Source organism: Hippopotamus amphibius, chromosome 2 (genome assembly GCF_030028045.1).
Source record: "Hippopotamus amphibius kiboko isolate mHipAmp2 chromosome 2, mHipAmp2.hap2, whole genome shotgun sequence".
NCBI classification, from domain to species: domain Eukaryota; kingdom Metazoa; phylum Chordata; class Mammalia; order Artiodactyla; family Hippopotamidae; genus Hippopotamus; species Hippopotamus amphibius.
The window spans coordinates 15,504,802-15,648,980 of NC_080187.1; positions in this window are offsets into that span (position 1 = coordinate 15,504,802).

A 144,179-nucleotide genomic window follows, 5' to 3' on the forward strand; every position below is an offset into this window, starting at 1 on the left:
GTGGTTTTGCCTCCTGCCTCTGCCTTAGCACCTGATCCCTTTGAAAGAGGGCAGTGACCACATCTTGGTTTTTATATTCTCTTCCCCAAAGATCTAGCTCCATAGTTGGCTCACAGCAGGTGCTCAATCAGTATTTGTTGAATTATTAAATAAAAACTGGAGAAGTTGGAAATGAGAGACGGCTGTCTTATGATCTATGAGGCATAAAGGGATCTGCTATTGTTATTGTCCTTGGTTTGGTTGCTGTTATTTCTCAGCCATTGAGTAACATATAGGCTTGTTCCTCTGTCCCAGACTCTCAGGCAAGTTTTTATTTTAAATATTCCATAGTTTATTAAAAAACTTAAAGTAGAACTACCATATGACCCAGCAATTCTAAATATTCAACAAAATCTAAAAATACTAATTCAAAAAGATACATGCACTCCAATGTTCACAGCAGCATTATTTACACTTGCCAAGGTACGGAAGCAACCTAAGTGTCCATCAACAGCTGAATGGATCAAGAAGATGTGGCATATATATACAATGGAATATCACTCAGCCGTAAAAAGAATGAGATTTTGCCATTTGCTGCCACATGGATGGACCTGGAGGGCATTATGCTAAGTGAAATAAGTCAGACAAAGACAAATACTGTACAATATCACTTACATGTAGACTCTAAAAAGGCAACAAACTAGTGAATATAACAAAAAAGAAGCAGATTCACAGACATAGAGAACGAACTAGAGGCTACCAGTAACGGGGAGAGGCAATACGGGGGTGGAGAATGGGAGATACAAGCTATTGAGTATAAGCTATGTTACAAGGATGTGCAGTACAACAAGAGGAACACAGCCGATATTTTGTAATAACTGTAAATGGAGTGTAACCTTTAAAAATTGTATAAAAAATAAAATAAGTGCAAAGAAGATCCCGCAAGTGGCAGCAAAGATCCAGCGTGCTACAACTAAGACCCAGTGCAGTCATAGACAAAAAAAGTATTCCATCTCATTGTTCCCCAGAGAACATTCAGATCAGACATCCCAATATTTTGTTTTGAAATAAAATCCCTTCAAAAATATATTAAATGCTATATTCTTGGCCCTGTGTTAGACACTGGGAGAGGTACCCAAAACAACATGGTCGCTGCACGGGGAGAAGGTCGCCATCTGCTTTTGGGACAAGGCACACACAGACTAGAGCATGTCTGTTAATGATACTTCTTTTTTTTTTTTTTAATTTATTATTTTTTTAGGGGTACACCAAGTTCAATCATCTGGTTTTTTTTTTGTTTGTTTTTTGTTTTTTTTTCAATTTTTTTTTTTAGTATTTTTTTGGGGGTACACCAAGTTCAATCATCTGTTTTTATACACATATCCCCGTATTCCCTCCCTTCCTTGACTTCCCCCGCCTTGAGTCCCCCCCACCCTCTCCGCCCAAGTCCTCTAAGGCATCTTCCATCCTCGAGTTGGAGATGATACTTCTGATCATGAAGTCAGTCACCAAAAGGCAGCCTCCGTGGAAATAGAGCTGTAACCGTACTCTCGCTTTTATCAGTCAGCAGTAGCAAGGAGCCTTTCAAATGGAGAGTGAAATCACCGCGTTTCGAAAGGCATCTTGGAGGTGTAGTTTGTTGAACAAGATGGATCGAAAGTGTCTCTATTTTCTTTGCCGTTTGGCCAGCACACCTCCCACAACCATTTTCTTTTTTTCCCCTTCCACTCCTCATTCAATCCCAACTACCTTCTCTTTTCTTTCCAATAAATCTCCCTTTATTTCTCTTGAAACTCTCCTGCCAGCCTGTCAAGAACTCTGCACAAAATAGTGTATTTCTGTCAAGAGTTCCACGTGAAGCGTTAACTGTCTTTTGAACACTGGTGGCAGCCTAGGCAGTGTGCGGGGACAGCCTTGTCCTGATGCCTGTTGACTTCCTTTCTGGCCAGCTCTGAGCCAACTCAAGCCTCCTGATTCCTCTGAGACAGAGAGATGGATGGGGTCCACAGTCCTGCTCAGCTTCCAGATGCTCTTGCAGAGAGAGCCGTAGAGAGGAGAGGATGCCTGAGGTCCTCCCCTTTTGTGACGCCCTGAGAAATATCCCCACTTCAAGACTGGACAGCACCACACAAACAGGTCAAGATGAAGGGCTTCAGCTAACCTGTTTTGTGTCCCTGGACTAGGTCCCGCTCCTGTCTTTAGTTTCCCCACCTGCATGACAGTGGGAGTAGATAATCCCTAGGGTGCCTTCCTGGTCTGTCATTCCATCATTTCATAAAGCTACAGCAGCTACAACTTGTTGAAAATGTGATTCTCTCTTGGGGATCCAAAGTCAATAGAAAAAGAAATGGTCTAAGTAATTCAAAGACCCAGGAGGGACATTCTTTTAGGGAAGTAAGATAACAATAATAAAATCTAAGATTGCAGTGCTTTTCCATCTCTGATCTGATTCTCCCAACAGTCCTGTGGGAAGAAAGCCAGCTACACAGGACTTTCCCCGGGACCATCAGAGCCACTGTGGACAGATTTTCAGGTAGTGCACTGCACAAGGGCAGCACACCTGAGGAAATACCATTCGTATTAGAAATACAGACTAACTTCTCTGGAAGGGTGTGCTTGGTCATGAAGCACCCAGGCCTCCCAGCTGGCACGCAGGATGGTACACACTCCTGGGGAGCCCCCCACAACACATGCACTGGTGAGTACACACGTGCACAGTTGCTCCTGTCCCGACCACACTTTGGATGGCTCCTGAGAGCACCTAACCAGTCTCTTGGTGGGAAGGGGTTGGGGTCTCAGAAAGTGTGTTCTGCAAAGACACATGTGCCTATGCCAGGCGGGGCGGGAGTGAGTGGGTGAGGTGTCAGTGTATTTGTTCACTGATCTCTGATCTCTGAAACCTCCCCTGGGGCAGAGCCAGGCCAAGCCCAGGGAACACACCCACACAGCTGCCAAGGCACCTGATTCATAATGGGACATACACACTCTGGCATCCATTTGAAAAGAAGCTGGAGATACAGAGTGTCTGTGCTGGTGAATTTTAGCTGATGGGGCAGGTTAAAGTCAGGTCGAGAACTTTCCCCACCCTGGCCTTGTCCCCTCGCTTCCCTTCCTCACCCGCCCCTTCGTGTGAGGGCCATGTCAGGGTCCCCTAACATAGCTGGAGGGGCCATCTGCTCCCATTCCTGCTGTGCCAAAGCCAGACTGCTTATGGTTGCTTGCGTTAACATGCTGACTCCACAAAATGTTGCTGAAGGTAGGATGTCTTTTTCTAATTTGCACAGGGGCACTGTTTGGCTCCCAGTGGGCAGGCAGGCTACAGTATGTGCACGGGGATTCCTCAGTCCACGCTTTGTTGCAGATACCAAAGGTGCCTTCCCAAGATACAGGTTGGATCATGCCTCCCTCAAACACCTTCTATGGCTCCCCATTGCTTGTGAGAGGGCTTTGCAAGGGTGGAGGGAAAAAGGCATATTCCAAAATTGCATGGCTCACATTATGGAAATACACATTTCCAGGTTCCCCTCGCCCAGATGTAAAATGTTGGAAATGGTGAGGACTGTGGAGAGAGGTGGAGAGGGAAGGTATGTGTATTACAAAAATGTTTGACACACCACCCTGACCAAGAAACACCTCCTTCAGGATACAATTTTGACCTTGCCATGGCATTCAAGGCTTTCTAAGACTAGTCCTCGCCTAATTACCCAGTGCCTTCTCCTGCCACTCTCCTTCACACAACACACACTCCAGACCACTCAGGCTTTCCCCCACTATCTAGACACCACAGTCTAGATACCACCTCCTCTGTGAAGCCCTCCTTGATTCACCAGTGCAAATGGCTCCCTTCTTCCTTTATGCCTCCACATCCCGACCAGGCAAGAGTTGAGACGTGGGTACATCTGGGGTATAAATAATACTATTATTCCACCGGATATCTTTATGGTTTCAGCTTTTCAGAGGAAGGAAGAGGAAAGAGATTTGCGTGTGTGTGTCTGTTTGTGTGTGTGTGTGTGTGGGTGGGTGGGTGTGTGTGAGAGGATGTAGGTGTCTGAGTGGGAGGAAAGAGGGAGAGTAGAATGGCATGATTCGTGGCCTGGGTCCCCTGCTGTCTGCACAGGGCACTGGTTTTGAGTGTTGATGGAGGGATGACTGGTTCTGAGTGTTGATGGAGGGATGACTGGTTCTGAGTGTTGATGGAGGGATGACTGGTTCTGAGTGTTGATGGAGGGATGACTGGTTCTGAGTGTTGATGGAGGGATGACTGGTTCTGAGTGTTGATGGAGGGATGACTGGTTCTGAGTGTTGATGGAGGGATGACTGGTTCTGAGTGTTGATGGAGGGATGACTGGTTCTGAGTGTTGATGGAGGGATGACTGGTTTTGAGTGTTGATGGAGGGATGACTGGTTCTGAGTGTTGATGGAGGGATGACAGCCAGAGCTGCGGGGTCCAGGGCACAGCATCATCTTGAGGTGGATAAAGGATTTCTCCTGGCCCTGCCCACAGCCCCAGACCCCTGGTCCACCTCGGCCCCCTAAGGAGACTTGGGCCCCGCCAGCCACTTCTGTGGGTGGGTAAGCCGGTGATCTTCTGGTGCGAAGGTGGAGAACGGAGCAGAGATGGTCTGTAAACCGGTGTCTGGACCTCAAGTGTGCTCTGTGATGGGTGTTTTCCTGCCACATATGTCACACTGCCGTGGCGAGTGGGAAGGATGTTGAGAGGTGGCCCTTGGTTTCACGGACAGCTTGAGATACTTCTTGCTTCATTTATTTATTTTTTTCCTTTGCCCATGCCCCGCCGCTTGAGAGATCTTAGTTCTCCGACCAGGGGTCGAACCTGGCAGTGAAAGAGCTGAGTCCTAACCACTGGGATGCCAGGGAATTCCCTTGAGATGCTTCTTAATGTTGAAAATCTGGTTGTGATCAGTCTATTCAGACATTATTCATTCCGTACATGCTTTGTTTACTCTGCTCGTAAACATGATAACAAACGCTAACATTTTTTAAACACCTACTGTGTACCCATCCTTTATGTAGATCATCTTATTTAAGGCTCATGGTAATCCCGAAATATGGTTATTATTCAGCCCATCTTACCCAGGAAAAAAATAAGGATCAGAAACTCAGTATCTCCTGTATGGAGATCAAACAGAAAGTGGCGGGAATGACATGGAAATCCAAGTCTGTTGGACTCCAAGGTCTGTAATGTTTCTTCCATGCTGAATAGGAGCTGATCTCTTCTGCCTACATAGTCATGTAGTTCTTACCCTGTACCTACTTGACTCAAGGCAGAGTTCAGATCCAGCCCGGATTTATTAGGGTCTATGCACTTGTACCATGGCGGTTAAGAACTCAGTCCCTGCAGCCACATACACTTGAGATGCATCGCATATTAGCTGAGTGAACTTGGACAAGTAGCTCAACTTTTCTGAGCCTATTTCTTCATAGAGTTGTGAAGGGGATTAAGTAGGAAGATATAATTAAGAATTTAGCAGAGTGTCTGGCATATGTAGCAAGTTTTTAATCAGCGATGGCTGTTAAAGTTATTAATTATCTATTGAATAAGCATTAATGGAGGACAGACTGTGTGAGGTATGCTATCCATTCCTTGGATGGACACTGCACTGTTGCATGTATCCCAGTGAATTAAACTCTGCCCTTCCTTCCTTCCTTCCCTCCTTCCTTCCTTCCCTCCTTCCTTCCTTCCTTCCTTCCTTCCTTCCTTCCTTCCTTCCTTCCTTCTTTCCTTCCTTCCTTCCTTCCTTCCTTCCTTCCTTCCTTCCCAGTCTTTGCCAGAGCCTGGGTTGCATACAGAGTGGAGAACGTCCCTCCCCCGAGGCCTGCAGGGTGCTGGCGCTCTTATTTATCATTTAGGAAGCATCTGCTCTTTGGTGAAATATCACCCTCGTGAACACACACAGTGCGGGCGTTTGACCTTTCTCCACGAGCGCTGGCTTCTTTGCTCACTGCCAAGAAGGAAGCAGTTTCGAGCGGGAGGCATGTGTCAAAGGACCTTTCAAAGGGGCCGCCAGATGGGTGCGTGGGTGATGACCCTGGGGCTGGGAGCAGCAGACGAGGTGGATTGGAGGCTGCAAATGAATAAACCCGATCCTGTTATTCCGCTGGGCCAAGACATCTCCCCAAACATCTGCAGGCGACGTCAGCCTGGCAGATGCCAAGAACACAAGGCGGGTCTGGCTGCCGTGACCCTTGCCACCATACATTGGTCTCCCTCTGGTGTCCTGGGCGGCAGCAGTTGGCACCTGTCAGGCATGACCAGAAGGTGCAGCTGGCCAGGCCCTCTCAGGTGAGTCTGCAGGTGGCATCGCTGAGCCTGCTGGGGTTTGCAGTGACATCTCTGAGAAGCCTCCGGATCCTCCCAGGGTCTGCAAACAGGAGTTGTCTGGGATGGAGGCTGGAATCACCAGAAGGGACAAAGGGGACTCTGCACAATGAAACCTTCCAGACGGCGCACTTGGACAAGAGAGCGAAGTTGTAGTTCTAACACCACTGCTCTAGGGTCATCTCTCCTCCTGGGGTCTTTAGAGGGCTCTGCGGAGGAATGGCTCATCTGTGCAAACTGCTGTTCCGATGCAAGGGGCTATTACTATTAATAGGCTTCCTTTGTTCACAAGCATTTACTGAGATCTACTGCGTTCCAGGTTCTTTGCTAGGGACAGAGGGTCACAGAAATGAACTAATCAAAGTCATTGCCTTTGCAGAGCTCGAAGTCTTTTGTGGGATCAGGGGCACAGGTGGAGAGAGGAGGGATGCGGAGTAGGTGAGACAAGTTTCAAGTTACCGGCACAAAAGAAAAGACTCAAGAATCTCAACGCTGTTCCTGAGAGATGATGCTTTCGCAGGCTTAAGACCAGCAGGATAGGCTGGTCTGAGACTTTGAAGAAGGAGCATGAAACAGGCGTGGCGTAGGAAAGCACAGCACATTTACAGTAGACGGAATCAGCCCGTATTCCTGGGTAGCAGGGTCAATGAGGCAGTGGGGTCTGAGAGTTGAAATGCAGCTTGTGGCTGAAGCGCGGACCCACTGGAGAATTCCTTCTGAAAGCAGGAAGGGGCCACTGAAAATGTTCAGGTTGTGTTTGAGGGCATTCATAGTGCAGCATTTTATAGGCTGTGCTGGGGGTGCGGGGTGCGGGGACGCGCTAGACTAGAGGCAGGGACATTAGTGAAGCGGCTATAGCCTTCGAGCAGGAGGGCTGGAAATTAATATCTCAGAATCTACCAATTTCTGCCGTCACCTTCCTGACCCAACCCCAACCAGGGTCTGAACATGGATGAGCTGGAGATGTGGCTGGAACATTACCGAGGAGGAAGTAAAGAGGCAATGCCTGGGGGAGTGGAGGTGGCAGGAAATATTTTCAATAAGAGGAGCTGCTGAAAGGAGCCTGCCTTCCCTTTCCTCTGACCCCTCTTTTCATCTGCCTTATTTGCAGCTGGGATCTCGGATTCTGCAAATGCATTAAGAACAAACAAACACAGGAAAATCAATGCAAACTAGACAGGAGAGCTTTCTAGGCTGGCGCGTGGAGATGGCAGGCAGTCTTCATTAATTCTCCTTTCCCATAGGGTGGATGGGGCTGGGCAGAAGGAAGGGAATAGGCAGCCGTGATGGAGACCGCTCAGGTCTCTGCCATTTGGTCATCGGGTAACCTTGACCAAGTCCCTTAACACCTCTGAGCCTTAGTTTCCTTCTCTGAAAATAGGGTGATTGCATCTTATAATGTTGTGAGGGTTATGATGTCCTGAGGACATAAATTGCCTAATCAATGGTAGCTTCTTTTCCCTGTCACTTAAAGGAGCCTGGTGATCAGCGCTTGTTGTAGCTAAAATACTTCATGGGAGTATCCTTTCTCTAGTTCAGCTTTAACTCAAGATGTGGGTCTTTGTTAGGTTATAGTTCTCATGACATAAGTTGAGTGTTTCAACTGTTAGCAGTCATTTACACCTTAGTATGAATCAATCCATTTATAAGATATTCCAGCTGAAGGGGTCTTTACAGATGATGCAGGACAACCCACTTGTTTTCGTACTGGGGTTCTTGTAGTCTAGGGAAGTGAGAGAAAAAAGGTTCTCAAGGTTTTAGAGGGAGATGGAGAAAGAATCAGGATCAGAACTCAGGTCTCCTGTGGCTTAACTGCTCCTCTTTCCACTATTCATGATGAAAATTTATTTATTTATTATTCTGACAGCAGGCAGATACTGGAACCTGAGACAGAAACAAGGAGATGGCTGAGAAGAGAAAGATTTAACTCCTCAAAGAGGTGAAGTGTGCTGCCACAGGTTTTGAAGGTTTGGGGAACCCTGAAAATGGGCCTGTGCCGTGTGACTGCAGGACTTCAGCCCATGCTTCTCACCAGAAGAGGAAATGAGATCATCTTGAGTCCTTCAGATGGCCAGCTGAGATGTGGAAGGTGGCAGGTGTATGATCCTGGGTGAATTGCTTTGTCACTTGGAGCCTCAGTGTCTTCATCTGTACAATGGGAACATTCTTGCAACCCACCTATCCAGTTCTCATCAAGCTGTGGGTTCACATGTTGCCACACTGAGTCTAAAAGCCAGATCTTGATAGCACCGAGACTTCAGGCACCAGGGCCTCAGCCTCCTTCCCCCCTACCCCACCAGGCTCTTCCCCAGTTTGCAGGAGTCCTCAGATCAGGCGTGTCCCCTACATCCTCATGATGAAACTTGTGTGTGAGTTTTGTCCTTATTTCTGGTTCTCACCACTGTTCTTTCAGTGAAAACTCAGGCTTTTTACCAAGGAAGCTGCTTCCCAGCCTCCCAGGGCCACCTTCCCCATCTGTGGGGCAAGTGTGTCCTCTTCCCACCTCATCACCCTCTTCCCACTTCACCCCATCTTGTCACCTGACACCCCAAACAATGCTCCTGTGCCCACAATTCATCCAGTTCCTCACAAGAGCAGCTCCTGAAGTGGCTGGGTCTGCCTCCCCTACCCTGTCCCCATCCATCTAAGGGTGCAATGGGGGCTGGATCCCAGGCCATTCCTCCGCTGTCCTTCTCTCCCTTGGGTTGTGTTCTTGCTGAACTCTCCCTCCCTCCTTTGTCATTTTCTAAATGACAAAGTCTCTAGAAGCAGGGTAGTGCTTCAGAGGGTGGGCTGTGGAGGGCACTGCTTGTGTTCAGTCCCAGTTCCACCATCACTAGCTCTGTGATCTCGAGCAGGCTGTGTAAACTCTCTGTGCCTCAATTTCCTCATCTATAAAAGGAGAGAGTGGTAGTACCTACCCTAGGGTTGCATTTCAGTTTGAATGAGTAGAGTGTAATTAACATATGTATCAACTCATACAAAAAGATACATTCTGGAAAGAAGCAGGAGAGTTTCCCTCCACTCACCATGAGCCCCCAGAATCAGCTATGATCATTTGTTCAATAATGTGTCCTACTCTCTAGAGATCTCTGGACAACATCACCATTCTCTCATCAGCAGTGCACAGCTAGCAGGCTGCAGGATTCTTCTTGGGACTGGGCTAGGAGGAGAAAAGTACAAGGACCACATCACAGGTTTTATTTCCTGGGGAGCAGATTCTGGGACAGAGATTAGCAAGCAGCATGTTGATGAGGGACCACTCTCGGGAAGGAAGCAGGGATGGGCAGAGGGGGAAGCTGAGCCATGCTGCAGTCCTGAGGACAGCCAAGCCACAGAGCACTCCGGATCCGGTGGGTTCTTTAGACTTGTCCTGAGCGAGGGCCGTGGGCTTCCTTCCCCAGCATTGAACAGTCACCGGGTGCAGAGTGCCCCAGGAAGGGGGAATGACCAAAGGCAAGGCCGGCCCTCTTCAGCAGAGAGCAATTTCTAGAAAGAACTGTGAGCTGAATGCCGTCTTCCACCAACACATTCAGTGGCCCAGGGAAAAAAGTCATTCATTCTTTTTTTTTTTAAAAAAATTTTGTATTGGAGTATAGTGGATTTACAATGTTGTGTTAATTTCAGGTGTACAGCAAACTGATTCAGTTTTATATATATATGTATATATATGTGTGTCTCTCTCTCTATGACATATATATATATATTGCTGTTTCAGATTATTTTCCATTAAAGGTTATTACAAGACATTGAATACACTTCCTTTTGCTATACAGTAGGTCCTTGTTTGTCTATCTTATGTACAGTAGTGTGTATCTGTTAATAACAAAATCTTAATTTATCCCTCTGCCACGTCCCCTTTGGTAACCATGAGTTTATTTTCTATGTCTGTGGGTCTGTTTCTGTTTTGTAAATAAGGCCTTCGTTGTTGAAGGGGGCCTGCGTGTTTCAGCCTTGCCTCCACGACAAACCGGGACGGGGTGGTTACAGGGGCTCATACTTGGCGGCTGTCACTAACCATCTTTGCAGGCACGTGAGCAGACTGGAGCCAAATTCCCCAGCAGGGCAATGCTTATCTCTATCAATACCGCTTCAGCTTTTCCATATTCTGCCGTATCTTCCTCCTTCCCCACACCTGCCTCTTTATCCACAAAGAGCCCTCCGCGCATCCTACCACATCCTTCCCTACCTCTGTGCTACTGCACATGCTGTTCCCTCTTCCTGCATTTCCCTTCCACCCCTTCTCCTCATTGCTAGGGAAACGTACCCTCATTCTTCCAGACACAGCTCCAATATCACCTCTTCTCGTGTTCCATCACACTCTGTGCATACAGTGAACATTCATTCATTCTGTCATTCAGCAGAGATTGGTCCCATATCGAGACTGTGCCGGGCTCTGAGCTACCACTCCCCAAACCATCTGCTCTTGTATTAGCCTCCCCTGCTAGTAAGGTGAGGACTGCGCTTGATTTGTCTGTATGTTCTGAGCATCTTGTCTGATGCCTGGCAGGTACTCGTTACGGCTTGCCTCATAAATGAATGGGATGCAGTGAATTGGGAGTCAGGACTGGTGAACTCCCAGTCTCCTTCCTGACTCACGTGTGGATTTGCAATTCTCAGTCTGATGGGAGACACGGGATTATGCTGCCTTTAGCCGATATCATCGAGAGCACCTACTAGGTTCCAGACACCGTGGGAAGCCCCAGAGTGGCAACGTCCCTGCTCTCAGAGGGTTTATTTCTGATGGGACATAAACACATTTATTCCCAGAGTACCACCTGAACACGAGAAGGGGCGTGCTCAGTACCTAGAGAGTGCGGCAGAGACAATGCCTGTGGTTTGGGGGAAGGATGAGTGATCTTGGGGAGGACTCCATGGATGAGGGGCGGTAAGCTGGGAATTGAAAAAGGGGCGGGAGAAGGAGGCAGGAAGTCCCAGGATCAGTTGTGGGAAAATTAAGTTTTCTACTTTGGAATGTATTTATAACAATTAGATATATTTTTTTCCCTCCACATAAAACTGAATTTTGTTTTTAGTATCATCTGGCAACATTACCTAAATATGTTTCCATGGAATATGTGTTTGGGGAAGTGTTAATAGATGATTTTAAAGAATAAAATATTCCCAGGGCAAATAGAAACAAAGTTGAACAAGGCTCTCCACTGCAGGCCTTATCAGAGCCTCTAATGTGTTGATGGGGAGACAGCAAGGAACATTCCTCAGGCTTATGGGACCTCAGAATCATTTGTTTTGAGCCCAGCATTTCTGCAAACATATTCTGGGGAGCCACCTGGCCTCCATCTCTCTCCCTGTCAGTCAGGCATGTGCTCGGGGCAGGAGAAAAGTCATGAAGGTCATTTTCTGGGGACAAAGGAGCCAGCTAATACTATCAGGAGAGGGAATGGACCCAGCACTGATTGAGCTCCTACTTTGTGCCTGACGCTGCATCTCTGGTTGATGGTGTGGCAATTTTCTCTCCATCACTCCAGCAGTCAGGTATTCTTTGTTTTTTTAAGCTCTTTATTGGAATATAATTGCTTTACACTCTTGTACCAGTTTTTGAGGTGCACCAAAGTGAATCAGCTGTATTTATTCATATATCCCTATATCCCCTCCCTCCTGTGACTCTCTCACACCCTCCCTGACCTGGCCCTCTAAGGCATCACCCATCAACGAGTTGATCTCCCTTTGTTATACAGCAACTTCCCACTTAGCTATCTATTTTACAGTTGGTAGTGTATATATGTCTATGCTACTCTCTCACTTCGTCCCAGCTTCCCCTTCACCCCCCACCCCCCCCCAACCCCGTGTCCTCCAGTCCATTCTCTGCATCTGCGTCCTTATTCTTGCCCTGTCACTGGGCTCAGCAGTACCATTTTTTTTAGATTCTGTATATGTGAGTTAGCATACGGTATTTGTTTTTCTCTTTCCAGTCAGGTATTCTTCTCTCTGCCCACAGAAGAATGAGACTCAGAGAGGCCAGAGGACTTGCCCAAAGTCACACAGGAAGGAAGCCGAAGGGTTGGGGCTTGGGCCTAGGCCCGTCTGATTCCAGTATCCACGCTTCCCCTGGAGTCTGCTCCCACACTGTAACTCAAGATTTCTTCTGATGAAAGCTCCCCAAATCTAAGAATCAACCCCCCACTGAGCTCTCTGTGTGGCCCCAGACTCCCCATGTCTTCCTTTCTCCACAGCTGGTATAACTGAAAGTGGGGTCTGGCTACTCACTGCTTAAAAGCCAATAAAGAGGCAAGGTTGGTGGAAAGGAAAGTTTCCTTTATTTTGAATGCCAGCTACCAGGGGAGGGGGGAGGGCGGATGCCTGTCCAAAGGCAGACTCCCCACCCCCACAACAAGCAGGTGGCAAGAGCTTTATAGACAGAGGAGGGGGCCACGTGGAGAAAACAGTCGGCTCTGACAGTCATCTTGAAATTGGTCCTGCGGTGCTCTGACCAGCACCATCTTGACTAAGTACCGTTAGTCTTCAGTTCCAGGCTTGGTTTGTTCCCATTTCTTTGAGGCCAGTTCTCAGAGTTGTGGCAGCTTATGTCACGGCTACAGTCTGGTCATGATGTAGTTAACGTCTTCCACCTGGTAGGAGTTTCAGTATCTGTAAGACAGCTCACAGGACGTGGCTCAGAATATTATCTGTAGCCCTTGAGGAGGAACTAAAGGTCCTTGACTTTGCTTAATGACTAAACTGTTATTATTTGGTCTCCTTTGACTGTATTCCTTTCTTTCTGCATTTTCTCACTTCTCTGATTAAACGGATTCTTTGGCTAAAGTTTTTCCACAGACAAAAGGCAGGCTGAGGACATGGGGGGCAAGGACCTGCTCTGTTTCAGTGGGATCCCAGCTTCTAAGGGTCTCCTTTACTTTAGCCTTTAGAGAAAGATCCCCCTCCCCCGTGGGCTAAGAGTGACTCTGCAGGACAAAGGGCTTTGCACCCAGACACCCCTCATACTGCCCTTGACTTCCTTCTGTCCCTCCTGACCCTTCACCCCACGCTCCAGGGAGGAGACCTGCTTCCATAATGGAGGGCTTGTTCCAGCCTCGCCGTATTACACGCCCAGGATGGAGGGGTCCTATTTCAGGGGAAGGAGAGCAGACACACCAAATTACCAGGTGGATTAAAGCTCTGTTTGGCTGGAAAGGGAGTTGTTTTTGCAAAAGTCCTTCCTTGATTTCTGCACTGTCAGAGGCTGTTTTTAAATTTTATGTTTTCCGGTCTTTTAGCATTCTGCCTGGTTTGCTCTCACACTTTACTGGGCAATTTTCGAACATTACACCTCAGTCCTGCCAGACTTTGGAGGTGGGGGAGGTCAAACCTTCCAGGCTCTGACGGATGTGGAGTTGAGGGATGGGGCTGGTGCTTAGCGGGTCTCAGGAGCTGCACACCGCATCCCCGTGAGAAGCCTGACCGCCCCACACAGGGGGAATTCGGCCGTCCCTGTCCTGCCCTCCATCTCCATGGCAGGCTCTAGGAGAGGCTGTCTTGCTCAGCAGTGAGGGCCATGGCTCTGCGTCACAGGGGGGACCACTCACTTGAGCCCTGATCAGGGTACATGTCACCTCTCTGTAACTTCTAATGAGGGAAGCAAGTATACTTGCTTCATAGGATGACTGTGAGACCTGAGGTAGTCCATGCAAAGCACCTGGAACAGACCTGGCACAAAGTAAGCCTTCAGCCAATGTCAGCTGACACAACCCTAAGTGCTTTCATTTACTGAGCCCTTGCTGTGTAGTTTATGCATATACACTTGTTTCATTCCTGTAAATAATGCTGTTTGACGTTGACCCCATTTGATAGATGCAGAAAGTGTGCCTCAGAGGGGTCAAGTAACTTCCCCCACATCACACAGCTGGTCAGAGGGGACCAAGATTTGAACCCAGGTCTGTTGGATTCCAGTATCCAAGCACCTTGCACTTCCTACCTGGTGTGAAAATATCTGAGTAAATACTTTCTGCTCCCTCTGAGAAGTGAGGTTTCTAGAGGGCAGAATCCTCTTCCAGCTCATCTTTTTAACCCTAAGGCACCTCGCATGGGCCATTGCTCTGTAGGTATTTTGTGGAATAAGTGAATGCTCCCAGGGAGGAGGGAAGCTCACATCCCTGAGTCCCTACTGTGTGCAGATACTTCATCAGACATCTCTTTAAAGTCTCACGGGGCAGGTGTTATCTTTGTTTTTCAGCCAAGAAAGCACCAGAGGACTCTCTTAGCTCCAAAGTTAAGAAAGGAGATTAGATGCTCGATGACCTTTTAATGGCCTTTGCAAAGATACACTTAGAAGGGAATGGAATTTTAATACGAAAGGCAGAAAGACAAAGATAGTTCACTTGGCCACCACTCTCTAGTAGAAGGCTGTGCCGTGGTCAGAATAGAGACTTGAGAAGCAAACAAAACTTTCCCTAACCTTGGCTCTATCACTTTTTAGTTGGGTAACATTGAACTAACTCTTTGACATCCCTGAGCCTCACTTTTCTATAAATTGGAGACAGTCAGCCTACAAATATTTACTGAATGTCCTCCATGTGCCAACCCCTGTCTAGGCACTGCAGGTCATGCAGTGAACCAGCAGGCAGAGTCCTACTGTCAACAGGGCTGACAGTATTGTAGAAGAGGGAAATCAAACAGCACAACTGATCCTCACTTTTGTAGTTTCAAGTATTCATTCGTGCTTTAGACCAGTCAGTTAGAGTCAAAATGCCTGGGGTGGACAGGGTGGTCCCCTTTTCAGAAATGATGCTTGATCCCTGGAAGATGAGAAGAAGCCAGCCATGCAAAGTGCTGGGATGGAAGAGCCCAGTGTTGGAAGGACAGGCAGGTTGGGGCGGCAGCAATGGGATGAACAAGGGAGGAGTGGAGAGGGTGAGGTTACAGAGGACGTGCCGCCAGGTGGCCTAACACCTAGTAGACCTCAACGGGGCACATGGTAGACCTCAACGGGGCATGTGGATTTCATTTGGGATACTATGGGAAGGCTGTTCAAGAGTTTCAAGGCAAATCAGGAGGCTGTGGTAATTTTCCAGGGAAGGGCTGGTTGTGGTTTGGAAACGAGTTAGAAATGATGACAAGTTTTGGATTCACACTCTATCATAATGGCTGGGGGAGAGGCCAAGAGCATTCACCATTGGATTGGACGTAGAGTATGAGAAAGAGAGAGCAATTTAAGATGACTCCTACGACTTGGGCAGGGCAGTTGTGGGGGAGACGGCTGCTCTTTGTGAAGATGGGGGAGACTTGGAGTGAAGGGAGGGAGTAGGAATCAATGGTTCTGACTTGAGGATGTTAAATTTTAGATGCTTATTAGATATTCGAAGGGCAGAAGATTGGGAAAGACCAGGGATATGTATACAGATGGCGGTTTAATCCATGAGGGCAGCTGAGAGTGAGATAGAGGAGAGGGCTTGGCAGGAGTTCTGGGAGAGTAGAGGAGCAGCAAAGGAGACTGCGCAGGTGAGCAGGTATAGTCAGGGAGCTGAGAGGAAAACAAGAGAGTAAGGTGTGTGGATACCTGGAGGAGAAATGATCCCAAGCCAGGGAGTTAACCATGGAAAGGCTGGTGGAAGATCAAGTAAGAGGGGGACAGGGCCCTTGCTGTTGGTTTGGCAGAGGTAAGCCACCGATGACTCTGAAAAAAGTCTTAAGGGGTTGGTGAGATGTACGTCTGATTGGAGTGGGATGAAATTAAGGTGGGAGGTGAGAAAGTGGGCATAGCATGTACGGGAAGATCTTGCAGGTAGTTATGCTGGGAAATATGGTAATAGCTGGAAGGGGCTCTGAAGTCAGCAGGGTTTATAACACTAGGTGACATTATGACCCACGCATGCCATTGTGGGGAAGAAATGGATTTGTATTTCAGTAAAACAATTAATACACAGTGCTTCAGACACAGAGCTTGATAATAGGGGCTATTATTATTATCATTTAACACATATTGAGTGACCACCTTTAGTGCTCCAGGGGCTATTTTTTTAAGCAGATATATTTATTAAAAATAATGCTAACATAGTCCTGGGGCACACTGATTGCAACAGGGTGTTTGCAGCAGAATTCATTATAATTATGTAACAGCTAAATAATAAAGTTTTGTTTCTTAAACTTACAGAATCACTAAATAATAGAGGGGAAGGAAAGAGTAGTGCTGATTCCATAGAGACTGATGCTGGTATCAGTCTTCTCTAAGCATTTGTTTGGTTCCCAGCCTTGGGCAAAACTTGTATCTAAAGGCTTGTTCAGGGCCTAAAGTGTTCGTCCCCAACTGTCTGCCTCCAGAAAACTGATGGAGGGGTAGCATTTGGAAACATAAAGAGAATGAGCAAGTTTACCCCTAAAATACTGATGCACTGAGCTGGTCCAGCTGCCCAGCTCTTGGCTGGGGCAGTAACCCAGCCAGACTGCCACATGGAAGGAAAGGCCACAATACAGAGATGATTGGGGGTTGAGTGCCTTCTTGAACCTTGGCACTCTCATTATTCCATGAAGCAGGCAGTAAGATGAAATGGGAAATAGACCTGTATGTGAATATATGTGAAATATTGGACAAGAGGGCAAGTCTTTAACATGCTGGGACCCACCCTACCCATTAGTGAAACATGGCTTAGGATTTTAGATTCCTCATGCCAATCACACGAACAATTCCTCCTCCTGTGGGTGGAGCTAGCAGAGGGTGGCTAGAGCCCATACATGCTTCTTCAGTACTGTCCCTGCAAGCCTAGGCTGATGTCCTGAACTCACATAATTGCCCTGAAGGCCACACAGAGGGTGTGACATTCCCCTTGCTGAGCTGGCACAGACACACTCAAGACCCTGCCCTCTCTCTTCTCCTGACCCCCCTTTTGCCTCTCTCCTTATTGTCATTCACTTTCAGGCCCAAGTTCAAAGAGACGGTGGGAAGCTGGGCCCTGGGTTGGGAGGGCTGGTTAAATAACTGCTCCACTTACATGTTTTGTTTCCACCTCAAGGCCTGGATGAGAGAGCTGTGAAACAGAGCAGTGCATTTCAAGCCCACATGATCCTAAATGTGTTTCTTATTTTTAAATTGGGCTTATTTATATATGCAACAGTTACTTTTTATAAGTGCAAATGGAATAGCAATGAAAATCCTCCTCTCTTTTTGTATCCCACATGAACTCCTCAAAGTTTCGTACACCCCGGGGTTCTCCCAACCCGATTGCATCACTCGGACTGAATTGGTCCAGTGTCTGTAGAAGGGGCACTGGGCCTGTCTTTACATGGGCTGAGGGCATGGTCACCTGTGACATTTTCAGGACTTGGAGACCGTGATGACTCTGAAAACTTTCTTCTGTGAAATATCTGACCAAGTTTATACTCTTGGAACTTGAGAAGGTGAGGAATGTGACTTGGATCCAATCCACATTCTACTCACCCAAGGTTAATGCATTGTCCTACTCAATGTCAACTGCAGGTTCATTGTCAGGGTCTCTCAGGGCACTTCACGTACTCAGCACTGTTAGGTGGCCCTCAGGTGTTAGGGGTCTAATGTTACCCGAGGCAGACTGAATTCTGGACTCTATGGGTCTTACATTCTAGTGTATCATGGACCCAGCCAGTAATGCAGACTCAGCCACTCCATGTCATTAAAATCAAAGTCATTCTACCTTGATGCTATGGAAGGTACTTGGCGAAACACAAAAGGAGCGTAATTATTATTATTCCATGGGTCTGAACTCTGTACCGGAAGTGGAATACCAAGAAGAAGTTGAGGCTTTGGAATGAGTCAGACCTGAGTTTGAATGTTGGACTCATCACAAATGAGCTGGGTGAACATTGACAGCTGTTTCACCTCCTTGAACTCTAGTTTTCCTCTCTAAAGGGGTATATGAAATACTAGTTCTGTAAGGTTATCATTAAGATGAAATAAGAGAGTGTAAGTATAGTGGCTTGAATTCAATAAACATTAGTTTCATTTGTCTTCCCCTGCTTCCCGCAGCAGTGTGCTGGGAAATGCTTAAAAACAATTACATTCAAGGAGCTCCCAGTCTGGACTGTAAGCTTTAGAAGAACAGGTACGAGGTCTCTTCAGTTCTTTGTTGTGTCCTCAGTGCTCAGCCCCATACCTGGCCCACAGTCCACACTCAATACATATTTTTTACTTACTGACTCAATGAATGTGGGTTTAAAGAACATCAGGCCAAGGTAGAAAATGATCAATCTTTTGGGAGAGGTGATCAAGGCAGCAAGTGGCAGAGACTGCATTAGTGCTGTAATTTCCATGGTGATCAGGATGTAACAAGAGGGAAGAGCATTACAGGGAGCAGCATCTTGAGTGATATTGAGGGAGCATCAAGTGCAAGATGGCAGAAGTGGACTGTGCAATATGAGCCTGGAGCAGTAGGCAGTGGCTGGGACATGGAGGACGTTAAACTTGACTCTTTGGGAACCATTTAAAGACTTTATTCAGGACTGTGACACTGTCAGACTTGCATTGTGGAAAGATCACTTGGGATGGAAGGGAGGGGTGCAAATGTAGAAGCAAGGGGTCCAGTTAAGAAACTGTTGCAATGGGCTGGGGAGGAGTTGGCCATGACTTCAGGTGATGGCAGTGGGAATGGTGAGGAGAGGAAGGTCCAGGAGAAGTGGAGGCTGCACAGCGGCCGTGCGGTGTCCAGTGCAAGTCCTTGGGGATGAAGGGTAAAGACTTTTGGTCTGTGTCCCCACCAAGTATGAAGAGGGGGCAGGGGTCTCTTGTATTTCTCACTGAGGGCTGGGCCACTGTCTTGGTGGAAGGTCCTTCTCAGAGCTCCCTGTTAAGGGGAAAGGAATCGCTCTGCCCCATCTTTACTCTCCAAGGCTGTCAATCTGGTAAACAAAGGTGTTGCCAAACTGCCTTATTGAGAAGTAGTTTAAATTAACCTTGACAGTGGATTAATAAATAATAAGGCCTGAATGGCTTATAAAGAAATCAATTACACTATAAATTTTAAAGCAGCACGTGCTCAGCTCCAACCTAGCGGAGCCGAGACATTCTTGAACCATTACAAATGTGCCCAAACTCAATTCCAGGCAATCCTGTCACTCGGGGGATTAGACAGGATGCATTCAGTGCTGCAGATTGCTGTGCCTTCTGGAATGGCTAATGAACATTCAGTGGGTGAGGACGATTTGTGGAAAATAAGATAATTTACCCTCATTCTCTACCTGGAATGTATAGCACGTGATCCGGGCACGCTTCCTCTTGGCATGATACCCAGACTTCGTAGGGGCTGGGAGGGATGCAGGGTCATGTGACCCAGTAGTTCTCAACCCTTCCAGACTAATATTTTGTGATGTGTCCTTTATTATCCTGAAATGGAATTCATAAGTTAGATAACCCACCTAGACATCTCATTTTAAAAATCTATATAATGCCCATGCGGCAAAGTAAATGAAAAACAAAAGCAAAGCAATTTATAATAAAATAATATGTATGTTGCTATGTGAATGAGAGGTGATGACTAGACAGGGAGACATAATAGGCATCAGATGATGGAAAGTGATGGAAACGAATGAAGGTGTGGAACTGGCCACTCAAATACAGGAACAGCTTGGCCTTCAGAGCTGTGATTTTCTAAAACTGTGGAGATCAGAACAAAGCAAGGTACAGTCCCTCCTTCATTTGCCTGGTAGTTGCATTCCTGGAAAATTCAGTGTATAGTAAAATCATGCAAAAATTCTTTGTGTCTGTATGTGGAATGGAACTAGCATCTGGGCCCAGATAATGATAGCATGGATTTTGCACTTATATGTCAGGTGGGCATCCCAAAATCGAGTCAACAGTGGTCCAGTTTATTGGGCAGGGCCTTCCCATGTGCTGTGGGTTGCTTAGCATCCAAATGCCAGCAGTGCCCCGTCCAACTTCCATGACAACCAAAAATACCTCTGGAAATGTCCAAACTTCTCCTATTGAGACCCCCAGTTCTTATCCAACCTCTTCATGGTTTGGATGGAGATACAGAAGGCTGGAGGAGGGCAGGGACTTGCATAGGCTCACACAGAGTGTTCCTGGTGGAGGGAGGCTGGAACCTGGCCCCCCTGTCTGCCAGGCCAGGGCCTTCCCATCAGCCTGACTTGACTGCAAAGTGGGGTGTAGGGTGGGTCCTCCTTCAGTGCCTATGCAACCCGGCCTGTGGAGAGATCCTTTTGTTTAGTGGATGTTTATCCCTTAACCTGTCTGGTATGAATTCCAAGCTTCTGTACTGTGTGCCTACTCTTAAAGTGAGATTCATCTTCATTTTAACATATTACTATATTTTTTTCTTCTTTTTTCTCTGTTATTTTAAGCAAAGGTGGGTAAAGAACTATATATAACAACGTGCACTTTATGATTTAAGGAACACTTAAAGCACTCTTTCTGCATCAAAATTTCTTCCCACCAGCTGCCAAGGATGTCTAAAATCCCCCCATTCCTTTGAGTAATGGCATTTAAAATTCTTTAAAATGCGAACATTTCTTATTTGCTCATGTGCATTCTTCAGTAACTTCTCAGGTCCTCGGTTCCTTTATTTTTACAATAGAGATAGTCCTATCTATTTCTTAAGGTAGTTATGAGGATAAAACATGATTAATGCATACAATTAAAACCGTTGTCATGTAGAAGGTGGTAAAACCTTGTTTGTCTTCCCACTTCTTCTGGTAGGTACAAGGCACACAAACTGCTACCCTCTCACGTTAATCTCAGGGCAGTCATCACTAATTTATCTCAGCACTCCTATGCATGGATGCCAATGTGGTTTCAGATCCCTTCTTGAATCAGAACTCCAAGACTAATCTAAGTCAGCACAGAAATGTTTATTTTTGCCTTAGCTAATTGCTGGACATTAACTCCTTTCTCGTAGATGAGAGATGAGAGAGTTCCTCCACTATCAGAGCCTGGAAGGATGGAGAAAGATCTATGGAGAGGCAAAAGATGGCAGGGGAAGGAAAAAGAGGAAGTGCTTGGGCATGCCCACTGGAGGAGGGCACCAAGCACTTGGCAGAGAGCTGGGAGGTACACTGCCTGGACCTTGCCTTCAGAAGTTAGCTACATGCATGACACCTAGGATGTGCTGTCACACCTGGGTGCTCAGGAAACATTGTTCTCTTTCTTGCTTTCCCACTTCCTTCACAGTTTCCTTGGGCCTCTTTGTCCTAAGGCTCTTTGCTGCCATGTTGCCTACCTGGTTCAACAAGATTTAATGCAATGATCATGAATAATAATCACTAATATTTATCAAGTGCTTAACATGTACTGGAAATTCTTCTAAGTGCTTTCTGTGGATTATGTCATTTTGTTCTCACAATAGTCTTGTGAGACAGGTGCTATCACTGTCCCTCATGTTATAGATCAGGGATGTAAGGCCCAGGGAAGTTAAATTACTCCTCAGGGACACAGCCCATGGTGGAGCTAGGATTCAAATCCAGGCTTCTGCTATTGACATGCAGTAGTGACATGCAGCCTTCCAGCCCTACCCTGAGTCTGGCTTTATGCTGGAATATGGGATGAAGGGTACAGTGCTGACTTCCAGAGGCTCTCAGTCTGGGATCAAAGGCTCATGAGCCAGCTTTAGGGCCTTCCAGGGTTGACTGGTCAGAAGAGGAGGAATTGTAGTCCTATGGTCGAGCAGGTGGGGTGTTGGAGAGATGGAGATCCAGGTGCTGATACTACTGTGGCTGAATTTACACTCTGATGAGGCCAGGAGCAATCCAGTGATGTAAGAGTTAAAGGCACTCAGAATACCCAGTTCTAAGGTTTAAAAGTCAAAGATTGTGTGCCCTTCGATCCCAAGGTCAATAAAAGAAACTCTAGCCATCATATCAATGTTTGTTGCAGAAAGATGGTGGAATGCAAGGAAAGAACAGCTATATTCTTTTCAACAGCTGCACCTTCAGAGAGGTTCCTAGAAGTTTCCACTCAACACCTGTGCTTATATCCATTAACTAGAATTAAGTTGGAAGGCCACTCCTGGCTGCAAGGGAAGCTGGGGAACGTAGACCACATTCTGGGCAGTTAAATTCTGTTTTTATGAAAGGAGGGGAACACAGATATTAGGGGGTCTCTAGTAGCCTCTGCCATAAGCTCTAATTTCCCTTTACACTCTGTAGACGACAAAGAAGATCAGGATGGGCAGGCTGGCATCTGTTGTGATATATTATGATACATCATATATAAGTCTTGTATTCACATGGAATCACAGTGAATCTGGAGGAAGGCAGAAGGCTTTCATCTTAAGTTTGGATGACTTTGGTTCATCACTATTTACATAATGACCTTCCATTGTTCTTCTCCATCCTAGCTAATCGATCTGGAATATTTGTATTAAATAACTGAGCTTACTGACCTTGGAACCAGTTTCAGCCCCCTATAAATAGGGTGACCACACACCATGGCTTGCCTGGGACAGCCCTGGTTTGTGCCTGTGGTCCTGGTGTAATTATCAAGAATGCCCCCTCCTTCCTTCAAAAGTGATCCAGTTTGGATGATGAGTTATATAGTCACCCTATCTCTAAACAGTGTCACATATAGGTAAGGAAGGGGAATAGTGGCTAATATTTGAACCTCAGGAACACCAAACCTAGAATTCGGATTTTTTAAGAGTTTGATGTCACTGGGGAGGTGTGGGGCATGGAGCCAGGATAAAAGCTATTTGGAATATTAGTCTTCTTGAGATAAAGAAGTTCATGAGTGGTAACATCCATTTGTTTTTTTCTCTTCCTTCCTTCCTTCCTTCCTTCCTTCCTTCCTTCCTTCCTTCCTTGCTTCCTTCCTTTTTCTTCCTTTCTTCCTTCCTTTTTCTTCCTTTCTTCTTTCTCTCTCTCTTCTTTCTTACTCCCTCCCTTTCTCTCTTTCTCTCCCACCCTCCCTCCATTCTCTCTCTCTCTCTGTCTCTCTCTCTCTCTTTCTTTCAAGGTTCTATCCACTAACCTCAAAGATTATTCCTCAGTGTGGTGTTCCATGACTACCTCATCTAAAGTCACCTCCCCTACGTCCATTCTTTCTGGTCCTCTTAACTGACTTGTTTTCTTCATAGTGCTTTTCAATATTTGAAATTATCTTTTGTACTCATTAGCTTGCGTGTTTATTTTATGTTTCTCCCCACACCTTCTGCTGCTATGAATCTAAGTGTCATATGATCACAAGACTTGTTGTCTTGTTCACTTTTGTATCCCAAGTGTTTAGAACAAATTATCTATTATTAATGGATGGGTGGATGGGTGGATGAATATAGGTAGTTGAGATAGCTTGGTGGAAGATGGAGGAATTGGTAGAGACCTAGAAGCAACAGAAATTAAAAATTTATAAAATGTGGGGGTGTGGCCAAGATGGCAGAGTAGGAACTCACCTCCTCACATGGACACACAAAAATGACAACTATTTACAGAGCAACTGTAGGTGAGAATGGCCTGAAGGTCAGCAGGAAAGATTTTCTGCAACTAAAGACATAAAGAAGGAACCACAATGAGGTGGGTCAGGGGTGGGGTGGAGACCCACACCCCCAGGTGGATGACCCACAAAGAGGAAGATAATTACAATTGTAGATGTTCTCCCCCAAAAGTGAAGAGTCTGGGCTCCTCATCACACTCCCCAGTCTGAGGGTTCTGCACCAGTAAGATGAGACCACAGAACACCTGGCTTTGAGGGCCAGAGGGCTTGCATATGGGAGAGCCATAGGGTTGTAGAAAACAGAGACTCTGCTCTTAGAGGGTGCACATAAAACCTCACACACTCTGAGACCCAGCACAGAGACAGTAACTTGAAAGGAGGCTAGGTCATATCTACTTACCGATTTGGAGAGCCTTTCAGAGAGGCAGGAGACAATTGGGACTCCCCCTGGGGACAAAGATGCTGGCGGCAGCCATTTCAGGGAGCTGGTTCTGTCACAAGGACACTGGTGCTGGCAGGTCCACCCTCTAGTTTATCAGCACTTGGGGCTTTCCTGCCCATCAGCAGGCCAACACCAACCTCAGGGCCCCCCAGGCTGTATAGTCAGCCACCCTAGGACATAGCCCCACCAATCAGCAGGCCAGCACCAGCCTTGGCCCCTACCAACCCTGCAGCCAACTGTGCCAAGGACATGGCTCCACCCACTAGAGGGCCAATAGCCACCATACAAGGCAAGGTCTGGCAGCCAATATAGTGGGGTCCAGTCTAACAGTGCACCCACAGTAGTCAGCCCTGCTACAACAGAAGGATACACACAGCCCACATAGGGGGCACTCCTAGAACATACAGTTCTAGTAATTAGCAGGGAGTGTGCTGCTGGGCCCTATAGGATGTCTCCCACATAAGGCCCCTTCTCCAAAATCAGGGAATGTAACTGACCTACCAAATACATAGAAATAAACAGAAGGAATTAGACAAAATGAGGAGACAGAGGAATATGTTCCAAATGAAGGAACAAGACAAAATCTTTTAAAAAGAACTAAACAAAGTATAGACAAGCAATCTACCTGATAAAAAGTTCAAGGTAATAATCAAAGAGATGCTCAATGAACTCAGGAGAAGGAAGAATGGACACAGTGAGAATTTTAACAGAGTTAGAAAATGAAGAGGAGCTAGACAGAGCTGAAGAATATAATAATTGAAATAAAAACATACTAGAAGGAATCAACAGTAGATTAGATGACTCAGAGGAATGGATCAGTGAACTAGAAGAGAGAGTGGTGGAAATCACTGAAATTGAACAGAAAAAAGAATAAAGGATTAAAAAAAAATGAAAACAGTTTAAGAGACCTCTAGGACAACATCAAGGTTACTGACATTTGCATTATAGGGGTTCCAGAAGGAGACGAGGGAGAGAAAGGGCAGAGAACTTTTTTGAAGAAGTAATAGCTGAAAACTTCCCTAATTTGGGAAAGGAAACAGACATCCAGATCCAGAAAGCAGAGTCCCAAATAAGATGAACACAAAGAAGTCTGCATCAAGACACATTATAATTAAAATGCAAAATTCCAAGACCTGATGGCTTCACAGGGGGATTCAAAAACATTTAAAGAAGAGTTAATGACTATCCTTCTCAAACTATTCCAAAAAATTGAAGAAGAGGGAACTCTTCCAAACTCATTTTACGAGGCCAGCATGCTCTGATACCAAAACCTGGCGGACACTACAACAATAGATAATTACAGGTCAATATCCCTGATAAACATAGATGCAAATATCCTCAACAAAATATTAGCAAACCAAATTCAACAATACATTAAAAGGATCATTCACCATGATAAAGTGGGATTTATTCCAGGGATACAAGGATGGTTCAATATCTGCAAATCAATCAATGTGATACACCACATTAACAAGTTGAAGAATAATCATCAAATAATCATCTCAATAGACACAGAAAAAGCTTTTGACTAAATTCAACATCCATTTATGATAAAAACTCTCAACACAGTGGGTATAACAGGGACATACCTCAACATAATAAAGGCCATATATGACAAACCTACTAGCCAACATCCTCCTCAACAGTGAAAAGATGACAGCATTTTCTCTATGACCAGGAACAAGACAAAGATGCTCACTCTTTCTGCTTTTATTTGAAATGATGTTGGAAGTTCTATCTGCAGCAATCAGTCAAAAATAAATAAATGGAATCCAAACTGTAAGGAAGAAGTAAAACAGTCACCATTTGCGATGACAAGATACTATATATAGAAAACCCAAAGACTCCACCAAAAAAAAATTATTAGAACTAGTAAGTACATTCAGCAAAGTTGAATGTTAATATACACAAATATGTTGCATTTCTATACATTATGCTCATAAATTGGAAGAATCAAGATTGTTAAAATGACCATATACTCAAGGCAATCCACAGATTCAATGCAATCCCTATCAAAATACCAATGGCACTTTTCACAGAACTGGAACAAATAATTTAAAAATTTGTATGGAAACACAAATGGCCCTGAATATCCAAAACAATCTTGGGAAAGAAGAACAAAGTTGGAGGTATAATGCTCCCTGATTTCAAACGATACCACAAATCTACAGTAAACAAAACAGTATGGTGCTGGCACAGAAACAGACATATAGATCAATGGAACAGAACAGAGATCAGAAATAAATCTTCACTTGCATGGTCAATTAATCTACCACAAGGGCTGCAAGAATATACAATGGGGAAAGACAGCCTCTTTAATAAATGGTGCTGGGAAAACTGGGCAGCTACATGCAAAAGAATCAAACTGGACTATTTTCTCACACCATAAACAAAAATAAACACAAGCTGGATTAAAGACAAATGTAAGATCTGAAATCATAGAACTTCTAGAAGAAAACATAGGCAGTCTGCTCTTTGACATTGGTCTCAGCAATATTATTTTAGCTATGTCTCCTCAGGCAAGGGAAACAAAAGCAAAAAAACCAAATTGGACCACATCAAACTAAAAAGCTTTTGCATAGTGAAGGAAACGGTCAAAAAGATATATCTGATAAAATGATATATCTGATTAACCCTATCTGATAAAGGGTTAATATCCAAAATATACAAAGACCTCATGCAAGTCAACACTGAAAAAACAAATAACCCAATTTAAAAATGAGCAGAGGACCTGAATAGACATTTTTCCAAAGAAGACATACAGATGGCCAACAGACACATGAATAAATGCTCAATATCACTAATCATCAGAGAAATGCAAATCAAAAGTACACTGACATACCACCTCACTCCTATTAGAATGGTTATCATCAAAAAGACAAAAAATAACAAGTGTCAGTGAGGATGTGGAGAAAAGGGAACCCTTGTGCATCATTGGTGGTATTGGAAATTGGTGCAGCCACTGTGGAAAACAGTATGAAGATTATACAAAAAATTGAAAATAGGACTGTCGTATGATCCAGCACTTTTACTTCTGGATATTTACCCAAAGAAAACAAAAACACTAATTTGAAAAGATATATTCACTCCAATGTTCACTGCAGCACTATTTACAATAGCCAAGACATGGAAGCAACCTGTGTCCATCAATAGACAAATGAATAAATAAGATGTGAGATAATGTATATATTTATGGAATATTACTCAGCCATAAAAAGTGAAATTTTGCTATTTGCAACAATATGGATGTATCTAGAGGGTATTAAGCTAAATGAAATAAGTCAGACAGAGAAAGACACTTACCTTATGGTGTCATTTACATGTGGAATCTAAAAAACAAAACAAACAAACAAGACAAAAAAAAGACTCAGATAAAGAGAATAAATGTGTGATTACCAGATGGGAGGAGGGGTGGGTGGTGGGTGAAATAGGTGAAGGGATAAGAGGTACAGACCTCCAGTTATATAATAAGTAAGTCATGGGGTTGTGACATACAGTATAAGGAATATGGTCAATAATATTGTAATAACTTTGTATGGGGACAGATGGTTGCTAGACTTACAGTGGTGATCACTTCATAATGTATGCAAATACCAAGTCATTATGTAGTACACCTGAAACTCACATAATATTGTGGTCAACTATATTTCAGTTTACACATTTAAAAAAAATAAACAAAAATTTAAAATTCGAAGTAAAAAAGAAAAGTGTACAATGTTTCTGAAAATCTTCTCTGTAATGGGTGAGATGGAGCTTTGCCTGCTCTCCACGGCATGGGAGGGTTCACTTGGACAATAAAATCCACAAAGACATTATCAGTCGGAAGGGGCCAGAGCTTCAGGGGAAGATGAATACTGGTGGATGGAACATCTGCCACTCATTTTCTGTTCTGCCAATGCTGTTGTATTAGTTTCCTAAGGCTGCTATAACAAAGTACCATAAACTGGGTGGCTCAAAACAATAGTAATTTATTCTCTTACAGTTCCGGAGACTAGAAGTCCAAAATCAGTGTATCAGCAGGGCCATGTTCCAACTGAAGTCTCTGGGGGGAATTTTTCTGTGCCTTTTTCTAGCTTCTGGTGCTCACTGGCAATCCTTGGTGTTCCTTGGCTTGGAGACACTTCACTTCAATCTCTGCCTCTCTCATCCCACGATGTTCTTCCTGGGCATGTCTCTGTGTCCAAGTTTTCCTTATTTTATATGAATACAAGAAGTCATTGGATTAGACTTTTCCCAAGTCCATGATAACCTCATCTTAAGCTTGGGTTTTCTAAACTCTAAGGTGGGAAAATAAACTTCTATCATTTTCCTTCTGAGTTTGCGGTGAGAATTGATTACAATAATAGGTATAGATGTGCTTTTTAAACTCCAAATCTCCTGCATATATGAGTTGTGAATATTAAGACAGGAGAAAGAAGGACCAGTGGTTTTTAATTTAAAAGAAAAGGAGTACATACAGAGCAATTTGGCTTGTAAGATCTGAGACTCAGAGAGGGTAAGCTGCTATGTTGAGAGCAGCAGAATTCTTAGTTGCACGAGAGAATCACCCTGCTGCCTCCTATTTCTTCTTCTCGAATTTTTGGCCTTAGCTGTTTGTCCTCTTGAAGTGAGACAACTGAGCCCTCTGTCTCCCCTACCTGTTACCTTCCCTCTTCCTTGGGGTAGCACTGAGGATGAGGAGGAAGCTCTGCCTTCCTGGCAGCGAGGCTGCCATGAGTTCACAGGAAATCTGTTTGTGGTTTATCACAGAGTGATGGGAGAGCTGGCCTGTCTGGAATGTGAAGGAACCCGAGGCTGAGAACAGGGACCTGAATCCTGCCCAGCTCAGCGGAAGGCAGCCAGGGCCAGGGACAGTGAGGGCTCTCTGGGTCACACACCCCAAGATGAAAGAAGATTTTGAGTCACTGATGTGTGTGTGTGTGTGTGTGTGTGTGCCCACTGTTTTGTCTGGTTTCTCCCTGATGCCTGGGATGTTTCTCCACCTGCCAAAGGTTTTAGTTTTCAAAGCATTTTTGCAAGCTACATTCTTTGTGATCCTCAAAATTAACCCACAAGGAGGCTGGTTTTATTCTCTCCACTTTGCAGGTGGTGAAACTGAGGCCCAGCATGGGAAAGGACTTGGTCAAGGTCACATAGCAAAGCAGGGAGAGTCCAGGCTTTCTTCACATGGCAGCTCATGCTACAGTCCCTGTGGCTTTTCTGGGGGTGCCCTGCAAACCATTCAAGAAGATGCTTCCCTGCTCCATCCCTGTCTCCCAACCTTGGTACCCAGTAGCCTCCTCTCTGGTTGGCTGCTTTAAATTCCAGATCAGTCTCCTGAGTTCCACAGGCTGCTCTAGCCTCCTCCTTTTCTGAACTAGGTACTACACAATCTTCATTAGATACAGAATTATTCTCAACTTGTGTTATTCCTGTTTTTAAACTTAGAGCTTAAAGTGCTTGAGAATAGATACTGACTCATGGGATGATGTATTTTCCCAAAGCACCTAGTACAGGGCTAAGAACATGTAGATGCTAAGTAAAGGTATGGGGGTGGGTAATAATAGTAATAAAATGGCCTTTTATTGAATGCTTACGAGAGCAGGGGAGGAGATGTTAAGAGCAAGAATCCTAAGGATGGGTGATAGTTGACGGAGAGCAAAGAAAGGTCTATCACGTGTAAATAGCTTTTCAAGATCTGGGGACTAGCATTCCGGAGTAGCTACACACATCACCCAGGTTATCGTATTAAAGCCTTAGACTTGTAGATGTTGTGATTCCCACTTTCGAGGGAAAGAAACGGAGTTTCAGAAAGGCTGAGGAACTTGCCCAAGACCCATGGTCTGAGCAGGGCAGAGCCAAGATTTAAACTCAATCCTGTTGGATTTCAAAGCATTTTCCAGGCGGTTTTCAAAGGTATCAGCTTAAGAACATCATCTTGCATGTAGTGGGTACTTAATCAATGCTTATTAAGTGACATTAAATCTCACAACAGTTCTTAGAACGAAAGGGCAGCTGGTGGGAGCATGTTTACTTGCATTTGTCCTGGAGCCTCTGACACCTACTGAGCTCTGCTCGAGCCCACGTTATAGCAGAGGAAGCCCAGACACTGGAGGGGCTGTAGAGAGTGTAGCGGTGGCTTGGACCCAACGCCCATCCTCTGTGCCTGCACTGTGCTGCTGGAGGTTCACAGACAGAGATAGGGCTGAGAGGACGGTGCCTGGGGAAGCGAGGGGGTGGGGAGGGAGGACTGCATTTCATCTCAGCATTTCTATTTCCCCAAAGTGGGTCCCACTGCGTTTCAGGACCAGCATAAAGCACTTAATTGAAATCCGTAATTTCAGCTCTCATTAATAACCGATCTCGGGAAGCGGCGAGCTTCCCATTACTGACGAGCGTGATGCGGTCGCAAGTCTTTGGAGGGGTCCAGCAAGTCCCCGGTTCATTTTACAGTTGATTAGAGTGAGTTAAACTTTGCCCTGCTTGTACGTTGTATATTTAGTATGAGAAGTTGGCAATATGTGAAGTTATCAAAATACCACAGGTGCGTTGGCAGGCCTCCAGCCGGCATCGCTCATTCTAAACAGCGTGGTGACCCCGCAGAAATGGGTCTGGGACGCCATCACACAAGATGGATAATTCGATTGAACCTAATCAGTCCCAGGGAAACAAGAAACCTTCATCAACTGACTGCAGAGTCTCAAGGATCCTATAGGGTCGGTGAACCGGCCGCAGCGCCCCCTGCTGGCAGAATCTATGGTGATCCAAGGGTGTGAAAGGATTTGGGATCCTGGCTTCTCTGTTACTGATGTGCAGTGTGGCCTTCGGCAAAGGTATCCTCGCTTTGGGGGCCTCAGTTTTGCCATCTGTAAAATGGGGTAACTGGGTGTGACGGGGTCTGACTTGCTATGATTGTGCATATTGCTTCTGGAATCCTCTTTAGCGGGAGTGCTATTCCTCAGACCTTACGGGAGGTGATTTACAATAAGTGGATAGTTCTTTGCTTTTCCTCAATCATTGCCCACCCTCTGAACACCTTTCCTCTTTAACATCTCCTTCCTTAGCTAGCATATTCTCAAACCTCTTAGCACCAAATTATTTGCATTTTCCAAATACATTTATGTCCTGGGCATTTTGTTCCTGTTCTTTCAACTATTTTTGGTTACTCTTTTCATCCTTTGTACATTGTATCTACTTGGAAGACTCCTATTCATTCTTCAATACCCATCTCAAATATCCTATCTGATTGTATTGGTTTGGCTGGGACAGTGAAAATATCCTGATATGCAAAGTCATTAGACCCAGATTTGAATCCTTCCTCTGACACTTATGACTTTGGGCCAGTTGTCAAAATTTTTAGAACCTCCAATTCATCAATTAAAAAAAAATGTCCATCAATTTGGAGGACTAGACATGTAACAGGCTCAAAAACTCTCTCATTTTTTGGCATCTAAGACAGAGTTAACTTCTTCCTTTAAAATGAGTTGGCAAAGGTTTCCTATGAAGGGCCACGTAACAGATAATTTAGGCATTGCAGTCCATATGGTCTCTGTTGCCAGGAGACAACTTTAAAGTTGTAGTGTGAAAACAGCCATAAACAATATGTAAATGAATGGGCGTAGCTGTGTCCCAATACTACTTTATTTATAAAAACAGGTAGAGGGCTAGACTTGGAAAGTGGGTTGCTGTTCACCCAATCCTGCCCTAAAACATTTCAGGGACAGACTTACTGCTTAGCCCTGGTGGGTTATGTGTCAGTCTCGCCTGTGCTTTCCTTGAGGACAGGGGTTGCTTTATTTTTCCCTGCATTCCTAGAATTGGGCTGATGCATTGTTTCCTTTAAATCTCTCAACAATCCTGTAAGCTAGACACTATTATATCTCTATTTTCTAGATGGGAACACAGAGGCACAGAGAGGTATATGATTTAGTAAATGGTAGAAGCAGGCTGGTTCCAGAGCTCTTCTCTCAACCACAACCCCACAGTGACTAGGACATGTAGGTGTAATAGCCATTAGCTGACTGAGCACTGAAGCCAGTGATGCCATAATTTCCCTATCTTGCATTGATGTGTCTGGTTTTCAGAACCCAGAAACAGGACTTAACATTCTCCCAAACCAGCATTTATTGATCATCTGTCCTTGTTAAATTCCACCCTGGTAGATTGGCCTCATTTCTCAGACCTATTCTGATCTTGCCTTTGCCTAATGGGCTTGCTTCCTCTATCTTCTGCTTTGGAAGTGACCACTCTGTTTTGTTGGACTTGCCCCAGCCAGAGATGATGGTTAAATTAATTTTGTATCAGTGAAGTCCTGGGCAGAGATTGAGTTAGAAGTTGTGCTGGTTTTTCTGGTACTTTGCCAAGCCCATTTCCTGTGGATTAAGTCCTAAATCCTCATGGTTTAAAAATAAAAATCTGTTCACTTGGCACTGGGGGGCTGAAGGTTCTTGAAATTCTAGTGCAGTCTCTGAACACTCCAGGTTCGAGTCAGTGGAAGGTTGTTGGTTTGATTTTACAGAGGTGTAAAATGTGGGCAATAGTAACAGATGTGAGTGTTGTACATTTCAGTGTTCACATACTTGGCATTTCTTATGAAGCAGGGTCTGTGCTAAATGCCTTAGATACTGTCTTCTTTCATGTTTCCTAGGGGATGTGGCATCAGCCCCACTTCACAGGTGAGGAAACTGAGGCTCAGCAATTTGCCCAAACTAACAAAGATATGAAAAGGTGAAGCCAGAATTTACACCTAAACCCCTCATTTCAACTGCAGTCTACTAGTACTTGACCTGTTTGTCTTGACTTATTTGAGTAAAATAGCAAGCAGACAGGTACTGTAGGAGTGGTGGTGATTTAATGAATGTCTATTGTGTGTTCGGTGCTCTGCCAGCCTTATTGCATTTGGCTTATCTAACATCTCTACAAATCAAAAATTTCCTTCCCATTTTATAGATTGGGAAATGGCCATTCAGAGACGTTGGATACTTCCTTCAGGGTCACGGGACCGGGACCAGAGGAGCAATACTGAATTTGGGGGTGTATGACTCCAAAAATCGACCCTGCTCCTTGGAGTAGAGTGCCCTTTGGAAGCATACGAGGTATTTCCTTTCTAAATAGAGATGTCTGAGCTTGACCCCAGATTTCTGATTTGGTGGGGGGTCAGAGGTGAGGCCCATGCATCTGCATTTTAAACAACTCCCCCAGGAGATTCCGATGTGTAACCAGAGTATGAGCCGTGCTCATTGGGTTGAGATGGTGCTGACTAGGGGACCTCCGAGGTCCTGTCCACTCCCCCAGGAGTCTATTATTACAGGAAATTGAAGCAGCAGTTATGCTTAGGGTCAAGAGTAAGGATGAAAGAATATAAATGCTTAGATCTGAGATTTGTAATCTCAGAGTTAGGAGACACAAAGTCTGAAATCAAGAAGGCATGGGGACCTGAAATTCCAAATTTCCTGGAGGAGAGGGGCCTGGAAGGGATGCCTGAGAGAGGCAGCTGAGGGAAACATGAAGAGCTCAGACCTAGACCCACCCATGTGGGTTCAAACCTTTAGCAGCTGTGAAGCTGCCATGAAAGTTTCCAACCTCTCTGCTTTCAGCTTCCACATTTGTGTAGTGAGGTTGGAGATGGTTACCATCCCTCAGGACATTTAGGGTACAGAGCACATGGGAACCCAAGGGCAAGACCTTTTCCCTCTTTGACAAACACAAATCCAGTCGGATCACCCATCCAATGAGGGGTTGAGCACAAGAGAAATCAGCACACATCACTGTGCTTTTACTAGGTGTCCCGTGCTGGGTACTGAAGGATGGAGATGAGGAAACCGAAGAGCCTATCCTGAACCAGCATCTATGCTCCTGTGAGGGTCAGAAAGCAAGGGATGCAAAATGTTGGGGAACCCAAGGACAGGGGCTGATGCTGCCTTGGGCCACCTAGCAGAGAGGACATGGGAGCAGCCATCCCATGAGGGTGATGATAACCAGCCAACGTCCGGCTTCACTGCAGGAGTGACAGGCACTGTGCTGAGAGCTCTGAGTGAACTACTTCATTTAATCCTTTCCCCACCATTTGTGTTTGAGGAAGTCACTGTTCCTCTCTGAGCTCCGGCGCTGTCCCCTATAAAATGAAGCTTTAAGACTGGATGATCTCTACAGATGGCTAAAAAGCACATGAAAACATGCTCAACGTCACTAATTATTAGAGAAGTGCACATCAAAGCTACGATGAAGTATCACCTCTCACTGGTCAGAATCGCCATCAACAAAAAATCTACAAACAATAAATGTTGGAGAGGGTGTGGAGAAAAAGGAAACCTCCTACACTGTTGGTGGGAAAGTAAGTTGCCACAGCCACTATGGAGAACAGTATGGAGGGTCCTTAAAAAACTAAAAATAGAGTTGCCATATGATCCAGCAATACCACTCCTGGGCACATCCAGAGAAAACCATAATTAGAAAAGGTACATACATCCCAGTGTTCATTGCAGCACTATTTCCAACAGCCAAGACATGAAAGCAACCTAAATGTTAATCAACAGAGGAACAGATAAAAAAGATGTAGTGCATATGTACAGTGGAATATTACTCAGCCATAAAAAAGAAATAATGCCATTTGCAGCCACATGGATGGATGTAGAGATTGTCATACTTAGTGAAGTAAGTCAGACAGGAAAATATAAATATCATATGATACTCCTTATGTGTGGAATCTGAAAAAAGAGTTCCAGTGAACTTAGCTACAAAACAGAAATAGAGTTACAGATGTAGAAAATAAACTTATGGTTACCGGGGGTAAGGGGGGAGGGATAAATTGGAAGATTGGGATTGACACATACACACTATTATATATAAAATAGATAACTAATAACAATCTACTGTGTGGCACAGGGAACTCTGCTCAATCCCCTGTAATGGCCTATATGGGAAAAGAATCTTAAAAAGAGTAGATATATGTGTATGTATAACTGATTCACTTTGCTGTACACCGGGAACTAACACAACACTGCAAATCAACGATACTCCAATAAAAATTATTAAAAAAATAAAAAATAAAAAGACCACATGATGTCACTTAGAGGAGCAGGGGGGCAAGGCTCTTTTGTTTCTATGACCCTTTACACTTTTCTGAATAAAAATAATAAATGCACAAGGAAACACTTTATATAGGTACCACTGATCTCTGAGGTCCCTTCTGGTTTTCAGATGGACAGTGAAACCTGTAGAGTGTGAGGTTTACTTAAGTATTCCTTGAAAATATTTCCCAATGAGAATTCTGTCCCGGGCACTGTGTTGAGCATTGGCAGCCAGTGGTAAGTAAAGACTGCAGCTAATATTTATTGTGCACTTGCTGTGTGCCAGGCTCCAATCTAAGCTCTCTGCATGTATTTATATTTAATCCATGTAAAAGGTCTCTGTTATTATCCCAAGTTCATAGATAAGGAAAAACACACACAGAGGTTCTATGACTTCCTCAAGGTCACACAGCTGGTAAACGGCAGAGTATGGGTGAAGGAGGCGGCCACGACCCCTCCCCTCAGGGAACTTAGAGTCTAACAAGGGAGAGATGGACCAGTGGTTAAATTTGCAGGTAGGTCAAAGGAATATACCTGTGTGAGGGAGCCCAGAGGCGGTGCTCCACTCAGACCTAGGAGCATCAGGGAAGATTTCCAGAGACAGCGATGAGTGAGCAGAGAATAATTATAATTTGGAAGAGGTGGATTAGCTATGTCTTCCAGCCAGAGAGCATAGGGTATGAAGCATTGGCAATGGAAAAAATCATGAAGCAATGAAAGGAATAGCAATAAAATATATCACAGCACTATTCACAATAGCCAAGACATGAAAGCAGCCTAAATGTCCATCGAAAGCAGAGGAATGCGTAAAGTTATGAGATATATATATATATAATAGAATACTACTTAGCCATAAAAAGGAATGAAATAATGCCATCTGCAGCAACATGGATGGACCTAGAGATTATAATACCAAGTGAAGGAAGTCAGACAGAGAAAGACAAATCACTTATGTGTGGAATCCAAAATATGACACAAATGAACTTATTTATGAAATAGAAATGGACTTACGGTCATAGAAAACAAATTTATGGTTACCAAAAGAGAAAGGGAGTGGGGGAGGGATAAAATAGGAGTTTGGTATTAGCAGATGAAAACTACTGTATATAAAACAGACTAACAACAAGGTCTGACTCTATAGCACAGGAAACTAAATTCAATATCCTGTAATAAACCATAATGGAAAAGAAAGAACAATGAAACACCTCACGTGGCCTGAGACACCCAGTGCGGGTGCAGGAGAGGGCAGAGGCTGGTGATGAAAATTGGGACTAGGTCATCGGAAGGTTTTCAAGTCCTGGGTTTAGGTTTTCTCATAAACAGAGTTCAAAGGGCAGGCTGTGTCTCCCTTCTGCCAAAGCCCCCTGTTGGGGCAGAGGTCGGGCCTCGAGTTCCCCTGCTTCTCCAAGGGCCCTCAGGTTCTCATTCAGTTTCAGAAGCCTCTCCAACTACATCAATTCACTTCTGCATCAGTTCTGGGCCATTCGTAAAACTTCAGACAAAAGAAAAGAAAAAAGAAAACCCTAACTCTAAAAAAGAATCACATTAGATGTGATTCAGAAGAGAGACTCAAAGACAACTGGATTTCATTTCACAAGGATAAAATGAATTGGCTTCTACAACAGAACAAGCCAGAACCATTACCGAGTACAAGCCCCTTTTGTAGGAACATTGAGCTATTGGGCTATGAACCTTGACTGCAGAGAAAAGCCAGGAGGTGACTTTCTGGATAGATGAATTGTCCACATAACTGAGGTATTAAGAACTTCACACTTAGCAAAACAGTCTATCCAATGGTCTAGTCTATCCGGTACCATTAATCTGAAAGCAGTGACTATCATTCAGCTTTTTTTAAAAAGAAGATGCACAATGTTCTTGCAATAGGAACTGCTCCATGATGTATCTTGGTTTGGAGTGAATCCTTCCGTTCTTGGCTCCCATGAAAAACTCTCCACATCTTCCTCTATGAAACACTAATTTTTGTCTGCCTTGTCTTAGAGTTGTGTATTTCATCTGTCTCCTTTAGGAGACTGTACCTTCTTCAAAAACAAGGACTTTGTCTTATTTTATTTTTCTTTATATCCTCTGTAGCCCAAAGCACCCTCAGAGACCACTTAGTCAAACTTTTCGACTCACTGCTGAGAACCTAAGAGCTGTGAGTTAGCCAATGGACCAGAACAAAGACCCAGACATCCTCATTCCCCGACCCGTGATCCTCCCACTAATCTCCCTCACTGCTGCAGTATCTGGAGCCTCCTCCGGGCTTCTGCATTGCTGTGTCTACAGGCAGTGAAGGTTAGATCTCTGCTGCCAATTTGGTGTAAATAAACCCCAAGCAAGAGAAGGTGGTGCTTGCCTTGGAGTAGAGCACCCAAGCTGGTAATTATCACTTTGTGTTGTGAAGCTGTGGTGGTTGGTCTTTTTTCCATCCAACTATGATTAAGAACATGCAGCTGGTGTACTGGGGCCAGCACTACCACTTACTAGCTGTGTGGCCTTAAGCAAGTTACTCAGGTTCTCTGAGCCTCTGTTTCCTCCTTGGCAAAAAGGGCTGGTCATGAGAATTAAAGGAGATGGAGCCTTTAAGTGCTTGACTGGACCTGTGTCCTTGGAGATTGTACCGCTGTGTTGTCCAGATCAGGTTCTGAACAGGTGAGATGGTCAGTTTATCTAAATCCCCAAATAGGTGAGGAGTCACTCTATTGAAAGATACGTCTGCAGTCTTGGGATATTATCTAATAAAGACTGCCATTCCTATGCCAAGCTCTTTGCTCTGTGTTTTCCCCACAGGACACTGGGCTGAGCTGCAGCAGCAATTTCACACAAACAGGACCCGGGATGACAATTTTTATTATCTAAACATATAACCCAAGGCTTTGGAAGTGAGCCAGAGTCAGGGAATTTAAAAGTAAGAAAAGATTTTAGAAAATAAAAGTGATTGTTGCTTACGGCTTTGAACATAGATTCCAAGGCTTTAAACATCTCAACTCACTCTGCAACCACAAAATAAAGCTGCCCTATTGCTCAGAAGCTGCCAACTTACTTTGCCCTGCCCTCCCTGGACCTAGTCTTTATCCATTTGGAGGCAATATTGCTTGCTGGTTAAAAACATAGAGTTGAGTCCCAATGCCACCGCTTGCTTGCTGTGTGACTGTGGGAATGTTACTTAACATCTCTGAGGCTCAATTTCTCTATCTGGTAATATGGGGCTGAGGGTCTATAGCATATGGTATATGAAAAAATCAGCATAAAGCTTCTTTTTTTCTTTTCTTATAGAAAGTTCAATTTACATTAGCTCAAAAAACATAAAAATGCCATCCAAAGAAAAACAAAATTCCCAGTTTGCAGGAAATTATAGATCATTACAAGTTTAGTGGACAGAACTCATCTGCAGTGTCCCAAGTGACAATAAGGTAGCAAAACAATCTGTGAAGAAGGGTTGCACTTTATACTTAAGAACACAGTGGGGCTAAACATTTATTAATGTATCTCGGTTCTTTTTCCAAGGAGCTTAAAGATTATTACAGACACGATGAAATACTCTCTCATAATATGTAGGCAGGACCTGGACATCACTGTTACCATTTTAGAACCATTGAGGTCCAGAGAGGTTAAATGACTTACTCAAGGTCACACAGAGAGTCCAGCTTAAATCCCAGGTCCACTGACTTGGTGATGAACTATTAAAGCACTGTACCCTGTCTACCAAATAAAGAACCCCAAATGAAACACTGATTGTTAAGGAAGGAAAATAGCTATTGAGCTACGGAAGTTGACATTTAGCCAGCCCGAAATCATTAATGTGGCCAGGTATAAGGAGAGCTCTATTAAACTGTCCATCAAACACCTTACTCTTAAATGGATTTATTGAGAAAGGAAAAAGACCAGGGTAGAGAGAACGTATTAGAGGTGGCTTTCTCTTTGTTTGCTGGAAGTTCATAGTCCCTGGCAGGGAGAGAGGGTGGCTCCAGAGGAGAAGCTTTTTAAGAACAAAAGGAGGAATTTCTCAGTGCTTTGGAGCCAGAGAAAATCAGGCCAGAGTGCTGGCCATTAAACCTATTAGCTGTGTGTCATCAGACACATTTTTTACTTCTCTGGGCACCAGAAAATTGTTGGGAGGATCCAGTGTGGTGACGCACATAAAACATGGAGCGTGGCTCACCGTAAGCATCTCCTAATGTGTAACTATCTGATATTATTGTTGGTATACTTAGTGGAAAATAGAAAGGAAGTGATTGAGTGCCAGAAATTAAAAAGAGGTGGACCCAGTCCAGCCAGCTATATCAAGCATGCTACAAGGGTGAGTCAAAAATTATCTGCACTCCGGTTATATTAAAACTTCGGTAAATTCTCCAGCCAGAGTGTGGATAATTTTTGACTCACCCTTGTAATAGGAGGTGGAAGAGAAAAGTCAAAGACTTTGGTTCAAGTTCAGTATCATTATCAGAGAGACCTAGAAAGAGAGACAATGCACGTCTCATCAGGTAGAGCAGCCCAGAGACTCAGGGTCAAGCGGGATATCGGTAGGTAGAGAGAAGCATTTAGACTGTTTTGTTTTTTGTTTGTTTGTTTGTTTTCAAATGGGGTTGTATATTCTAATCCTCCTTCTTGCCCTGAGTGGTCAGAGAATTAAGTCGTGTCTCCCACCATACATTCTAGCCCCCTGTAATGTGTGCTGGTAACCAAATAAAAATCCATGGCAACCCATAAAAACCAAATTCCAACCCAAACTGCCATCCTGGTCTTTGTTCTAAGCCACTGTCCTTAACCCACTCTTCAATATAGACGTTAATTCTGAATCCAGTCCTTTCCAACACTGACCCTTCCTGCGTCAAACATGGTCTGTGCACTGACTTGCAGTCTCACAGGTACACAGGTAAGTGTTGTGGCTGAGGTAGGGACTGCGGGCTCAGAGTGGGATCTTTGACCTTGTCTGGGAGGCAGGAGTGGGTGATGACTGGGCGGGGTCATAGAGAGTGAGGATGAGCTCCCCAGGATAAAAGGAAGAGGTGGTCATTCCAGGAAGAGAGAATAGCATGAACAAAGGTCCACACACAAGAAATCAGCTGGATCCTCTTGAGATTCAAGCTGCTTGAGGTTACTGGGATGTCTGGAATGGATTGGAGAGAAGCAGGAGAAGGCTTTAGAGAAGATGTTTGGGCTTAAATGATGGAGAGCCTTGTGTGCCATGTTTAAAAGTTTGGGCTTTCTTTCCTGAGGACAGTTGGGAAGGGTTATTTTTTTGGAGGGGGGAGACGAATAAGGTCAGATGTTTGTCTGAGAAAGATAACCCTAGGGCAGTGTGGAGGTGAGCTGGAGGGGCAGACAGAGGTGGAGATCAATGAGAAGGCTGCTGTATCCATCCATCACAGCCTGGCCTTTTGAACCTGACACCTGGCCCTGTGTGTCCTGGCTGAGACCTTCCCTCTGCTGGTCAGAGGTCTGGGTCTCAGCTCTGAGTGTGCTGCACTGGATAGCTTCATCTAGTTATGTCTTCGTGTTTAAAGGGGGTTGCATTCATTCATCCACTCATCCATTCAATTCATTCATTCAGTACTAATTTGATATATAAGAATAAACCGTGCTTAGACGTTGCTTTCAAAAGGAATTTTAAAGGGCAGAATCCACCAGAGTGTTGGGACATTGAAGGAGGGGGCAGGGCAAAAGAATGGGGTTCGTAACATCTGGACCAGGAAGGGTTTTCTAAAGGACATGATGCCTGTAGGGCTGATTCTCTGGAGATAAGAAGGTTTCTACCTGTTCGAAAGGATGAAGGGCTTTCTGGGAAAAAGAAGTTATGTAAATGGAGGCCTCAGAGTATGAAATAGCATGGCGTGTTAGGGACAAACCAGCTATAGGACATGGTGGATTGTTGGAGAAATCAAAACCCCATGGCCCTCAACACATAAAAGAACTAGACTGTCACTCCACTCCCGTCACTTCCCAGCCCTGTGACCTTGTGCAAATTACTTGGCCCCTCTGAGTTTTCTTATCTGTGAAATGGGGGAACGTGATGTTTAATTTGCAATGTTGCAAAAGGAATAAATGAGATGATATTTAACAAGCATCTCACACAGTTCTTGCTCAATAAATGGTAGCTATTATTATACTTTTTTTAAACTATACTTATTTTTATTCTGAGTCCCTGGAAGTTCAAAATAGAATCTAAATCTGGTACTACAAAGCTGTTTCACCTTGAGTGCCAATTCTCATTGATTAGTACTGGCTGCTTGGAGCAGAGAATTGTGAGGTTCCATATGAAATCAACAGGAAGAGGTGCGGTGACCTATTAGTAATGTCTGTACAGGGCAGGGGATGCTAAGTGTTGTTGACCCTAAAATAAATGTTGCTTAAGAGCTAGGAGGCATGAGGCTAGGCTAATGTGTTATGGGAGGAAACATGGAGGGAGTTGGAGACTTGAATTAACCCCTTAAGGATAGATAGGTATGGGGCGTAGAAAGGAGTGGGGAGAACTACCCCGCTGAATTTGGATTTTATCTTGTTGCCAACATAACATTTTATTTTGGGGCCACAGCATCACAAGCCAAAGTATTAGAAACTCACCCCTTATCGACTGGCTACAAAACAAACACACGTCCGCTTCCTTGGCAATGCAGGGGCTGACTGAACGGAATCTGAGTGAGGAGGGCAAGAGGTACACGCTTTATTCACCAAACCCCCAGGTCTCTGGTAACTTTCCGGAATGCTAAGCTGTTTATTTTGGGAATCTTTAAGCTTAGTCAGTTGGTATTTAGAGACAGCTAGGAATTTTGGATTTCACTCTCATTCCAATAGAAAAGAGAAAATCTTAAATGCCTTCCAAATACTGGTAAGTCAAGTGAGGACAGCCCGGCTCCAATCTGGGCTCATCTCCCCCCGCCCCCACCCCCTCCCAGAAACACAGAATGAAAAGGAAAAGAAACATAATCAATGCACTCAGCCACAAGTTAAAACTTCCCCTGGAGAATGCTAGACAACCAGACTCCCTCCACATTAGCTGATGCAGAAAAGCATCTGTCAGTATCTGTGAGAGCTCAGAGAAGAGGAGGGGCTGAGAAAGCCAGCCGGTCTGTGCAGAGCTCCAGTCTCCGAAAGGGTGTCTCTCCTGTTCTTCATGTGGGGCTCTGACACAAGCTTTTGAAAGGTTTCCATTAGCAATGTAATTGATCTTCTGATGAAAAGCAAGACGAAATCCAGCAAAAAAAAGAAAATGTGATTGCAATGTACAGAAATAGACACATTGTTGCAGATTTAAAGTTTACAATCACAACCATCTATAAACCACGCTTAGGTGTCACTTTCATTATTTCTTGGGAACTGTCCTTAGCTCACGAGTCCCCATTTCTGCCAGGGGCAGGAAGATTAATCTTGTACATTTAAATAACTCAGTGACTTTCAGATTTAAATGTGATTGATTTGGGATGTAGGCAGGTCAAAATTCTCTCTACCTCCCTCCTTCTCCTCATTTCTCCAAAGTGGGAAGGGTGAGCTAATTTCCAGTGGCCCTTACTTTTGTCAACCTGATATTAACAGGTGGGCATTTGGACCTTGTGGGCCTCTGTCCAGATGCATCTATTGTTGTTGGTGGTCTCTCTCCCACCCATGATTGTCAGATCCTCTTACTTCCTCCCCTGCATCCCAACTGTGAAATCTCTTCCAGTCGACCAGCACCTCCATGCTCCACTGGTCTGCTTTCTCAGTGTCCCCTGGGGGTGTATGGAATATGATCTGTCCCTGGCTCAGCCACTGGACATCTCAGCTATGGTGTCTGGCCTGCGCAGTGTCTTTGGTTGCCAGGTAACTGTACCCCTTGCCCTGTAATCTCCCAAGCTCTCTTGGGTTCCTACATTCCACTCTGGGTAGATTGCATTACTGGCCCCAAGACTTTTTGCCACTCTTGGTATTCGTGATCCTTGCATGTGACTTTGGAATTCTTTCCACAAAGGCAGGGCACATCACTCCTCTCCCTCCCTCCACCAACCTTCTTGCCTTATTTGACTTTAAGCCCAGCCATGTGACTTGCTTTGGCCAATAGAATGTGGCAAAAATAATGGCATGTCATTTTCAAGCCTAGGCCTTCATAGGCATTCTCTGTTCCCCCATTTGTCTTCTTGTCCCTCTGCCATCACCAAGATAACATTCCTCAGCTTTCTCTCTGATTCAGGAAGATGAGAGGTACATAGAGCAGAACCTCCCCAGACAAGCCCAGCCTAAATAAATTGACCCCCAGGTGACCATAAAAACTGAGAGCATAAAAACATTGTAATGTGTCATTAAGATTTTGTGCTTGTTACGCAGCAATGATGAACCAATACAATCCCACATCCAAAGCTTACTTGGGAGACTGGGAAGCTGGGGGACCCTAAGGTCTAGTATTTCTCCTCTACACCTCCTCTTGTCATCATGCACTATCCGTGTTTCTTCCCCTTTCTGTGGTTTAATGCTCTCCACTCATTATTCTGGGTCCCTCAGGGTTTAGGTCTTAATGAGCAAAGTCATGTTTATGGATAGCAAAAAGTCATTTCATCTCTTTCAAAAATCCTGTTCTTGTAAGCTTCAGCTTTCCAATCTGCAGAATCAGTTATGTAGTAAACACCAGATCCATTCAGAAAGGCAAATGGCTTTAGTATTCTTGGCTGTGTCTGCTTTCCTTCGGGGGCCAGAGCATATAGACAAGTGTCTGCTTTTCCAAATAGTCTAAAATATGGGAGAGGCATGTGATGAGTCCTTTGAAGGGTTACACCTAGACTAGCCCATGGTTTAGCCCAGGAGAAGGAGGAGCAATACACCAGGCAGAGCCGAGGTGTTGCAGCCAAACTCAACTCAGATCAATTGACTCCACCTCCTACTCCTGCCCTCCTCCCCCCATGATAGGTGTGCACGACCAAGGTCAAAACTGCCCAGTCTACGTCAACTGAACCATGCAGATGATTGCTCACTGTTGAAGTCACTGAGGTTCTGTGGTATTTTATAACAGCAATTCCATGGCAATAGCTAACTGATATCGACCTCATCCAAAAAACAATAAACATGGAGATTCTCTTGTTGAAGTGTGAAGGGGAGCCTGGACCTTCAGCCATGTGACCTTCCCCATCCTCTATGGCTAAACATAAGGCCACACGCTAGGATCAGGGTTCCATGGAACACAGTTTGAAAACCAGAGCTCCATCCCATCCCATCTGCCCAACCCTCCTCTCCCGAGTCAATGTTTGAATTCTCTCCACAGCATCTCTGTCGTGGTTTTTTAGCTTGAATACCTCCTTGACAAGGAGGACCTCCCTCCCTTCTGAGACAGCCATTTCCACTTTTGCACATCTCTGACTGTCCCACAATGATGCCTCATTTCCTGGGAAGCTCAAGGATATGATAGAAGAAATGGGGCAGGGAAATGGTAGGAAAGAAATGGTTTCTGGTATAGCTCCCAGGAAGAAATAGTGCCACCTGAACTCTCCAATTCTTATCCTCTGGGATAAGCAGGTTATGGTACGTGTACCTCCTCATAAGTGGCCCAACAGCCCACTTCTCCTTTATGACAAAAGCTTCTTTATACTGAGCTCAGACTAGGAGTCAGACACGTGCTAAACATGTTAGATGCAAAATCTTCGATTCTTTGAGGTCAGCATTACTAATAGGAAAACTAAGGCTTGGAGATGGTAAATGAATAGTCCATGGCCTTGCAGCTGATAAATGACAGAGGTGAGGTTTGACCCCTGGTTTGTTTACTTTGAAACTGCAACTCTTAGGTACTACATAACAACAACAACAATAACACCATGAATAATAATAACTAACTTTACCAACTGTTTATTTATAATAGGCTAAGCATCTTTGTAAGAGTTTTGTGGACTGAATTAACTGTCACAAAAATACTGATGGCAAAGTAAGCTTCCCCCATTTTCAGAGATTAATAACTCTAACCCCTCCCCAAACTCAGCATCTATTTTATCCCTTAGAGTATGCTCATTCTTTATTTGATGTAATAAGTTTTCTCTCATAGAAGACATTTTAACAGTGACTGGAAGAATACTTTTTAGTTTTGTGTCCTGGCTGGGCAGTGGCTTCTACCCAGTGACCACTCTGGTGTCTTTCCCACCCCGACATCCCTTTTGTGATACCTCACACTCAGCCCTGTCCCTTCCATCTTCATGGACCAAGAAGGAAAGAATGCCTTCCGCTTGCTGGCTTTCTACCCTGAGCCAGACCCTAAACCAGATCTCGTAGCATTACTGCTTTGTTTAAAGCTCACCCCAACCCCCAGAGCACCCTGTTTTTGCCCCTCATAGCACTTGCTGTTTGTTTGCTCGACACCCATCCTCCCCACCAGATGACAGTCACCAGAGGCGGCGAGTCTGCTTATTTTCTTTCTCTCTGTGTCCGGGGAACCTAAGAATTCCTCACTAAGATGCTGGCCAGTGAATGGGACCCAGGCTTACGGAGGTGTGACCATCTTCCAAGGCAGCTGCACATGGTGGGTAAGAGCAGGACTCTGAAGCCAGACTACCTGGGTTCACATCTCAGCTCTGACATTTACAGGCTGTGTGAATTTCAACAAGTAATTAACTCCTCTGTGCCTCAAGCTTCCCCATACTTAAAGGGGATTCACATTTTTACTGCACCAAGGAAGTCAAGCCTGGTGATTAGAGTAAGGTTTCCGGAGATACACTGACTGCAGTTGTTTTCCAGCTCTGCCCTGACTCCTGGGGCATTTTGGGCAAAGCTGGTACACCCATGTTTCTCCCCTAAACTGTACATAGGGTTAATAACAGCTCCTATCTCAAAAAGATGTACAATCTAAATGAGCCAGTCCTTGCAAAGCACTCAGAACAGGCTCTAACACTGAGTGAACTGGCAGACTCAAGGTCATCCAGCTAGATAGCATGCTAGTTGAAATATGAGTCTGAGTTCACCTCTGAGTCCATTGCTCTTCAGACGACCCCCAGGTTTGGAGGTATGTTCTTTACTTAAGTTGCTTTCTCCCGGCACCTCTTCCTTCACACTATTTCTCTCGACACCTTGACGTACGGGAAACTTTTTTCTATATCAGTAGAAACGAGCATATTTAGAGAGATAGTGGGGGCTGCTTCTAGAAAGGAATGAAAAGAGTCATCCAAAAAAACAGAGACCAGCCAAGGAAGATGCAAAAATAATTAAAATAGGAAACGGGCCGTTGTCTTCGCAGGATTTCAATTTTGCCATTGCCCGAGGGGAGGGGTGACAGACGTGCGCTTTCTCACACCGATACACATTTTGATAAAGTGTGATAAAGACTTAGAAAAATTGACAGATTAAATTGGAATAAGAGCTCCTGGAAGTGAGGAAAAGCAGCCTGTGGACTGCGGACTCCAGGAAAACAGGTGCTGTGCTTTCCTGCTCTTGTAAACAGAGGTACCGGGATGTGCACTCTTCCTTTCACCCACCCAATTCCCACACATCCTTTGGATCTCGGCTCAGTCCCCACTTCCTCGGGGAAGTCTGCCCTGATCCCCCAGACTAGCCTGGGCACCTTGTTATGTGTCCTCAACGCTCACAGCACTTCCCTCGTGGCACTTAGCATTGTCGTGACTACTGTGCACACTTGACTACTGTGCACACTTACACGCGTGGTTATTTGAAGTATGTATGGATCCTGTACAAGACCGTTGGCATCAAGAGAACAGAGGATAGGTTTCTTTCATTCACCACATATTGCCAGTGTCTAGTACAGTTCCTGGTGCACAGTAGGCACTTGATAAACACTTATTGAAAGAAGGAATGAAGGACATAGACCTCGGATCTGAGCCAGCAGGACAAGCAGGACTTCATGTCAGGAGACCCACGGTGGGCACTTACTCCACAGTGTTCTTTTCTGCACGCTAGTTGAATCTGAGCCACAGAGTCCCATGGAAAAACACTCTTAGCCATGAGATTTGGTGGGAAAGGATGCCCTCGACATTGCCCATGAGAACAAGTGTAGACCTCATGTCAAGGTGAGGAAGAAAGCCAAATGATCTTGTCATGGGCATGGGATTGTAATGGGAGCCCTTGGCCTGCCTGAGGTTGCTATCTTAATCCTGATACATTGTATCAGAAAAGGGTTTCCAGGCTCTCTAGCATCACACAGCAAGGAAGCTGTGGTGCTCGGGGTCCTGCAACAGAGGTTTTCTGGATCTGGGATTAGAGATGAAGACATGAAGTCTAGAGGGGATAAATCCCATGGTCAGAGGGTAAATATCTGGTCTGGCAAAACTGGGATTAGAATTTAGGTCTCCTGATCCCTGGTCCAGTGTTCCTTTCAGTTACCATTCATTCATTTATTCATCCATCCATCCATCCATTCATCCATCCATCCACCCATCCAGCCTTCACTATGTATTAATGTTCCTCTAATGGGTGCCAGGCACTAGGTGTGAAGGAATCAGGATCAAGACTAACAAACATCAATGGCAGCTCATCTTTGTATTTACTTATTTGGTTTTATTTTCTTTTATTCCACTGAGGACTTTTATCTTTCCAATTGCCTGTCTCATGTGAGCATCAGAACAAGTTGGCCAAGGTTGCGTGAGACACCCCAAGTCCCCACTGTCAATCCAGCCTAATGATAAAGGCTTTTGTCCACCACTCCTTGGCTTTTCTCCCCTTCCTGAGGGCCAGGAAGAGACAAGATTGCCGGCATGCTCAGGGACCAAGGTCCACCTGTCCCAGGTATGGGGAGTAGAGTATCCCTTGACATTGGTTAGGTCTCTGAGTCAAGCTGGGGATTTTCAAATTCCCAGAGGGCTGAGGCCAGGAGAGAAATTGGGTGTTGACATCTTTGTTCTAATAACATATATTTATTGAGAAACTACTACCTGCCAGGACTGTGTTAAGTGGCCAGGGATGCAAGCTTTAGGAGCTGCCAGTCTGCCAGGGAAGTGATCTCAACAAACAGTGACAACACAGAGCTTTGGAAGACAGAGATCTTTGCATGTCAGGAGTTAGTTTAGAGGTTCAGAAGTGGTGTTTTGGAGTCAATTGGACTTGGGTCTAAAACCCAGTTCTTCCAATGAAGACCTGTGTTTGGTTTACTCCCTATGAATCCCAGTTTCCTATTCTATAAAATACTGTGATAATACCAGGCTAAGTGGGTGGTTGTGAGGAATCACATGAGATTATGTTGGTGAAGCATCTGGAACACGGTGGGTTCTCGTCAATGTCAATTTCCTTTCCCTTTCCCACTGCAATAGGTGCTCATTTCATGCCTGAGAATTGATCAAGGCCTTGCTCTGAGATGGCCAGCTCCTCCCGGGCAGGTGAAAGCTCCCTGCTGGCTGTGACCTTGGGCATCTTATCTGGAATTGGAGTATCATCAAGCCTCCTTTACAGGGTTACGGTGAGGAGGCCAGGACCAGGCTGATGGGACTGAGGTGCTTAGGGCTCCAAGTGTCAGGAGCTGGTCATGGTCCCAGTCACACGTATAAGTGCTGGGTTGGCACTTGCCCCGATTGTGACTGCTGAATCCATTCACTGATGCAAAGTGGGGGACTCCAGCCCAGGCACAAAGTGGGCACTGCTTGTGTCTGGAGTTATTTTCTGGAAAGAGACAAAACCTCACTCAAACTATTTCAAAGATGAGTTTATTTTAAAAATACGTGTGGAGTTAAAATAGGAACTGCTTGGTGTGGCCTCCAAAGCCCGGCACCAGAGAGCCCGCTTCCCAGTGTCAACTCAGAGCCCTCTCCGTATTCAGACTGAAACTGAGTGGGACCCTGTGGGGCTCCTGGGCACAAAAGCCTTTCTGTGTTCCCCATTTCTTGATTGCAGGAAATAGGCTTCATTCAGCCTCCATGACCTTGCTCGAGTTCCAATGGACAGGTTCAAACAGCTGCTAGTTAGGGAAGGGAGGGGATATAAAGACAAAGAAGGAACAGTCAAAAGAAAATAGTGCAGCCTTGGGGCAGGGTGCTGGTTCCCCCTCAAGGGATACACATAATAATATCTTTGAGCTGTTTTGCTGATACTGAAACCCCCACCGGGTGGGAGAAAACTGTATGCAATTCACAAGCACAGGGACCCCAGACTGGGGGGACGGATGATGCTGATTTCCACCTACCTCACCACCAACCAATCAGAAGGATGTCCACAAGCTGATCACACCCTTTTTGAACCATGATTATAAAACTCCTCACTACCCGCTCCAGGCTGGGACTCACCATTTTGAGGTCATTAGCCCACTGAGGCCCCCTTTGCCTGGCAAAACAATAAAGCTGTTCTTTTTCTACTTCACCCAAAACTCTGTCTCCAAGATTTAATTCAGTGTTGGGTATAGAGGCCGGATTCAGCTTCAAAACTATGTTTCTGACCACAGCCTCCCTTTCCCACCCCAAGCGCCCAGGTCTTTCCTGCCTCCATGCCTTCCTGCCTGGACCTCTCTGCCTGGACACTATTTCCTCCTCTTGTCACCAGGAAACCCCTGATTCTTTCTCAGGATCTAGCTTCATTGCCCTTTCATCAAAGAGGCTTTCGCAGGTCCCCCATACAATGTAAATAGCCTATAAGTCTCTTTCAAAGCCCTCTTTTTGTAGCTACACTTCTACTCGGATAACTATTTGTTCCATATCTTGTATTTCCCACTAGACGATCAATTCCTTGTTGTCAAGGACTGTATCTATTTTGCTGTTTACGTACTCCAGTGCCTGGGATGGTGCTCGGTGCATGGGAAAGCCTCCATAAATATTTGTTGAATGAATGAAGCAAGGACACTTTTTTTACTCCAATAACCTGCTGTTAACATGCCTCCAGTTACACTCCATGTACCCTGCTTTCTGCTGCTATTTGCTTTCTCTGCTTCCAGACTTTCTGAGAGCTTTTCCGCCAAACTGAAACTTGCTCCTGGCCCCTCACGGCCTCTGAAGATCCCCTCCTCACCTTTCAGCTGCAGCTTCTAACACCAACTGGTAGTCTTTTTTATGTTTCTTAGTTCAAATTGCCTAGAGAAAAAATGTGACTGATTCAGCTTATCTTGTCTGGAGAGATGAGAGGCTTGATTCTCTGATGGACAGCCAATCTATGGACTAGTCACCTCCAGGGCAGCTGTCCAGCTAACCCTGCACTGGCCGCATAGTCACCAGTCACAGGTGGCTATTGAGCACTTGAAATCTGGGTGGTACCCTTGTTGAAATAGTATTTTTACGTATTTGTTAAATCAAATGTTATTAAAATCAATTGTACTTGTCCTTTCACTTCTTTAATGTGTCTATGAAAAAACCTAAAATCACATATCTAGCTCACATTATATTTCCACTACACAGTGGTGAGTTAACCATTGCTGGAGGGGTTTAGACCAGATTACATGGTATAAACAGGCGCTGTGTACAGCGAAGCTTCCTTTAGAAGGAGGCACTGAATATCATCTCAGTTATGTTTTGTTTTTTAAGAATTTCTTTTGATGTGGATCATTTTTAAAGCCTTTATTGAATTTGCTACAATACTGCTTCTGTTTTATGTTTTGGTGTTTTGGCTGTGAGGCATGTGGAATCTTGGCTCCCCAACCAAGGATTGAATCCACACCCCCTACATTGGAAGGTGAAGTCTTAACCACTGGAGTGCCAGGGAAGTCCCTCAGTTATGTTTTGATGACCACAATTATTATTGCAGTCCATTCAACAATCATTTATTGTATATCTCAATAGTTGCATTATTTAAATATTTTTTTCCTGTTGTATTTGTTATCTATTGCTGTTACCAATTTTAAGACAAACTTGGTGGCTTAAAGGAACACGCATTTATTATTTCACAGTTTCTGTGGAGCAGGAGTGCAGGCACAGCTTTCCCCGGTCCTTCCCTTTAGGGGTTCATAGGGCTGAAGTCAAAGCATTGCCGGGGCCACCGTCTCTTCTCAAGGCTCAGCTGGGTGGCTGTGGGCTTATATGGCTTTGGCAGAATTTACTTCCTTGCAGCTACAGTACCGAATACATCATGTCAGGTGTACAGCATTATAATTCTACATCTGTATACACCATAAAGTGTTCACCTTCACAGGTCTGGTTGCCATCCATCACCATACAGCTGACACCCTTCATCCCTTTCGCCCACCTCCTAACCCCCTTCCCTCTGGTAACCACTAACCTGATCTCTGTATCTATGAGTTTGTTTTTATTTTATTTAAATACCCAGAAGTGGGTCATGTGGTAATTCTATTTGTAATTTTTTGAGGACTCTCCATACTGTTTTCCATAGTGGCTGCACCAGTTTACATTCCCACCAACAGCATACGAGGGTTCCCTTTTCTCAACTCCAGCATTTTCCGTTTCTTATCTTTTTGATAATAGCCACTCTAACAGGGATGAGGTGATAGCTCACTGTGGTTTTGACTTGCAATTTTCCTAATAATTAGTGATGTTTAACATCTTTTCATGTACGTGTTGGCCATCTGTGTATCTTTGGAAAAATGTCTATTCAGATCCTCTGCCCATTTTGAAATTGGGTTGTTTGTTTTTGGTTGAGCTGTATGAGTTCTTTTAATAGTTTGGATATGAACCCCTTATCAGATAAATGAGTTGCACAAGTCTTCTTCCATTCAGTAGGTTGCCTTTTTGTTTTGGTGATGGATTCCTTCCTTGGGTAGAAGCTTTTTAGTTTGACATGGTCCCATTTGTTTACTTTTGCTTTTGTTTCCCTTGCCTGAGGAGACAGATCCACAAAAATATTTCTAAGACGGATGTCGATGAAGTTGTCGCCTATGTTTTCTTCTAGGGATTTCATGGGTTCAGGCCTTACATTCAAGTCTTTGACCCATTTTGAGTTAATTTTTGTGTATAATGTAAGATAGTCATCAAGTTTCATCCTTTTGCATGTGGTTCTCCAGTGAGAACATTAATTTGTTGCTGGCTGTTGGCTAGAGGACACTTTCAGTCTCTGACTTGTTCCCTACCACATGACCTTCCCAATATGGCCACAAAGGCAGCAAGGAGAGAGCCTTCTAGCAAGGCTGATGTTACAGCCTCATTAACTAATCACAGAAATGGCATTATCTTTGCTGTATTGGTTCAAAGCAAGCTCCAGGCCCTGCCCACACTTAAAGGGAGTGGATTGCATAAGGACATGAACACCAACAAGTGGGGATGAAGGAGTCTTCTCAACATCTGTCCACAGTAACTATACAGCGCTCATTTTGGGGCTGAAGATATAAATGTAGAATATTATACATTCCCGATAGTTTAAGAATCACTAGCTCCAGTTTCCCCATGGAGAAACTGAGATGCAAAGAAGGGTCATGATGTGACCCCACTCCTTGTCCTTCCTCCATACTGCACCTGCTCTTACAGCAAGTGGTGGAATAGAATTGAAGCAATGGGCTTTGTTCTTAATATGAAAAAGGCCGCTGATTAGGTGAAAAAGTTGGTGGCAGATGGATCTTCCTTGGGGATGCTGTGGCTTCAAACTGGCCTCTCTCCGAGGTCAAGCATCTTGCATTCTGGCCACTGGAAGAAAGGAGGCAGAAGATTCCCTGCTCTTTGTAGCCATTAATGGCTTCAGAGCTTCCCAGGCAGGTTGGGTGCCCTGCCTTCAGAGACCCTACAGGACATCCAATTAGCCATACTTGCTTCTGCCTCTGATTTCATGGCTGTCCAGCTGGAGACATGCTAACAGAGCCCCGTGGGGTGACACTCAACCACATGCTTGATCTTGTTAGCCAGGAGGATGTGTACACACAACCCTAAGAGATTTGGAATGTCATCGCAGGATTTGGGCATGTGTAAAGTCCTTTAGAGCGGATGGGAATATCTATGTATCTATGTACTTATGAATCTATCTATGTATTTATTTATCTATCTATGTATCCTATGTATTTATTTATCTATCAATGTATCTATCTATTCATTTGCTTGTTTATTTATTCATAGTAACATAGTATTGAACACCGAGCAAAATCTAATTTGTACTTATTGAAAAGGTATGAGACTTTAATAATTTTCTGTTTGATAGTTCTTTTCCCTCTAAAATACAATATATTCATAACATAGAATTGTCTTTGTGTAATAAAATTTCCTGTATGAAACAGCTTTATTGAGGTATAATTGATAAATAACCCAATGCACATATTTCAAGCATACAGTGTGATGAGCTTGGAAACACACATCCACCTGGGAAACCATCACCACAGTCAAGGTAATAAGCATAGTTAGCACCTTCAAAATTTCCTCAGGCCCTCCCCTGATGTTTGTTTGTTTGTTTGTTTGTTTTTGTGATAAGAACACTTAACATGAGATTTACCTTCTTAAAATATTTAAGTAAGCAGTACAGTGCTGTTAGCCATGAGCAATATGGCGGTACAATGGGTCTCTAGAACGCCTTCATCTCCCATAACTACACAGCCCTACATCTATTGGAAATAACTCCCCATTTCCACCGATGAGACGTGACAACCAGTGTTGACCTCATGTTTACAGAGCACTTGGCTGTCACACACCTCATTGAAAACCCACAAGTCCCTTATTTTGGGTGGAAAAGCTGAGGCTTAGGGATAAGATAAATAACTTGCAGGGCCAGATCTCAAATCTATACCTATAGGAGCTTCCCCTCCCCCAAATCCCACCATGTTTTGCAGGACAATTTCATTTTTGTGTGGACAATTTCTGAACCTTCTAGAGACAACAGGAGCTTACATATTGACTGCATGCGCGTGCTGTCTTGTGCACTTCACATGGATTAACTCATTTAATCCTCACCATGCTCCTGACAGGTAGAAGTCATGATCACTGCCATTTCACAGAAAGGACACTGAGGCTCAGAGAAGTTAGGGCACTTGTCAGCGTCACACAGCGTATAGGTGGGAGAGGATGATACCGAACAGGACACTGTGGGACTCCTGGGCACAAAAGCCTTTCTGTGTCCCCCATTTCTTGATTACAGGAAATAGGCTTCATTCAGCCTCCATGACCTTCCTTGAGTTCCAATGGACAGGTTCAAATTAATTAAGGAAGGGAGGGGATGCAGAGACAAGGCAGGAACAGCTAAGAAATAATAGTGCAGCCTTGGGGCAGGGTCCTGGTTCCCCGTCAAGGGATACACATAACAATATCTTTGAGCTGTTTTGCAGATACCGAAACCCCCACCAGATGGGAGGAGTTAATCATATGCTGCCCACAAGCGTGGGGACCCCAGACTGGGGGGGGCTGATGATACTGACTTCCACTTACCTCACCACCAACCAATCAGAAGACTGTCAACTAGATGACCATGCCCGCTTTGAACCATTACTATAAAACTCCTCACTATCCCTTCTAGGTTGGGACACAGCATTTTGAGGGCATTAGCCTGCTATGGCCCCCTTGGCTTGGGAAAACAATAAAGCTATTCTTTTCTATATCATTCACCCAAAACCCTGTCTCCAAGATTTAATTTGGTGTTGGTATACAGAGGCTGGGTTCGGCTTCAAGGAGAAATTTGAACAGACTGTAGGTTTAACCTCTGTACACATTGGTTTTGTATAGCACAGTTTCAATTTCGACAGTGCCCCACCTTTTCCATTTGCCATATGGGGAAAATGAGGCCAGGAAAAGCAAAGGGGCTGAGCTAGAGCTGGAACCCAGATACCCTGTTTCCCAGGCCAGCTTCATCTTTCGGAGCTAATGGCCTTTCAATGTCTCTGGGTGTCCTGTCCCTTCACAGAAAGGATGCAAGATAATTCAAATCGCCCTTTCCCACTCCTCTCTCCCCTTCAAGACTTTGTAAACTATTTTTTCCCTGGTTCTATCTTTTTGGCCTTTCGCAGCTGCTCATTTGGATAAGATCTGGTACCCAGGGGTTTCTCTGATGAGCAACATCACAGCCCAGTCCCCTTCCCATGGGAAGCCAGAGGAGGGGACAGGGAGAACAGGGAACGTTTCCCATTAAATTGGCCTCCTGCAATCTGCAGAGTTTAATCTTAACTTGAAAGATTTTTTGATCAGCTTTCAGGCTGCTCCCCTCTTCCAGCCCACCCCTGTCTTTGGGCCCAGCACCCTCTCTCTCCCCTGCATTCAGCTGCATTCAAAGTTATGTGCGATGGGGGAGTGGGAGGGGGTGGGGCAGGAGGAAACGAGTGGCCCTTCTTTTATCTGCATCTTCCAGCTGCCTTTCTGGACAGACAGAAGTGCTAACTCCAGTTCCTTTTCTAGAAGCTTAGAATCAGCTGCTGTATTGAGATCTGACCTGGTGTCTGTATTTCAAAGGTATCTTCAGCCCAGCATGCACAGTAACTGTCTCCTCCTTCCTCTCCCTTTCACCTTCCTCCCACCTCCTTCCTCCTCCTTCCTCCTTCTTCCCCTTCATTCCCCCTCACCTCTGACCTTGCCCTTCTTCTCTGGTCCCTTACACCTTTTTTCCAGCGACTGTTTCTGTTCTGTCCTTTTATGCTTTGGAATGAATTACTAACACAGCTCCCCTACCAAGTAAACAAGGTCTGATCTTCTAAATGGTCCACGATTTGCAGGAAAAATAATGTCTTAATGCTCCAAAGGCCTCATTATATATTTGTTTTGGCGGAATGCAGGTTTACAGAGAGAGGGATACCATTTGCTTACTCCAGAAATGAATTTCTTGTGAGGCAATATCCATCCAGATTGAAGGCACCCTTAGGTCTTCTTTTCCCAGAGAAGCTGGGAGGTGTTATTATTCCAAAGAAACTAAATGCATATTTATGGCCTCAGAATGGGAAAACTCTGAACTGAGAAAGACTAGCCATGCCTTTAGTGTTTTCCAGACCTCAATCTGAGACGTGGTTCTTCTACCTCCTTGGGGTGACCTTGGGCAGGTTCCTAACCTCTCTGAACCTCAGCTCTCTCATCAGTTTAGTGGGGATAAAGATAGTACCTACTTAGGTTTGTTCTGGGGAACACCGGAGGCGACGATGCTTAAAAGTGTCCCTTGACTATGGTAAGTGCTCAATAAATATCAGCTCTGTCTTCCTTTCCTTGGGATCAATTGCAAGGAAGAGGTCTTGCATTTTGGAACTGCACTCCCTGCCCATTGTCCCCCATTTGATAGCTGTACAATTTGGGGAAGGGCTTTGCCTTAGGCTTGTTACTTTTCTGAAGCTTTGTTTTTTCTTCGGTAAGGTAAAGATAATTCTAGCTCTGATTGTGGGGAGGACTCGACTGCAATACAATCAGTGCACTGTGAGAACAAAACCAATTCAAACAATCATGTGGCGTTGAAGAAAACATGTCTGCAGTGCTTTCTAGCTTTTAGAGCGTTTTCATGAACTCCATCTTATTTGATCTAAGTATCAGAGAAAAATCCAGTTTCAAGGCTTCTAATTATGAACCATTCTTAGGTCTTCATTAAAGGAGGCCCCCTAGACATTTCTGCTTTCCTGTGCTGTATGAGTTCAATCCATGCTGTTGTAGATTTTGAAAAGTAATCCTTCACCTCTCTTTACATTGTTCTATCGTGCAAAAATTTCACTAATTTGAATATTCTTATACACACACACACACACACATCCCATATTGAGTTTTTGTTGTTAGGGAAAAAAAATGGGAAAAACCATGTTTATTTTTCATGGGAGCATCCTCAGTGCAGGAAAGACTGCTGAGGAGGTCAGTAGCAATGGGAGTGACTGAGGTGCTTTTCCATTCTCAGGGTGATATTTGACATTCGACCATCACAACTGCATCATTTAGACTGTCTTGGATTCCCTATATGAATGCAGTTGTCATCAGCATCTACACTGTTATTAGTCATTCACACCTTATGCACGCATGGTCTAAAAGAAGGATAGATTGCAGCCAGGGATGTCGAGAGTGAGGACATTGACTTTTGGCGGCAAAGGAGGAAATGGTACCGAAACCAGGACAATGACTCCAGAAGCTTGATATTTTAGAAGCTTTATAGATGTTTGCTTGGATCATCCCTTTTATTCTTTCCAGCTTCACTTCTTCGGTCCAAGACTCTGGTGTCCTTTATGTAAATAGTTGAAGTGACCTCTGTACTGAATTCTTTGCCTCCAGAATCAACCACACTGGTACCAGCATGGTCTTTCTAGCCCCTATCACATTGTGAGAGTTGAGAAGCATTTCTATCTACATGTAGGCTGGAGTGATGCATCACCTTTCAGGCTGCTTGCATCTCTGATAACTGGGTGTCTAGATTGTTGGCACCCTCTGTGATGGGCACTGTTCACCAGAGTGTTGCCTCATTGTGAGGAGGACGGAGCAGAGCTGTGAGTTGAGTATCTGTGGGGGTCCCAGCCATCAACTGCTGCTGGGCCACCTCCATTTCCTGTGTTTCAGAAGATTCCTACCTGTGGTTCTCTGTGGCTACCTGGTGCTCTTAGTCCCCTTCAGAGCTGCTGCCTCCATCATCTCTCATGACTGCTGAGTCTACTGTGCATGGGAGGGTTGAAGGCCATTGTTTCTGCCGATTCAGTGCCACGTATTTTAGAGAGAAAAACAGGAACAAGTGGTTGATTAAATAAACATGTCAGCAGCAGTCAAGGTAACATGGGCAAAAATTTGGTCTCTATTGGGACCCATTAAAGAGCTCTTGATTTACAGTAAGGATTCTCATGCTGGTTCTGTTGCTGAACTTAGAGAAGTCACTGCCCTTGGCTGGGCCTCAGTTTTCCTTTCTTCAAAATAGGGATGGGAGGATGGGTTCTCTGATGAATTTTAAATCTAAGCTCTGTGCTTCACTAAAGTCTGAGTCCACATATTTCATAGGTTGTTTTTCCTCACATCTTAATGTTTCTGAAATTGATTTGCATCTTGCCATCAGTAGCATTTCATAATTTAATTGGCAACTTTTTTTTCTTTGCTGGTGACACGTAAGATAATTGTCATACACTTGACAGCAGCCGGCGTCTGATGAATTATGTAATGTCCATTATTCCTTCCTTTCTCTTGTGATCATGTGAAGCAAAGGAGGACCAGGTTTCACAGTGAGTAAAATCTTCTTCCTGCATCACTTCTCAAATTATGCTGTCTAATAGTCATGACTAGGGTATACAAGAAGCACCCTTCCAAATAATAGTGGTTTGCAAAAATCATTTATTTCTCACATAAAGAATTCCAGAGAAAGGCAAGCCAGGGTTGGCATGGCCACTTTAGGATCCCCAGGCATTGAGCCTTCCATTATTATTCCGGCTTTTCCATCCCGATGCCTGCCTTTTGTCCTCAAGCTCATCTCATGGCCCAAGATGGTGGATGGAGCTTCTGCTTTTCATGGCCAGGGATCAGAAAGGAAGAGGAGAGAGGGGTACAAAACATCCACGCTCATTGATTCAGGTCCCGTTGAAAGGTCTTCTTGGGATCGACCCGCAAAAGTCTACTTGCTGTTGGTCCAGAACTTGGTCACAAGATCAAACTTGTTGAAAGCGAGGCTTGAAAACATAATCTTTTCTGCTTGATGTCTTGCTGCAAATAACATTAGCGTCTGCTACTAGGAAGAAAAGAAAACATGGCTATTGGGTAGCAACCAGCAGTCTCTGTCACAGCAGCGAGGTGTGAATACTCTGAATCCGGGGATCAGGAGGAAATTAGTCTAATTTCATCTTTCCTGGCTAATTTCATCTTTCCTGGCTTGGCCTCAGTTTTCTCCTGTATGTAATGTAGTTAATTATGTTTCTATCTAATGGAAATAATTTTCGTGCAGATTATATGAGACATAGTAATGAAACAATTTCTTAAATGAAAGATACTCTCTAAAAAGAAGGGATTGGGTTTTTTATTTTATCAAGAAAACGTTTAAGAAGATAAAGATCTTCATGACTAGTTCTGCTTCTCATTCTGCTGGCCTTCATTTCCGAACTCTATTCTTTCCCTCATACATGAAAAGAGGCTTCCAGGCCTCCTGCTTTATGCCATGGTGTCCAGTCTGGACCAGGTTCAAATGTTCTGGGTTTATGGGCATCTGTGTCTTTAAAAATAAAGCTGTTCTTATTTCCACTCTGGTACCTAGAAACTTTCAGGCCATTTCTTTTTACTCCAATTTCAGTGTCTCATCCTGCAGCTTCATCCCCTTCTTCCTTCTGCTAGTGACAACACAGGACACTACGGGTTCTGGTGGCTGGCAGGAGTGTTTGCATACAGATGTGGCGATAATTTTGAGGTCAGGAAGGTGTTGCCAGAGTCAGACCACCTGGGTTTAACCCCAGTGCTGCCTTTGATGTCTATGTGACTTCAGAGAAGTCTCTCCCCTGCTCCACCATCACTCTGCAGGTTCCTTGTTGGGAACTTCAGGACTAGTGGGAATATTGAAATCTACCGAAATGTGAGGATAGCAGATAACCGACGTGAAAGGACCCAACAGAATCACTGGCCCAGAGCAACTGCACCTGTTGGAGTTTACAGCGGGAAATTCTAGAGTATTAGAGCCAGATGAGACCTTAAGAATCATCCGTTCCTTCCTCCTCACACTGCTATAAACAGACACGAAGGTCAGAGAGTGGAGAGTGATTTGCCTGCAGTCACACAACTGGTCTGAGTATCCAATCCAATCCAATCTGACTCAGCAATGCTAACTTTTGCCCACATCCCAGCTCTGAAGACCATCCGGCATATACATTTATAGCTTTAAATTTTGCATTAAAACATTAAATGCTTATATGAGGAAAGGGGATGGGCTTGTTTTTAGCGCATGGGCTACGTCTGACCTGGGAGAAGTAGGTCCTGGTGGTTGGTTTCATTTCTCTTTCTTAGGACATTTGAAGCCATCTTCAGTAGTGACAGAAACCACAGATCACCCACGACATCAGCCTGACCCCTTGGACCAGCGGGGTCAGAGTGGGGCTGTCCCCTGACAAGATTCAGAAGAAGGCCGACGTTCCCTGGACCTGGCTGTCCACAGGGTGCTAACAGCTGCCACTGTCGGGAAGTGCTGGGCTGGCAGCTGGTAACTGGCAGCTGGTAACGGGGTGAGGCTGTGTGACAGCCACGACTCTCGCTTGGGGCCTGGGCTGGGAAAAGCCTGTGACAATAGTGAAATCCCCTGGGATACTGCTACAATGAAACAGGCAGATCCCGCTGCATGTCTAACCCAGGAGCACACACTTGCAGAGAGCATTGGCCGATAAACATCCAACACTGGGTAACAACCACTGCTGCTGTTCTGATCCTTCTTCAAGAAAGGACGCATGGCCCAGCTGCAAGGGCTGTGGTTAGGTGAGAGCAACCAGCTGCTAGATCCTTTGGGCTGACCTCAGCCTTGGTCTTCTTGGGAGAAGCCTCTGCTTCTCAGATGATGTTTTTCTCTTTCTCACTGCTTGATTAATTCAATAGACATTTACTAACTCCAATTAGCTGTGCGGCACAGTAAGAGAAATCAATGGAAGAGATCAAAGATGTTCCTATATCAGGGGAACAAGTGTGTAGTTAGCTGGGCGATAGGGAGACAAAGATGAGGTTGAGGATGTCACAGCCCTATCCTCAGTGAGCCCAAAGTGTGTAACATGCAGAGAGGGGTGCCGAGGACATGTGTCTGCTCACGGCAGTGACGCGAGGAGCAAGGGGGAGGAAGGCAGTCAGTTTCTTCTAAGAATGGGGCAGGTTTCCTGGAGGTATGAGCATTAGCTTTAGATTTTGATGTGGAGATCATGTACATCAGGAGTGGGCACGATGTGGCTGGCAATCAAGGACCAGCGTCCGTATGATGGAAAGCAAAGAGGCAGGGAATTGTGTCCAGTGCTTAGTGGAGAGTGAAATTGTTTACTTTGTCCCTTTGCCTGGAGCTGCCTCTCAAGCTCATTCTGCCCCTCTCACCCTTGCTCTTTACCTTGAGCCTCAAAGGCCTTTCAGTTCCTTGATGAGCCAGGCTCATCTCTTCCTCTGAATCTCATCTATGTTGATCGCTATGAATCTTCTCTTCCCCCTCTGCCTCCTAGTCTAGCTAACTGCCACTGAATTTATAAGTCATTTCCTCGGGGAGGTCTTCTCCCATCCTCTAATGGAAGTTATGACCCCACATCACCTGCCTCTTGCACTCTGCAGCCAACGGTTGTGACAACCATCACACTTGTGTAATAGTTATTCCATCTATGTTTTCCTTGTCATACACCGAGTCCACCACTGCTTCTCTAGTGCCCAGCACAGGCCCTGGAGTACAATGATCATTTCTTGAATGAATGAATGAACAACAAGGATAACATTGGACAGGCAGGTGGGTAGCAGCTCTTAGAGGTTCTTAAAAGCTGAGTCAAGGAGTTTGGGTTTTATTGTTAAGCAAAATGAGGAATCTTGTACTTAACTTATGAAAACTTACTCCAGCAATCCTCCTTGGTAAACATTAACAGTATTTCTTCTCTCTGTGGTACTTATTTCACTTACCTAATACCCTCAAGTTTCATCCATGTTGCATGGATGAATTCTTCTTCATTCCTGAAGAAGGACTTCCTTCTTTCTTCTGGCTGAATAATATTCTCTCTCTCTCTCTCTCTCTCTCTCTCTCTCTATATATATATATATATATATACACATATAGTTTTCTATCTATATATAAAAATAGTTTTCACATATTTTCACATATATATATATATATATATGCCACATCTTCTTTATCTGTTCATCTGTTGATGGACGCTTAGGCTGTTTCCATACCTTGGCTATTTTAATAGTGCTGCAATGAACTTGAGCGTGCAAATGCCTCTTCAAGATAGTGTTTTTGTTTCCTTTGGATATGCACCCAGATGTGAGATTGCTGGATCCTATGCTAATTCTATTTTTAACTTTTTGAGGACCCTCTGTTTTGTTTTCCATAGTGGCTGCCCCAATTTACATTCCCACCAACGATGCCCAAGGGTTCACTTTTCCCCACATCCTGGCCAGCACTCGTTATCTCTTGGCTTTTTGATGACAGCCATTCTCACAGGTGTCAGGTGGTATCTAATTGTGGTTTAATTTGCATTTCGCTGATGAGTAGTGATATTGAGACTCTTTTTCATGTACCTGTTGGCCATTAGTATGTGTTCTTTGGAAAAAATGTCCATTCAGTTCCTTTACCCATTTTTAAAGCATATGGGGTTTTTTTTTAAATTCTTTTAGTTCTTTATATATTTTGGATGTTAATCCCTTAACCAGCCATATAGTTTTCACATATTTTCTCTCATTCCATAGGTTGTCTTTTCATTGTGTTGAAGATTTCTTTTGTTGTGCAGAAGATTTTTATCAATAGTTTGATATAGTCTCACATTAATTTTTACCATCATAATGGACAAAATGAAAAATAGTGACAACATGCTGGCAAGTTTGCAGAGAAACTGAGTCACTCAGATGTATGACACAGAGAATGCACGCTTCAGCATTTATTCCAGAGAAAGGAAAACTTGTGTCCACATACACACCTACACACAAAGGTTCATAGCAGCTTTACTCACAATCACTAGACACTGGGAACAGCCTAGATGTCCTTCAACAGGTAAGTGGTTAAACAAACTCAAATTCTGGTGTAACCATAATATGAAATTTTACTCAGTTTTCAGCAAGCAAAAGGAATAAAACTACTCATACATTCAACAACCTGGATGACTCTCCAGGGAATTATGCTGAGTGAAGAAAACCAAAGCAAAATTGTTACATACAATTCAAAATTGTTAGTATGATCCCATTTATATAACATTGTTGAAACCAGAAAATTTTATAAATTGAGAACAGACTCGTGGTTGCCAGGGGTTAGGGATGGTGGAGATAGGTTGTAGTTGGTGTGGTTTTGAAAGGGCAACGTGAGACATCCTTAAGATTTTGAATACATGAACCTACACAGGTGGTAAAATTAAAAGAGTATAGTGTTTAACACACACACACACACACACACACACACGTACAAGTAAAATGGGGAAAAATCTGAATAAGATCAATGGATATAATCAATGTTGGCATCCTGGTTGTGATGTTATATTCGAATTTTACAAAATGTTACCATTGGAGGAAACTGGACAAAGTGTAGGAGGGAATCTCTCTGTATTATATCTTACAACTGCATGTGAATCTACAATTACTTTGATAAATATTTCAATTAAAAATATTGAAGTGTATCTGTTTTTTGTTTTCCTGACTAGACTCAATTGATACCTGGCCTTAGAATAAAGCCACCATCACAGAATTCAGGGCAGAAAGGTGGGGAAAAAAATCAGGTCCATCATGACTTTTCTGAGCTCCAGATCAAGCTGGTTCTGATGTCCATCTGTCTCTGTGCTAGCCAATCATATGAGCCTGTGAATTTCCTTATTGTTAAGGAACTTGAACTGTCAAGAGATTTCCCTTCCCTAATACTGGGAAAGTTCTCACTCAGCCTCTGGGAAGTGAGCCAAAGGGAAATGTTATGAAATTCACATGTGGGAGGCAGTGAGCTTGAAACTCTGTAACAGCAGGTGACCTTGGTCAAATTACTTATCTTTTCTGAAGAGGCTACTGATGTTTCTATAATTCTTTTGTTTCCACTCATAAAACACATATTTACTGCATGTCTTTTCTAGATTTTGGAACAGCAAGTTAAGTGGGTATAGTCCCCACCTCATGGAGGTTGCATTACTAGCACAGGGAGACCAACACTAAACACACAAACAAATATATAGTACATTAAAGTGTGATAAGCTCTAAAGAGAGAGACACCTCAAGGGCTAAAGCATCGTGGGGGTGGGTGGGGAGAGTGGTGGTTGGTATTTTGTTGTGTGGTCAGGAATGATGTGAAATGTAATATGTCATGTGAACAGAGATGGAAGGAAGTGGGTGAGTGAGGCCATGTGGATATCTGGATGAACATCCCAGGCAGGAAGAGAAAATGACTTGTCCCTTTGGACATCTGTTTATAGAGCTGTTAAAGATGGACAGGATGATCTTTTAGAGAATCAAGCTGCTTTTTCAAAATATTATATTGACTTGGTGTAGAGTAAGAAACTAAAATTTTGATTTAAATGGTTACTTTTCGGTTGCCTTTGTTGGTTTCATATGAATATCCTAGAAGTGAGGTCATGGCTCACAGGAGGTAGAGAAAATATGTGAAATTCTCTATCAAGGCAATGGGCTCAGATGTCAGTTTCTCTTCTTCTTCAAACGTAAGAGTGGCAGGCAGGAAAAGAAAATAAGTGGATGTCAGTGGATATGAGCTCAGAAGTCTCTATGCTCAGTGTCTTCAGCTATCAAAGAGTCATAATTGTAAGGTGAACTCCGCAGGGTTACAGATGCATGAATAAGTGAGGAAATGGAGAAAAAAATCACTTTATAAACTTTATATTGATTGGTATCTTGAGTTTCAGATTAATGAGATTGTCTCCATACCTTGGTGGTCCAAAATATTTGTTTTTGGAGGACAGAGGGGCATAAGCATGAAATCCGTGGATACTAATATCCAGGGAAAAAAAATGCACGCACGCCCAGTTTCAGAGGTGGGTGGTTCAGAGATCCTTTGAAACTCATCCTATGAGGCTCAGGTTAAAGACCCCTATTAAACCATTGGGTTGACATGTCTTGTTTATCAGATAACACATGCATTATTATGGGAGTAAAGTGGGAAAATGGGCATAGAAGAGCTGTATGTTGTAAAAATGGTGCATTGACCATTTATTAAACACTTATGAGGGTGCATTTGTGTGTAGACATGTGTGACTTACTGCATTCATCTGATTCTGTGCTTGCCACGGTGGTGAAGGGGACGATGTATTGCTGTTTGTGAAAATATATGCATGAGCACATTTGTGAGCCTTGGTGGGCATAATTTTCCTTCAAATGCATCTGTGTGTGTGTGTGTGTGCATGCGCGTGGGTGAATGCAGGTGTGGGTGTGTTTTGTTAGAGCTTATTGGAAGTGAAGACTTTTGGATCAATGCACCAAAAGCTGAATCTCACATAGAGCAGGACCTGGCCCCAGGGGCTGACATCCTGCAAGGTTGTCTGAAAAATTCTTTTGCAGGCAAATGCTAGCACAGTCTAAAAAACATTGACCATGTCCAGATTCGTGTCTGACTATTTTCTGCGACTTTTAAAGAGAAAAGGAAAAGATAATCCCTTCCTTGGTCTTCAGTTATTTTCTCCTCTTTTGTTCCTTCTATTGATGGAGAGCCAGAAAGGAGAAAAAAGTTTCCGTCAGGAAAGAAATTCCTTCTGCATCTCTGTGATTTTCAGGAGGGAGAATACAGAGCACGGTGGCAGGAATTTGAATTTGGGAGTTAAAATATGTAAGTTCTCATGCTACTCTACCATTACTGTCTGACACCCATTGGATAAGTCATTGACCTTCCCAAGCTACAAATTTCTCATCACTAGGATGGAAGATAAAATCTATTTTACCAGGTTTTGGCATTGTTCAGAGAATTATATAAGACAACATATGCAATGGTTTGTATAGCATAAACCTGTATTCATTTTATGAAAAGAAACATTTTATGTTCATTCAATAAAATTTAAAATATTTGAAAGAGTTAAATAGTGCTTATTTTCCCTGTGGTAGGCTTTCTAGATTAACTTTGAAAAAGAGCTGGGAAAATTCTTTTTATGTATTAAAACAGATATTTGCTCAGCGCCTACTTTATGCCAGGCACTGTGTGAGGGGTTTGGGTCACAGAGGAAAATGACTTCATAATCCTGACATAAAGGCATTTACAGTCTACTGAGGGAGAAAGGCATTAAGTAAGCAGACAAACAAATAAATATATAATTAAAACTGTGGCAAGAGCAATCAAAATAATAACAACTCGTGCTATCGAAATGACTAATAGGAAGGGTCTAATTTAGACTAAGTCATCATGGAAGACTTCTCCGAGGAAGTGACTTTCAGCTTGAGATCTGAAAGAAATTGATTGAATTTGTGTGGAGCTGAAGTAGTCTCTAAAATCTGCCTCTTAAGATCTGTTTGTCCCCCTGTGATTCTGCGGAACAAACATGAAATTGAATTCCTATCCCATGCTGGAAAGTAAGCAAGGGAAAGGGGTGGAAGGGTATAGGTAAGGAGAATATTAAGAAATAAATCTTATTTTCATATTGTAGTCTCTTTCCTTCAAACTGTTGGTAATCCCCTGACTTTTGATTCATAAATAGATAGAATTTTTCCTCACGTTACAGCCTTGCCTAAAGACAATGAGCGGTTTCACAACAAATGATTTATAGACTAAAATCTGGAGAGATTTTGCCCATAAAAGTACTCCAGCCGTTTATCTTGATCATCTGCTATATCAGAGCCTGGCTCGGATGCTTCTGAATTAACTGCAGATTAAATGATTCAAGTCAGTTGGAAAAGTACAAAGGCAGAAGAGGGGTGGGGGCACATGGCAGGAAGCTGATCACCACTGTAATGGCATCCTTATTAATTTAGGAGGCAAAGAGCTTCCACCGCTCACTGTAGGATTAAAAGCAGGAGAGGTGGAAGGGAGTGCTGGATCCTTGGGGGGTTACTGGGTGGATGAGTGTTCAGTCAGCAACACATAAATTGAACACGTACCATGTGTTAAACAGTGAGGACACAGCGCTGAGCACATAAGATATGGGTGCTGTTCTCTGGGAAAATACACTCTGGTGGGAGGAGGAGATAATAAAACAAACAAGAGAACTACTAATCTATCTTGATCCCAGTGTCACTTCAGTCTAGTGGAAACTGAGCCTGGGTCAGACCATGTTGCAGCCTTCCAGATACCATGGCTTCATCCCCTCCCAAGTAATTCTCTTTCCTTTTATTTATTCATTCATCCAATCATCTACCTGCTATTCACCAAGTGTATACTGAGATTATATTCTGTTTTTTATTCCATGCAACTTGTGGGAGTCCCAGAAGATGAATGAGATGGGACCCCCACCTTCAGAAGAGCTCACAATCTCCTGGGAGTGAACAGGATTCCTGCAAATCATTACAGTGCAAGACAGATTTGGTTAAGTGTGTCAAAAGAGTTGCATTGGGGAAGTTGTGAGTGTTCTCAGGGAACAGACATCTTATTTAGTTTGGTAATTGACTTGATGAAAGAAGCCAAGAGTTCAACCAATATTCACTGAGTGCCTTCCTCTGATACAGGTTCTGTGCTAGGTTCTGGAGTTACATGGATGATCAGACAGTGACACTGTTCAACAGCAAGACCTACTGTAGAAGATGGGACAGACGTTTAGATAATAATTTCGGTACAATGGGGGGACATTCATCCAAATGTTTCCCAAGGATCTACCATATGCCAGTCTTTGTGCCATTATGTATGGATACAAGGTGAGCAGAAGAGAAGTTCCTCGCCCCTGTGGCATTTATATTTAGGCTTGCAGTCTGGCAGATGTATTTTGTTATTTTACTGGGCATGGCCAGTTTCAGTTATTGCCAGATGGGGTAGGTGATGAAGGGTCCATGGGGAACTAACTTGTCTACTGGGGTCAAAACATTGGATCTCCAATGGGCAAGATGATAGCTGGAGACGGTTCAACAAGTAGCCCAGTGTATAAGGGTTCTGATTTCTCTATGTTCTTACCAACATTTGTTAGTATGTGACTTTTTGATTCTATACTTCTTAGTGAGTGTGAAGTGATAGCTCATTGCAGTTTTCATATGCATTTTCCTGATTACTGATGATGTTGAGCATTTCAAATGCTTATTAGTTATTTGTATGTTTTCCTGAGAGAAATGTCTATTCAGATCATTTGCCCATTTTTTTTATTAAAGTATATTGTGGGGCTTTTTTTTTTTTAGCTCTTTATTGGAATATAATTGCTTTATACTACTGTGACAGTTTTTGCTGTACAACAAAGTAAATCAGCTGTATTTATACGTATATCCCCATATTCCCTCCCTCGCATGGCTTTCTCCCACCCTCCCTATCCCAGCCCTCTAAGTCATCACCCATCATCGAGTTGATGTCCCTGTGTTATGCAGCAGCTTCCCACTAGTTATCTTACATTTGGTAGTGTATATATGTCAATGCTACTCTCTTACTTTGTCCCAGCTTCCCCTTTGACCCCCCCATGTCCCCATGTCCTCAAGTCCGTTCTCTACATCTGCATCTTTATTCTTGCCCTGTCACTGGGTTCATCAGTACCATTTTTTTAGATTTCATATATATGACTTAGCATGTGGTATTTGTTTTTCTCTTTCTGGCTTACTTCGCTCTGTATGACAGTCTCTAGGTCCATCCACCTCGCTACAAATTATTCAGTTTCATTCCTTTTCATGGCTGAGTAATATTCCATTGTATATATGTGCCACATCTTCTTTATCCATTCATCTGTTGATAGGCATTTAGGTTCCTTCATGTCCTGGCTATTGTAAATAGTGTTGCAGTGAACATTGTGGTACATGTTTCTTTTTGGATTATGGTTTTCTCTGGGTATATGCCCAGTAGTGGGATAGCTGGGTCATATGGTAGTTCCATTTTTAGTTTTTTAAGGAACCTCCATACTGTTTTCCATAGTGGCTGTACCAATTTACATTCCTACCAACAGTGCAGGAGAGTTCCCTTTTCTCCACACCCTCTCCAGCATTTATTGTTTCTAGATTTTTTGATTATGGCCATTCTGACCAGTGTGAGGTGATACCTCATTGTGGCTTTGACTTGCATTTCTCTAATGATTAGTGATGTTGAGCATCTTTTCATGTGTTTGCTAGCCATCTGCATGTCTTCTTTGGAGAATATCTATTTAGCTCTTCTGCTCATTTTTGGATTAGGTTATTTGCTTTTTTTGGTATTAAGCTGCATGAGCTCCTTGTATATTTTGGAGATTAATCCTTTGTCAGTTGCTTCATTGGCAAATATTTTCTCCCATTCTGGGGATTGTCTTCTTGTCTTGTTTACGGTTTCTTGCTGTGAAAAAGCTTTTAAATTTCATTAGGTTCCATTTGTTTATTTTTGATTTTATGTCCGTTATTCTAGGAGGTGGGTCAAAAAGGATCTTGCTTTGATTCATGTCATAGAGTGTTGTGCCTATGTTTTCCTCTAAGAGTTTTATAGTGTCTGGCCTTACATTTAGCTCTTTAATCCATTTTGAGTTTATTTTTCATATGGTGTTAGGAAGTGTTCTAATTTCATTCTTTTACATGTAGCTGTCCAATTTTCTCAGCACCACTTATTGAAGAGGCTGCCTTTTTTCTACTGTATATTCTTGCCTCCTTTGTCAAAGATAAGGTGCCCATATGTGTGTGGGTTTATCTCTGGGCTCTCTATTCTATTCCATTTATCTATATTTCTGTTTTTGTGCAAGTACCATATTGTCTTGATCACTGTAGCCTTATAGTATAGCTTGAAGTCAGGAAGCCTGATTCCTCCAGCTCTGTCTTTCCTTCTCAAGATTGCTTTGGCTTTTTGGGGTCTTTTGAGTTTCCATACGAATCATAAAATTTCTTGTTCTAGTTCTATGAAAAATGCCATTGGTAATTTGATAGGGATTGCATTGAATCTGTAAATTGCTTTGGGTAGTATAGTCATTTTCACAATGTTGATTCTTCCAATCCAAGAACATGGTATGTCCCTCCATCTGTTTGCATCATCTTTGATTTCTTTCATCAGTGTCTTATAGTTTTCTGCATACAGGTTTTTTGCCTCCTTAGGCAGGCTTATTCCTAGGTATTTTATTCTTTTTGTTGCAATGGTGAATGGGAGAGTTTCCTTAATTTCTCTTTCTGCTCTTGCATTGTTAGTGTATAGGAATGCAGAAGATTTCTGTGCATTAATTTTGTATCCTGCTACTTTACTAAATTCATCAATTAGTGCTAGCAGTTTTCTGGTAGCATCTTTAGGGTTTTCTATGTATAATATCATGTCATCTGCAAAGAGTGACAGTTTTACTTCTTTTCCAACTTGGATTCCTTTTATTTATTTTTCTTCTCTGACTGCTGTGGCTGAAACTTCCAATACTATGTTGAATAATAGTGGTGAGAGTGCATTTGCCCATTTTTAATTGGTTAGCTCTTATTTTATTACTGAAGATTTTTTTCTCAAGATACTGTGGATTTCATGTAAGGCTAGCTCTAGAGGCTCAACAATATCACCAAAGACCATTTTTTTTAAATGTATCTTATTTCTACCCTCTACAGTATTGGTTTCATCTTAAGCTTGACTCCTTTGGTGGTGGAAAAATGGCTGCTATGCTGCTGGGTCAAATACTTCTTCTATTATATTCAGTGGCAGAGAATGAGCATTCTCTTCGCCACTATAGAAGTCCTAAGCTTCCCTTTGGTTAGATTGATTTAGGTCACATGACCGCCTCTGTCTTAATCACAGTGGTGAGGGAATGGAAATTACACAGATTGGATTGGGCCATTCAAGATATATTTGAAGAGCTGAGATTGTGTTCAGTTCCTGCCCCCACCCCAAATGCACATGGCTGCTGCACAGCGAGGGAGGGTTGAGATAGATGTTGGAAGGGCACCGACACCATCCACGGTAGCACTTCTGTAATTATAGGTTTATGTAGCTATTTGATTAATGTCTCTGCTCCCTATTCAAGTATCAAGGCAGGGATCATATTTCTTTTGCTTAGTTGCATTTAGAGCATCTTTCTCCCCCACATCCTCATCATGCTAATGGACAGCCATGGGCTAGACCCTGAATTCTGTGCTGTGTATGGATTAACATATTGTATGGTTGATATTATTGTTGCTGTTGTTGTCACCATCCCTATTTTACACATGGAAAGATTCAGTCTCAAACAGAAAAGTCTTGCTTCACATTTCACATCCAGTAACTGGCGGAGCTGGGATTTGAACCCAGGCAATCTGAGTCCTGGGTACTTGACATCTTTCGCCATGAATGATGAATAATTTTCGTCTTTGGAGTTCTTGCCACAATGTGTGGCACAAAATAGGCATAGGCACTCAATAAGTATCTGTTGAAATGAAATTGAATTAAATTATAATATTAAGATAGGGACTTCCCTGTGGTGCAGTGGTTTAGAAACTGCCTGCCAATGCAGGGGACATGGGTTCAAGCCCTGGTCTGGGAAGTTCCCTTGTGCCACAGAGCAACTAAGCCCATGTGCCACAACTACTGAGCCCGCGCTCTAGAGCCCGTGAGCCACAACTATTGAGACCCTGCACTCCTAGAGTTTGTGCTCCACAACAAGAGAAGCCACCACACTGAGAAGCCCATTCACCGTAATGAAGAGTAGCCCCTGCTTGCCACAACTAGAGAGAAAACTCATGCACAGCAATGAGGACCCAAGACAGCCAAAAATAAATAAATAAATAAATAAATAAATAAATAAATAAATAAATATATAGATAAATAAATAAAGATAAAGCCACGAATTCCCCTTTCATGGCAAGAAAAGTAGTAGAGGTCAGAGTCCAAACTGAAGAGTCAGGTGGCTAGAAGAGTCTCCCAGCAGCCCCTTTCATCACACTGATGCTCTTGACCACAGCTTGGAGACAGACTTCTGGATCAGAATGTCTGGAGTCCCATGTGTCAGTCAGACACATCTTCTGACCTTCACTGAGCTTTCCTCCCAGGGGGTCAGACCAGCTTCCCAACGTGTGTGAGTCAGTGTAGAAATCCAGAAATCAACTTTGAAACCAGGCCTTAAATGCCTTCTGCTATAAATAATTGAAAAGTCCTGTAGGTTTTCTTCCCCCTTCCTTTGAATCAGAAGAGAAATAATGTGAGATCAAAACCCCCAGAAGAATATGAAGAAAAATATTCTGAAAAGATACGGGTGCTTGGAATAGAAAACATCGTCTTTCCCCATGCATCAAAAGAAGCTCCCAGTTTATCAGACATTTCCACGTGGGCTGCAGCACACTGGGATGAGAATAAAAGCATAGTAGTGAATTCTAGGTCATTAGACTGCAAAGTCAGCTGAAATGAAGCTAAATCTTATCTTTCCTCTGAGATAGACACATTGCAAGAGAGTTATGCAATTTACGACTATTTCCTAATTTGTTTTTCCCACATGTAGAATTGAGAGATACCTTACGTGACCCCAAAAAATAAAATCTTTAGATGAAAGGTATTCTATACTTTTTAAGGTGCATTCATTTGCATCATCTCGTATGTTATTTATCGCAAGGATCATACATCCCTTTTGACATAGGAAAGGCTAGTATCATTGGTCTCATTTTACAGAAGATGCAATTGAGGCTCATAGTAGTGCAATGATGCGTTGAGAGTGATATAGCTGGTGAGGGCCAGAGCTGAAATTCTATTAAGATCTTTGGCCCTCTGTGGTTTCAAGAATAAAAGAGAAAGGAGGAATGAAGTCATGGGCTCAAATCTTCTATAACTTTTTTAGTTGAGTGACTTTGAACAACTTATTTCACCTTCATTTGCTCATCCGTAAAACTGGTATAATACTTACATTGCAGAACTATGGTGAGAATTAAGTGAGATAATGTATGTGTGAAGTGCTTAGTTAGGGAATTGAGGTAGCCTGGTAACTAGCGATCCTCTTCCCTGTCCAGGTTTTGAACTGATTGAGAAATTACAAATTAGATTTACAAAATAGATTATAAAATAAAATTACATAAGTAAGCATGTGGGAAGAATGTAGCTTATATTAGTAGAAAATGGTTTTCGTAATACTGCATAGGAGGACTTTTCACTCACTTACATGTAATACTGGTCCATGCAAGACCTTCCCATGTGAGGCAGCCTTTCCCATTCAGTTTCCGTATGGCCAAGAACATTTCTGAGCAAATGGTTTTTGCAGGCAGGCTGGTTCCCCAAAGGAAAGGGAGAAGAAGGGGCAAGAGTAAATTAAAACCATGAAATCAAATCCAAACAATGAGCTATCACCAGGTTGGCTATAATAATTATAATAATAACAATAAGAAGAAGAAGACAATAACAAGTGTTGGAGAGAATGTGGAGAAATGGTTATCTCATTTGTTGCCGGTGGGGATGTGAATTGGTGTAGTGGATTTGAAAGATATTTTGGCAGGTTCTCAAGTTGTTATATATAGAACTACCATGTGACCTAGCAATTCTACTGCTACATATACATCGAAGAGAAATGAAAACATATGTTCACACAAAAAATTTGCATGCAAATGTGAATAACAGCATTCATTCGTAACAGTCAAAAAGCAGAAACAGCTCGAATTGTCCATCAACTGATGAATGGATAAGTAGCATTTTAATATATCCATACAATGGAACATTATTAAGCAATGATATATGCTACAACATGGATGAACTTTGAAAATGTTATGCTGAGTGAAAAAAGCCAGACACAGAAAGTCACCTGCTATCTGTCTATATGAAATGTCCTAAATAGGCAAATCCGCAGCAGAAAGTAGACTAGTGGTTGCCTAGGGCTGGGGAAGAGTGTTGGGAGAGAGTGACTGCTAATGGATGCAGGCTTTCTTTTTGGGGTGATGAAAACATTCTAAAATTAGATAGTGGTGATGGTTGCATAACTCTATAAATATAAAAAGAACCATGAAATTGTACATCTTAAATGGGTAAATCTTCTGGTGTGTAAATACCATCCCAATAAAGATGTTATATTAAAAAAAACCATACTAGAAGTAATATTGGACCAAGGGATGGTAATCCACAAACTAAGAACTTCAAGGAATAAGGGCTGGTGACTTGAGGGCTTGACAGGAAAAAGGAGGAGGTAGAGGTGGGATAATCGGATGATATTAGCTTCAATTCTTGTGCATGTGTGTGTGTGTGTAGGAGAAAATGAAAATGATCTAGAAAAGGTGGCAAGGAATAAAGAGACCAAACCTCAGCTTCTTCAGACACAGAGGAAGAGAGGACCCCCAAGGATAAGCTTCTTCAGGGAATCAGCTAAAGTTCATGTAGATCAAGGCTGTGGAGAGAACCTCCAGTGAAGTAGTTGAAGATACAAGATAAGTTCCTATGACAGAAAACCCTGACTTGCAGAGGGTACTCTGGAATGATTTGGGGAGTAGGGAGGAGAGGTGGGATTTGGGGATATATAGAACAGTGTGGGGTTGAGAGTCTGGTTGTGAGAAACAACTCCAAAGTCCTGGCTTTCATGGTGATTGATGTAAACAGGGATGTGGTGCAGGACAGGATTCATCCTGAAGGTCTGCAAGGCAGACTGTGATGAGGAGAGTGTGAGTGTTGGAAGGAAGAAGTCTTGTCCCCTCTTCACTCTTGTTAATAATGGTGTCAAATCAGAGGAAAAGATGGTCTTACCAGGAAATAAAGTTATTTACAATGTATAAATTGTGTACTTTGATAGAGGAAGAGAATATGGGAGATGACAAAGTTAGGGCTGCTTGGTTACAACACTCTGGGTATCACAGTGGTCCTCCATGGAGAAAGGACTCCATTCCCTGTGTAACCTTGGGAACATCATTCACTGTAAAGTGGGCAGGGCTAGGTGGTTTCTAAGGGATGTGGGATTCTGTCTGCGTATCTCTGTCTTGTATTTCTCTCTTGTTTGCTATACACAGGGCTGTCTGTTGGTGCCTTGACTTCTTAATTTGGGAGCCACCAGCGTAGTAAGATGGAAATACCAAGGGGAATATAAATACCATCTAGTTCCTTTGAGTTTGGCTTAACATGGGCCTCTCTTCTTCAGGAGCTGATTCCAGTTTTGGATCTTTTTTAATTCCCATGGGTCGGATCTCTGTAGAAGCAAGGGCCAGCTGTAGGCATTAGTGATGCTGATTCCTGATGTCCTCAATTGCTTAGAAACTGGCAACATTGTCCAAATGCTCTCATGCCCTCTGATACTATAGAATACTTTTGGCACTGGCAGATGTGTTGATAATGTGAGATGGGGCTATTAGCCTGGATTGTATAGCCATCCCACAGCCCTCAAAGGCAATCATCTGAACACGAGAAGGAGGGAGAGGACAACCTCCACAGTCATGACTGACAGATATCAATTGTGTGTGTCTGGCACCATACTCTGCACTTTACATACTTTCTCTCTTTATAATAAAAACACGAGGTAGGTACTGTGATACCCATTACATGTGCCAGATGCTTCAGAGTGGTTAAGACACTTGCTGGTTTATTACTGTTCAGAGTTCATAGTGGAAATTGGAGACTAGAATCTAAATGACTTTACTCTGGTGTCTATATACTCAACCACCACACACAAAGCATATATTTCATCATATGTTGGGTCACCGATTCATTTCAATTCTGCACGTATTTATTGAGGAAATACTGGGCTACAGAAAAGGGTGAAGAAAACCAATAGTTTGGAGATCCTTTTATAAGGGGTTTCCAGGACTGATTCATCCTGCAGAAGTAAAATTTTGTGCCCTTTGATGGCATCTCCCCATTCCTCCTTCCCCCAGCCCCTGATGACCATGATTCTACTCTCTGCTTCTATGAATTTGGCTATTTTAGATTCCACTTTTAAGTGCGATCATGCAGTGTCTGTCTTTCTGTATCTTGCTTATTTCACTTAGCATAATGTTCTCCAGCTTCACCCACATTGTGGCAAATGGCAGAATTTCTTTCTTTCTTAAGGCTGAATAATTTTGTTATATCTATAGCTATGTCTAGATCTATACCTATCTCACACTTTCTTTATCTATTCATCCACTGATAGATACTTAAGACGTGTACCACAATGTTCATTGGAGCACCATTTACAATAGCCAGGACACGGAAGCAACCTAAATGCCCATCAACAGATGAATGGATAAAGAAAATATGGCACATATATACAACAGAATATTACTCAGCCATAAAAAGGAACAAAACTGAGTTATTTGTAGTGAGGTGGTTGGACCTAGATTCTGTCATACAGAGTGAAGTATGTCAGAAAGAGAAAAACAAATACCGTATGCTAACGCATATATATGGAATCTGAAAAAAAATGGTACTGATGAACCCAGTGACAGGGCAAGAATAAAGATGCAGATGTAGAGAACAGACTTGAGGACATGAGTGGGGAGGGAAAGCTAGGATGAAGTGAGAGGGTAGCATTGACATATATATACACTACTAAATGTAAAATAGATAGCTAGTGGGAAGCTGCTGCATAACAAAAGGAGATCAACTCGATGATTGGTGATGACCTAGAGAGATGGGATAGGGAGGGTGGGAGGGAAGCTCAAGAGGGCGAGTATATGGGGAGAGAGAGATATATATATACAGCTGATTCACTTTGTCGTACAGTGGAAACTGGCACAACAGTGTAAAGCAATTATACTCCAATAAAGAGCAGAAAAAAAAATTGTTTTCGTATCTTAGCTATCGTGAATGATGCTGGGATGAACATAGGAGTAGACATATATCTCTGAGATACTGATTTCATTTCTTTTAGATATATACCCAGAAGTGGGATTTCTGGATCTTGTGGTAGTTCTATTTTTAATTTTTTGAGGCATCTCCATACTGTTTTCCATGGCAATTTTATCAATTTACATTTCTACCCATAGTGCATAAGGGTTCGCTTTTTTTCCCCACATGCTGACCAATATTTGTTATCTTTTGTTTTTGTGATACTAGCCATTCTACCAGGTATGAGGTACTATTTCATTGTGGTTTTAATTTGAATTTTCCTAATGATTAGTGATGTCAAGGGCACCTTTTCATATTCCTATTGACCACTTGGATGTCTTCTTTTTAGAAATGTATAATCATGTCTTTTGTCCATTTTAAAATCAGGGTTTTTGTTTGTTTGTTTGCGTTTGCTCTTGAGTTACATGAGCTCCATGAGTTCTTTATATATTTTGGATCTTAATGCTTTATCAGATAAATCGTTGACAAATATTTTCTCCCATTGCATAGGTTGCCTTTTCACTTAGTCAATTGTTTCCTTTGCTGGGCAGAAGCTTTTTAGTTTGATGTCATTCTGCTTGTCTATGTTTTGTTGCCTGTGCTTTTGGTACCATATCCAAAAAATCATTGGACAGATCAATGTCAAGGAGCATTTTCCTTATGTTTTGTTCCAGTAGTCTTATAGTTTTAGGTCTTCTATTTCAGTCTTTAATCCATTTTGAGTTAATTTTGGTATATGGTATGAGATAATGGTCTAATTTCATTGCGATGTGTGTATTCAGTTTTCCCAACACCATCTATTGAAGAGATTACCCTTTCCTCATTGTGTATTCTTTTTTTACAGTATGTACATTTTTATTTATTTATTTTATTCATTTACTTAAAAAGTGTTTTTGGCCTTGCTGCTTGGCTTATGGGATCTTAGTTCCCCGACCAGGGATAGAACCTGGGCCCTTGCAGTGAAAGCACAAAGGTCCTAACCATTGGACTGCCAAGGAATTCCCCAGCATGTACATTAAAAAAAAAACATTTGAAAGTTCAACATGCATATTCTAAAAATAAAGACATTCTCCTTCATAACCACATTTATAACACTAACAGTAATTACACGTTCACATTTTCCCAGTTGTGCCAGTAAGGTCTTTAGTAAGTAGTTTTTTTCTCTTTGATTCAGCATCCAATTAAAGTTCATGCAGGGGATTGCTTTTTCATTACCTTTAGCTGAGTGTACATTCTTGATTATTTTAGTCAGTTATCTCTCACTGGGGCAGCTTACCATTAAGAAAATATTAGATTGTTATGGAGCTAGGAGAGATCTCCGTCATACCTGAGGCCTTGATTCGGGTAAGGGCCAGAACATGCAAGACTTTGTATATCACGTTAAGGATTTTGGTGGATCTTCATAGAAACATAGTGGGAAGCTCTTATAGAGATATGATGTTCAAATTTGGACAGTGTATAAAACCTTAACTTTTGAGGCAGAATATTTTAGAATATCACATTTGATACAAAATGATATATAGCCTTGAACAAAACTAAAAAATACATTTTTGAGACAGTCTGGGAAAGTCAAACATGAAATGGTTATTGAATATTTTAAGGAATTACTGTTAGTATGTGATAATGATAAAGAGGTTCTAGTAAAAGTTTCTTATCTCTTTTTTTTTTTATTTTATTTTTTTTTTTGGGGGGGGGTACACCAGGTTCAATCAACTGTTTTTATACACATATCCCCGTATTCCCTCCCTTCCTTGATGCCCCCCCCTCGAGTCCCCCCACTCTCCCCGCCCCAGTCCTCTAAGGCATCTTCCATCCTCGAGTTGGACTCCCTTTGTTATACAACAACTTCCCACTGACTGTTTTACAGTTGGTAGTATATATATGTCTGTGCTACTCTCTCGCTTCGTCTCTGTTTCCCCTTCACCCCCCGCCCCCTCCCATACCTCGAGTTCTCCAGTCCATTCTCTGTATCTGCTTCCTTGTTCTTGTCACTGAGTTCATCAGTACCATTTTTAGATTCCGTATATGTGAGTTAGCATACAATATTTGTCCTTCTCTTTCTGACTTACTTCACTATGTATGACAGATTGTAGTTCTATCCACCTCATTACATATAGCTCCATCTCATCCCTTTTTATAGCTGAGTAATACTCCATTGTATATATATGCCACATCTTCTGTATCCATTCATTTGTTGATGGGCATTTCGGTTGCTTCCATGTCCTGGCTATTGTAAAGAGTGCTGCAATAAACATTATGGTACAAGTTTCTTTTGGGATTATGGTTTTCTTTGGGTATATGCCCAGGAGTGGGATGACTGGATCATATGGTAGTTCTATTTGTAGTTTTTTAAGGAACCTCCAAATTGTTTTCCATAGTGGCTGTACCAACTTACAGTCCCACCAACAGTGCAGGAGACTTCCCTTTTCTCCACACCCTCTCCAACATTTGTTGTTTCCAGACTTTGTGATGATGGCCATTCTGATTGGTGTGAGGTGATACCTCATTGTGGCTTTGACTTGCATTTCTCTGATGATTAGTGATGTTGAGCATCTTTTCATGTGTTTGTTGGCCATCTGTATGTCTTCTTTGGAGAAATGTCTATTTAGGTCTTCTGCCCATTTGTGGATTGGGTTATTTGCTTTTTTGGTATGAAGCTGCATGAGCTGCTTGTATATTTTGGAGGTTAATCCTTTGTCCGTTGTTTCATAGGCAATTATTTTTTCCCATTCTGAGGGTTGCCTTTTAGTCTTGTTTATGGTTTCTTTTGCTGTGCAAAAGCTTTTAAGTTTCATGAGGTCCCATTCGTTTATTCTTGATTTTATTTCCCTGATTCTAGGAGGTGGGTCCAAAAGGATGTTGCTTTGATGTATGTCAAAGAGTGTTCTGCCTATGTTTTCCTCTAGGAGTTTTATCGTGTCTGGCCTTACATGTAGATCTTTAATCCATTTGGAGTTTATTTGTGTGTATGGTGTTAGGAAGTGTTCTAATTTCATTCTTTTACATGTTGCTGTCCAATTTTCCCAGCACCACTTATTGAAGAGGCTGTCTTTTTTCCATTGTATACTCGTGCCTCCTTTGTCAAAGATAAGGTGCCCATATGTGTTTGGGCTTACTTCTGAGTTCTCTATTCTATTCCATTGATCTTCCTTTCTATTTTTGTGCCAGTACCATACTGTCTTGATCACTATGGCCTTGTAGTATAGTTTGAAGTCAGGAAGCCTGATTCCACCAACTCCATTTTTCCTTCTCAAGATTGCTTTGGCTATTCGGGGTCTTTTGCGTTTCCATACAAATCGTAAGATTTCTTGCTCTAGTTCTGTGAAAAATGCCATTGGTAATTTGATCGGGATTGCATTGAATCTGTAAATTGCTTTGGGTAGTACAGTCATTTTCACGATGTTGATTCTTCCAATCCAGGAACATGGTATGTCCCTCCATCTGTTTGTGTCATCTTTGATTTCTTTCATCAATGTCTTAAAGTTTTCTGCATACAGATCTTTTGCCTCCTTAGGCAGGCTTATTCCTAGGTATTTTATTCTTTTGGTTGCAATGGTGAATGGGAGAGTTTCCTTAATTTCTCTTTCTGCTCTTCCGTTGTTAGTGTATAGGAATGCAAGAGATTTCTGTGCATTAATTTTGTATCCTGCTACTTTACTAAACTCATCAATGAGTGCTAGCAGTTTTCTGGTAGCTTCTTTAGGGTTTTCTATATATAATATCATGTCATCTGCAAAGAGTGACAATTTTACTTCTTCTTTTCCAATTTGGATTCCTTTAATTTCTTTTTCTTCTCTGATTGCTGTGGCTAACACTTCCAAAACTATGTTGAATAACAGTGGTGAGAGTGGACACCCTTGTCTTGTTCCTGTTCTTAGAGGGAATTCTTCCAGTTTTTCTCCATTGAGAACAATGTTGGCTTTTGGTTTGTCATATATGGCTTTTATTATGTTGAGGTAATTTCCTTCTATGCCCATTTTCTGGAGAGCTTTTATCATAAATGGATGTTGAACTTTGTCAAAAGCTTTTTCTGCATCTATTGAAATGATCATATGGTTTTTATCCTTCAATTTGTTGATATGATGTATCACGTTGATTGATTTGCGTATATTGAAGAATCCTTGCATCCCAGGGATAAACCCCACTTGATCGTGGTGTATGATTTTTTTTAATGTGCTGTTGCAGTCTGTTAGCTAGTATTTTGTTGAGGATTTTTGCATCTATATTCATCAGTGATATTGGTCTGTAGTTTTCTTTTTTTGTGACATCTTTGCCTGGTTTTGGTATCAGGGTGATGGTAGCCTCGTAGAATGAGTTTGGGAGTGCTCCGCCTTCTGCAATATTTTGGAAGAGTTTGAGAAGGATAGGTGTTAACTCTTCTCGAAATGTTTGATAGAATTCGCCTGTGAATCCATCTGGTCCTGGGCTTTTGTGTGTTGGGAGATTTTTAATCACTGCCTCAATTTCTGTACTTGTGATTGGTCTGTTCATGGTTTCTATTTCTTCCTGGTTCAGTCTTGGAAGATTGTATTTTTCTAAGAATGTATCCATTTCTTCCAGGTTATCCAATTGATTGGCATATAGTTGCTTGTAGTAGTCTCTCATGATGTTTTGTATTTCTGAGGTGTCCGTTGTGACTTCTCCTTTTTCATTTCTAAGTCTGTTGATTTGCATCTTCTCCCTTTTTTTCTTGATGAGTCTGGCTAATGGTTTATCAATTTTGTTAATCTTCTCAAAGAACCAGCTTTTAGTTTCATTTATTTTTCTTATGGTTTCTTTCGTTTCTTTTTCATTTATTTCTGCTCTGATCTTTATGATTTCTTTCCTTCTGCTCACTTTGGGGTTTCTTTGTTCTTCTTTCTCTAGTTTTTTGAGGTGTAAGGTTAGGTTGTTTATTTGATCATTTTCTTGTTTCTTAAGGTAGGACTGTATTGCTATAAACTTCCCTCTTAGAACTGCTTTTGCTGTGTCCCATAGGTTTTGGGTTGTTGTGTTTTCATTGTCATTTGTTTCTAGATATTTTTTGATTTCCTCTTTGATTTCTGTAGTGATTCCTTGGTTGTTTAATAGTGAATTGTTTAGCCTCCATGTGTTTGTCTTTTTTGCAGTTTTTTTCCTGTAATTGATATCTAGTCTCATGGCGTTGTGGTCTGAGAAGATGCTTGATATGATTTCAATTTTCTTGAATTTGCTGAGGTTTGATTTGTGACCCAAGATGTGATCTATCCTGGAAAATGTTCCGTGTGCACTTGAGAAGAAAGTGTAGTCTGTCGTTTTTGGATGGAATGTCCTATAAATATCAATTAAGTCGAGATGGTCTAGTGTGTCATTTAAAGCTTGTGTGTCTTTATTGATTTTCTGTTTGGATGATCTGTCCATTGATGTAAGTGGTGTGTTCAAGTCTCCCACTATTATTGTGTTCCTGTCGATGTCCCCTTTTATAGCTGTTAGCATTTGCCTTATGTATTGAGGTGCTCCTATGTTGGGGGCATAGATATTTACCATTGTGATATGTTCTTCTTGGATGGATCCCTTGATCATTATGTAGTGCCCTTCCTTGTCTCTTTTAATAGTCTTTACTTTCAAGTCTAATTTGTCTGATATGAGTATTGCTACTCCAGCTTTCTTTTGACTTCCATTTGCATGGAATATCTTTTTCCATCCCTTCACTTTCAGTCTATATGTATCCCTTGGTCTGAAGTGGGTTTCTTGTAGGCAGCATATAGAAGGGTCTTGTTTTTGTATCCATTCAGCCAGTCTGTGTATTTGGTTGGAGCATTTAATCCATTTACATTTAAAGTGATTATTGACATGTGTGTTCCAATGACCATTTTCTTAATTGTTTTGGGTTTGCATTTGTAGGTGTTTTCCTTTTCTTGTGTTTCCTACTTAGAGAAGTTCCTTTTGCACTTGTTGTAAGGCTGGTTTGGTGGTGCTGAATTCTCTTAACTTTTGCTTGTCTGGAAAGCTTTTGATTTCTCCCTCAAATCTGAATGAGATTCTTGTTGGGTAGAGTATTCTTGGCTGTAGGTTTCTCTCTTTCAGGACTTTCAGTATATCCTGCCATTCCCTTCTGGCCTGCAGAGTTTCTGTAGAAAGGTCAGCTGTTATCCTGATGGGTTTTCCCTTATATGTTGTTTGTTGCTTTTCTCTTGCTGCTTTTAATATTTTTTCTTTGTGTTTAACTGTCATTAGTTTGATTAATATGTGTCTTGGTGTATTTCTCCTTGGGTTTATTCTGTATGGGACTCTCTGTGCTTCTTGGACTTGGTGAATTATTTCCTTTCCCACGTTGGGGAAGTTTTCCACTATAACCTCTTCAAATATTTTCTCAGACCCTTTCTTGTTTTCTTCTTCTTCTGGGATGCCTATAATTCGAATGTTGGTACGTTTAAGGTTATCACTGAGGTCTCTGAGGCTGTCTTCTAGTCTTTTTATTTTTTTTTTCTTTTTCCTGCTCTGTGGCGTTTATTTCTCCCATTCTATCTTCCAACTCACTTATTCGTTCTTCTGCCTCAGTCATTCTGCTGGTTATAGCATCTAGAGTATTTTTAATTTCAGTTATTTTGTTATCCATTGCTGTTTGTTTTTCTGAGTTCTTATGAACTGTTTCTTGTACTTTCTCTATTTTGTTATCGAGATTTTGTATCATTTTTACTATCATTACTCTAAATTCTTTTTCAGGCATTTTTCCTATTTCCTCCTCATTTATTTGGTCTTGTGGGTTTTTTTCCTGCTCCTTTGCCTGCATGGGGCTTCTTTGTTTCCTCATGGTTGTCCAAGCTTTTGGGGTTGCTTGTCCTGGTGATAGAGGTGTTTATAGAAGACTGTCCAAGCCTCAGACTAATGTCCAAGTATTGGATTAAACGAATATTCAGTCTAGGAAACACATACATGTATAAGACACACAACTATTGAATCTGTTAGGACATAAGGCTCTAGAAAGACCTGACAGAACCCCAGTGTGCTATCAGATATTCAAAGAGAAACCCAGCAGAAATTGACAACTGAAACAGAACAAATCAGAGACAAAAGCAAAAGCAAACAAACAACAAATAACACCCTACACATACAAACATCAATCCAGGGAGATTTTGTAAGCTAGGATCAAATATAGAAATGAGCTGGAGTACCGCCAGAGAGAATGGAGATTCTCAGAATGTAATTAGACAACTGTACTAAGAACTAAGATAAAGACAAAAGCCTAATATTAATACCAAGGCAGTGCATCATCTGGAGAATAGAGCAAGGAGTCTGAGCAGACTGATAGTGTTGCTTATAAGTATGTTAAGATAAAATACACTTAAAATGGCTGGAAGAAAGGGGAACAGAAGAGCGTAATGTGGTTGGAAATATGCAAAGAAAAAGAAAGGAATAGAAGTGTATAAAAGAAAGGGATGAAAGGAAATTATGAAAGATATTTTGTCCGTACTACCAAAAACTTAGCTAGATATAGAAGTATATAAAAAGGCAAAAAAAAAAAAAAAAGAATAAAAAATATCCTTAAAAAATTATGTTGTAAAACTTGTAGATCCCTTAGGGCTAAGATCGTATTTAATAAATCAAAAAAAAAAAAAAGAGAGAGAGAGAGAAAGAAAAAAAGAAAAAAAAATCCAGAACTGATCCCAGAATGGACCAGTTCAATAGGTATTGATACTACTATTTCTGTTTCCTTAGCGTCTCAGCTGTAAGTGTCCTTCTCCTTGCCTTGGTTTTTTTTTTTTTTTGCGTTATTCTGTGACCAGCAGAGGTTCCTTTATTGTTCGTCTGTAAGCCTCGGTGTGTGGGGAGGGAGAGGGTACAATAGTGGCTCCTTCTCCTGGGAGTGAGTGAGCAGTGGCGCACTGTTGTTTCAGTCAGGCTTGGAGGTGCCTGTTGCAGAGGGCACTGGTGGCTCAGGCGTACACAGAAAGTCTTAGAGTTGGGCCTCTCTCGGGGTTTTTTCTTTTTGATGCTGGTTTTTTTTTTTTTCTCTTGGCAGCCTCCCTGCTGCTGGCGTTGCAAGGAGTTTTAATCTAGCCCCGCCCGAGCGCCTGAGGGTGCTTGTTATCCCTGAGCGCCTTAGATGGCCCGCAGGGGGTCTCTCCACTGCCTGTTGCAGAGGCACAGAAAGAGAGGGAGAGGCTATGCGCGCGGCTCCTCCCCCCCGCCCAGGAGCCTGCAGCCTCCAGCCGCCATCATGGCCGGGCAGCTCTCAGGGACCGGCACTCCTCTCCGCGGACCTCCTCCCTCCTGTCCTCTTGGTCCGTCACCCTACCGGCAACAATGTTTCTCACCCTGAACCAGCTCTCCGGTTCCCACGCTCCCGCTCCTGGACCCTCCGTTCAGCCGCGGATCAATGTCTCGGTCTGGGAACGCTGAGCTGCGCTGCGGACCCTCCATATGTTTCTCACTCCCTCCCATCTGCCACAGCTCCGCCGCTTCACCCTCTTTGAGCCCTCGTAGATGCCTCCCTACCGGCTATGTCGGGCTCCCCGCAGCCCTTTCTGGTGTCCGAGGCCGTCTGCTGGTGTTCAGCTGGTTCTCTGTGGGAATGACTGCGTCCTTCTGTGCATTCCCAATGCATCTGTGGAGAGGGATGCACTCCACGTCTCTCTACTTCGCCGCCATCTTTTTCTCCGTGTATTCTTTTTTTTAATTGAGATATTTTATGATCTTTCTTTCACAGTAAGTCTTTTTAAAAAATTAATTAATTAATTAATTGGCTGTGTTGGGTCTTTATTGCTGCACCTGGGCTTTCTCTAGTTGTGGCGAGTTGGGGACACTCTTCATTGTGATGTGCAGGCTCCTCATTGTGGTGGCATCTCTTGTTGCAGAGCACAGGCCCCAGGCACATGGGCATCAGCAGTTGTGGCACATGGGCTCAGTAGTTGTGGCTCACAGGCTCCAGAGTGCAGGCTCCATAGTTGTGGTGCACAGGCTTAGTTGCTCCATGGCATATGGTATCTTCCTGGGGCAGGGATCGAACCTGTGTCCCCTGCATTGGCAGGCAGATTCTTAACCACTGTGCCACCTAGGAAGTCCCATTGTGTATTCTCGGCACTGTTTGTTGGAGATCACTTGAACATATATATGTGGATTTGTTTCTGGGTTCTCTATTCTATTCCTGTGGTCTATATGTCTGTTTTCATGCCAGTACCATACTATTTTAATTACTGTAGCTTTGTAATATATTTTGAAATCAGGATGTGTGATGACTCCAGCTTTTTTCTTCTTTCAAGATCACCTTGGTCCTTTATGGTTCCAGATGAATTTTAGTGTCATGTTTTCTATTTCTGTGAAGAATACCACTGGGATTTCGATAGGGATTATATTGAATCTGTGGATTACTTTGGGTAGTATGGACATTTTAACAACGTTAATTGTTGTTAAATCCATGAACATGGATTTAACGTGGACGTCTTTCCGTTTATCTGTGCATCCTTTAATTTTCAGTGTATGAATCTTTCATTTTTTTGGTTACGTTTATTCCTAAGTATTTTATTCTTTTTGTTACTATTATAAATGGGATTGTTTTAATTCCCTTATCAGATTGTTTGGGTCTAGAAATGCCACTGATTTTGTAAGTTGATTTTGTATCTTGGAACTTTACTGGATTTGTTTGTTTTGTTCTAAGTTTTTTGTTGTTATTGTTGAGTCTTCAGCGTTTTCTACATATACGATGTCATCTACAAACATTTTAAAAGTACTATCACATGAACTCTTCTCATCTAGTGTTGGGAGGTGAGAATCATTATCTCTGTTGCACAGGGGGAAACTGAGATTCTAGAAGTGAATTCACTTGCTCAAAATCCTATCTCTGATTCACAGCAGAACTACAGTGGCTCAGGAGTCCTGAACTTGAGCCCTGTTTTTCTTACCTCCTTTGACACTATTCACAACATGCTCACAGGTCCAAAGATATATATGCATATAAATAAAATATAAAAATAAACTTTAAAACTGTTTACTTACAAATATATCATGGTTATCCCCACCTCAGAGAGGAATTGGAAGGACCAAATTACATACAAATGGAGGTAGAAATACATTATAAACTGTAAATAGTTGTAAGCATGTTGTTATTTATTGTTATTACTTTTGTAGTTATTATTATAGTTATAAAATACAGCTGCTCGTCTGTGGAGGATGCTCCCTGACCCAAAGCATGTAGGGTCTCTGGGGAGCCCTGGAAGACAGAATTTTGCCTTCCCCATGCCTTTCCTGCTGACTTCATAACTCTGCTTCAGCACAAATAAAAAGAAAAGACTGATTAAGTGGTGTGATGTTGACTTCAGCTCTATTAAAGCCACAGAGGGAAAGTGTCAAGGGAAAAGGGATCAGTCTATTGGAAGCAGGAAGGGAAATGAGATTTGCAGGTGGCTGGCTTGCAGTCATTTCAATGCATGGTGACTCCTTCTCTTTCTACCCTCAGAATTTCTCCCAGGTACAGAAAATCCCAATGACTGCTTGCAGACATGGGTATCTATACAGATTTTGAAGCTGAGCAGGGACTTTTAGAGATAGCAGTGGGAACGGTATTGAAGAGTGGAGGTAGAGGGTGCCTTACTGGCTGATGCAAATACTTCTGAGCCAGAGTAGTAGTCGCCACACATGGTTTATTGAGGAGGATCTCAAAATTCAAATCCCAGTTTGTTCATTGTGCCCTGAGGGAATTTAGGGAGGCTAATTACCACCTTTCATCTGCATTTACCTTTTTTTTTAAAGGATTTTATTAGAACCTACCTTGCAAGGTTGATGAAAGGATATAAGGAAATAATATATGTAAAGTTATTAATACTGAGCCTCATACGTACGAAGTACTCAGTGAGTTAGCTACCATTACATTATATGACCAGCCAGATGTGTTCCACCACTATAAAAGCAAGCAAAGCAGTATGTCAGTTGCCTTAAATACATTTCAAAACAAGATGTGGGAGGAAAATAAAGGAAGTCGGAAAGTGTAGGGTGGACAGGAGAATAAAAGGAAAAAGGGGGCATCCATCCTCTCCTTGAGTGCACCGAAAAGACTAAAAGGCTTGAAATCCAATAGGCCTGAGTTTGAATCATACAGCAAATCACTGAACCTCTCAGAACCTCATTATCCTCATCAATAAAATGGAAATAATAACTGCTTCTCTTAGAATTTTAACAAATCAAAGATCTGATCCTTCTTATTGAACCAGGATGAGAAAGAAAGAAGTAACATTTGTTAAGTGTATACTGTGTACCAGTCGTGAGGTTTGACAGACAATATATGTGAAATGCCTGGCACATAGTACGTGTTCAGGACAAGGTGTTGGTGTATTGGGGATGCAATTTCAGCAAGAAACCCATAAATGCTTAGACCCTACTGTGCTATTCAGCCATCCTTTTGCCAGGATTCCCAACTAAAGGAGTTATAAGTATAGAACAATAAAGAGACTAGAGCTTGAGATCACAATTTGTTAATAACTCTAAAAAGCCCGCTCTCCCAAGCAAAGGCTTATTGATCAAAATGAGATCAAGGGAAAGTCTTGCCTGGGTGTGGGACACTATGTGTAAACCATGAGGAGAACATGGGGCTTGCCTTCAAGGCTCAGTAGCCTCCCTCTCTGGTAAAATGTGGCCCAGTTAGGGCCCCAGGCTCTGACTCACCTGATAATCATTCCTGCCCTGTGGAGGCTGGGAAGGCGGCTGCCAGAGGGAACTCTGATGTGGAAAGGGAGGTTTCCTCCTGTTCTCACACTCAATATTGTTATTTCCCATGGGGGATCCCTTAGGCTGGTATGTGGGGTGTTCTTTTCCCTTTCAAGTTCCTTGCGTCTGGATGTTATCTTCCTTCCTAGAATTTGAACAGATCTGGGAGCTAGATAAACTTCAACTTGACCCTCTACATCAGGCTCTGGTTCTTTCCCTCTTGGTCCGATGCCATGGTTTTCTAACACATCTCCTAATCTCCAGCTTTTTCAAACCTCTTCCATTGATTCTTCTCATAGCCACTGGTGGCTTTTCTAAAATACACTCCCCAGTCCAAGAACTTCACTGGCTGCAGACTCAAGGTCAAATCTCTCTGCATGATGCTCTAGACCACCATGTGCTGACTTCATCTATTCCTTTCGTTTCATGGAGTTGTCAACTTGATCCAACCCCCTCATGTTCCAGTGCCCTTATGTTCCAGTGCATTTGTTTCTCACAGCAGACTGTAAACCCTCTGAGATGGGGGCTATGCCCAGTGCAGTGCTTGACACATAGTAGGTGTTTTCTATATTGGAACAGACCTCTGGAGCCAGACGCTCAGGTTCAGATATGGTCTGAATTACTGCATGGCTTTAGAAAAATCATTCAACATCTCTGCCCCTTAGTACCCTCATCTTAAAAATGGAGGTGAGAATAATAGCCTACCCCAAAGGACTAATTCATATATTACATTGGTTAGAATTTATAAATTCCTTTGACAAGTTCATAGAATAAGTAATAGTGTAATACAGGTTAGCTATTATTTACCACCACTACCCCCAACTCTCTCAGAGTGGAAGGGAGTTTACAGTAATTATCACAAATTTTAACCATCAAGTCCATCACTTTTATTTGTGAGTTTATTGCTTTGATTACATTTCTCATCAACAATTTTAAATTCTTCTCATAATCAATTCTGTGAAATCCTTTCCTTCAGGTGAGGAAACTTAAATAGGGAGGGGTTCAGTGGCCTTTTCAAGTAACATAGAAAATACTCGAAATATAACTTTGGATATCTGGTCCATTACTCGTTCCATTACACTGTGACCATCCTACGAATTCCAGAAGAAATCAAGTATAAGTCCTATGCTAAATTGATTTCACTCACTCACCTTTCTCTTTTTAAAAATGGGATTGTATGTTTCTTGAGTGTTAAGACCATGTTTTGTTTTGTCTGATTCTCCCAGTCTCATACAGCACGTGGGACAAGGCACAAGCTCAAAAGGAAAAAAGGAAAGAAAGAGAGAGAGAAAGAGAGAAAGAATGAGAAAGAGGGAGGGAGGGAGGGAAGAAGGAAGGAAGGAAGGAAGGAAAAAAAGAAAAAGGAAGGAAGGAAGAAAGGAAGAAAGAAAGGAAGGGGAAAATATTTTTGGGTATGAAAAAAATCCCCACTCTCATTTTTCAGATACCTTTAACATCACTTAAATTAATTATTCATTAACAGAAGTGAGGGTCCTTTTCTTTTACTTTAGTGAATAAGTAGGCACTAGCAACCATCTTACCCAATTCCCCTTCAGAAAATGCAGAGCAAGTAGAATAATTATCCCCTGCAAGAGCTCTCTTACTATTTCTCTGACATCATGAAAACATTCATAGAACAGCTCACTATGAGAAAAACATTAATTATATTCATACTCTTGAGTATGTTTCTCAGTTGCTTGAGATGAAATTAGCAAAAACCCCTTTATTTTAATAAAAATCCTAAACTCAGAGAAGAGATTCATTCAGCTGCCTTTCTCTGCCTTGGAAAGTCATCTCAGCCAAAGTCTTGGAAATGTGCACATCTAAAAGATGCTTTATTAAAATAAATACTCCCCAAGGGCAGACCTTGTCTGTCTACGCCCTGTGCATCCCCAGTGCCTAGAACAGTGTCTGGCATATAGTCAGAGCACAATGATTACTTACTGGATAAATTAAATGGGTCCAATAGGAACTTTTGAAAGAGATTGGTTTGTTTAAGCTCAGTTCAAGTTAGGGAAACTGGCATTTGTATGATTATAATCCTCTTTTAAAAATAAGTTGAACCCAATTCTCCTAATGATTCTGTGAAAGCAGGCAGATCTGGCTGGATATTTATGTTTGATCATACCAATTAGCAAATGGATAGGCTTCCAAATCCAAATGTATTCAAACTGTTCACATCACCACCATGTGCAGCTTTACCAGAAGATTTGATTCCCTTCTTTCGAGCAATGCTTGATGTAGTTGCATCTCAAGCTGCTTTCATGAATCACAGCAGCTCGTTCTTTTTGGGGCCCAGAACAAGGACGAGCATTGTCTTTAATTCTAATAGAGGGCTTCAATTCTGGGACATCTCAAATATTGCAGGTGACATATGCTGTCTCTTCCAAGGCCGCATTTCGAAGGGTTTTCTAACAAGGAAGCAGCCAGATTTGAATATGGTGACATTAGACCTTGTCAGACAAAAACATCAATATTGGTGCATAATTAATGCTTGGAGCTTATCCGACATGGACAGAGCAGGCCCAGAGTGCTTTCAAAAATCAATTTGCTACCTGAATTACAAACATCGTAGATACAACCTGACAGGCTGATGCTATTAAAACATGGGGGTGTCTCGAGAAACATTTGAGCAAATCAAAGATCTGATCTTTCACTCCTGATTTAAGAAGAGACTGAACAGGGTTGAGAAAAAAGAAGTAACACTTGTTAAGGATCTACAACAATTGGATGAAATGAGGGTTGTAGTACTAATATTAAAGAAGGGAAAACTAAGTCTCCAAGAGCTCAAAGAATGTGACCAAGATCACATTGCTAGTGAATGTCAGAGGTGAAATTTGAACACAAATAAGACCACCAAGATCATGTTCTTTCTCTATGTTCTTTCCCAAGATCACAGCATATTTATATTTCTGCCTTTCTATCCTTTTGGCAAAGTTCTTTAAAAAGTTGAGTTCCAGGGACTGGTGGGAACTTCTGCAGAAGGGCAAATGTGACTATACAGGTTATAAGTAAACTTTTAAAAAATGTACTTTAATTAAAAATAACATACACACTTCATTAAATCATCAAATTTACATACAACAATTACCAAAGAGTTAACTTATTTTGTGTGTGTTTATGCATGTATGTAGACTTTGAAATAAATGGAATAAACCTACTTACGTAGTTTCTCTATCTCTATCTATTATCTATATCTATCTATCTATCTATCTATCTATCTATCTATCTATCTATCTATCATCTATCTATCATCTATCATCTATCTATCTATCTATCTATCTATCTATCTATCTATCTATCTATCATCTATCTATCATCTATCTTTCCATCTATCTATCTGTCATCTATCATCATCTATCTAACATATCTATCTATTTATATACCTTCAAAATGTAAATGTGTCATTAATTAGAAGCTGGTAACACTGTAGCAGGATTTCTGTTTTAACCCGAGGGCAGTGATTTTCCACTCCTGTAAAACTCTGTAAGTGAATACTACTACTTATCTGTGAGAAAGAAGATTTTTCTCTTTCACACAATGCAAGTCAAACAAAGTACCAAAACATATTAAACACTCAGGCTGTTTTAAGCTCGTAACTCCTAAGTTACTGTTTCGTCAGAACAGCCTCATTGTTTTTAATGATGGGTTTTAAAATAAGTGTTGTAAGAAAGGCACTTAGGAAGTAAACGCATATTACTAAGATATGCTTTCACCTGCTTTCCATATTAGGGTTCCATGTAAAATTTCATTTTTAATAAAAAGGCTCTGCTATTAAAGAGAGTTGAAAATCACTGAGATAAAGGAATTGGGGCATCCACAAATTCTATTTCCTTTGGTCTCAATGATTTCAGTTAATTCTGTGTCTAAGAATATGTACAGTGTTAACCACAATCCGAGAAGTGCCTAAAGTGGATTTCGTATATAAGATTGACTCATCTTTCAAGGCCTAACTGAAGAAACAACCTCTTGATGAGGTTTTTTTCTTTTTTTTTACTGAGGGCTTTTCGTAATGTGGAAATGGCATCAGGAGTGGGGTTAAAACAAGAGGAAATGTGAAGCAGGAAGCAGCCTGTATACAGTACATGAGCAACATTTTCTTTTTGCATGTGCATCAAGTTAATTCCGGATGGCTTGCCTAACCCACCCCTCAAGACTTATCCCTGTCTTCCTCCTAATTTCATTTCCATTGCCGAGTTTTCCATTTCTATCTTCAGTGCAGTCTTCAAATTTAACACTGTTTTTCTCTAACTGCAATCTCGCCTCCTCTCCACCACCATTTCCATTCTCCCTTCCATTACGATGCCCTGGACCTCTCTAGCTGAGCAACCCTGGTGCGTTGATTATACTGAAAACACGAATTAATGGCCTCTTTGAATCCACATTCTTTTACCTGATAACTTTGTCATTTCCACTCTGACTCTGGGCTGTTTTTTTTTTTTTTGAAGTATAGTTGATTTACACTATTATATCATTTTCAGGTGTGTGATATAGGGATTCAATATTTTTACAGATTATACTCTATTAAAAGTTATGTATTAGAAGGACTTCCCTGGTGGTCCAGTAGTTAAGACTCTGTGCTTCCACTGCAGGGGGCACAGGTTCAGTCTCTGATCAGGGAAGTTCTGTAAGCCACACAGCCAAATAAATCAATAAATAAATAAAGACAAAAAAAGTTATTATGAGATAATTGCTATACAAATTACCCTTGTTGCGTATCTATTATATACACAGTACTTTATATCTCTTAATCCCATACCCTGTCTTGTCCCTTCCCCTTCACTCTCCTGGCTAATCACCACTAGTTTGTTTTCTATATCTGTATGTTTCTATTTTGTATACACATTTGCTTGTTTTGTTTTATAGATTCCACATATAAGTGATATCATGCAGTATTTGTCTTTTTCTGTCTATTTCACTAAGTGTAATGTTCTCTAGGTCCATTCACATTGCTGCAAATGGCAGAATTTCATTCTTTGTATGACTTAGTAATATTCCATTGTGTAAATTCCACATCCTCTTAATCCATATTCTTTGTCTGTTGATGGACACTTGAGTTGTTTCCATGTCTTGCCAATTGTAAATAGTGCTGCTGTGAACATTGGGGTGCCTGCATCCTGTTGTTGTTTTTTTAATTTTATTTATTTATTTATTATTTTTTGGGGGGTACACCAAGTTCAATCATCTGTTTTTATACACATATCCCCGTATTCCCTCCCTCCCTTGACTCCCCCCCGCCACCCTCCCCATCCCAGTCCTCTAAGGCATCTTCCATCCCCTAGTTGAACTCCCTTTGTTATACAACAACTTCCCACTGGCTATCTGTTTTACAGTTGGTAGTATATATATGTCTGTGCTCCTCTCTCGCTTCGTCTCAGCTTCCCTTTCAGCCCCCGCCCCCTCCCAAACCTCGAGTTCTCCAGTCCATTCTCTGCACCTGCGTCCTTGTTCTTGTCACTGAGTTCATCAGTACCATTTTTAGATTCCGTATATGTGAGTTAGCATACAACGTTTGTCTTTCTCTATCCTGCATCCTTTTGAATTAGTGTTTTGAGATATATAGGTGCTCCCATGCTCATTGCATATATGTTAACATGTGTAATACTCTCATAGTATTAATCACTTTTTCATTATCTGTCTTTTGTTATAGCCTGTGTTTTAAAGTCTATTTTACCTGATATGAGTATTGCTACCCCTGCTTTCCTGTCATTTCTGTTTGCCTGAAATATCTTTTCTCATCCCCTCACTTTCAAGCTATGTGTGTCTTTAGTTCTGAAGCAAGCTTCTTGCACACAGCATATAGAAGGGTCTTATTTTCTTTGTCTATTTGTTTGTTTTTAATCCAATCAGCCACCCTATATCTTTTGACTGGAGCATTTAGTCCGTTGACATTTAAAGTGGTTATTGATGAGTATATACTTGTAGCCATTTTATTACTTGTTTTCTGGTTGTTTTTATAGTTCTTTTCTGTTCATTTCTTTTTCTTTTTGTTTCTTCCCTTGTGGTTTGATGATTTTCATTAGAAATATGCTTGTGTTCCTTCATTTGAGTTTTTGTGTATCTATTGTAGGTTTTTGATTTGTGGTTACCATGGGGTTCCTACGTGCTGACCTATAACTACAGCTACTTGTTCAAGCTGGTAGTCATTTCAGTTCAAACGCATTCTGAAAGATCTACAGTTTTTTACTCCCCTCCTGCACATTTTGTGTTTCTGATGCCATATTTAAATCTTCATGCTTACCTGTTTAATATAGATATAATTTCTTTTACGATTTTTTGTCTTTTGATCTTTGTACTGCCTTGTGTAAGTGACTGATTGTCAGTCCTTATTATACATTTGCCTTTCCTAGTGGGATTTTCCCTTTCCTATAGACTCTTATTTCTTTTTCACTTAGAGGGTACACTTTAACGTTTCTTTTAGGTAGGTTTAGTATTGATGAACTCTTAGTTCTTTTGTCTGAGAAGCTCTTTATCTCTCCTTCTATTCTAAATGGTAATCTTGCTGGGTTTAGTGTCCTAGATTGCATGTTTTTCCCTTTCAGCACTTTGAGTATGTCATGCCACTCTATACTGGCCTGCAAAGCCTCTGCAGAGAAATGAGCTGATAGTCTTACGGGGATTCACTTGTATATGACTCTGTTTTTCTCTCACTGTCTTTAGAATTCTCATTTTATCTTTAACTTTTGCCCTGTTAATTATGATATGTCTTAGTGTGAGTCTGTTTGGGTTCCTCTAATTTGAGACCCTTTGTGCTTCCTATACATGGATGTCTGTTTCTTTCTTTAGATTTGGGAAGTTTTCAGCCATAATTTTCTCAGATACATTCAATCCTTTTCTAGCTCGCTTCTGGGGCCCCTATAATGTAAATGTTGGTATGCTTAATGTTATCCCAGAGATCTCTTAAACTGTTTTTATTTTTTAAATTTGTTTTTCTTTTTGCTGTTCTGTTTGTGTGAGTTCCATCATTCTGTCTTCCGGATCACTTACACATTCTTCTCTACCACTTAATCTGCTATTCATTCCTTCTTGTGTGTTTTTTTATTTCAGCTATTGAATTATTCATTTCTAATTGGGTCTTTTTTATATTTCCTAGTTCCTTATTGAAATTTTCACTGTATACACCTATTCTTTTCCCCTAATTCAGTTAACATTTTTATTACCAGTGCTTTGAATTCTTTATCTGGCAAGCTGTTTATTTCTGCTTTATTATTTATTTTCCCAGGGATTTTCTCTTGCTCTTTCAATTGAGAGCAGTTCTTCTGCCTTTTAATTTTGCTTAACTTTCTCTGCCTCTATGAATTTAGGTGAAACAGTTGTCTATTGAGGTCTCGAAGGGGTGTTCTTATGAGGGAGGGTCCCTACACAGACTGCATGTGCATAATGCATTTGGTGAAAGGGCTGGATTTGATGTGGATGCAAGTCAGGTCTTTTCTCAGGGTGTGCTGGCAGCTGTCACCTTGGTAGGGGGTGGGGCTGGAGATGGGGGGGCTAGAGCTGGATTCAGGTGTGAGGTGGCACTCCCCTTGTGCTCAGTGGCCGTCACTGTCGTATTGGGTGTGGGGTCTGATCCCAAGTTGCTAAAGCAGACGCCTTGATGTTTGGGCCTGAGCCGGCTCTGTTCCCTTTTTTTTTTCCTTTCGATCTTTATTGGAGTGTAATTGCTTTAACTGTTGTGCCAGTTTCTGCTGTACAACAAAGTGAATCGTCTGTATTTATACATATATCCCCATATCCCCTCCCTCTTGAGCCTCCCTCCCACCCTCCCCATCCCAGCCCTTTAAATTTGTGTTTTTCCCTCTCTCAGCATCGGGACCCTTGCCCCAGAGAGGTGGAGTGCAGAGGCAACTGGGGCCTGTGTGAGCTCCAGGCTCATGTCAGCCACAGACAGCGGTCCGGGCTGTCCCTGACATGCAGGCTCCCGCAATTGTTTTCCCCACTCCCCTCAGAAGCAACCTTGGGCTCAAGTCCTCTTCGTCCTTCACAGAGGTCCACTGCCCCCAGCCTCCACCGTCCCCCCTCCAGGTAGCCACACTGCAGGGCAAGTGGGGCCCACGTGGACTGCCGACATGTATTGGGGGATGAGCTGAGTAAGCACCAATGATGGACACTGCTGCCCGCCCCCAGGCTCCACCCTTGGATTGGTTGCCTCTGGGTCCTATGGTCCGCCGGCTCACTCGGCTCGGGCTGGGGTGCAGGCCAAGGTGGCTGCGGAAAACCTGGCTGCTAGAGCAGACCTGTCTCTGCCCTGCCTCCGGGGCAAGCCCGTGTGCACGCGCTGCTCCTGAGTGGAGCCCAGGCTTCCCACAGCCCTCCTTTAGTCCCAGTGTTTCTCTAAGCAGTCAAGGGGGCCTGTGTCCCCCACATAGGACCCCAGGACCGAGGCACCCAATCTGTGTCTGCCTGTGTGATCTCCCTTTTCCTCTGAGTCCCCTCCCAGGGGCGCAGCTCCAGATCCAATCTCTTTTCTTCCCTTCTTACCCGGTTATGTGGGTATTTTTCTTACAACCATGGTTGTGCAGGAGCCCTTCTGCCAGTTTCTAGTTAGTTTTCAGTGAGGATTGTTTCACACATAGATGTATTTTTGATGTGATGGGAGGTAAGCTTCACATCCTCTTACTCTGCCATTTTGATCGATGACTCTGGGCTGGTTTGGTGACTTGCTTTAGCCAATAATATGCAGCAGAAGTGACAGAGTGCTGAGTCTAAGCTTAGGCCTCAGGAAGCCTCGTCTACTTCCACTTAGACTCTTGCATATTTGGCTTTCTTTCACTTTGCCCTTGACTTGAGAACATGCTAGAAGGATATGAAAGACACATGGAGGCTAAGACTTATTGAAAACAGAGCCCCTCCAGCTGACAGCCAAGCCAAAACCAAAGCAATTGCCCAGCTGTGTCCAGCATAAACTGACAACCATCAGAATTGTGGGCTAAAAACCTAGTTGTTGTTTTAAATTATTAAGTGGTAGGGTGGTTTGTTATATGCAAGAGCTAATTGATAGAACAGTCCTCTTAGACCCAACTCATCCCATTTCTCCCATTGGCCTCAACTGGGTCCTGCCACATATTTGGACATGCAATCTTCAACCAGCACGTCTTTCAGAGGATTTAGCCTTTTTTTTGAGGATTTTACTTTAACTTATCATATACATAGATATAGATGGATAGTTTAGATATAAAGTATATATATGTGTATTAAGATATCTATCTATATCTTATCTTGTCTACTAGATGGTGAACATCTTGCAGAAGAGATCTGTGCCTAAATCACTGTCCAGCTTGCCCTGTAAGCTCCAATCACAATGCCCTTCTGACAGTTCCTGGAATATACCCTGTTACATTTTGTCTCAGGCTTTTGGCACTTAACTGTTTGTGTTGACAGACACACTTTTCCTCAAGCATCTTCCATTCTTCTCATGGCCAGCTTCTTTGCATCTGTCAAGTTTCAGTTTAAACGTTACTTCTTCATAGAGGTCTCCTCAAGGGTACTTGCACTAGATCATGTCATCTTCCTCCACCTTAGTGTTTTCTATCACAGGGCTCTGTTTCCCTCACAGGATCTGACCGTGCATAATTATTTTATATGTTTATTAGTCTTCTTGTTAATTATCAAGTTCCTTCACTAGAATATAAACTCAGGGAGCACAGGGACCATGTCTGTCTTGATTTCTTCACTGTATCCTGAGTGTTCACACAGTGCTTGAGATATAGGAGCTATATTGCTAATAATCATTGAATAAATGAATTCATAGGCCTTTCTGTATCCTTGCACATTGTAAATATTCAATGTATGTGTTCATTGGCTGGTTGATTGAATGATTTCATTCTATCACTCGAAGCCTTATGAGGTCAATCTAACCTAGAGTAGTGCCTTTACTTTCTGATGAGAGAGGCCCAGTGAGGTTAATTACTTACCTAGCATCACTGGGCAAGGTAGGAAGTAGTATGATAAGGATCCAGATTTTCAGAGCTCCTGCCTGCGACTATCTAAAATGGCACAGTGCTTTTGCAGAACAAGCACAGTGGAAGGTTTGTTCATTTAGAAAAACTAAGAAGAAACAGTTGTGGATTACCCAAGACTCACAATTTAATGAAAAAGATAGTTCTTAATTTTTAAGTAGCAACTGCAACTCAAACTAGGCTAACCCATTGTATATAGTATAGCTCCTTGGAGCTCCTTTACAAGTGAATAGATGAGAGTGCTTTTGTAATCTGCCCAGTGATTTTATATGCATGGGTATCTGAATCCAACCTTAAGTCTTGACCTTCATGCCACACCACTCCTATGGTTATGATGGTCCAGAGAATCTGGCTCATTTAAGCTAGCTAGCTAACTAGTTTTCCTCCCTGTCCTGCTTACCAAAATGTTTAAAGCTTTGGTTGAATTTTTATAAAGTCTAAATGAATGCAGCTGAAATTGTGAAGTCTGATTATTCTTGGAATGTTGGAGGCTCACTGAGAAATGAGGCAAACTGTGTTAAGGACAGGGAACCCTAGCCATGAATCCCGGGACAGCCAGCAGGGGTGGTGTGGTCCCTCTCTGGATAGGACATCGCTCACAGGCGCTGTCAGAAAGGGCACTGGGCAGGGCGCTGACAACAGTTTAATCAAACTGACACTTGCTCCACCCTCCAGGTTTAATTCTGTCCCTGGAAGTCAGATGCTTAAGCAAACCAGGCAAAGTGTTTGCTCACTTTAAATGGGGTGATTCCAGGCCAGGCAGGAAGATAGGGCGGGAGTCACAGGCTGTTCTAAGCTGGAGGGTTCTTAGCAGTTACCTCGTCAGGAAAACAAGTTTGCCCCAGAATGAGGGAGATAAATAATATAAACGGTTGTTAATGTGAGAGAACCAGAGGCAGGCACAGACCGTGCTCCTCCCTCTGGTGGATGGAGCACTGGACCCTGAGCCAAGAGCCCCTGTGACCTCCGGAATGTCCACTTCTAGCCTTGTCACTGAGGGCAGGGCATCCCCACCGTGGGCCTCAGGTTGTGTGTTCCGAAACTGGATAAGGATGTGCGTGCAGTGTTGCTTAAGGCTCTCAGGTGTGTTCCAGATCTGGCTTTTTTGGAGTAAATCAAGATGATAGAAACCATGTCAAGGAGAAGCTGAGAGAACACGAACCCCAAAAGGCAGAGAGCTCCCGAGTCTGGGTTTTTATATCTGACTTTGCCTCCCTCCTCTCAGAGGTTTCCACAGACTCAAATAGATATCCTGGAGTGAATAATTTATAAGACTTAAAAAAAAAATCTGGGGAGTCTCCTGGTGGTCTAATGGTTGGGATTCCGGGCTTTCACTGCCATGGCCCGGGTTCAGCCCTGGGTCTGGGAACAGATCCTGCAAGCCACGCGGCGTGGCCAAAAAAAGGAAAAAAATCCAACAAGTGTCTCACTAATTACCCCTTAACTTTCGTGTCACTTGAGCCTCCAACCCGACTGGCAGGAAGGGATGAGGAAGGAAGATATTAAAATTCGGCAAAAAATAAGAACACAGTCTCTCCCAGTTTTAAACCATTTCTCTTGGAGGAACCCAGCTTCTTTCGAGCACATGCTCAGTCTTTTTGGGCATCTCTTCCTTCCTCTCTCTCCTTCCAAGATAGTGGGAGGGTGCAGGGGAAAGCTGAGTTATTCTGTGGTGGAGGGAGAGGATTTGGGGCCCCAGCTGGCTTGTGGCTTTCCTAGATCAGGGGTCTTGCCCTACTTGTTTCTGGACACTTGCCCCTGTCCTTGCTCAATTCCCAGTGATGTAATAGGTCCCACGGGGCCTCAGGACCTGCGCTGGTATGGACTGCTGACCTCAGAGTGTCCGAGTGAGACGACAGGGCCTCACAGGCAGGCCGTGGGGAGTCAGCTGCGCTCACTGTGCCAGGACTGGTTTCCTGCCTCCTTGCATCTCGGTATATTCAGTGAGGACGTCAAACAGCAGCCTGAACGCCCTCAGACTCTCCGTCACCCTATCTGGGCGGTTCTGATCAGGATTTCATTGTGTTATGTCCTTTCTCTGATCCTTCTTCTGGCTGGGGCCCTTGGGGTGGGTGGAATCTTGATTCTCTTCTTAAGGACTTTGACCACCTCTTGACCTTTGTTTTCCCTTCCAAATCTCTGTCCCTTGGCAAAACATTTTCCCTTCCTCCTCCTGTCTGGTAGAAACTGGAATTATGTCAAATCCCAAGTGTTTCTATCCACGGTGTACAGTAAGTTCCCTACCTACAAGCGAGCTCCGTTCTGAGAACACATTCGTAAGTCCCATTTGTTCATAAGTCCAAGAAAGTTAGCCTAGGTACCCAACTAACACAATTGGCTATGTAATACTGTACTGTAATAGGTTTATAATACTTTTCACAGAAATAATACATACATGAAAAACAAACGAAAAAATAAAGAAAACATTTTCAATCTTATAGTACAGTACTTTGAAAGGTACAGTAGCACAGTACAACAGCTGCCACACAGGGGCTGGCCCGCAAGTTTGCATCTTTGAAAGTTCACCACTTGAAGGTTCTTATATAGGGGACTTACTGTAGACTGTAACTTAATGTTAAGATTGATCTGGCTACATCAACAAATGAATGGATAAAGAAGATGTGGCATATGTATACAATGGGATATTACTCAGCTGTAAAAAGGAATGAGATGGAGCTATATGTAATGAAGTGGATAGACCTAGAGTCTGTCATACAGAGTGAAGTAAGTCAGAAAGAGAAAGACAAATATTGTATGCTAACTCATATATACGGAATCTAAAAATGGTACTGATGAACTCAGTGACAAGACAAGAACAAGGACGCAGATGCAAAGAATTGGCTGGAGAACTTGAGGTTTGCGGGGGCGGGCGGTGAAGGGGAAGCTGAGATGAAGTGAGAGAGTAGCATAGACATATACATACTACCAACTGTAAAATAGATAGCCAGTGGGAAGTTGTTGTATAACAAAGCGAGTTCAACTTGAGGGTGGATGATGCCTTAGAGAACTAGGACGGGGGTGGGGGGGGGAGTCAAGGGAGGGAGGGAATACAGGGATATGTGTATAAATACAGATGATTGAACTTGGTGTACCTCAAAAAAATAAATAAATAAATAAAATGAGAAAAAAAAAAAAAGATTGGTCTGGCTAAGTTGATGTCTAATGGGGGCTTTAGGAATTTAGAAATCTTTTTTCTTTCCAAACAAAATCTTAGGACAACTGTTTCATTGAAAAAAAAATTCTCAATTTGCTAATCTAAGTTGAGGAAGAACTTCATTATTTTAGCTGGCAACTGTCCTTCCTCCAAATCTCGGCAACTTGCTGATTCCACAGGTAGGAAACAACAGAGCGTCATGAATTGAGAAGAGTGGAAAACACGTTGCTTTGTATTCTCAAAATATTATGCAGTTTACACAAAGAATAGAGTAAAAGAAGAGGCGCATGGTAGAAGGTGGTGTAGAGAGCCAGTGTCTGGGACTTTGGAAATCCCAGTGTCCATCCAAACCCCTGACTCTACTGGACTTTGTAGATTTCAGCAAGTCCTATAATCGTTCTGGTTCTCAATTTTCCCTGTGAGCCAATGAAACAGGTGGTTGAAATGATGGAAAGTTCTTTTGCGTTCTCACAGCCAAGTCTGTGGATGGCTCCTGGTCTTTCCCAGGTTCAACAGAGCCCATTTTTGAGGACAGGAGGCAGTGTGGTCAGGCAGTGCTGGGTTTAAGTTTCAGCTCTGCCAACTTCCTCTTTGTGTCTTGGGCAAGTAACTTAACCTCTCTGAGCATCCATTTTCCTGTCTGTAAAATGGAGATGTTAAAACTTGCTGAGTTTGTTGTGAGGCTTAAATTATATTACTGGTCTCACTCACTGTGAGGGCCGGGATGTGTCCTTTTTTATCTACTGTTATATCCCTAGTGCCTGTTATAGTGTCTGATGTGTAATAAGTTCTCATAATATTTGTGTAATAAGTGAAAGAATGAATGAATGATGTATTTAAATACATTACATGAAGCTTAGGCATGGTGGATCTTCCCTCCTTCCCTTCCTTCCTTCCTTCCTTCCTTCTCTCCATGTCTCCCCTCTTTCTGTCTCTCTCTCTGTCTCTCTCTCTCCTTTTCTTCTTTCTCTCTTTTCCCTCATTCTTTCTCTTGGGACGAAACTCTCCCTACCAACTGCAGGAAACCCTGAAGTGATGGGACTTCCGGCTATAGACACCAGTGGACACGGTTGGGCTAACCTGAGTTGGGGGGTGCTGCTGGGCACCTGGAAGGAAGAGTAGTGGAGGCTGGGCTGCATCCCTCAGCTGGGGCTGTTGGTGCCTGTCACCCTGGCAGTGAGCTGTGCTGCAGGTAAAAATAGGCTGCAGGAGCGGAGAGTGTTAGAACTGCCACCTCGGGAGCAAGCAGTTCTCAGCATAAACAAAGCAGCATATGGTGAGTTGTGGATGGGGATGGGCGGGTGGGGTTGGGGAAGGAATGCAGAAGGAATCACAGAGCAGGAGGAAGGAGGCAGGGCAAGAAACTCAATGATCTCTTGGCTGCCTGCTAATGTTCCTTTGCAGGATTTTAGACAGTTTGGGTTGGAAGGGTCCTAAATGAACCCAGAGCCTGACTTGCTCATTTTACAGATGCAGATGCAGAGGTCTAGCAAGGGGCTTGACCTGCTGAAGTCACAGAGATCAAATGCATCTGTTCAGTTCATCCATTCCTGGATGCCTGAGCAGGATTGTGGAGGCAGTAAGCCCAAAGGTAGGTAGCCAGGTCTGGCCTGGGCATCAGGAATCAGGTACTTCCTGCCTGACAAAGCACAGATGAATAGGTAAGCTTGGAAAAGGACACACTTGAAATACACAGACTGTGGCAGGTCTCTGGATGTTCCTAAAACTCAATACCTCTCCCCCAGAATACCTCAGTCTTAGAAAGCTGCAAAACCAGCTGGCCCAGCAGACTGTGGCTGCAAACAGCCCCAGATAATATAATAACAAGACCCTACCAGTGGTCCTGGGTCTGAAATGCTGTGGCTCAATCTTTCTGCTTCTGGTGTGTATGCCTCATTTTAGAAATGGGAGAATCAGGGTGGTGGTGGTAGATGGGGAGGCAGGAGATTTAAAACTGAACCCAGGAGCCCAGGTACCTCAGTTTTCTCTCTTTCTCTGACTCCCTTTCCAGTAGCATGGGAGACATATATAGATTCACAGACTTTGAGCTCTATGAAGACAGAAATTTCTATCTTCTGCTTTATATGGTGCAATCCCAAGGCCTAGAATAGTATTCCAATTGAACAGTAGGTGCTCAGTGAACATGTCTTTTGTGGCATGAATGAATGAATGTGTCTTGGAATTAGGTGAAGCTGTATTGTAACCTCCATTCTAAATCTTACTAGCTGTGTGCTTTGGGCAAGTCATTTTGCCTTTCTGAATCCTCATTCTTTCATTAGGAGGTGGAATCATTGATGCAAGTTGTAGAGGAAGTGTTGAGAACATTAAATAAAATGGGTTGTGGAGGAGATTTAGCAGAATGATCAGTACACATTTCCATAACTATGGCCAATATCCTGGTGTTGTCACCATCATCCCTGTTGAGGGGACTTTTTGCAGGACTTGGAGAGGGCATTTCCCTTTAGGTGGGGAAACTCATCTGGACTCAAACACACTTTGGTTACTATTATGTTCCCCTCATGCTTTTTTTTTTCTCTTTTGATTGCACCAGGTCTTAGTTGTGGCTCACAGGTTCCTTAGTTGCGGCTCACTGGCTCCTTAGTTGTGGCATGTGATCTCTTAATTGCAGCATGCATGTGGCATCTAGTTCCCTGACCAGGGATCGAACCCAGGTCCCCTGCATTGGGAGCGTGGAGTCTTAATGGACTGCACCACCAGGGAAGTCCCTTGTGCTTTTTTTAATAGGAATCTCTCAATCTATGTTTTCTTTCTTTTTTAACCAGAACTCTTGGTAATACCTCCTTTTATCTTCGAACTTCTCATCTTTTCCTCATTGACATGTTCTGGTCACAAGAGAAGACCAAGAGGTCTAATATCCTTGGAGGGCTCAGATCTATCCAGACAGTTTCCCAGAGCTCATGGATGGGTGATGTATGCCACAAGATGCAAAGAGCCACCCACAAAAAAAACAGTGCCTGGATGGAACCACTGAGGACAAACACCTCAAAAGACATTCATCCTGCCTCCTGCAATGACATGCCTACTTCTGTTGGGTTTTCATGGAGATGGATTGGGCTGTTGATGAAGAAAGGGTTATGCAACCTTGAAATTAGTGAAAGGTTTTTGTAGTTGATGATGTTGTGGTCTTGACTTACACACTAATTGACCAAAAGGTACTCTTTTGAGATTAACATAGGACATTCATTCTGACATCAATAACATTTCCAAAGATTCAGCAAGCTGAGTAATTTCTACCTTCCTTACATTAGCCAGAACCAAAGACATCTTTTAGGAAGATTCTAGTACTGGTTACACCACTCGCTCACCTATCTAGGCAAGAGATGATTTTCAGGTCTGTGGAGGAGTCACGCTTTGGACAAATCAATCTCTAACCATATAAAAACTTTTAATTTTGATTGGTATCTTGAAGTAAAAGTACAGGGTGCTATGAAGGAAAATGACAAGGGAGAAAATTTAGATGTGATTCTCTTGGAGAGCTTCTTTGAGGACGTGACATTTCAGTGGAGACCTAGGGATAAAGAACTAGCTAAGAAAAGAACAGGGGTGGAGTGTGTGCTGGGCAGGTGGGTGGATGGGTGTAAGTCTTCTAGGCTTGAGGTGAGAAAGAGCTTGCTGTGTCTGAGTCCAAAAGAGGACTGCTCTTTGGAGATAAGCCTTAGGCAATTGTATATATTAGCACCGCATCAACCTCATGCTTCTCTTCTGGGAAGCTTGGGTTCTGACTCCCCGTGAAGCCTCGGAAAGTCCCTGCCCTCTCTGAGCATCACTCTCCTGTACGATGCAGTTATACTGCGTGATCACGGGCCAGTCTTCCTCTTTTAGCAGTGATATGTGCTAGAGGAGCTTTCTTCATAACAGATGTGCTTGTGATCTTCAGCAGGTTGCTCTTGGGACCATCTTGGTGTCAAGGAGAGAAGCCACCTCCCCTTCACTAATCTCAGCTGCTGAATGAGACATAAGCTTCTCAGGTTGAGAGTTATCGCATGTCAGTGTCACCTGGGGCTCAACATGGTACCCATGTTGGTTAAAGGAGAGGATGAATTATTGTATGGCTGAAAAAGCAGTGCCTGAACTCTTGAGAGGAAGAAGAATCTGTCCAGAGGGGATAGGACTGCTCTTTATGAAGATGCCAGATGTGCCATAAACCTCTGGAAGCATCTCTGGTCTGAGCAGAAACAGACAACCAAGCCATCCGAAAGACGTGTGGGGACCAGGAGTGTCAAGAAGCAGATGGTCCAGGTCGATTTGCAACAACCATAAGATGGCCCAGAGGAGGGCCTGCCAGTGGGGATGGGCTCCATCCATACAGCTGGGAATTTACATCCTTGTTTTCTGAGACCTGCACACATGTCCTGGGCTTCCTGACATGTCCCAGAGGGACCTTCACACAGATTGAATATTGCCATTCTGGTTTGGGCTTCCCTGGCAGGCAACATCGAATGATGGTCTCAACTTCAATATTCTGTTTCTGATTTTGCCCCTTGGTCAGTTTTCCTTGACAAAGGAGTCTGAATCCACTCTCTCCACTTATCCTTGAATGGTCATGTGGACAGAAGCACTATGAAAAGAGGTTTAAGTGGGGCTAAGAGTTAGGAGAACTGTGTTCAAATCACAGCTATGGTAACTTTCTGTAAGACCTTGGACCAGTCCTGTTCAATGCTTGGGTCTCAGGCTTTCAATCTGTAAAGTGGATTAGATTGGTGGTTTTCAAAGTCTCTTTCTCCTCCCTCCCTCCCTCTTCCTTCCTTCCTTCCTTCCTTCCTTCCTTTCTTTTTCTTTCTTTCTTTCTTTCTTTCTTTCTTTCTTTCTTTCTTTCTTTCTTTCTTTCTTTCCTTCCTTCCTTCCTTCCTTCCTTCCTTCCTTCCTTCCTTCCTTCCTTCCTTCTTTCTTTCTTCCTTCCTTCCTTCCTTCCTTCCTTCCTTCCTTCCTTCCTTCCTTCCTTCCTTCCTTTCTTTCTTTCTCTCTTTCTCTCTTTCTCTCTTTCTCTCTTTCCTTCTCTCTTCCTTTCCCAGTCCCACCTAAACCTCTTTTCTTTCCTTCGTGTGCTTAGCATAGGGTTGATGTATGGTAATTGATTAAGAAATTCTACTTACTACACTAATCATGATGATAAAAAAGTGCTTCTATCACATATCATCATCAGCTTCTTGGACACCAGCTGCTTGTCTGTTCATATCTTCTTGAGATGGTTATAAATAATAACAGCAAAATAGCAGTTCATGGTGATTCTTCTTATTTATTGTGTTCACTTTTTGCCAGTGCTTTTCATCTATCTATCTATCTAATCTCTCATCTATCTATCTATCATCTATCTATTTATCTATCTATCTATCTACCTACCTATCTTTCTATCTATATCTATTCATCATCTATCTATTTATCTTCCTGTATCTCTATCTGCCATCTACCATATCCTCAACTCCCCTCTAAGGAAGGTACTGTCATTCTTATTTTACCAGAAAAGAAGGAGGCTTAGAAAAGAGAAGCAATGTGCTCAATGCATATTAATGCATATAGTTAGCAACTGGCCATCAGTTGGACTTGCACCCAAGCCTGTCTAATTCTAAAGCCTGTGCATTAGCCTTCAGCCTACACTGCCACCCACTGCCTACCGAGTGGTCTGGACTTCCTCCAACCCCTGCTCCTGGGTGAGTCCAAACGCTTGTCCGTCTTTACCATTTTGCCATGTATGTATCTCTAGACTTTCCACTTTCTATCAGAAACAGAGGCTGAGGACACACAGCAGGATAGAAGACCACAGAGGTTAAGGAACTTCCCCAGCATCTCCCAGCCACCAAGTGGCAAATTCTGTCCATTAGTTCTCACTCTCTCTTTCACTGGGTGGCAACCACTAGGCCAACTGCCTTTTTTTTTTTTTTTTTCCAACAGCTGACAAACAGGAAGCACATATTGGGTACTTCCAAATGTCACACAGTTTGCACAACACTGGGATTCAAACAGCGGTGGCTCCTGTGACATTAACAGCATTGTTTCCCAGCCTGTGCAAAGTACGGAGTCAGGGAAATGCCTGCGTGTTTTCAAAGGGCAAAATAATTCTTGTGGCCAACAATAACATTTACAGTTATTTAAGCTTAGATAAGGGTAATTAAATCTCATGCTTCATGCGCTAAGCTGATTGCCTGCAGGGGTCAAGGAGGCCCCCCTCCCCAGCTCAGCATCCACGGAGTGATTATCCAGGTGCATTGTGGGTTCTCACAGAGGGCCCGGGGTTTCTTCTAAGGCTGAGGCACCAGAGAAGGCAGCTCCCATCTCAGCATCTCAGGGGAGGGTCTCAACACTTCCCAGATTCACAATGGTTAAAATTCAGTCTCCTGGCCTTTCCTGGTGGCGTAGTGGTTAAGAATCCACCTGCCAATGCAGGGGAGCGGGTTCGAGCCCCAGTCTAGGAAGATCCCACATGCCATGGAGCTAAGCCCGTGCACCACAACTACTGAACCTGTGCTCTAGAGCCCACAAGCCACAACTATTGAGCCCATGTGCCTACAACCCATGCTCTGCAACAAGAGAAGCCACCACAATGAGAAGCCTACTCACAACGAGGAGTAGCCCCTGCTCTCTGCAGCTAGAGAAAGCCCGCACGCAGCAAGGGAGACCCAACGCAGCCAAAAAATAAACAAACAAATAAATTTATAAAAAAAAAATTCAGTCTCCAGAGGCAGAAAGCCCTGGATTTGAATTCTGAAACTGCTGAGTGCAGGGTAACCTTGCAAACCACTTGACTTCTATTAGAATTAGTATCTTTGCCTGTCAAGTGGAGGGAACGCTGCATCATTGGGCATTTAATAATATGAAGAACAATTAGCATTTGGGGATGTTTTCTAGAAGCCGGACACTGTTTAGGTGCTTCTCCTGACAATTCTCACAGCAGCCGTGCATTTCTCTCTCCTTCCTTTCATCAGCCCCTGTTGTTCTCCTCCTTAGGCAGATGGAGGAGATTCAGGTTCAGGAGGGGTGTAACTTGCCCAGAATCTCATTTTATTTCATTCATTGCTTGATTGAGATATAATTGACCGAAAACATTTGCAAGTTTAACGGGTTCCATGTATTGATTTGTTACACTCATATATTGAAAAGCGATTACCACCATAGTTATACTAACACCTCTGTCACCTCCTATGATTATCTTTTCTTTTTTTGTGGTGAGAATATTTAAGATTTAGTCGCTTGCCAACTTGGAAGTGTCTAGTACAGTACTGTTGACTGTAATCACCGTGCTGTGCATTAGATCTCTGGGACTTATTTATCTTCCAGTTGCAAGTTTGTGCCCTATGGTGACATCACCCCAGTTCCCCCATTCTAGAAGTCAGAGTGTAGCAGGAAGTGGATGACATACCTAAATGGGAGTAACTAAGGAGACAAAGCAAGAGTCTATTGACAAAGGGGTGGGCCTGGGAGGTGTGCAGTGAGTCATCCCAGGCTAAGGGGTGAGGGAGAAAGCAGTTACTAGAACCTGGAGAGAGCAGCCGTGCCCAAGGAAAGGGCCCCCCTAAAGGAGCTGGTGTCCTGGCCAGATGGGGAGGGAACTGGGGGTACAGTGGGAGGGGGTGATTACCCTGCCTTCACTCTCCTCCAATGTTTTGGCTGAACCCAACGCCAATCTGGTCACAGAGGTCAGCTTCCAGGGCACAGAGCAGGCTAGAGAAAGGCGAAAAGGGTCCAAAGAAACAAACAAAAAATATCCAGTCCTCTGGCTGGCAGTGACAGAGCCTAGAGGGGAACTGGGACAGTCTCCGTGTCTTGCTTCTATCACCAAAGGATATATAGTAAGTGTTGAATAAATGATAGCTATTACAGTTTGCCTGCATCTTTCCCCATCCCCAAAGGAGAAGGGGGATGCATTAATGTCTCATCTCAAGTGGAGATCAGAGCCATTCTCCACCTCGAGTTGAAAATAAAGACTTATTCCTTATGGGGAATGGACAAGTATGGCCCCTTTTATGGAGAAGATGGGTAATTGCCTTTGCATCCCTGGACCGATAGTGCACTCTGGCTGCAGGGTGAAGACTGGAGGGGGACCTATTGGAGAGAAGGTAGGGTGAGTGGCTGGGAAGGAAGATCCAAGCCTGGGATGCTCAGGACCTGACCCAGAGGAGAGATGATGAGGATGCCAAGGAAGCAGCTGGACCTAGAACTATTTCAGAATGTGAGGACTGGGTGCAGCAAGAGAAGGAATTTGGAGTGAGTGAATGCAGAGAAGTGGAACTGTGTCCTCCCCTAGGGCCAGAGAAGAGGGGGATAGAGATGTAAGTAGACCACCCTCAAGAAAAACCTTGGTGTTAGTGACCCCACAGCTGATGCCCAGAGAGGTGGAAGCTGTCAGAGAGCAGCTAATTGTTGCAGGAGGATGGAGGAGTTAAGGGATCAATTGATAGAGATGGGTTTTCCAGCCCCTGCAGGTAAAGGCAATTCAGTCCAATTTATGTCTGGTGAAAGTGGACACTTACGAGGAAAATATTTGCAGATCAGTATAAATTCAGTCTTGCCCCTAATGCCAGCCCCAAGCTGAAGAGGAGAAATTTTCCTTGTTTCTTCTTTCTTTCTTCCATTTCTTTTTTCTTTCTTTCTTTCTTTCTTTCTTTCTTTCTTTCTTTCTTTCTTTCTTTCTTTCTTTCTTTCTTTCTTTCTTTCTTTCTTTCTTTCTCTTTCTCTCCCTTTCTTTCTCTCTGTCTCTCTCTCTCTTCCCCTCTCTCTTTCTTTTTTACCTCAGGGCTTGGCCAGGGCATCTTCTTGGTGGAAAGGAAACTGGTTTGCCTGTATTCTTTCTCCAACTGCAAAATGGGGAGAGTTGGCTGTGTCCTCCCAGTGCCAGTGGCTGTTGTGGAGATCACATGAGTGGTTGAGAAAGCCCTTTGAGAATTGAGATGGGGTATATTCATCTGATGGATATATTATTTAACTTTTCATGTTATTAATATACCCCGTGCTGTAACAGAGAAAAGAATCAGTGACTTGGGTATGAAATGAAACTGATTTCAAATCTTAGCTCTTCCACTTACTAGCTTTGTGTATTAGAGCAAGTTATTTCACCTCTCTGAGACGCTACTGCCTCATCTATAATGTGGAACTAACAGCACCTTCCTTGCAGGGCTGGTGTATCCTATGAAGACCTGTACATAAGCAGGCTAAGACAGTGCCTGGCACATAGATGGTACCAAGTGTAGACATGGAGGATGATAACTATTCATTGATTGATAAACCTAGGAAAAGTTTCATTAAAGGAAGCTTCCTGAAGTATTTGCTTCTTGCCTCCTCTGAATACGACCTTATGGTTGGCTTCTCAAGAAACAAAGAATGAGTTAGTTTGGGGAATAGGAAAGCTGTCAAAGATGAGTAGAATCTGGATAGGGATGGAGAGCAGAAAATCAGATGTTCTAGAATGAGAGGCCACACTGAGAGTGGGAGTGAGGATGAAGATGAGTATCATTCATTTGAGAGACAGGAGGACCACTTATCTAGAACTTCTGGGCTGGAAAAGTCACTAAAATGATTTAGTTCAGAGGTCAGAAGGTCAGTCATACACAGGGGCCTGATGAGTGATAGACATGAGTTAAAATGGCTGGGGAGACATGAGGGAATAGTGAGGACTGCGGTCACTGGTAGAGCACATTATACCTTAAAGCATCCACGTTCAAGTGCTACAAAACCCTGTGAAGACAAACAAAGGACACGGTCCTTTGGATCACAAGAGACCCCTGATTTACATCCACACCGTCTCATCTTACAGAAGGCAAGAATGATACTCCAAGGGCAGTGACTTTCCAAGGTTAGTGACTGAGTAGAGACTTGAAGGGCTGCATGGAGAGGATGAGCTATTATAGAGTAGGGACCTCCACCCACCCAGGGGAGCCCTGGACAGATTTAGTGCAAGGAGACACTTTTCAGAGGGGGCTGGGAGTTAAGTTTGACCATTGGGATGGGCATTAACATGCATGACCCCCCAGAAGTCACCAGGGATTCTAATATGTGCTTTAGATACATTGCTCTCATTTAATCTTCACAGTAATCTTGTGAGGGAAAGGAATTGCTATCCCCACAGAGCAGATGAAGAAGCTGAGGCTCAGAGAGGTGAAGTGAATTCCTTGTGGCCACACAGCCAGATGGGTGTAGGAGCTGAGATTTTATCCGAGTGTGCTTGGTGACCACACTCCAGTCTCTTTCCCACCCCACTCCTGACCATACGGGCCCCAGCTTTGTACAGTCACCCGTTTTCCTTTGTGCTGTAGGCCCTCATGTCCCCTGGACAGCATCCTCTCAGTGCTATAAAAAGACTGGAGCCTGATGTGTTCTGTTGAATCTGTCCCCTGGTGGCTCCCCGCCTTTGTACCTTCAGGTAGGGCATGGAGTGAGGGCCACCCACAGGCACTTTTAATGAAATGGAGTAAGAACTAGGCCAGTGAGTCAGATGCTGTTGGAAACCTTGCATCACCCTCTAAAATAGCCCCAGGGCAGCGTGGCCCACAGGAACCAGCACAGCCCCGGGGGTGTCTGGCATTCAGCCTTCAGTTCCTCCGAGGCCTCTATGTTCCTGGTCCTTTTTATTTTTCTGGATCACAGTGAACGCTGAGACATCGTGATGCCTGCAGAGCTGCCTGCTGGTCGGCTTCAAACCGTTTAGAGCTCCAGAACGCTTTTCTATGCCCAGTCTCACGGCTTAAGATATACCCTGCAGGACGCGTCACTGAATCTTCTGACCCCGACTTGCCTGTCTAGTCCCATCACCTGCCACCTCCTGACCACCACACACACATGCACACACACACAAACACACATGCACACATCCCTTTATGCTCTAGCAAGAGTGGATTTCTTTTTCTGCCTTTTGTATTTTATGCTTCAAAAAGCCATCCCAATGTATATGCTCTTCCTACTTCCCAGAGCAATCCCTCTGGTGGACACCCCTCGGTTACTTCTGTAGAGAACGTTTTCTTTTGGGGAACAGACCCACTGCAACTCCTGTGAATCTGGGGAAGCTGTCCGTCATGTGGCCCTGACAAGATGACCTGAGGTGTCTGTGAGAGTACCTCACTTCTCTTCCTTGGCTGCCCCTCTCCCCCACCACAGGGTGTGCCCTGTGATTGATTTGGGGACAGGGAGTCTTTTTTTTTTTTTTTTTTGAGTCCTGATGTAGCTCTTGAAGAAGAATCTCCTTGCTCTGCAGTCATGTTAGCTTGGAACTGCCCGGAGCTCTCACCCACCCTATGGAAGGTCCCAGATGGGAAGGAAACTAACCAGAGTCAGGCTGGGTTGGGAGAAAGAGAGAGAAACCTAAGGACATAATTTCCTTGGATCCAGCCATTCTGGAAGTCAGCTCTGTCCCATACACTTCCCAGTTACATCAGCTAATTAATTCTCTTTGTTTTTTTTTTTTAGAGTTTTTTTAAAATTAATTAATTAATTAATTTATTTATTGGCTACATTGGTCTTTGTTGCTGCATACGGGCTTTATCTAGTTGTGGAGAGCGGGGGCTACTCTTCATTGTGGTGCATGGGCTCCTCATTTTGGTGGCTTCTCTTGTTGAAAGAGAAGCATGGGCTCTAGGGGCGTGGGCTTCCGTAGTTGCAGCATGCAGGCTCAATAGTTGGCTCACGGGCTCTAGAGTGCAGGCTCAGTAGTTGTGGCTCACAGGCTTAGTTGTTCCACAGCATGTGGGATCTTCCTGGAGCAGGGCTCAAACCCGTGTCCCCTGCATTGGCAGACGGATTCTTAACAACTACACCACCTAGGAAGTCCTGATTCTCTTGATTTTTAGCTTGAGGTATCTTAAAATTTTGTTGTCATTTTTTTTGTTATTTGTAACTCAGAATCCTGATGTTATAAATAAATCAGTGCCAATTGTTTGGCCTCTACTATATATTTGAACTCTCCTGAAAGCTCTTTGAGGTGGATATTATGCGCATTTTGGTGATTAGATAACTGAGGCTCAGAGAAGTGAAGACACTTGCTCATGGTCATACCTCCCCGTGTCCTCCTAGCAGCCTCCACCATTTTAAAGACTTCTTTTCTGGAAGTGACACATGTTTCATTGGCTAAGGTGAGTCAGATGAGCTTGCCAGAGTCAAGTAGGTGGGGAAGAGCAGTACTACCAGGTGCTTGGAAGTAGGAAAGCCAGATATGTACAAACAGACTTAAAGACCACACGTGCCAAGTGACATAGTAAGTGCAATGAAGGAGGGACTTTGTCTTATTCATCCCTGAAACCCCAGCATCTGGCACAGAGGCTGCTGTAAAGAGGAAGCATTGGGAGTGTGTGTTCAGTGGATCCCAGAACTTACCGTGGAGAGCCCATCGTTCCCGTAGATGACAAGAGTCTCTAGGGCATGGATTAGCAGTATCTCTGTACCCCAGGACCCGGCGCAGTGCCTGACATTAAGTAGATGCTCATTAAATATTTACCAAAGGAATGAGTATGAAATCAGTGATAGGCGATCTCTGCTCGCAGTGGTGGCCCATGTTCCTTTACACCTGGTTAGGCACCATCTGAATTGCTAGGGTCACGGCCAGAGCAACACGTCGGAAATAGGAACGCACCAAGTTTAGATTCCAGAGGGAGAATGGATAGCACGTGCCAGGCTGGAGCAAAAGGAAAGTCTTGGACAAGCCTCGCAGGGACCAAACCAGATATCAGGAGATTCCAACACTGCATTGGGCTGAGGTTAGAAATAAAAGTGTGCTGTCTCCAGTTTCAAGATGGTAGAGTGTAAGGAGAACATGATCAAGGCAACCAAGAATTTATGTGAAAACCCAAGGGTTTTTTGTTTTTATTTTGGTGGAAGAATTTATGTATTTTTTCCTTGCTCCATGTCCTTTTCCTTTTTTATGAAATTGCCGTCTTTGGGCATAGTGAGAAAAATGGAGCTCTTGAGTTGTGTCAGCATCTGATTCTTTCCCAGATCATCAACTCTTTGAGGGCAACCGCTGTCTTCCTCCCACATCAGCATGGCCCAGCACAGGTTATTACATACAGGAGGAACTGAGCGTGTGTTACTTTGTGTTGGATGTGAACATATGAATCCCTAGAGAACAGGGAGACTATTTCCAGCTAAGTCAGAAGATACAGAGTAGCAGGTGAAATAGAGGGACCTCACTGCAGCATTAGGATGATTCAGAAAAACGACTGAGTCCCCTTTATCCTCAGGGAAGAAGTAAGTCTGCAGAGTAGGGATCATTAAATAAACAAGAGCTAACCTCTTCAAATACAGAGAATTGAAAGAAAGAAGGAAAGAAAGGCAGGAAGGGAGGGAGGGAGGGAATAAGGGGGGAAGGGGGGAAAAGGAAAAAAGAAAGAGAAAGACCACTGGCTGGGGTATCCCACTAAACAGATCCCATACTTCCCTGATTTTTAAGCTGACCATCTAATCCACCATTTGGTGAGGACTCAGCTTTGCCACTAGTCATCCCATCCTAGAGGGTGTCATCACACAGCAATGCTCTTGGGGACTCAGGGCGTGTGCAGGACCACCAGACCCTACACCAAATGGCACCAGACCCCCGTGCTTTGTGAATTAATTGGGCTGATGTTTACCATCCTTTGGTTTATTTTTACTGCCCTGTCTCAAAGTCGGATTGTCAGCTATTATTTGTCATTTCTCACTGGTGTTGGGGTCTTTGCTTACGACTAATCTCCTGGGGCTTCTTAAATGAGATAAATAAGCCTTCATATTCATTTGGACGAATACCCAGTGAGCACCCTTATTTTTGAGACACTGTGCAGAATGCAATTTGGAAGCTATGAGGTCTTTTCTCCGACAGCATAACATCAAGGTTAAGAGTGTGAGTTGTACCTAATCACTGGGCGCTCTTCTTGTTCTGCCTTTAGTCACCGCATGCCCTCAGGCGAATGAACAGCCCTCTTTAAGATACAGTTTCCATGTCTGTGAACTGGGGGTAATAACCTACCTCAGAGGTTTGTTTGGGGGGAATTAATTGAAGCATGAATGTAACTGCTGAATATTGTTTTATTTATAAGTAGCTTGGAGTCTGCAACGGGTGATAAAAGTTGTGGATAAAACATGTATGGGAAGGTCACCTCTTGGTGGGTGTCATCAAGGAAGGGTACTGGGCTTGAGGAAACTGGAGGATGTTTGCAAAGGGCAGAGAAAGATAATCCAGGAAGAATGAACAGGCAGGTGATACAGAATCTGGAAATGAAGGGGCTTGTGCGTGGAAAAGACAGCCCTTCGTACTGAAAGAGCCAGAAGATCCATGAGGTGGGGCAAGAAATTCGAGCAGAGTCTAGTCCAGGCTTTTGCAAACTGCAACCCGGGGGCCACATTGGCTCGCTGCCTATTGTTATACAGCCTGAGAGCTTTTTTTTTCTTTTTTAAATAGTTGGAAAAAACAATCAAAAGAAGAAGAATCTTTTGTAGTACGTGATAATGATATGAAATACAAAAAATTTCACACAGGAAATTTTATTGGAACACAATCTTTACCTATGGTCGACAAAAAACTTCACAACATGAGAGTTGCGATATATGTTTTATTTCTGGCTGCTTTCTGGCTACAAAGGCAGAGTTGAGTAGTTGAGACAGAGCCTATAGGGCATGTACTACTTAAATATTTCCTATTTTGCCCTTTACAGAAAAAGTTTACTAGCCCTGTTCTAAACCCTAAAGTGACTTGAATACCAAACTAAGGGATTAGACTTGAACCTGCCGGTGACAGGGAGACACGGTGTGGGGGGAAGTGGGAGGTGACAGGGTCAGGAATGAAAATGCCATTTTCTTCTGATGATCACAGGCTCTCCATCCTCCCACTAAGCACCCTCTATAAAGTCTTCTAAATATGTGCTTCCTTCCTCCAAACGTCTATCTTTTGAAGAGACAAATGTGTTCTTCTCCCTTTTCATGTTAGCAATTTTTTAAAAAGAATATTCAAATAGGCTTTCTACCTTACATACTAAGTGCAGAGAGCTCTGGGCCCCACGCTAATCAGACTGGGCGCCATTCTGTAAGTCATTTTGTGCAATTTCATGTTCTCTTTCCCTGAAAGAAGGAGAATTACTTTGATAGATTAAAGCCGTTTCCTTATTGGAATGGGCGTTCTGTCTCTCTCGGTGCCCCTCCACTGTCTCTCCATGCCTCCCAGAAAGGGAGGCCCTCATCTCCCGGAGTCGCTCTTGGTGAAGCAATTTCCTGTCTCCGCCGGCCCTACAGGGTCTCATTTGTAGAATGAGGGGGACTCTGGTTAGGGTGGAAGATGGAAGGGGCTGGAAGGTGACCCGTTTCTTTCTGCTGTGGTTTCGTGTTGTAAAATATTTTCGACTCAGAGGCACATGCTCGTGGTTGCTGGTCAAAGCGGTTGCTTTTAACTCTGGTCTTTGCAAAGGCTCTCGAAGGGCATATGGACCCTAACCGGGTTCCCTCTGTGGAGTAAACTGGGAGCTGGGCTCAATGAATTTAAACCTAACTAGCTACATTTGCAACCCAGCATAATACACAGACGTAATGTGAGTAAACGCCAGCTTTTAATCGCTAATTCTTCTTTCTGAGGATTTTGATGAACTTAGCAGTGCTTATACTTCAGTGTTTTTAAGGCTCACCTGGAGTGAGGGTTTAAATGCAGGTTCCTAAGCCCTGCCTGCAGAGATTCTGATTTACTAAGTTTGAAGTCAGAAGTAGGAATCTGTACATTTAACAAAATCCCCGGATGATTTTGATGCTGGTGGTCCCAGAACACCCCTTGAGAAATGCTGTTTCAAGATAACATTTTGTCCTGGTTATATTTTAAAACTGGCATGAGATACCCTAAGTGCCCGGAACATAGAGGGTACATGATAAATGCAATCACAGTCACTACTGGTGAAGGTTTTGAGATGCTAATCATTATTGCTACTCTTTTTTTGTTTGTTTGTTTTCTTTTTTGTACTTCTGATCCCTGTGGTTTGGATTTATACCCTGTGCTGGTTGATACTGGGCTCAGGATGAACTTTTGGGGGCTTCTGTTTCCTCCTCCATAGAACAGAAAGGCGAATACTTAACTTCTAGAGAGTGTCTGTTGTTATGCTAAGTGCTAGGAATTCTTAAGAAATTAACTGAACTTCTATTGCTTTATTCTGTTTCCTAATTACTTTTACATAAATGCACATATTGATACATGAAGGCAGTTTAGAGGAACCGCTCTCCTAGGCACAGACGTGGGCTTTGCCTAGTAACGCTCTCTGAACTTAAGGGCTGTTTTGGGGATCGCCCTCCATGAAACACATAGAGTTTCATCCATCACTTTCTGCCACAAGAGGTGAAGACTGTGCTAGGAGTCAGGAAAACTGGATCTGCCCAGAACTTACACCTGGTACTGCAACTGGTTTCTATCAACGTGCAGCCATAGATAACATACACTTTTATTTTTCTATTCATATCATTTTTTTCTATTCATACTGTTTATTTTCCTATTCATACCATTTCCTATTCACACTATTCACGGTTGCAAAACTGCACTCTTAAAAGAAATAATTAGAGCTGGATTTAAATGTCCATCTGGACCCATTGTTACATCTTTCACGCTAATCTAACCCTTAACTGCCACTATGACCACTCATCCCATCTTGGCTTCCGAATGGAGAGAAATAACTCCCGCTGAATCTTTCCCAGAGCATGCAACTCTGGGAGGTGCGTTCAGGGTTATGATGAAGTTCATTTCAGAATTACAAACTCTCAGAACTTCAAGTAAAAAGAGTTCTTTATATTTGAATGAGGGTCATCTAGTGCCGCCATAGTGTATCGAATATTGTTCAGGGCTACATCAGGGCTACAAAAATGAACAGGACAGCATTTCTGGCTTTAAGAAGCCTATAGACCATGACAAAGACACGTCTAAAAGAAAAAAGAAGTTTTATGGGCTAAACTACAGATTTGTGCAAGTCTCTTCCCGGGGGAAAGGAGTGGAGGGAAAATCTATCCACAGGTGATGCCACCTGGAATCAGGTTTGTGAGGAAGAAGAGCTCCTGCATGAACGCTGGGACTCAGTGAGAGTTTAGGCATGGGCATGAGCACATGCAAAGGCCCTGAGGCAACTTCTTGACTTAGTCATTTGCTTAACCGTTAGAAAAAAATAAGCAAAACAATTTTTGAGGATTCAAACTAAATCAGGCACGATGTTGTGTGTTTACATGAAGGCAAATTGAATGTGTAGGGAAACAGGATGGGTCTTATTTTGGTATTAGGGGGTGTCTGCAGAAGATTAAATGTGGAAAAGAGCTCTAGGGCATATTACACAGAATTTTGTAAGTCAGTAGAATATATTTTGGGGACAATATAGAGACCCAAAAGTGTGAAGAAAAGGAGAGACTCAATCCAAGTAATGCAATGGGTACCACAGAGAGGATTATGAAAGATGTGGAAACAGATAAATAGATCTGACATCCTCAGGCCTCACCTCCACCTTGCCCTTGTCAATCAGAGATCATTTTCGAAAGTACCCACTTCACCCCAGCTTTGAAGGTCTCCCCAGAGCCTGGATTCACATCAGCCTTCTTTGGGTGTCTTTGCTATGAGTGATAATTTGTACCAAATCCATTTTGGGAGGTTGTTTTTCTTTCCCGACATACATCACAGGATATTTTTATAGCTTGATGAATCTAACACATCTGTGTAATCACACAGTTTCCAGAAATCCAGATGTTCCCCAGAGCACCTCTGGCTCCCGCGCTCTTGCAAACATTTGCTGTAAACACCAAAGGCTGTTTGTTGGTTTTAATGTTCTAGCTCATCTCATTACCCAGTGAAGGTGAAAGATTGAAGCCAGATAGTGTTGCCAGTAAATGTTTTCATCCCTAATGCATCTATTTCTAGGGACTGATTAGTATGCTATGGGGCCCACGGCCCGATGCTGCCTAAATGGCCAATCCCATTCCTCCTGCTGTGGTGCAGAGAAGGAAGACAGGCTGGGTGCGCAGAGCCCCTTCTGTTTCCAGGCCTGAGGTCCCCAGCTGAACAGAGGGCTCAAACAGCTGAGATGGGACAGGGAGAAACAAGGGGCCAGGATCAGGCTCTGTGCCACTGGGTGACCGACTCTAAAAAAGCTAATGCATGTACGATGTTTAACTGTACCTGGAGTGTGGACGCATCTTAACGAAAGATGGCTATTATTATTAATGTTATAGCCATTCATCCATAAGGGAATACACTCACACCCTGTCTTTAAGAAGCCTCGTGGTAATGGAATTTAACTTTGAAGCTGGGAAAGAGCACCCGACTGGGAGTCAGGGGCTCAAGCTGGAGTCTCCCTTGGCCTTAGGCAAGTCTTCCCCTTCTCTAGGCACCAGCTTGGCCATCTGTAAAGTAAAGAGGTTATTGCAGATGATCCTTAACGGCCCTCCTAGATCCAATGCAAATAATTCTCTTATCCTAAAGGGTGGTTTTAATGTAAAGCAAGAAGAAGCATCCCTAAACTGAGATGCTGTTAACTGATCATCTGAAATGGAGAGTACACTTGCTTTCCCTCTAGAGAGCTTTAAGCAGTGGTTAGTAGATAGTTCTGGGTGAACAGACTTTCCCCTCTCTGTTCCTTCTGCTGGAAGTCCCCTTCCAACCTCGCATCTCTGTTCACTTCTATACCTTATGAGGCTTTATGTTGACCCCGCCCAATGAACCCCACCCATGGGGTAAATTAGGGTCCCTCTGTTATTGCCTTGCTCAGCATCGCAAATTGTGACTGTATATTTTGTATGTGATTGATGTTGGGCTCTCCCACTACACTGAGAGCTCTCCCCCCTCCGTGAAAGCTGGGACCATGTCTGTTTTGTCCATCACGGTATCCCCCTTGCCCGGCGATGCTCAATCTGTATTTATTGAATGAGTGAGTAAATAAATGAATGACGTCTTGCCTGGAGGAAGGGAGATGGATTAGATAGCTGCCTTCTGAGAACTGAGAGCCTCTGGATCTTTCACAAAGTAAGTATGAACATGCAAAGTGATGAACAAAGGCAAAACAAACAAAAAAAACCAGATGAGTAGCAAGGGACCACCTATCATCAAGGACAAAATTCAACTTTAGAAAGAGAGAATAGATGGCAAACAGAGAGAAATGAAGGTGCTATAAGACTGAAAAAACAAGAGGAGCAAAGAAAAGCAAATACACGGCATAGCATCTGAGTGAGGAAAGTACGGGGAATGATTTTCTGGCTGAAGCCTGAAGATCAAAGATGGCACCGAGCACATTAAATATTTCACAATGATTATCAACTTATTAAGACAGAAAGATTGATTTATTCTTATGTTCTTGGGAGAGAATCGTGAAAAGCAATAACCCGTCTCGAGCACAGTAAGCTCGCTTTAATCGGGACAGATAAAGCTTAGAGGATTGAGGGAGATCAGACGATGAAAGAATGAGTCCCTTGGGTTTCTTGGGAGGCAGCGTGGAGGAAGAGAGGGCAGGGAAGTGCCACAGATGTGGATGGAAGCTTATCGCTGGGCAGCTGGGTGACCTTGGGCAAGTCCCCTTCCCCATCTTGACCCCAGTTTCCTTTTCTCCAGAACAGAGGTTGACAAATTAGGACCCATGCGCCAAACCCAGTCTGCCACTTTTTTAAAAAAATAAAGTTTTATTGGAACATGCATTGTCAGTGCTTGCTTTTGTGTTACCATGGGAGGGTAATTATGACAAAGACCACATGGTTCTCAAAGCCAAAAATCTGTACAATATGACTTTTTACAGAAGAAGGCTTGTTCTGCTTATTCATTCATTTGGTGTCTGGCATGAGAATGTGCTCAACAAATGTTGTTCGGATTTGATTAAATCCATGGATCAATGAATAGAGGCAGAAATGACATGCTATACTGGAAGGGTGAAGACAGGCGTGGGGTGAGATTTCAGCTTAACTCCCTAAGAGCTCTTTCAACTTCTTTATCTTCTGTAAACTGGAGACAACAAATCTATCTTGCATAACGTTGACTGGTAAATAAAACATAGTCTGATCACTCTGAACACACTCAATAATTTTTTGTTCAATTAAAGGCTTGGATAAAACAAAAATAATTGCCATTGGTCAGTCATTGCCTTGGAGGCATCAGAGCCTCAGGGCAAGTTGCTGGTATTCTCAGCCCAGGGTCAGGAATCACCTCTCTACTAGCTCTTGGCTTGGGGTGATGGTTCAGAAACAGGAAGTCTTTTAGCTGGAGTGATCACCTGAGTTTGAATACCCTGCTTAGCATATAATAAGAGCCTAATATATGTGAATGAATAAATGAATGCAGGTTTAGGTATCAATTCTGATTAGCACTCTCCATTGGGTGAAGTCGTACCTTTCAGGTCCTCTGGAGGTCATTTCTTACTCCTCATAAGCTATTTCAGAACAGTAACTCTGTCCTTCCCACCCTGTTTGGGCTGAAAGGGATGCTGGAGCCATTATTCAGAGGATCCTCTGACAGAGCTTTCCCACTGGCATCTCTAGCTGGCAGTTCCCAATCCTGCCTATGCATTGGAAATCCTGTTGTGCCTTGTAAACAGGGAGCTCATGTAACAGGGTTGAAGGTTTGGAAATATCTTCTGACTGCAGTAAAGGAGGGTAGCCTGGAGGAAGTGGCTGCGACACTGCGTGGAAAATAAGGGGGCTTTTGCAATCCAAGATCCAGGCAAGAGATAATGCTTGTTCTTCCAATATTATGTGAGTGTCTTCTACGTGCCAGGCATTGGGCTTGGTTTAGGGATTCAACACAGAGTCAGATGGCCATGGCTCCTTCCTTTGGAGATCAGATTTTGGCTGGGAAGTTGAGGAAGAGTGCTGGAGTGAGCATCTGTAGGAGGTTCTCCAGAGAAACAGAACCAATAGGACACATTTAGCGATATAAAAAGATTTATTATGCGAGATTGGCTCAGGCAGTTATGGAAGCTAAGTCTCATGATTTGTTGTCTGCAAACTGGAGGACAAGGAATGTCGATTGTGTAGTTCCAGTCCAATCCCTAAGCCTAGAGGCCAAGGGAAGCCAATGGTGTTAGTCCCAGTTTGAGTCCAAAGGCCTGAGAACCAGGAGGACTGATGCTGAAATGCAGGAGAAGACAGATGTCCAGCTCAAGCAGAGAACAAATTCACCCTTCCTCAGCCTTTTTGTTCTATTGAGGTCCTCAGCAGGTTGGATGATGCCCACCTGTATTGGGCCATTGTTACTCAGTCTACCATTCCACTGGTTTTTTGGGTTTTTTTTTTTTTTTTTTTGGTTTTGGTTTGTTCATTTGTTCTTAAAATTTATTTATTTATTTATTTATTTTTATTTACTTATTGGCTGTGTTGGGTCTTCGTTGCTACACATGGGCTTTCTCTAGTTGCGGCGAGCAGGGGCTACTCTTGGTTGTGGTGTGCAGGCTCCTCGTTGTGGTGGCTTCTTTTGTTGCAGAGCACAGGCTCTAGGTGCGTGGGCTTCAGTAGTTGTGGCACACGAGCTCAATAGTTGTGGCTTGTGGGCTCTAGAGCACAGGCTCAATAGTTGTGGCGTACAGGCTTAGTTGCTCCACGGCATGTGGGATCTTCCTGGACCAGGGCTCGAACCTGTGTCCCCTGCATTGGCAGGTGGATTCTTAACCACTGTGCCACCTAGGAAGTCCCTACCCATTCCACTGTTAATCTCTTCCAGAAACACCATAACAGACACACCTAGAAATAATGTCTTATCAGCTATCTCAGCATCTCTTGTCCAGTCAACACATAAAATTAGACATCACATCCTGTTGCTGTATGTTGTTTACCCCAGAAGGTTGTGTGATTGGTACCCTTACCTCACCCTTTCTTCCTGAAAGAGGGGTGAGAGAAAAGTTTTTCTTAACTTTGATCCATGGTAGTAGTGGCTATAATAAATTAGTAATCCTTTATTGCATGTTTTTAAGTGCCAGACACAATGCTATGAACTTCTCATAAACTCCTCTGTTTAATCCTCACAACAGTGGAGTTAGGATTACATTGCTAGGAGTTAGGATTAAGTTTGGAGGGGTTAGGATTATGTTGTTTTCATTCTGCTGCTGATGAAACCTCATCATGGTTCAGAGATGTTAGGTAGCTTGTCTAAAGCCTCACAGCCAATAAGCAGCTGACCTGGGACTCAAACTCCAATCTAGCCAGGCTCAGAGCACATGTGCTTTCACCTGATGCCAGCCTGCTCCTGTCTCTGCTGTCAGCCACTCTCGGGGGCCCCCTTTGCAGCATTAAATAGACCTGCAGGCTTTCTGATTCCATGGGGGTACTAAGTTCTGATTATTTCTCGTTAGCAGTTGTCTTCTCTTGCTCTGTGGGCACTTGGTTACATAATACCTGAAAATATTAAATTAGTTTTCCTTTACAGGAAATTATGTTCCATTAGGGCCACTGACATAGCTATTCCGAGACCTCCAAGAGAGTTGTGTGCTTTTTGGAAATGTCTGACAACTCCGATTGCTCTTAGGCAAGGAGCTCTCCGAAGCCTTTGGGCTGGTTGAGTAATTAGGCATTAAGTGGCTTTAATAATAGATGTAGGCAGCCCAGACAAGAGGGTACCACCTGTGATCGTCAGAGCTGTCTTGGGTCCTACTTCTCACAGAGAAAAGGAAGAGGGCAGAGGCACTCGGTGATCTGCAAAAACCATTGCGTGACATCACTTCCCATCACCTGACCTGTCACTCAGCACAGGTGAGAGACTTGCTCCAGGGAAGAGACTCAGCCAAGGAGCCTCCTGTTCATCATACTCTTCCTCTAGAGGGCGCTGCTGTGGTCAGTTGCACCAGGATCCTGCTCTGCTTGAGTCGCGCACTGCTCAAATGCCTTCCCAAGGGCAGGGACTTCCTTGGTGGTCCAGTGGTTGAGATTATGTGCTCCAACTGTAGGGGGCATGGGTTTGACCCCTGATGGGGGAACTAGGGTACCACAGGCCGCCTGGTGCAGCCAAAAAAAAAAAAAAAAGAAAATGCGGGGCAAAATTCACCTTGGTTTCACATCACAATTCTGCAAGATGTGACTTGCATTTACTTTTTCAGAATGCTTCTTTACATGGAGCTAGTGGCCTTCGTGATTTCCTGTTTCTCCCCGTTTTTGTCTCATAATGTCACCCTCGTGGTCTTGCCTGTTATGCTTCTTCCATACTGCATTTTCAAATCCTCCTAGTGTTCAAGCTTCAGCTTCAAGACCACCTCTTCCAGGAAGCTGAGACAAAGCGAGAGAGTAGCACAGACATATATATACTACCAACTGTAAAATAGATAGCCAGTGGGAAGTTGTTGTATAACAAAGGGAGTTCAACTCGAGGATGGAAGATGCCTTAGAGGACTGGGATGGGGGGGACTCGAGGGAGGGTGGAGGGGGAGTCAAGGGAGGGAGGGAATACGGGGATATGTATATAAAAACAGATGATTGAACTTGGTGTACCCCCCCAAAAATAAAAATAAAAAAAAAATCATTTTGGCAAAGAATCCTCTCACTCTCCTTTGCAAACACCCAGCACTTTACAGCACATAATCTAATCATCTTATTTCCTCTCACCTTGTATTAGAATTATCTTATACAAATCTCCTCTCTCTTGCTCTATGGTAAATTCTTCAAAAGGAAGAAATATGTGTAACCTCTCTGTCAAGTTTCCCTGGCCTCTCTTACAAAGTCTTGCAGGCAGTAGGCATTTGACAAATACATGCTTTACATATCCATCAGTTTGGTGATAACTAGAGACTGAGGTCCCACGGCCATTTGTCCATCCATTCCTTCTTCCTCTAGTGGCCCTTATGAATCCCCCCAAACCTTTCTCCACTCTCATGCTGATATCTCTAGTATCAAAATTGTATTGATATAGGTGGGGAGATGGGTTATGGGATGTTAGGACCCAGGATATGAACATGATTGAGCACAAGTTTCAACATACAGATTGTTAGGCAGGGCCCTTAAGACTGGATCCCCATTTCCCAAAGAGAGTGTGCATTTCAAACTTCAGATGGATTTGATATTTGGTATGGGGGAAAGGGCACTGAAATTGTCTGACAGCTTGGATCTCACATGCTCCATTTCCTAAGTCCACCTTCCCAGCCTCATCCTCCACCATCCACCACCTTCTCCGTGATCTAGGCACACCCAACCCTGCACTGATCCTGCAGCACACGATGGGAAGGCCTGGGCTGTCACTCGCTGTCTCCCATCCCCCTCCAGGTTTCACCCAGTGAAAAACAAACACAAAGATTCAGGTAGGAAGTAAAACCACTCTCAGATTCACTAATGGTTCAGCTGCACTTGGAACCGCTTGCCTGAATCTGGGCTGTGGAACTCATCCACCCTGGGACCGATGGACAAGCTGCACAGCAAATACAGGCCTGTTGCAGGAGCAACATCCACCACTCCTGGGCAGAGGGCGGTAAAGGGAGCCCCAAGAGAGATGTCTTTACTCACCCCTGGAAGATACCCTTCTTGTTTGCTCTTTCCCGTGAATGGCCTTTGGACAACAGAATGAATTGCCCTGCAGTCTCCCAAATCTAACCCACTACTTTTTCACGGGGAGAGAGGAAGATGGGAGTGGAGAGAGGAACCCAAGTTGTCCCCATCTCCTTTCAGGAGAGGACCAGAAACCCCTGCTTCTCTATAGATCGGCCATAGCAGAGCCTCGAATGATTTCCGCGACTTGTATTGTGTATCCATCTGCCATGATGCCTTTGCCCAGGCTGGTCCTTGTTCCCAAAGTATTCCTCTCTCTTATTTCCACCTATGAGGTTGAACTCAAGTGCTGCCTCTCCCTGAAGTCTTCCCAGATCTGTCCATTCACCCCAGGTGGTATTCAACCTCCTCCGGGCATCCTTTATCACAGCCCCTACCTGCTTGACACGTGATGTATCTCTCTGCCTCCTCCCCATTCTTACTTCTGCTCCCTGAGCTGCAGTCACCACAAAGAACAGCCCCTATAACTCCAGTGCCCACCGGAGCCTGGCCCATGAATGTTGATTGGATTTGCTAAGAGAATCAGCTGTCCCAAGGAGCAGGGCTGAGTGCTATGATGTGTAACCCTGGGTCAAACATGCCCCTCTCCTGCTGGTGAGAACAAGGTGTTTTGTCGGCGTTCTGATTCCTAATATGGGGACTCTGGAGCACGTGATGCTGGAGTTCCTGCTCTGGACCAGCCTGTGAAGACCCCTTTCTCAGCAGCCCACCCAGGAGCTTCCCTGGCTTTGCTCAGGGCTCACTCTCCTCCGCCAAACTCCACTCTCATCCTCCTGCAGGTCAAGCAGTTCAGTGAGTGACCCTGTGTCCTCCCGGGAGCACATCTGTGGCTGCAGCCTTTGAGCATGGGCTTGCTCCCTGAGGATGCAAGCAGTTGTGACTATCTTTAATTGGATGGGTGTTTTAAAGCCAGGGGAGTTTAGGCTTGGGGTCTGACAGCTCCGGGCTCTTGGAATGTTCTTGGTGCGAACAAGTGGCCATAAAGGCTTGTTTCTTTCTCTCTTAAGCTGGAAAAGGGGCATCATTTTAATTGGTCCTCACAACCCTGGAGAGGGTTGTTATTATTGCCATCACTAGTATTCTTTTTTTCAGTGCCTGGTTTAAGCTGAGGAAAAGAAAAATCTGTGCCTTAAAACAAATGAAAAAGAGAGAATGTTTATCCAGCGTTTAGAAAACCAAAGGTTACATTAGACGACATGTGGGAAATGCTTAGCTCAGCTCACAGTAAGTACATACTCAATAAATGGTAGCTGCTGTTACCATCATCATCAGAGAAGGGGAGTGATTCACTCAAGGTCACACAGCTGTTTAATGACAGAGCTGGACCTGGAATTCGTAGCTGGACTTTTAGGCTTTGGGTCCGTTGTTTTTCTCTTCCCCTCCCCCTTCTCCCGTGGATCTGTGTGTCCGACCTTTCAGATCCCTTTTCGGTCTTGGCCAGACTCATTCTGCCACTCAGCAAAAAAAAAAAAAAAGTAAAAAAAAACCTCTTCTACCACGATGGAGGGAAAAAATTACCCTTAATTACTGGGGCTTCTCTACAATTATAGGACGTGCATTTGAACTCTGAAGGGTCCTCTCCTGAGGATAACCTTTATTTGCCTGATTGCGTCTGTTCAGTTAATTCTGGCTAATTACTATTTTCTTCCTATTAGATTCTAATTATATACAGTATTTTCATTATAAAGCGTAATGTTTCCCAGAGAACCATGTCAATTATACAGGCAATATTACCGGAGGTCTAGTTTACCTCATTAAGCCCAAGCGATGAAGCCATACATCTGATTAAACCCGCAGTTTTCAGGGTGGACTTTAACCATATGTGGGTACCAGCGACTCTCACCTAGAACTTGCTGGGTGTGGGAGAGGGCTAAAGTGCTTTGGAGGAGCCCCATGACGGAGGTGGGGGTCCATTTGGTTGTCTTTTGTTTTCTTCTGGAAATATAAGCACTGACCCACGGTGTCCTTGGGGTTTGTGGATTTTACACTCACAGTTTTATCTGTTTCTGAGAACTCTATGATTTTAGTTTGGCTGAGGCACGGATTTAATGTTGTGGTAAAAAAGCAAGCCTAACCCTTAATTCAAAGGCTTCTGGTGGGCCACCTGGCATCTCTCAATATGCTAACAATGTAGCATCTTTCCTAGCTCCTGACTTATCCATCCACCCACTGTCTGATATCCCTCCTTGGATGTCAGTAGACATCTTACCCTTCACATGTCCAAAACAGAATACATGACTTCTCCTCTCCCTGAACCCTGAACCCTGAACCCTATCCTCCTTGTGTTGCTCCCATCTCAGTAAGTGTCAAAACCATTCGCTCAGATGCTCAGGCAGACTGCCAAGAGGTCATTCTGATTCCTTCTTCCCTTTGTCTCTCGTATTCAATCCATGAGCACGTCCTGTGAACTAGATCCCAACTACATCCTAAATCCATCCTCTTCTTCCCATCTCCGCTGCTACCTCCTGGTCCAGGGCATCATTATTCCCACAATATAATGGCCTCTTAATTGGTATGCTGTTTCCTTCCCCTCCCTGCTCCTGTCTCCTGTCTCCTAACAGTAAATTGAGGTGATTTACAAAAAAAAAAAACCCCAAACAAAAACAAAACAAGTCAGACCACATTGCTCTCCTGCTTAAAACTCTTAGATATATTGTTTTTTGAGTTAAATCCAAACTTCTTACCATGTCTATAAGACATGATTATTCTCTTGCCTACTTAATTGGTAAGTATCAGTTGAGGGCCTACTATGTGTCTGTTCATACAAATGGTTCCTGTTCATAAGGGAATAAAATAGACAAATATCCCCCTGCTAAGTACCACTTTTTCGTATCGCACTGATAGTACTTAATATTTCATGTGTTCATCTTATCCAGCTGAGTTGTCTAAGAGGTCTGCATCTGTATCTGTCCCCCACACTCCTCACCTGGATCTGGAAGCTTCACAAGAAATATGAGCTACTTTGCTATGATTTAACACTTGGTCAGGAATTGGAAAACAAAGTTGATTAAAAAATGCACTTTTATTGGATTCTAAAGGAATTAATAAAATTCTCCCTTTGGGGATTAATAAAACAGGATTTTTTAATATTAGCTTTATTTTTACTACCTTATAAAAGTATTTTAATCAACATTTTAGGCTTTAAAAGATGGAATCAAGCTATGTCCTCTACTGGGGGGATGGGAATTCCATCAGCTCATTTGTAGATGAGACACATTTTATATATTGGCTGCCTCGTCTAAAAAAATGTTATCACTATTTTTTCCCTAATAAAAATCCATGAAAACTGTGAAGTTCAAGCCAAAAAGGAATTAACCTTTCTCGAGCATCTTGTCATCTGGGAGTTAATTTTTGGTACCAACTGTAGACCATAATAGTATTGCTTTTGTTCAGAGAAGTTGAGAACATTGCCTAAAGTGCTTAATGAATTAGCTGTAATAAGATTGACTCTGGGCTCTGGATCCAGGGTTCCTGGGTTCAAATTCAAGATCCTCCACTTTTTTTGTTGTGTATGACCTTGAAGTTATTTACTCAACCTTTGCTTCACTTACTCCATTTATAAAATGAGGATAACAACAGTTCCTAATTTCTTGGGTTGTTTTAAGAATTAAATGAGTGGGAGAGAAAAAGATGGCGGCGAAGTAGAGAGACGTGGAGTGCATCCCTCTCCACAGATGCATTGGGAATGCACGGAAGGACACAGTCATTCCCACAGAGAACCAGCTGAACACCAGCAGACGGCCTCGGACACCAGAAAGGGCTGCGGGGAGCCCGACATAGCCGGTAGGGAGGCATCTACGAGGGCTCAAAGAGGGTGAAGCGGCGGAGCTGTGGCAGACGGGAGGGAGTGAGAAACATACGGAGGGTCCGCAGCGCAGCTCAGCGTTCCCGGACCGAGACATCGATCTGCGGCTGAATGGAGGGTCCAGGAGCGGGAGCGTGGGAACCGGAGAGCTGGTTCAGGGGGAGAAACATTGTTGCCGGTAGGGTGACGGACTGAGAGGACAGGAGGGAGGAGGTCCGCGGAGAGGAGTGCCGATCCCTGAGAGCTGCCCGGCCATGATGGCGGCTGGAGGCTGCAGGCTCCCGGGCGGGGGGGAGGAGCCGTGCGCATAGCCTCTCTCTCTCTTTCTGCGCCTCTGCAACAGGCAGCGGAGAGACGCCCTGCGGGGCCACCTAAGGCGCTCAGGGATAACAAGCACCCTCAGGTGCTCGGGCGGGGCTAGATTAAAACTCCTTGCAATGCCAGCAGCAGGGAGGCTGCCGAGAGAAAAAAAAAAAAAAAACCAGCATCAAAAAGAAAAAACCCTGAGAGAGGCCCAACTCTAAGACTTTCTGTGTACGCCTGAGCCACCAGCGCCCTCTGCAACAGGCACCTCCAAGCCTGACTGAAGCAACAGTGCGCCACTGCTCACTCCCTCCCAGGAGAAGGAGCCACTATTGCACCCTCTCCCTCCCCACACACCGAGGCTTACAGACGAACAGTAAAGGAACCTCTGCTGGTCACAGAATAACGCAAAAAAAAAAAAAAAAACCCAAGGCAAGGAAAAGGACACTTACAGCTGAGACGCTAAGGAAACAGAAATAGTAGTATCAATACCTATTGAACTGGTCCATTCGGGGATCAGTTCTGGATACTTTTTTTTTTTTTTTCCTTTCTCTTTTTTTTTTTTTTTTTTTTTTTTGATTTATTAAATACGATCTTAGCCCTAAGGGATCTACAAGTTTTACAACATAATTTTATAAGGATATTTTTTACTCTTTTTTTTTTTTTTTTTTTGCCTTTTAAAATACTTCTATATCTAGCTAAGTTTTTGGTAGTACGGACAAAATATCTTTCATACTTTCCTTTCATCCCTTTCTTTTATACACTTCTATTCCTTTCTTTTTCTTTGCATATTTCCAACCACATTATGCTCTTCTGTTCCCCTTTCTTCCAGCCATTTTAAGTGTATTTTATCTGAACATACTTATAAGCAACACTATCGGTCTGCTCAGACTCCTTGCTCTATTCTCCAGATGATGCACTGCCTTGGTATTAATATTAGGCTTTTGTCTTTATCTTAGTTCTTAGTACAGTTGTCTAATTACATTCTGAGAATCTCCATTCTCTCTGGTGGTACTCCAGCTCATTTCTATATTTGATCCTAGCTTACAAAATCTCCCTGGATTGATGTTTGTATGTGTAGGGTGTTATTTATTGTTTGTTTGCTTTTGCTTTTGTCTCTGATTTGTTCTGTTTCAGTTGTCAATTTCTGCTGGGTTTCTCTCTGAATATCTGATAGCACACTGGGGTTCTGTCAAGTCTTTCTAGAGCCTTATGTCCTAACGGATTCAATAATTGTGTGTCTTATACATGTATGTGTTTCCTAGACTGAATATTCGTCTAATCCAATACTTGGACATTAGTCTGAGGCTTGGACAGTCTTCTATAAACACCTCTATCACCAGGACAAGCAACCCCAAAAGCTTGGACAACCATGAGGAAACAAAGAAACACCATGCAGGCAAAGGAGCAGGAAAAAAACCCACAAGACCAAATAAATGAGGAGGAAATAGGAAAAATGCCTGAAAAAGAATTTAGAGTAATGATAGTAAAAATGATACAAAATCTCGATAACAAATTAGAGAAAGTACAAGAAACAGTTCATAAGAACTCAGAAAAACAAACAGCAATGGATAACAAAATAACTGAAATTAAAAATACTCTAGATGCTCTAACCAGCAGAATGACTGAGGCAGAAGAACGAATAAGTGAGTTGGAAGATAGAATGGAAGAAATAAACGCCACAGAGCAGGAAAAAGATAAAAAACTAAAAAGACTAGAAGACAGCCTCAGAGACCTCAGTGATAACCTTAAACGTACCAACATTCGAATTATAGGCATCCCAGAAGAAGAAGAAAACAAGAAAGGGTCTGTGAAAATATTTGAAGAGGTTCTAGTGGAAAAATTCCCCAACATGGGAAAGGAAATAATGAACCAAGTCCAAGAAGCACAGAGAGTCCCATACAGAATAAACCCAAGGAGAAATACACCAAGACACATATTAATCAAACTAACGACAGTTAAACACAAAGAAAAAATATTAAAAGCAGCAAGAGAAAAGCAACAAACAACATATAAGGGAAAACCCATCAGGATAACAGCTGACCTTTCTACAGAAACTCTGCAGGCCAGAAGGGAATGGCAGGATATACTGAAAGTCCTGAAAGAGAGAAACCTACAGCCAAGAATACTTTACCCAGCAAGAATCTCATTCAGATTTGAGGGAGAAATCAAAAGCTTTCCAGACAAGCAAAAGTTAAGAGAATTCAGCACCACCAAACCAGCCTTACAACAAGTGCGAAAGGAACTTCTCTAAGTAGGAAACACAAGAAAAGGAAAACACCTACAAATACAAACCCAAAACAATTAAGAAAATGGTAATTGGAACACACATGGCAATAATCACTTTAAATGTAAAGGGATTAAATGCTCCAACCAAAAGACACAGACTGGCTGAATGGATACAAAAACAAGACCCTTCTATATGCTGCCTACAAGAAACCCACTTCAGACCAAGGGATACATATAGACTGAAAGTGAAGGGATGGAAAAAGATATTCCATGCAAATGGAAGTCAAAAGAAAGCTGGAGTAGCAATACTCATATCAGACAAATTAGACTTGAAAGTAAAGACTATTAAAAGAGACAAGGAAGGGCACTACATAATGATCAAGGGATCCATCCAAGAAGAACATATCACAATGGTAAATATCTATGCCCCCAATATAGGAGCACCTCAATACATAAGGCAAATGCTAACAGCTATAAAAGGGGACATCGACAGTAACACAATTATAGTGGGAGACTTGAACACCCCACTTACATCAATGGACAGATCATCCAAACAGAAAATAAATAAAGACACACAAGCTTTAAATGACACATTAGACCATCTCGACTTAATTGATATTTATAGGACATTCCATCCAAAAACGACAGACTACACTTTCTTCTCAAGTGCACACGGAACATTTTCCAGGATAGATCACATCTTGGGTCACAAATCAAACCTCAGCAAATTCAAGAAAATTGAAATCATATCAAGCATCTTCTCAGACCACAACGCCATGAGACTAGATATCAATTACAGGAAAAAAACTGCAAAAAATACAAACACATGGAGGCTAAACAATTCACTCTTAAACAACCAAGGAATCACTACAGAAATCAAAGAGGAAATCAAAAAGTATCTAGAAACAAATGACAACGAAAACACAACAACCCAAAACCTATGGGACGCAGCAAAAGCAGTTCTAAGAGGGAAGTTTATAGCAATACAGTCCTACCTTAAGAAACAAGAAAATGATCGAATAAACAACCTAACCTTACACCTCAAACAACTAGAGAAAGAAGAACAAAGAAACCCCAAAGTGAGCAGAAGGAAAGAAATCATAAAGATCAGAGCAGAAATAAATGAAAAAGAAAGGAAAGAAACCATAAGAAAAATAAATAAAACTAAAAGCTGGTTCTTTGAGAAGATTAACAAAATTGATAAACCATTAGCCAGACTCATCAAGAAAAAAAGGGAGAAGATGCAAATCAACAGAATTAGAAATGAAAAAGAAGTCACAACGGACACCTCAGAAATACAAAACATCATGAGAGACTACTACAAGCAACTATATGCCAATCAATTGGATAACCTGGAAGAAATGGATACATTCTTAGAAAAATACAATCTTCCAAGACTGAACCAGGAAGAAATAGAAACCATGAACAGACCAATCACAAGTACGGAAATTGAGGCAGTGATTAAAAATCTCCCAACACACAAAAGCCCAGGACCAGATGGATTCACAGGCGAATTCTATCAAACATTTCGAGAAGAGTTAACACCTATCCTTCTCAAACTCTTCCAAAATATTGCAGAAGGCGGAGCACTCCCAAACTCATTCTATGAGGCTACCATCACCCTGATACCAAAACCAGGCAAAGATGTCACAAAAAAAGAAAACTACAGACCAATATCACTGATGAATATAGATGCAAAAATCCTCAACAAAATACTAGCTAACAGACTGCAACAGCACATTAAAAAAATCATACACCACGATCAAGTGGGGTTTATCCCTGGGATGCAAGGATTCTTCAATATACGCAAATCAATCAACGTGATACATCATATCAACAAATTGAAGGATAAAAACCATATGATCATTTCAATAGATGCAGAAAAAGCTTTTGACAAAGTTCAACATCCATTTATGATAAAAGCTCTCCAGAAAATGGGCATAGAAGGAAATTACCTCAACATCATAAAAGCCATATATGACAAACCAAAAGCCAACATTGTTCTCAATGGAGAAAAACTGGAAGAATTCCCTCTAAGAACAGGAACAAGACAAGGGTGTCCACTCTCACCACTGTTATTCAACATAGTTTTGGAAGTGTTAGCCACAGCAATCAGAGAAGAAAAAGAAATTAAAGGAATCCAAATTGGAAAAGAAGAAGTAAAATTATCACTCTTTGCAGATGACATGATACTATATATAGAAAACCCTAAAGACTCTACCAGAAAACTGCTAGCACTCATTGATGAGTTTAGTAAAGTAGCAGGATACAAAATTAATGCACAGAAATCTCTTGCATTCCTATACACTAACAACGGAAGAGCAGAAAGAGAAATTAAGGAAACTCTCCCATTCACCATTGCAACCAAAAGAATAAAATACCTAGGAATAAACCTGCCTAAGGAGGCAAAAGATCTGTATGCAGAAAACTTTAAGACATTGATGAAAGAAATCAAAGATGACATAAACAGATGGAGGGATATACCATGTTCCTGGATTGGAAGAATCAACATCGTGAAAATGACTGTACTACCCAAAGCAATTTACAGATTTAATGCAATCCCGATCAGATTACCAATGGCATTTTTCACAGAACTAGAGCAAGAAATCTTACGATTTGTATGGAAACGCAAAAGACCCCGAATAGCCAAAGCAATCTTGAGAAGGAAAAATGGAGTTGGTGGAATCAGGCTTCCTGACTTCAAACTATACTACAAGGCCATAGTGATCAAGACAGTATGGTACTGGCACAAAAATAGAAAGGAAGATCAATGGAACAAAATAGAGAACTCAGAAGTAAGCCCAAACACATATGGGCACCTTATCTTTGACAAAGGAGGCACGAGTATACAATGGAAAAAAGACAGCCTCTTCAATAAGTGGTGCTGGGAAAATTGGACAGCAACATGTAAAAGAATGAAATTAGAATACTTCTTAACACCATACACACAAATAAACTCCAAATGGATTAAAGACCTACATATAAAGCCAGACACGATCAAACTCTTAGAGGAAAACATAGGCAGAACACTCTTTGACATACATCAAAGCAACATCCTTTTTGACCCACCTCCTAGAATCATGGAAATAAAATCAAGAATAAACGAATGGGACCTCATGAAACTTAAAAGCTTTTGCACAGCAAAAGAAACCATAAACAAGACTAAAAGGCAACCCTCAGAATGGGAAAAAATAATTGCCTATGAAACAACGGACAAAGGATTAACCTCCAAAATATACAAGCAGCTCATGCAGCTTCATACCAAAAAAGCAAATAACCCAATCCACAAATGGGCAGAAGACCTAAATAGACATTTCTCCAAAGAAGACATACAGATGGCCAACAAACACATGAAAAGATGATCAACATCACTCATCATCAGAGAAATGCAAGTCAAAGCCACAATGAGGTATCACCTCACACCAGTCAGAATGGCCATCATCACAAAGTCTGGAAACAACAAATGTTGGAGAGGGTGTGGAGAAAAGGGAACTCTCCTGCACTGTTGGTGGGAATGTAAGTTGGTACAGCCACTATGGAAAACAATTTGGAGGTTCCTTAAAAAACTACAAATAGAACTACCATATGATCCAGTCATCCCACTCCTGGGCATATACCCAAAGAAAACCATAATCCCAAAAGAAACTTGTACCATAATGTTTATTGCAGCACTATTTACAATAGCCAGGACATGGAAGCAACCGAAATGCCCATCAACAAATGAATGGATACAGAAGATGTGGCATATATATACAATGGAATATTACTCAGCTATAAAAAGGGATGAGATGGAGCTATATGTAATGAGGTGGATAGAACTACAATCTGTCATACAGAGTGAAGTAAGTCAGAAAGAGAAAGACAAATATTGTATGCTAACTCACATATACGGAATCTAAAAATGGTGCTGATGAACTCAGTGACAAGAACAGGGAAGCAGATACAGGGAATGGACTGGAGAACTCGAGGTATGGGAGGGGGCGGGGGGTGAAGGGGAAACTGAGAAGAAGCGGGAGAGTAGTACAGACATATATATACTACCAACTGTAAAATAGTCAGTGGGAAGTTGTTGTATAACAAAGGGAGTCCAACTCGAGGATGGAAGATGCCTTAGAGGACTGGGGCAGGGAGGGTGGGGGGGAATCGAGGAGGGGGCGTCAAGGAAGGGAGGGAATATGGGGATATGTGTATAAAAACAGTTGATTGAACCTGGTGTACCCCCCAAAAAAAAAAAAAAAATATCATGATAACATAAAAAAAAAAAAAAAAAAAAAAGAATTAAATGAGTGAATCCACTTAGAATGGTGTTTGGCATATTCATGCTTCCTTAAATGCTGGCTGTTAATATCTGGATCTAAACCTAGACTGGTCTTACCCCCAACTGCCATTCTTGCCATCAATAAATGCCACTGGCAGCATCAGTACCATTCATTAAGGACTCTGTATAACTCATTCTCTGATCCAACCAAGACACTTGTAATGCACACATTATTGTCTAAATTTAAAGACAAGTAAAACTGAGGATCCCTCAGGTCACTTGTCCAAGGTCAAGCAGCAGGTAAGTGGCAGGTCCAGAAGTCACACCTAGGGACTTCCCTGGTGGTCCAGGGGTTAAGACTTTGCCTTCCAATGCAGGGGGTGCAAGTTCGATCCCTCGTCGGGGAGCTGAGATTCCACATGCCTCCAGGCCAAAAAACCAAAACATAAAACAAACAAACAAACAAATGGAAGTAATATTGTAACAAATTCAATAAAGACCAAAAAACAAAAAACAAGAAACAAAAAAAGAAACTGGGAACAAAAGTCACACCTAGGTTTGCTCATGTGCTTTATAACTGTTAAAATATTTTGTAAACTTCAAAATGTGACATATTCTACACATGGAGGGTGTTTTAGACTGAGCTGTGTCTGCTGCATGTTCCTGTGTTGAAGCCCTAACCCCCAATGTGACTGTATTTGGAGATGGGGCTTTTAAGAATGTGATTAAGTCAAAATGAGGCCGTTCGGGTGTTGTCTTTATAAGAGGAAGAGACACCGGCGATGTTCACACACAGAGGAAAGACCATGTGAGGACACAGTGAGAAGGCGGCCTTAGACTCGGGCTTCTGTGGAAGCACGGGCTTGGCCTGGAATAGGTGTTCTGGGAAGCCTTCTCAGAGGAGGTAGTGCTGTGCTTGAAACAGCAGGGATGTGGGGATGGAATCCTAGTGCCTTCAATAAAATGAGTTTTGTAATTTCTCGTACGTAGCTTACCCCTACTTCTTGCCTAAATTAAGGATGTGGCTTGTCATTCTGGTCTCTGGAAGTGTTGTTCCCAGGGAGTTTTTTCCTGTCACCCAGGCTGGATGAGATCTACAAAAGTTCTATGCTTCTCCTGGTTAACCCTCACTGCATTCGTGATACCTTGTTTTGATGTGATGCTAATGGGAGAGAGTCTGTCATGTTACTCTCATTTCATAATAAGCTTCAAGAAAGCAGGGACCGAATTTGTTAAATTCAGCCCTGTTATCCTCACATTCCAGGAAAATGCCTGGAAGACTGCAGATGTGAAATAAATAACTACTGATTGAATGAATAGATAAATACATAAATGAACTTAAACTTTTTGAGCCTTAGTATTATCACCTAGATGGGGCATAATACTAGCTGTATCCTGGGGTTTGGTAAAGATTAATTGAGATTATATATACCAAGCCCAGCCTTGCTTACTACCTGGCATGTAATAACCTGGTCTTCTTGGCTGCCTTGATGGGTAAGGAATTTGCCAGGCTGAGAAGAAGGGAACGAGATATTGTAGTGTAGGGGACAGTATTGTGCAAAGGCAAAGTGGAGCATGTTGTACGTGGAGGCTGGTTAGGGAGGTCCCACCCTGCACTGTAAGGGTCTTAAGCATTTAGTGCACAAGAAAGAGACAGAGGTCATAACTGTGACGTAAGTCACCAAGAACTGATGAGATTACAAACATTTACCAAACAAAAGACACACCCCCATTACAATAGCCAGGACATGGAAGTAACCTAAATGTCCATCAACAGGGGAATGGGTAAAGAAGATGTGGTACATATATACAATGGAATATTACTCAGCCATAAAAAAGAATGAAATAATGCCATTTGCAGCAACATGGATGGACCTAGAGATTGTCATACCAAATGAAGTAAATCAGACAGAGAAAGACAAATATCATATGATATTGCTTATATGTGAATCTAAAAAAAACGGTACAGATGAACATATTAACAGAACAGAAATTGAGTCACAGATGTGGAAAACAAACTTATAGTTACCAAGAGGGAAAGCAGGGGGAGGGATAAATTGGGAGATTAGGATTGACATATACACACTGCTATATATAAAATAGATCACTAATAAGAGCCTACTGTATAGCAGAGGGAACTGTACCCAATACTCTGTAATGACCCATATGGGAATAGAATCTAAAAAAGAGTGGCTATATGTTTATGTATAATTGATTCACTTTGCTGAACAGCAGAAAGTAACACAACATCACAACGTTGTAAATCAACCATACTCCAATAAAAAATAATTTTAAAAACCCATTAATATGAGTTAATGTGATGAAGGCCTGTGATGGCAGAGAAGACCTACAGGGGATGGGAGCCTTATCAAATTGCCCAAGAGTGGGAGAAAAGTTGTTTCAAGTGGGAGTTGGAGCATGGGCAAATGGACAGAGGTTGGGAAGCATGGGGAAATGCCAGTTTGGCTGCAGTGGAGTTAGTTTCTGTTGGGAGTTAAAAGGAGATTAGGCAGCATGGAACCAGGTCACTGGGGATCTCAGATGCCAGATGACAGTACTTGGACTTGATCTGGGTTGCGCTATGAGCCGTAGAGAAGCCAGAGCTCTAGAGAGCCTACGTGTCATGAGTTACAGAGGGTCATTCTTTTTTGCCTGAAGGAGGCAGGGGCTGGATCAGATGACCTCTCGAAGTTTCTTCCAACCACAGTGCCGTGTGGAAGTCCTAAGACAGATAGAGGCAAACGAAAACCAGGGACCTTGGCCTGAATTTCTGTCCCTCATAAATCTCCTCCGCTTCCGGGTGTCATCTCTCTGTCCACAGATTAATCTTCTCTGGCTTCCTGCAGGAACAGAAGGACCTATTGACCTCATCCTGTTCTCCAGACTGTGAGTGAGAAATGGGGTGCTGGGACTGGCGAAGGCCTCAGAGTGGGCAGAGGGCAGCTGAGCCTGAGGCATGAGCCCCTGGTGGGGAGCAAAGTGAGCAGGTGGAGGATGCTGTTCCAGAAGGGCTGTCCCCAGGATGGCCCCCAGTGTCCACACCTGATTAAGAAGTACAGCCTGTCCTTTTGCATGAATGCCTTTGACCTAAGATTGGTAAGTGTTGGAGGAGATTGCAAACTCTTACCAGATCATTTCCTCATGCAAACAGTAACCTGAGTTCAAGGCAATTTTCACAGGATTCTTTTCTCTTGGTTCTTTCTTTCAGCCATTGATGGCTCAGATAAGAGTCCTTGTGATTGAGTAGAAAGAACAGGTGCTTTAAACAGGAAATCCTGTGCTTTGGCCTCAGCCTGTGGGCGCTCTGTGCCTCAGTTTCCTCATCTGTGAAATGGGAATAAGAATAGTGCCCGCCTTAGACAGTTACAGTGAGTATTAAAACTCTTGGAATCCAACTAGGCACACAGTAAGCACGGAAGAAATGATAATGCTTATTGTTGATTTCATTGTTTATTAGAAAACGAGGATATAAATGCCTGTCTCCCAGGGTTGCCGTGAGAGTCACATTCATTCATTCATTTATTCAACACATATACACAGAGCACCCATTAGGTGGCAGGCCGTGTTCTGAGCACAAGGAGATGTGTTAAAAAACAAAATGACACAGTTCCTCACTCTGGAGCTGACAGACGGGTGGAGGAGACGGATATTAAACGTGCAAATGTGCAAGCAAAAATGTGCAAGCTTGTAATAATGCTGTGAAGGAGAAGGGCGGGTGCTATGGAGAGGTGAATGGGATGTGGTCCCTGCAGTAGGGTGGTCACAGAAGTTTCTCTGGGGAGGCAGCTTCTGAGCTCACATGTGAAGGATGGGTAGGAGGAGGTGTTCCCGGTATCGCTGGAAACATGTATGCAGAGACTCTAAGGGGAAACACATTGGAGGGTGTGAATGAGGCAGTGAGGTTGGCTGGGATCAGATGGGACAGAGGCTGGGGTTCACTCCGAGTACAGACTGCAGAAGCAGGGGAGGCAAATGCTTTTTATAAACAGTAAAATCAGTGCCCCTCTAACTTCCTATATTTTCCGGCATAAATAGTAGAAGTTGGAATTCATAGCATGGAGGTCAGGTGAGAAAGGACTTTTACCCCCTTTGCTTTTACAGTTGACACACAGAATGAAACAATTGCCTAAAAACTACAACTACGACACCACAAAAGTTCGCGTGTGTGATTCTAATTCCCAAAGTGGTGTTTGGAGACCTGCCTTGAATCTCGTCTTCCGGATGTGCATTAGCTCTTTTGAACCCCAGTTTCCTGCTCTGTAATAATGGGGCTGTTTCCTCTTCTTTGCTTAATGGGGTTGTTCTCTGAGGAGGCTGTTCTGAAAGCTCCAGTAAATGTTGTTTCTCTTTTCCTCTTCTTTCCTCTGCGGCTTAAGCCGCCCTGTCTGGCGCATCTGATGGCCGTCTGCATTGGGGGGAGGCATTAAACATTCGTGCCTGGCTTCTCGTCAATGGGTCCTGCCCACCACCCAATCTTGGAGGCCCTGTTGGGGTCTGACCACTCTAGAGACTGCCCCTTTCTTAAAGCAGCCACCCTGACCTCTGCCATCCAGTCCTAAAATCCATCAAATTCTCATACCATCACTGTGGAGGTGAAGTCCCTTCTTTTAATTCTGATCAAGTGAGCAAAAGGGAAAATAAGGAGGAACCCAACAGAATGACTCGTGAAAAATATGTATGTTCTTTAAAGGAAGACGGCATACAAATGGGATATATATTTTTTCCAAAGGAGAGGAAAAAAACACGTAGGCTTTTAAACAGAAGACTTTAAGCAGAGAGTGAGAGGGGAAAAATATGTCTCTTAAATGCATTCAGTGCCTTGCCACAAGGCTGCCGAGCTAGGATTGTTTATTAGAAGATAAGATAGTGAAAAATGTATTTTGCAGAAAGAAAATAGTAAAGTCAGGTCTGAGGCAGATAAGAAGCCAAATTTCTATTTTATGCTCAATTGAGTGACTCAGTTACATTATCTGGGAAGCAGGGGTGAAATAACACCCTTCGGAAAGGAGGCCTGGGTTGTGCTGGGTCTCCTTCCAGCCTTGGCCACGCTGATCCCAGCCCAGCTGGGATGCTGCCTCCTCCGAGCAGAGCATTTGCAAGCTGGGAGTGAGGGGGAGAAAGGTTCTGATCTTTCTCTTCAGCTCTTTCTTTTCTCCATCTTGCTATATAAGTGCTCCATTTCGGCTTCATACCTCCTCTTCTGCTGCCAAAGGTGGGAAAATAAAAACACACGTGCATATAAGATGAAGCGATGCAAAGGCCTGCATCACTGGAGCTAGAAAGAGCATCACTAGAGGTTGATGGGGCTTGGGGATACAGATCCTGGCCTTTGGTCAGTACTTATTTGGCAAGTACAAACATGTCGCTCAAATGCTTTTTAAGTAGGATGCTGTTCTCTAGTTTGTCAAAGATCTCACTTCTTCCTTTTTTTTAATGACAGGAAAGTTTTTTTATTTATTTATGTTTAATTGAAGTTATGGTTAATTTACAATGTGTTATTTTCTGGTGTACAGCAAAGTAATTCAGTTATTCACATATATACATTTATATATATATTGTTTTTCATATTCTTTTCCATGATAGTTTATTACAAGATATTGAATATAGTTCCCTGTGCTATATCATAGGACCTTGTTTATCTATTTTAAATATAGCAGTTTGTATCTACTACTCCCAAACTGCTAGTTTATCCCTGCCTCGACCCTTTCCGCTTTGGTGACCACAAGTTTGTTTCCTATGTCTGTGACTCTGGGTGAATGTTCATTTGTATTGTTTTTTACATTTCACATGTAAGTGATATCATGTGATATTTGTCTTTCTCTGACTTACTTTGCTTAGCATGATAAACTCTAGCTTCATCCATGTTGCTGCAAATGACATTATTTCATTCTTTTTTATGGCTGAGTAGTATTCCATTGTGTGTGTGTGTGTTTATCCATTCACCAGTCAATGGACACTTAGATTGCTTCCATGTCTTGTTTATCCATTCACTGGTCAATGGACACTTAGGTTGCTTCCATGTCTTGGCTATTGTGAATAGTGCTGCAATGACTATTGGGGTACATGTATCTTTTCAAACCAGAGTTTCCTCTGGATATGTGCCCAGGTGTGGGAGTGCTGGATCGTATGGTTACCATGTGATCATTACTCCCTTTTTTATTTGCTCCTGGCTGCTCTACACATTTTTATTATGTGGCTGGTCCCTAGAGCAATGTAAGATGGTACCCCAGATATATTCCAGAATCCTCAGTGCAAAGATGGGTGGACTCCAGAAGAGGCTCATCTAAAGTCATGCAGCTAAGCAGTGGCCCCATTACAAACAGAATCCAGGATTCTGGGCTCCCCTCCCAATCATCCCTATCCTTCCCTAATGTTCAACCTCTGTGTTTTTTCTCACTTTAGGAATTCTTAACTTATCAGCCAGTTGGAGGTTAGAGGGACTTGGAAAAGGGAGATATATTTAACTCAACAAATACTCATTGCACCAACAGTCAAGTTAACAACTCATTCAGTTGTGTAGCAGGGAGAATAATGGCCCCCAAAGTTGTCACATCCTAATTCCAGAACCTGTAAATAATTTTGCACATATGATTAAACTAAAGACCTTGAGTTAGGGAGCCTACCCTGAATTACCTGGGTGAGTTTGACCTAACCACACGGGTCCTTAAAAGTGGAGAAACTTTTAAGGTCAGAGAGTGAGAATGCTGTGGCAATGGAAGAAGGGGTCATAGAGATAAGACATTGCTGGTTTTAAAGACGAAGTAACGGGGCCATGAGCCAAGGAATGTAGACAGAGCCTAGAAGCTGGAAAAAACAAAGGAACGGTTTCTCACTTAGAGCCTCCAGGAAGGAACAAAGTCCTGATAACACCTTCATTTTGCCCAATGAGACCCAAGTCAAACTTTTGATCTTCAGAAAGAACTGTGAGATACTAAATATGTGTAGTCTTAAGCCACTAAGTTTGTAGAAACTTGTTACAACAGCAATAGGAAACTAATACTATGTTATCGAAGACCTACCAATACTCCACATCCCCATTCTTTCCTTTCTTTCCTTCAAAAAGATTTCTAAGAAGTTGCTTGTAGCTAATTTTTAGGCTCATTTGGAACTCCACTGTGAGATGAAATCAGTCCCGATAGTGAAGGTAACTAGAGGAAAAATTTGAATGCAGTAAGCCATTGTATATCAGAGAACAAGGAGTAATGTAGTCATTTTATCCTAGTCCCTCTATATTTTTCATCAAGAATGGATACTCAGACAAGGGGAGTACTTCTCCAAAGTCATATGGGAAATGCGTGTCAGGGTCAAAATTAAAATTCTGGTTTTTCAGCTTCTAGCCCAGTGTTTTTAAGGTTCTCTGTACTTATTTTTGACTGGTTTAGAACACTATCAGTCCATAAACTGACTGATATTTCATCATCTCATTTACCACAAAGCCATCGTTGTCATTCAGGGAGAAAAGGATGATCTTGGCTTGGTCATTTGGACACACGTGAGGGCGAAAATCAGCCTTGACCCTTCTTTTGCACAAAATTTACAAAAGTTAATTCAAGAGAGATTATACACCTATGTGAGAAAGGTAAAACCATAAAACTTCTAGAAGAAAATATAGGGGAATATCGTCATGATTTGGGGGTAGGTAAGGAATTCTTAAACAGGACATAAAAGTCACTAACCATAAAGGAAAAGAATGAGAAATGGAACATCACTGAGATGAAAAACATTTGTTTATTGAAAGACACCTTCAAGAGAGTCGAGGAAATGTCACAGACTGGAAGAAGATATGTGTAATACGTGCATCTGACAGAGGGCTCATATTAGAAACATATAAAGAACCATTAATCAATAGAAAAAGACGATCTGATTAAACACTGGCAAAGACTTGAACAGACAAAAGACTGGCACCAAAACAGATATCACATGGCCAATAAGCATCTGAAACTCCTCAACATCATTATCCACTAAGAAAATACAAGTTAAACTCATATGAGATGTTACCCCAGGCCTAGCAAAAAAGGGTAAAATTAAAAGGACTGATAGTACTAAGTGTTGTCAAGGATATGAAGCAATTGGGACTTTCATACACTGCTGTCTTATACTTCCTCATCATTAGATCTTTTAAGTGTTTTGACAGCAGAAGCCATGTTTGATTCAATATTCGGATACCTCCCACCTCCTCACCTGCCCT